Source organism: Neolamprologus brichardi, chromosome 3, assembly GCF_056152115.1.
Source record: "Neolamprologus brichardi isolate AB-2024 chromosome 3, ASM5615211v1, whole genome shotgun sequence".
Taxonomy (NCBI): domain Eukaryota; kingdom Metazoa; phylum Chordata; class Actinopteri; order Cichliformes; family Cichlidae; genus Neolamprologus; species Neolamprologus brichardi.
The window spans coordinates 1,754,630-1,897,452 of NC_142106.1; the positions used below are offsets into that span (position 1 = coordinate 1,754,630).

The 142,823-nt window shown below is 42.1% G+C and overlaps 8 protein-coding genes, 1 long non-coding RNA gene and 1 pseudogene across 17 annotated transcripts; 5 read left to right on the forward strand and 5 right to left on the reverse strand.

Annotated features, from left to right (window-relative positions):
* Positions 1-11,143: 11,143 nt before the first annotated feature.
* On the forward strand, positions 11,144-14,872 carry LOC118455876 (uncharacterized). The gene is made up of 6 exons (XM_087838633.1): positions 11,144-11,177; positions 11,699-11,740; positions 13,727-13,984; positions 14,072-14,308; positions 14,392-14,604; positions 14,683-14,872. Exons 1-6 carry the CDS (start codon positions 11,144-11,146, stop codon positions 14,760-14,762), a joined length of 864 nt encoding a protein of 287 aa, XP_087694759.1. The 3' UTR covers positions 14,763-14,872.
* Positions 14,873-19,828: 4,956 nt separating this feature from the next.
* LOC148103112 (ladderlectin-like) lies at positions 19,829-21,341 on the reverse strand. Its single transcript, XM_087838668.1, has 6 exons — positions 21,281-21,341; positions 21,126-21,176; positions 20,842-20,951; positions 20,610-20,744; positions 20,279-20,390; positions 19,829-19,986 (listed from the first exon to the last, which is right to left on the reverse strand). The coding sequence occupies exons 1-6, from the start codon at positions 21,339-21,341 to the stop codon at positions 19,916-19,918; spliced, it is 540 nt and encodes a 179-aa protein (XP_087694794.1). The 3' UTR covers positions 19,829-19,915.
* An 11,168-nt stretch (positions 21,342-32,509) lies between these two features.
* Positions 32,510-35,739, forward strand: LOC102788121 (E3 SUMO-protein ligase ZBED1-like). The gene is made up of 2 exons (XM_087838577.1): positions 32,510-33,560; positions 34,860-35,739. Exons 1-2 carry the CDS (start codon positions 32,536-32,538, stop codon positions 35,533-35,535), a joined length of 1,701 nt encoding a protein of 566 aa, XP_087694703.1. The 5' UTR covers positions 32,510-32,535; the 3' UTR covers positions 35,536-35,739.
* Positions 35,740-40,027: 4,288 nt separating this feature from the next.
* LOC102783845 (uncharacterized) lies at positions 40,028-44,552 on the forward strand. The gene is made up of 6 exons (XM_087838624.1): positions 40,028-40,468; positions 41,036-41,077; positions 41,153-41,404; positions 42,498-42,737; positions 43,031-43,258; positions 43,830-44,552. The coding sequence occupies exons 1-6, from the start codon at positions 40,444-40,446 to the stop codon at positions 43,943-43,945; spliced, it is 903 nt and encodes a 300-aa protein (XP_087694750.1). The 5' UTR covers positions 40,028-40,443; the 3' UTR covers positions 43,946-44,552.
* A 4,307-nt stretch (positions 44,553-48,859) lies between these two features.
* On the reverse strand, positions 48,860-54,584 carry LOC102784125 (uncharacterized). Its single transcript, XM_087838607.1, has 6 exons — positions 54,491-54,584; positions 52,404-52,747; positions 52,184-52,321; positions 51,747-52,067; positions 49,532-49,858; positions 48,860-49,220 (listed from the first exon to the last, which is right to left on the reverse strand). The coding sequence occupies exons 1-6, from the start codon at positions 54,562-54,564 to the stop codon at positions 49,141-49,143; spliced, it is 1,284 nt and encodes a 427-aa protein (XP_087694733.1). The 5' UTR covers positions 54,565-54,584; the 3' UTR covers positions 48,860-49,140.
* Positions 54,585-58,648: 4,064 nt separating this feature from the next.
* LOC118455526 (protein NLRC3-like) lies at positions 58,649-69,801 on the reverse strand. Of its 2 annotated transcripts, XM_087838489.1 has the most exons (8): positions 69,781-69,801; positions 67,397-67,675; positions 67,262-67,309; positions 64,346-66,191; positions 63,878-64,051; positions 60,377-60,550; positions 59,375-59,421; positions 58,649-59,190 (listed from the first exon to the last, which is right to left on the reverse strand). In XM_087838489.1, exons 2-8 carry the CDS (start codon positions 67,668-67,670, stop codon positions 58,649-58,651), a joined length of 3,105 nt encoding a protein of 1,034 aa, XP_087694615.1. In that variant the 5' UTR covers positions 67,671-67,675; positions 69,781-69,801. The 2 variants fall into 2 exon arrangements, with proteins under 2 accessions (XP_087694615.1, XP_087694616.1); XM_087838490.1 differs by lacking the exons at positions 63,878-64,051; positions 67,262-67,309; positions 67,397-67,675; positions 69,781-69,801 and having other exon boundaries at positions 64,346-66,214.
* Positions 69,802-74,283: 4,482 nt separating this feature from the next.
* On the forward strand, positions 74,284-103,511 carry LOC148103113 (uncharacterized). Its single transcript, XM_087838067.1, has 5 exons — positions 74,284-74,401; positions 74,699-74,920; positions 80,449-80,502; positions 80,602-80,940; positions 103,372-103,511. Exons 1-5 carry the CDS (start codon positions 74,284-74,286, stop codon positions 103,509-103,511), a joined length of 873 nt encoding a protein of 290 aa, XP_087694193.1.
* LOC102787839 (uncharacterized) lies at positions 86,728-93,480 on the reverse strand. Of its 8 annotated transcripts, none has more exons than XR_015718559.1 (6): positions 93,381-93,480; positions 92,968-93,261; positions 89,511-89,851; positions 89,229-89,414; positions 88,287-88,472; positions 86,728-88,202 (listed from the first exon to the last, which is right to left on the reverse strand). It is a non-coding gene; the product is annotated as an uncharacterized LOC102787839 (long non-coding RNA). The 8 variants fall into 8 exon arrangements; XR_015718558.1 differs by having other exon boundaries at positions 88,287-89,114; XR_015718557.1 differs by having other exon boundaries at positions 88,287-89,125.
* LOC148103114 (nuclear factor 7, ovary-like) lies at positions 93,894-96,101 on the forward strand. Its single transcript, XM_087839450.1, has 2 exons — positions 93,894-93,931; positions 94,296-96,101. Exons 1-2 carry the CDS (start codon positions 93,894-93,896, stop codon positions 95,575-95,577), a joined length of 1,320 nt encoding a protein of 439 aa, XP_087695576.1. The 3' UTR covers positions 95,578-96,101.
* A 15,122-nt stretch (positions 103,512-118,633) lies between the features above and the next one.
* Positions 118,634-122,354, reverse strand: LOC148103115 (uncharacterized; annotated as a pseudogene).
* Positions 122,355-142,823: the final 20,469 nt, after the last annotated feature.

Here is a 142,823-nt window from a genome sequence, read left to right on the forward strand (position 1 = left end):
CACGTACACGCTCCAAAACACAACAGCAGTGCTCCAGGATGCTAGGGGGCTGTGTTGAGCTTTTGTTACAGAGTGGCTACACAAGCCAGGAAGTACCAACAATCGGATTGGGTGTGTGGTAGTAACAGGTAAATGAAGTTTGTTTTTTTTAATTATTTGAATATATATATATGAGTGTTTGTGTATTAATACAAAAACAATAGACATATGAATTCGATTGTATAATTTAAGTGATCTAGGTAGCTCTGGTTTGGAAGTTTGTTTCACCTCTAGGGGCCCCCATAAATATTTATATATAAACATACATAAAGAAAACCACGTTTTTTTACATTACTAATTCCTTTTGTGCATAATTTTATATTGTTATTGATAATAAATTAATTAAAGCAACAAAACAACCTGAAGAGCCGGTTGGGAGCCGAAAGAGCCGGCTATTTTTAGTGAGCCGAGCCCAAAGAGCCGGAAATCCCATCACTAGTCGTTATAGAGCAGTTGTTTTGTTTGCTGTCAGTTCTGACAGCCCTAAAAAAGATTAATATCAGTCTGTACATGTTCCAGAATTAAATCATTTGTTCAAATGATTTAATTCTCACTCGCTTTGGCAGCTTTGTACTTTTGTGTTACTTGCAGCAACAACTCCACCTTATTCTTAGTCCATTTAAAAAAAACTCGGTGCTTTTCCTCCACCTTATGCAGCGACGTTTCAAAGTAAATAGTAAGTAAATAAATGGCAGAAAGAAATGAGGCAGGTCGAATCATCTTGCGTTTCACACATGCGCAGTACTGGAACATAAGCGTTTTCGGCCATTTCAATGTGGATGCATAACTCTGTGAAAATGACTGAAAACGCTACTGTGGACGCGGAGCGTTTTCTGACGAAAACGCCATTTTCAAGTCTATCCGGTCTAGTGTGGACGTAGCCTTAAAGTGTGTGCATCAATAAGCTGTGATGGAAACAGGAACAGAATAAAGAGAAACATCACACCTCCAACTAAGACGAGTCCTCACAAACAGAGCTGATCTTATCATGACGGTCACTGCTGTTTTTAATGTGAAAACAGCTCACTCACAGCTGAGGTGTCAAACTGTCCTTCACAGGACTTCTGCTTTTCTTTAGTTTTAATAAATTCATTGTTTGCACATTTTTATCTCTTCAACTCTGAGATCACAGAGGAAAAACAGGAACAAGACTTCTTACTCTGTCTTAAACTGAAAGGAAGAAAATAGCAAAAACAACCTGCAGCTGTCGCCTGTGACAAAGTGGATGAGCAGTTGCAATGGTCTCCATTTGTCCCATATGTGTTTACCTTAGTGATGTGACGTTCTGTATCGAGGCTTCAAAGCTTGTGTTGAGTAATGGAGGGGGCGTTTCCGCGATGCGCAAGTCCAGGTGAGCCATCAAATGCCAGGATAATATAGCATGCTGTAATGTTACTAAATGATATAACAATATTATACAGCTGTAATAAGTTACGTGTGTAATATTTATATTTGTGCTTTGTTTTTATTGTCTTTCCTCAGGAGAACAATCTCAAATAGATGAAGACCTGGTTAGCATGGTGATTGAGGACTCCCAGCCATTTAGCATAGTGGAGGACAAAGGATGTAAAAGATTTGTTAAATCATTAAATCCTAGCTATGTTCTCCCCACTAAAAAGGTCATAAAAGCAGTGAAAATTTAGTTTTTACAGATTAAAATGTGAACAGGCAGGACTGAGTAGCTGTCCATACCTCAACGTTACAAAAGCACAACCACTGTCCACACCCCAACCACACCTCACCTCACAGTAAATGATCATTTTCCATACTGCCAGTATAAATATACACAGTATGCTGCCATCACTACAATATACATGTTTTACACACTCCTTTTGTTGTTGACATTTACAGGCTGTGTGCAAAAGGCCACACTCTTCAAATTCATGCCAACTAATATTTTTACGTCCAGTAGGTGTCCTACCAGAGCAAATGAAGCTTCAAGACGCTTTGTGCTGGGGTGAACCAATTGGATGAAAAGCTTCAGTGCTTCATGAAGCTTCATCTGCCCATCACTAGTTTACCTTGGTTTTTTTGCACATTGTACACATTTTTCTGTTTCTATGTATTTGCTATGATTTGCTATTTGTCAAGTAACATTGCTTCACTCACAATCCCGGGTTTGTTTGTGTAAGCGTTGTGTTGCCGGCAAATCAAACATTCTGCAAATTAAGACAAATACTCAGTTATGTTTCTTTATACTTTATTATGTTACAGATTAAGTCATTTGTTCATACTTACTTTGTTTGTCTTTTCAGTCTTCATGAGGGTCAGGTGTGGGGAAACGCCCGCCTGGCATTTCCTCATTTTAAAGTCCTGATTATGTCACATGTGACAGGAGCAGGTAGTGATGGTGAGATGAAGCCTCATGATGAACTGAAGCTTTCCACCCAATTGGTCGACTCATGGTTCGAAGCATTGTGATGATTCATTTGCTCTACTGCGCCATCAAGTGGACAATTCAAGTGAAGCGGGCTCTGTGATTATAATGATGTGTAAACCTCTAAACTGAATAAATAAATTGTTTTCTTGGTTATTTATCCTGAATATTGTCTCAGTATGTGTGATACAAAAGAGAAAGTGGAAACTATCAGGAGAGAGTTTTGGTATGTTTGTGTAACTGTTAGCCTCAGGCAGTCAGTCAATAGTATAATTCAGATCATAGATCAGTACATTTGCATATTTTTATAACTATAAAAAGAAAGCTGACACTTTCGAGACTTTATCTAATGTGTAAGCATCACAGCAGATGCCTTAGATTAGAATCAGTGAGCTGTCGGCTTTCAGCCCCGACCGTGTCCGTGCTGTCTGGTGAGAAAGGCGACATTTCACTGATTCTGACGCGTCAGCGCTTTGTCTTTTTGCACGTCTGCACGTCTTTGTGCAGAATTGGTGTATCTGCTCTCATTTACTGTTTTAGCTGTTTGGTGGTGGTTGAAATGTAGTAATATTTATATTAAAAATCGATTCAGGATTTTAATGAATCTGTATCACGTTATCCAAGCTAGAATCGATTTTAATCGATAATCAAAACCCGCTAGTACCTGTGTAATCATGCTTATGTACATCTGGATAATGACACAAACTAGTATTTGGCGCTTCACTTTTTAATAAACTAAAAGACAGAAATCAGATTATAGGATCTGTAGTGTTGTTTATTTATATTATGGTGCTTATCATTTGTGATATTTATTACTGTGTGCATACTTTATTAGGAGAGATAAAATAAAATAAAAATCTCTTCCTTCCTGGTTCCATCGATTAAGGAAATGCTCAAGTAACTATGTAACACGTACGTAATCCAATTCCACAACACAGTGTGATGGGAAATCAGCTGTGTTTTTCTGCCCATTTTATTTCGAATCTGGCGCGAACCGGTGAACCAGTCCCTGAATCACGGATTCAATACGGACTGCCCGCGAGGCCTTGAACGTCACTGCATACGTAATCAATGCAAGCCTCGATATGCGCTTCACAGACACGCCCCCGAGATTACCCGACACACGATTCGACGCTTCGACACACAGGACACATCACTAGGAGCAGGTCCCCTGTTAGCAGGTCCCCTGTTATGTTGAGTTTTATGTATTGAATTGTGGGGAAGTTTTGTTAAGTTACACATTAAATTAAGTTCACTGTAAATAAATTGATCACCTCTGGAAATCTGAAATGTCTGCGTAGTCTGCTTCTCTACCACCTTCCTTGACGTTTGTGTCTGACTACTATACATCGCCTCATTTAAACTGTTTTTAAACTGAAATCCTAAAAAAAACCCCAACAACAAAAAAACGTCACAGCATTTAAACCTTTTACACTGAGAAACAAAGAACATGTGGATTTACACCACCCAGGTCCTGATGGAGGGCCGTTACTTCTGAGGGTCAGTAAGAGTGATTGATCCATTTAAATCATTCATCTGTGAAGTTCAAATAACTGAACACTGAAGCATCACAGACTTGTCCATCTCCACAGAGTTGATCCAGCCCTAACTATATGTTTTAGCAAAAAGGAAAGTTTGAAGCCTAATCTTGAAAGTAGAGATAGTGTCTGTCTCCTGAATCCAAACTGGAAGCTGGTTCCACAGAAGAGGGGCCTGAAAACTGAAGGCTCTGCCTCCCATTCTACTTTTAAATACTCTAGGAACAACAAGTAGGCCTGCAGAGCGGGAGCGAAGTGCTCTAATAGGGTGATATGGTGCTACAAGGTCATTAAGATAAGATGGGGCCTGAAAACTGAAGCCTCTTGGCTTGTCCAAATTCAGGATCTGGATCCTTGGAAATGTTGGAAATATGATGCCACGGTTTGCCTACTACATACCAGTGAAACAAACACTAAGCAGCTCATTAGAATCAGAATTATGGAAGAATTCAGTATCACAGCAGTGTTGTGAAACTGACTCTGAGGCTTTTGGAGACACAAGTGACGGACAAAGCTTTAAGTCCAACAAGTTTTTCATTGAAAAGGATGCCTGAAGCTAATTCTGTACCAGGATGCATTTGAAATTGTTAATCCTCTTGGTTGCAGTCTGTCTGTCAGTGGCAAATTTGCCTGCTCATTTGTGGTCCAATACTGATCACATGTCCCTTGTCTAACTATGTGGAGAGAATGACCTTAAAAAATTTGGAAACGCAAAGGTTTTCTCAAAAGTGGTAGAAGATTTAAAAGATTTGGAGGAAAATGGTATTATTTCTGGTGATGAAATAGTCAAAGCAGCTTTGTACAGCATTGCTGGTGATAATTTGGGTTCACACAACATTGGTGAGTTTATTGAGAACTTCAGACGCTCTGAATACTTTTGCAAATACTGTGAAATCACACGAAGTGAGTTCCAGAGTAATGATCCAAATGTCTGTGGTCCACAGCGCACACCTGAAAGCTACAATTCTGCTGTGGGCGATCTACAAGCTGAAGGCAGTCAAGAGATCAAAGGGATAAAGGTAAACTCTGTTTTTAATACCTTGAAATCTTTTCATGTTTGCCAACCTGGTTTACCACCTTGTTTAGGCCCTGACATATTTAGCCTATGATAGTGCACTGTACTTGAAGTATTTTATTAAGACAAAGAAATGGTATACATGTGCACTTTTGAACAGTTCAAGTACAAAGGAGCTGATGCGCTAACAAAGCCGTGTGCTGTCAACCCAGATTTAACCAAGCTTTCAGGTCAAGCCATTCAGAACTGGAATTTCTTAAGGTTGCTACCTGTTATAATTGGTGATAAAGTCCAAAATCCAAAGGCAGCTAATGCTCCAGCTTAAAGACACAGTTGAAATGATTTGTGCACAAAACATCTCACTGTCACAGGTGGCCTATCTTGACATTATAATCCAAGAATATTTGGATTCAAGAAAGTGTTTATTTCAGAGTGTGTACTAAAACCTAAACACCATTTCCTCCGTCACTTATTTTGAAATTTGGCCCCTTGATTAGGTTATGGACTATGCGTTTTGAAAGTAAACATAGTTACTTCAAAAGATGTGCCAGGAGTTTGAAAAACTTTAAAAACATCTGCCAAACCTTATCTGAAAGACATCAGATGTTTCAGGCATATCTTTCAGCTGGACCAGGATGCAGTCAGTTTCTGCAAGTGAAAGACAGTTGCACCTTTTACCCCGACCTCTACGGTGATGCCATGAAATATGCAGTGAGACAGTTTTGCTTTGCAGGAAATGATACTAGTGTTTGCACAGAGATACAGTATAAAGGTACATCGTATAAAAAGGGGATTCTCCTTGTGTCAAAAAATGAGGAGTCCATTGAGTTTGAAGAGCTTCTTGTTATTTTCATAAAAAATGATGCAGCAGTGTATTTTGTGTTGGATGCACACCAAGCTGAGTATCTTATTGAGTACCACGTGTACTCGGTGACAAAGGACAGTACAAGGCTGCAGTGTCTTAACATTACTGACTTGGTTGACTTTTATCCATTACCATCATACTTTGTTAATGGCCACCAAGTCATTCCTCTTAAACACAGTGTGTTGTCAAAATAAGCTTTTTTTTATGTCGCCACTGTTGTTGGGAAACCATATTAAAATGCATAACTGCAATGATTAAAAAGAAAATGTTGTGATGGGAGGGGAAAATGAAAGTGAATTACCTTTTCCTTTTATATATGCAGAAAATAAAAGGTGTAAACCATCCCTCGTATTATGCCCCAAAAGCAGAAATTCATCTTATTTATATATGCACAGTGTTACTTGACTAAATATAAGATTACTTTTGCCTTTTGTCAGCGCGTCATTCTTCGTTGATTCCAGAAATGACTGACTTTGAACCAACGTTTCTAAGGACTGCAATCAATGAGGTCCTGCCTGAACTTCCAGAAGTGAAAAAGGATGTTCTTGAAGAAACTTTACAATCAATTGGGGTAGAGACAAATGATGATTTTCAGTTCATTGAAGAATCTGATTTGCACTCAGCTTTGAGGCCAGTTCAAGCACGAAAAGCCATTGCTGCTTGGAAACTGAGATGTAAGTCGAGTATTGTAGTGAATGATACAAACTGCACAAGAAGTTGCCTGCATAAATTGAACCCTTTTAGGTGTGTGTGTGTGTGTGTGTGTGTGTGTGTGTGTGTGTTTGTTTGCAGGTCATACTCCTGAAAACAGCAGCTCATCACTTGGTGCCTCGCCACAACCTCCTGAATCCTCACAATCTGTTTCACCTAAATCACCCTCAACGTCCTCCAGCAGCAACCTTTAAAAGTGAAAGGAGACAGAAAGACAGGTGAGAAAGAAGAAAACTTAACTGACTTTTTGATGACATTTCACACACAGTACTGGTGCAGTATCTAGAAAATGTGGGAAAATGCTGGCATCATATACAGTACTTAGTTACTTCTGAAGAAATTATGATGGGACCCTAAAAAAATACTATGTAAAATAATGGATTTCTATACATTTGACATCAGATGAAAACGATTGTTGTAAGATTCAGAGCGATAAACAAACAAGAGAGAAAAGCCGATCAGCTGATCACTGATCAGTTTCATGATTGAAGTAGAAACAGGAGAGGGAGGGGGGAGAATGAGAGGAGAAGAAACAGCTGTGCAGCGTAAACATGGAATAACTCCAGCTTTGTGTCTTTTTCATTGTAGCTGAAGTCCGGGACAAACTGTGTTCCTTTTCACCTCAATATGAAACGTATAATATTTTCTCTGAATACGAGACGATTCCGTTTTCAGTAGATTCAGTAGATTACTCGCGCTATTAACAGCAGCCGATAGTTTTTTCTCCCCAGCACATAGCTTACATATTACTGTAATGTTCTTGTCTGCTTGTTTCAGAAAAGTGAAGAAACGGGAATATGTCCATGTCATGACTCTCAGTCGTCACTCAGACATGAAGACTGCGTCCGTCTGTCTGCTCCGGGGTGAGTGAACATGTTACAGCTTCATCCAACACGCGCTCAGACAGCACGTCTGCATGAGTGCGTCAGGGACGCTTCCACTGATGCATCACCTGAGTATCTGCAGGTACATGAGCTCAGAGTTCTGCTCAGAGTCGGGATGAGGTTCTTGGTTCTGGTTTTCCTTCAGTCGAGGAACATAAAAATCCTAAAACAGCATCATTTCTGAACTGAGCTTTCATTGACCTCTGACCCTCAGTGACCTCTGACCTTCAGTGACCTCTGCCCTCCTGTTGCAGGCCTGTGTGTGCTGCTGCTGTCTGCACCGACTGTTTCTGCAGGTGTAAGTTTATATTTATGATTTCAGGAGACAGTCTGCAGTCATTCCCAGTATTCAGATCTCTGTGACAGAACAGAGTTTCATATAAACTGAACCAATACGTCTAAATGTTTGTCTAACAGCAGTAATCCCACTCTACTGGAGAATACAGTTACATGTTTCCAACATTACTTATTTTTACAGAGTTATTCATTCTTTTGGAAGTGCTCTAAAATTCTAGTTCTTCATATAAGTTATAAATCTTTTTAAATATGGCCTTTTTCATTGGTTGTGAACGGCCTTATGCAGAATGTTCTCCACCAGCTGTACTTTTTCCATTAATACATTTTTACTGCTTAAAGTCTTTAAAATAATCGACTTGCTGTTCACCGGTCTTAATCTTTAAAGCCCTTTAAAGAGGTCCCTCGTTGACCCTGTAGTCACAGACTTACAGTGAGCTGTAGATTTTGTGGAGAGTATAATTTACCAGAGTAAATATCCGTCTGTCATCACCCTTGTTTCCACGTATCAGGATGGTTGACAGATGCATTAAAGAGCAACACATCCACCCTTATTCACAATATAATCTGATATTTTTGGTAATAAGCATAAAACATCCTGGCTTTTACTTTTTGTATTATGACGTACGTGTAATAAATGGTTCGTAGGAAAAAGTCCAAATTTATAAATATCAACAGTGTTCAGACAGAGATGATTAAAATAAGCAAACATTTTGTTAATGATTTTACGCAGACACGGACCTTATATAATGATTTTTAACTTCATATATCAAATACTTTAAGATACTTTATAAAAATATCACATTGCAAAAGACACATAGTGACTGAATCGTACTGTACATTAAACATAAAATTCTCAGACACAAAAATAAAGAAACTTTCCTGCATGAATTAGTGCGACTGCAGTGATGCAGACGCTGACGGATGCCGTCATGGTGAAGAGAGAGCCGTTATCAGTCGATCTGCATCCCTACCCTCACCCATTCTCACAAACTCTGGCTTTGACTGAAAGAATAAGATTGTGGATGCAAACGACGGAAATGAGTTTTCTCCGAGATGTGGCTGTCAGAGTTAGCCAGAGATAGGGTGAGGAGTTCGGCAATCTGCTATTCATCCATCCAGAAGAGCTGCTATTCCTCCATGTCAAATTAACCAGTTGAGGATGTCCGGGAATCTGTTAAAGAAGCCTCCTGGAGATACGTGTTTCAGGCATGTCCCAGAGGTCCCAGGGAAGACCAAGGACATGCTGCAGAGACTATATCTCGGCTCGGGGGCCTGAAAGCTAAAGGTGCTGCTTTACAGAGTAACAGAAACTCAGTTTTGCTTATAAAATAATGAATAAAATCTGAAGCAATGTTATTTTTATTTTGACGGTGGGTTTTAGAAAGAGTGAGGCTGTCAAGAAGGTAACCACTTGTGATGAATGTTTTAATGCTTGTTAAATTATTCAGGTAAAGACACTGATTCAGTTAAAATGTTTCCACATGGCAACAGGGCTCCACAGGATCTGAAATTGGACTCTTTAGCAGACTTTTCATATTTTTGTAGTTTATTAGCAGAGGTTAGCTTGGGCCCCATCAGGATTCTAGTCCTGGATTCTGGTCCTGAAGGTCTCATGATTAATGCCTGAATCTGCTTTCTCCTCCTTTACAGTTGTAACTCCATGTGTTGCTGGTGACCTTCCTCTTTCTGTCCTCCAGTCTATCTGTCTGCCAGTCCAAACTTTCAGCAGTTCTTCAGTGGACCCACATCCGTGTCTTTGGGCTGCGTTGATGATGATAAGGGTCAGAGGTCAGAACAATGACATCACTTCCTGTTTAAAGACCTGGCCTTCTCAGCTAACTCCTTTACCTGTTTCATCATTTCTCCTACAACGTTTCTTAAAACATCCGTCTCTTCTGAGACCAATTCTTCATCCCCTCCTCCTCCTCTTCCTCCCCTCTGTTGTATGTTCACCAGTATGATAATGATGAAGCAGTAAACTCAGTTAACGTGGTTTATTAACCAGCAGAGCAGCAGAGAACTTAAATGCTTGGATTCAGTAACGGAGCCTATACCACTCAAAACATACACAGACCTACACGGAGGTACGGCAAGCGGATTAGGACAAAATACCAAACTAACAGCAGGTTATCTACACCCTCCCTCTGTGTCTTGGATCAGAGTCATCTGCCCCCTGTTGGCCTTCTGCCCATACTGCATCTGCACCATCCTGCTCCTGTCCATCTGCTGCAGCAGGAGCTCAGGTACAAACTCAGGCAGATACTCACAGAAACACTTTGATCACATCACCTGATGTCTCCACTCTGCCCACAGGTAACAAACATGCTGTCTCCATGGAGACGCCCCGCTGTAAACTCTGTTCACTGATCAAAAAGCTGTCAAATTCATTTCTGAAGTATTGAATCAAAGTGTAAAAACATGAATCCAACTAATTTATATTCACAGCTGTTTGTTTCTGTGATGTTTTTGTGCTTTAACCTGATCCAACCACAATGAAAGATTCAAACATCAAAAACGTGTGATTGAGACAAGCTGCACAGGACTAAAGGGGAACATCATCAGGAAACACACTCATAACACACTAAGATAACCTGTAATAGCAACAGCATGGAAACATCCACAGACCAACCAGGAGAGAGCACACAGAGCAGAACTGATCTCATTGGCTGGACTCTCGCTTCTATTTAAATCTAACGACAGCAGCTCCGTCATACCTGAACACAACACTTCTGCTCTCATGATCTACACCTGTGACTTTAACGTCAGCAACACCAACATCTGACATTATTGTAACGACATGTTTTATTATATCATCGTTTACAAGCTGCAGAGCTGAGAGGAGTCAGAGGTCAAAGGTCAGCCGTCTCCTTCAGCGGTTTGATTCTCCTGTGAGCAGAGAGAGGATCTGAAAGTGCAGCAGGAAGTGTTGATCGGGAACCTTTGAACAGTTTCAGATAAAGATGACTTTTTAACATTTCATGAATTTATTAAGAAAGAAATGAATCACAAACCAGGTCTTTATGTGAACTGGTGGATTTGTGTCATCTGGCTTTTGGATCAGTACAGCTGGTTATCATCTGCATAGCAATGAACAAATGCAGTGTTTTCTAATAATACTGCCTGAAGGAAGTATGAAGTGAAAAGTTACTGGTCCCAGCACAGAACCCTGAGGAACTCTGTGACAAGCATCTATTCATGAAAACCATCATAAAATGGGGAAAACCAACGAGTCACAGAGTCAGGTTTCTGTTCCTGTCAGGCTGAAAACAAAGCAATGATCCAGCCTTTGCTAAACTCTCTGATAGATGCAGTACTGTGAGGCTCCACCAACAGCACACAGGGACCCAATGGGATCAAAGGGAAGTGATGAAAGGGAAGCTGAAAGCGTCTGACACAGTCAGTCAGCATCCAGACATCATGAAGGCTGCAGCTGCCTCTCTGCTCCTGCTCGGTGAGTCCCACCTTCACTCTCACTGCAGCAGAGTCTGACCTTTGACCTCTGACTGTCACACCGTCCTGTTTGTAGCAGCTGCTTGATCCAAATATGCGATTCAGAGCGAGTCAGTCATCATAAAGGATGTAATGTCAGAGTTTATGTGGATAACATGAGGACGAGGACACTGTGTCACACTCAGTGACCATCATTTACGTCCTGTCACTTCCTAAAGGTAGAACACCTGTGATTGGTGCTTTTGGACTGCACCGACTCTTTCTCATAGTTCTAGTAAGAGCTGAAGGTAGGACTCCTGTTTGTGTGCACACAGGAACTGGGACCATCGTCTTACTTTGAGCTGTCTGTAGATGTTTGCATCCACAGCTGTCTGCTGTTACAATCAGCTCAGTCGTCTCTCTTTACTGTGTTTCACTGATGGAACAGGAACTGTTCTTCACCATGATATACTCAGTGTCAGTCGCTGACCTCTGATGCTCTGTGACCTGTAACCCTCAGTGACCTCTGACCTCCTGTTGCAGGTGTGTGTGTGCTGCTGCTGTCTGCTCCGACTGTTTCTGCAGGTGAGTAGATGGAAGTGCGGCTTCATCAAATCTGTTTTTGTTTGGCCTTTTTAAGTTTTATCTTCATTCTTTAAAATAATTAAGCTATTAGACGTTTAAACTTCAAGTTTCTTTAAGTTACTGAAAAAATAACTTTTCTTTTTGGCATGAATGCTAGTTAGCTAACAGGAAGTTGTGCTCCACAAACTGAGAGAACAAATATTATTATATTATTATTATATTTTGAACTAAATGAGGTAAAAACCGTGCTGCACCAGTTGCAGGCGTGACAGAGTGGCTTGGCCGCCCCCCATTAAAAGGGAGTTGGAGTATTCAAAGCCTGAGGTGACAAAGCATGGATGACAGTTTCCAAGTTCATGCCTGGACAGAAAGGGCTTTAGCTTTGATCTGACGTGATAGAATGAAGATTTCATCGCCCCATTTATGTGGCCATCAAAACTAAGTGCAGTGTCGATTTTTACCCCAAGATTAGTAACAGAGCTCTTCAAGCGAGGGCTCAGAGCAGCAAAGTGAACATTTGAGATACCAGAAGAACGATTGGGACTGAATAAAATTGCTTCCACTTTTTGTTCATAAAAATGTCAAACAATTTGAGCCATCCATGATTTAACTTTGCTAAGACAATCAAGCAGGAGTCCAATCGATGAGCTATCAGAGTGATTGAAAGGTAGATAAAGCTGGCAATCATCAGCATATAGATGAAATGAAATTTCATGTTTTCAGAAAATCACACCAAGTGGCAGGAGATACAATGAAAACAGTAGTAAAGTGTTCCTGGGTGAGATGTGGACATGCCAGGAACACCCAGGAGATGCTCTGGAGGCATCCTGGTCAGATGCCCAAACCAATGAACAGAATCTGTGACAAAGGGCAGCCCTGGCAGAGTCCAACACCCACTGGGTACGAGTTCCTCTTATTGACAGCTATGAGGACCAAGGTCTTGTAACGTTTTATGAGGATCTAATGATCCATAGCAATGGCTCGACTAGTGGACGGACTCTCCTTTCCAGCCTTATACAGCACTAACTAATAGTCACACTAACTAATACACACACCAACTAATACACACACTAAGACCTAAAATGAATACTGAATATCAAAATATTGCAGTATTCTGACAGTTGGCATGGTGGTGGAGGGTTGGCACCATCACCAAACACCACGACGGTCAAGAGTTTGAGTCTTGTTAGATTAACTGACAGTGATGTCTCTGTTATGGACTGCCAACCTGTCCATGATGTGCCCTGGTTTTTTGATCACTGACAGCTGGTGTAAGCATCCTGGGTTCACTGTGAAGAAAATGGATGGATATTTATTTAGAACAAACCAAATACTAAACAGCAGTACGTGAAAACAACATCACCTCAAAAGAAATTCAGTTTGGCCAACTAAATAGACAAAGAAGATAGAAATAAAAGTTTTTCCTCAAAGTGGATTCTTTGTTATCATTATTTATAAAGATATATGATGGTAGTCCACCTCTCCCTTAAATTCAGGGTAAATGTTTTGTAGGTCTCCCAGGTTTCAAGGATGTTCCTTAGAGGGCAAGCCAAATTTCTGGATGAGAACTTTGAAATAAGTGGCAGTCTTCATGTGTCGTCGTCTTCTATTGGCTGCTGCTTTAGCTGGTTCCACAGGAGGTCTTCTGCCTCCATCTCATCCTATCCCAGCATCCTCCTCGGTCACACCAACCCTCTGCACGTCCTCCTTCAAGACATCCATGAACCTACTCTTTGGGTTTCTTCTTTTCCCCCTGGCATCTCCATAGTTACCATCCCCCACCTATCAGTTGTAGTCAGTCATGCCAAGTAAAGAGTTAATTGGTCTGCATCCTGTCAAATTCAAATTACCATGGCAACCATGCCCATGTGAGCTGGCTCCACATTTGGATTCTGGTTTTGATGCAGGTCGGTGTGAAGTTTGATGATCATTGTGACGCTGGTCCTCTCCTCTTTGGTGGTGATTATCTGTCTGTCTGTCCTCCAGTGTCTCTGTCTGTCAGTCCAAACCTTCAGCAGTTCTTCAGTGGATCTTCTTCAGTGTCTCTGAGTTGTGTTGATGATGGACAGACAGCTGATGGATGGACAGTGAAGAGGACCAGTGGAGGACCCACTGAGGACTGTGGAGCAGCTGAGATGAGTGGAAGTTTGTGCGTTTTGGATCGTAACTCGTCCTACGGTGGAACCTTCTGGTGTGAAAGCTCATCTGGACAGCAGAGCGATGAAGTGTCCATCAGTGTTTCAGGTACAGTGAGATGTTCCAGCTGTGTCTCTGTCTCTGTGTGACTCCAATCTGATGGTGGAAGTCTGTCTCTGTTTACCTGCTATTCAGAAAAAGGTGTGATCCTGGAGATCCCTGCACTTCCTGTGAGACCAGGAAGTGATGTCACTCTGCAATGCAAGAAGAAGACTGGTGAAACAGTTCCATCTTTTTTCTTCATGAATGGACGTCTCCTTGGGTCTAAAGCAGAACACGTTATCACCAATGTCAGGCCCTCTGATGAAGGTCTCTACTGGTGCGCTTCTAACACATTTGGATCATCTCCTCAGAGCTTTCTGAGGGTCAGAGGTCAGAACACTGACATAACTCCGTGTTTAAAGACCTGACCTGCTGAGCTGACTCATTAACCTGCTTCATCATGTCTCCTGCAGGGTCTCCTATAACTACTCTCAGAAAGTCCGTCCCTCCACCTCCAGTTTCTGAGGCCAGTTCCTCTCTGTCCACTCTTCCTCTTCTCACCAACTCTTCCTACCCTTCTTCTCCCTCTGTGTCTTGGATCAGAGTCATCTGCCACCTGTTGGCCTTCTGCCCGTACTGCATCTGCACCATCCTGCTCCTGTCCATCTGCTGCAGCAGGCGCTCAGGTACAAACTCAGGCAGATACTCACAGAAAACCCTTTGATCACGTCAGCACCGTCCTGATTTCTCCACTCTGCCCACAGGTAACAAACATGCTGTCTCCATGGAGACGCCATTGGATGTTGGCGAGCATGATGACACCACTGAGTGGATGATCCTCTGATAGAATTACATGTTTCTAAAGCTGAAAACTCTGAAGTCGTCACTCTGAGTTTCTCAATCAGAACCTGATCTGTTCACTGATCGATCAATAACCCTCAAACTACTGATGAATTACTGAATTATTGGATGAAAGCTTTGTTTGACATTGTTAGCATCTTCAAACATTGAAATCTCTGTGCACCTCTCTCAAGTTATTTACTGCATTTCATGTATTTACCACTGATTCCCAACCTTTGGGAGCCACGGCACATATTTCACATTAGAAAAATCACACCACCAACAAAAATATCACAGAAAGTATATTGATAGTTTTCCCTGCACACCAGGTACAGTGGTATTGGCTCGGTTTGTCCCCAGTGTACCTGTTGTACTTTCTTCTGACCACTACTCATGCTAGGGCCTTCATCTGCGAGTTTTCTCCAGGACCAGGTCTGATTTTTTTACTGCCAGTTGGCAACTCATTTAATTAGAGCTGGTAGTTGTACTGCCCTCTAGTGGAAGAGAATGTAATCGTTCCACCCGTTACTCGATTACTTTGAGGACTAATCAGGTGGAACCAGATAATCGTCCACGGCACACCTGATCATTTCTCAGAGCACACCTATGTGCTGCGCCACAGAGGTTGGGAAACACTGGGATAAATGGTATCAAACACTGGGAGCGTTCGCCGGTGTTTTACAGAATGATGGTGAAAGAAACGGTTGATGCACTTTGAGTTCTTCAGCTTTGTTAAGGTTTTATTTTAATCAGCAGGAGAAAAAAAGCCATGTCGTTTTAGGAGATTATCATATTTATTACCAATCCCAGGTTTATGCCACGGCTGACTAAATACAGTCAATCCAGCAGCGTGCACGACCTCTTTAAAAAATGATATTTCAATGCTCAGATGTGAATATTGTTGTTATCCATGAATTTTCAGTTCCATGGATAAAACGATAAAATTAAACCAGATTGTATTCCATTAAGATTCCAAATGACAGTTTTTTACTTTCATCCCTGAAGAGGAACTTTGTGTTTTTGAGTCTTTTTGAGATGTCCAGTGTGCCGGCTCAAATTTGGATTTATAAAAAACAAATTCAGGTTCCAAAAGGTAAAACAGGGAGAACTCAGCAAAAACGAGGGTTTGATGACAGGAGGTTTAATAAGTGTGTTGATCAGTGTTTGTGGACGCTCTGACAGAGTTAGTTCAGTTCTGAAACGTTACTGTGGCCTCACAGCTCTTCTTCTACTGTGTCATTGAAGAACCTTCAAACTCTCTGAGCTGGTTTCCTCCTCAGTCCTGTTTGATGACAGAAAGCACCAAACTGATGATGATGGTTATTAACACATTATTGATCAACTTGTTTCTTTACTAACCAACAAATTATTTGAACATGTCAGCAAATAGCAGATTGTAGAAAAGCAAAATAATAACCCTTTAACTCAAGTGTCTCATATTTGATGCATCGTCATTTTACATTTTACACAATAACCTGCTGGATGTAGTAAATGTGATACAAATTAAAACTCACATAAGCAAATGAATGTTACATTTTTTAAGTTCTGTTTTTTATGTTTCGTCAGAAGGTTCAATAAACATTCAATAAAAAAAACTTTATTTTCTGGCGATTATTTCATAGGTGATGGTCATCAAAGGTCAGCATGCAATGACATGAGTCAACATCACGCTGCTCTGTGACGTCTGTGACATCACTTCCTCTTTTGTAAAGTTTTTTTTCATTTAAATGTTCCATTCAGAATTTAATTATTCACTTTATTTGGACACTGTTGATTTGTTTCACACAGTCTGCTCTGTGTGGAGACTTCAGCCATCTGTGAGTGTTTATTAATACGGTGCTTTAACCGCCATCGTCTTCTTCACGTCATTAGTAACACGGAGTGCACATGTCAGTCAGGCATCTGTTTGTCTTCCCAACAAACACGTTAGAAAGAGACCAAACCAACAAAACCTCTGCTTCAAACACTAAATCCATCCATTCTCCTCTGCTTATCTCTGTGGGGTCACTCCAGCCCTCATTTATCCCTCGTTTCAAACAGCTTCTGGATGTTACCTGGTAACTGTCTTCTATATCTTTTAATATTATCATCTAATAAATCCTTAAATTTCATTGCATTTAATTGAATAAATGATGAATTTGTTGACGTTAGAATTAGGATTCAACTTTATTGTCATTACAAATGAATAAACAGAGACTGAAATATTGTTTGCATCTAATCAGATGTACAAGAGCAGTAAGTGCAATAAGAGCAGATTATATGCAGATAAGGATAGTGTGAAAGGTGGGAACAGTTATGAACAGAGTATGTACAAATAAGTATACAGATGTTTATATTGCTATACAAAAAGCAAATATACAGATGTAGTACGGACAATGTGCAGATATACAAGTCAAGTGTCTTTATTGTGATTTCAACCATGTGCAGTGGTACAGTACAGAGTAAATGAGACCCTGGTGCTACACATGACATATGACTGACAAACACACGACTACGTAAAGTGCAAATAAACAAGACAACACAGTGCAATGGAAATGTGCAAAATGCTAAGTTGGTGTGTGTGTGTGTGTGTGTGTGTGTGTGTGTGTGTGTGTGTGTGAGTCCAGTCTCTGAGTGTCTGACGACACGACTATGTCAGTGTCCTTAAACTACAGCAACTGTTTTTTCAAGTTTTTCAAAGTAAAATGATTCAGCTGATGTTTGTCTCGGGTCTCCTGGCACCGCTTCACAAATATTGCTGTGAAACTTCATTTGTTACATTTTTCTGTGAATATTTAATGAGTGATTTCCTAATATTAAACATTTTTTCCTAAGTGAAGAGAGAGGTGAATAGCATGTGTTACAATCAAAACAGTCACCAGCTCACGTTCGATGGGATCCAGAAGCTGCTGTAAATGTTCCTGACTACAATAAAGTCATCAGCAAAGAAGATACACCTCAGAGACATGAGACTGAACATTAACCTGTAATAAATAAACAAACACAGTCCAAGTACCGAAGCGTCTTTGGATGAGAGTGCAGAAACATGAGTGAGACTCCTTTATAATCTGGTTATTTCTGCTTTAACAGCAACGATAAAAGGAGGAATCATCAGGACGCTGCAGCTGCTTCACTCCAAACACTCTAAAATGACCTGTAATGATAGCGGCAGGAAACAGTCACAAAGAAACCCAACAGAGTGGAACTGATCTCAGCAGCTGGACGTCTATTTTAGCTCTTCTGGAAACAGCTCAGTCAAACCTGAAGTGACAAACTGGGACTTCTGCTTTTACAAACTGCTTCAATCCTGTCCGTGAGCTGCTGCTGTGATCTCACACACACACACACACACACACACACACACACACACACACACACACACACAATATCATTTTATTCTGTCTGTGTTTTGATTTTTTACAATTTTTGCACTTTATGTTGTCCTGTGTTGATTGTCTGTTATATGTAGGGATGGGTTCTGACATAATAGAGTCAATAGAGGCAACTAGTGCTGACCGAGCTGCCATCTTTCTCTCTTCACCTCTTTCAATGGTGAGTTTTTTTAGCTACATCTGGTGAAGTTGTGGTAAAATGTTAATGTAACCCAGTGTTAATTTGGTGATCTGATATTGGGTGATATTCAGTATATATATATATATATATATCTATATTTGCTGTTCGGTTATAAAATGTTCTTCAATGATTTTGAGGGTTTTTGTATTGCTATTGGTTTGTGGCTGCTTTACGACGGTCGACTGTGGTAGTACATCCTAGTGGGAGGGGCTACGAGCTCACATGGCTTGTAGCTGTGCCAGAGCAACACCTTCTCACTCCCAACTCGTCAAATGTGTGACGCATGGTCAGGCTCCCTCTGCTTCACTTATCGACACGCAGGGTACCCCCCTCACGTCGACATGCAGGGTCCTCTCATTGAATACTATAGAGCTCCCTTAACGTTGTTATTGACGACAAGAGATTGCTGCGGAAGAGCCTGTTGTCCGTATATTTATATATTTCCAAAATCCCACTGTAGTGACGTATACTGAACACAATATACAGGGTGGAGCATTTATATGGATACACCGTAATAACATGGGAATGGTTGGTGATGTTAATCAAGTCTTACATGATTTACTCATGAAAGTGGCCACTTTCTCATTACTTTCACATGTTGTTTTACTAAGTATCCAAAACATACAAGTTTCATTTATATGATTTTTCTAGGGATCTTATTTCTGTTTTCACTCTTGTGTGCTGTTCATACAAGTTTTCTTTAGCATTCTGCAGGCAGCGTGAGCTAGAGCATGAGGTTGAGAAATACTTTATTATAAGTTTTTAAAAGTTTTAAATTGTGCAACAAAAAATATACAAATACCAATTTAATAATTGTTTAAGTATTATTAAATAGCACAAGTAGGAATATGTTTGTTTGATATTTAGCAGAACAGTGTCCAAGATGTTTACTGATATACTTTTTTGCATTTGAAAATCACCGTTGGACTGAGTTTAACTGCATTAGAAGAAATGCTGATAGTTATTTTTTAGCCATAATTATAGTGTTTAAGTGTTCTACTATAAATCTCAAGTTCAAGGACGATAAAACATTAGCAAAATTTAAAATAGTAAGCTACCACAAAATTTATATATATTTTTATTTTGTTAGATTTCAAATCTTTTTCAGTGGATGAACAATTAGTATTGCTCACTCAGAAAAAATGAAGTCATCTGTAGTGCTTTGTACTCACAATGATTAAGTCGTCCTAATTTAGTCATCTTAAGTAAGCGTTGTTAGTGTTTCTTTGTTTTTCTAGGCAATGCGTTTGCATACGTGTTTTTAAGCTCAGAGAACTAGTTCGATTTTACAGTGCAGATGTGATATTTAAGAGTACACTGATAAGCATGAAGCATTTAAATGCACAGACCACACAGATTCAATGCTTAAGATTTTAATGATGAAGAAGATGAGAAACAACAACTCATTCTGGGAAACAAAGTTTTGCTAAAAGCATTCTTTCAAGTACACATGCAATTTGCTCCTGTTAAAAGAGCAACTCCAGCTTATGTCGCTTGTCGCTTCATTCCTTATGCAGCATTACAGTAAAAGAAAAGAAGTAAATCAAATCAGATATATATTAGAGCTGTCGTCAGGTAGGCCACGCCTTCACGAGAGCCCAGGAATCAGCAGATGGCCTTGACACAAATAAATGGGAATTGGCTGTCACATCTCCCATCATTCCAACACTTGCGTCCTGTAAGTACATAAAATCAGCATGAACTGAAATCACAATCACATGGAGAAATGATTCCTGATCTAAATATGTTGTTCTGTATAACAACAGCACCTGACACATACATGTGTTTAGTATTGCATCAAAACACTATGTAAATAATTAATATGATAGAAAAATGTACATTTTTTCACTCATCACTGTTTGTCACATTAAATGCATAAAGATTATTTGGGGGATTCTGGGTATTGTTTCCTTTTTTCTTTAACATTTATAGTGCTCTTACATTGTACTTTTTTCACAGAAGGTTTACCTGAAAAATTCACCATTAAGCAATGCTCGTTTCCCCCAGCGTTGTTAGGTTCTCCGTGACACCATTGTGTAAATGTGAAATAGGTTCCATCGATCCAAAACCAGTAATTCTCCTAGAAAACAGAAAAACATGGATACAATAATATGAAGAAGGAATTTTAAAGTCTTGAATAATCAGATCCCATCTTAAAGAGCTCCATATCTACTGCAGATGGGAACTAATCCCTGAGCCTGCCTCAGGTTTCTTCCTGTTAAAAACAGTTTTTCTTCCCCACTGTCACCAAGTGCTTGCTAATGGGGGAGGGTCATCTGAATAATGATAAGTGATCTACCTGTTGACCATCTGAGCCACCAACCCATGTTAGTCCACTTTCACGAGAGGCACTAGATATGACGGCACTAATGAACTGGTTCTCGTCGTAGCTCTTTACAGATGCCAGGTTTGCATTCAAGGACTGGCAGATTCGCTACAACGGAAATCAACAGACTGAGTTCATAGAAATGACAACATAAACAGAAAGATTTCACAAAGGATAAATGATAAATTCACATCACTGCTTTTACCTCGGCCTGAGCCCAAGTGGTTTGATGGTTATTGTAGAGAAAGCATCGATTCCCATACTGAGTCCAGCCGCTTGGACAAGATGCTGCTCTCTTCTCAACGTGATGTTCTCCTGAAGACAATCAAAGAATATTGAGCTACTTTACTGTGTCGGAAAAAGCTTTAATATAAATTCATACTCGATGTACTCATCCATCACACATGAAAACAAATTCATGAAAACTGACACAGGAAAGCTGAAACTGATGATAAAAATGTGATTCGTTTTGGTGAAAAGTCCACTGACCTGCTGAAATGAATGCCTCTGTCCCATTACGGGCCATTTCATCTGGAAGTGCTAGACAAATTACAACAGCAAATGTTGATTTTCATCATAATTTTCAGTTCAATATATTCATGCATAAGATGTATAGATGATGCTCAGTATACTGGAACACTCACCAGCAGCAGTGCCCAGAGCCACCATTGCACAGAGAAGTGTAGACGCAGTCAGCAGCTTCATGGTGATGTTTAGTATCTCTGTACAAATCAGGAAATTCAAAGTAGGTCGTTTATTAAAGAAAAGACAATAATCTGACACTTTCCAGCAAGCATTTGATATAATACCTTATCGTCCTTGTTATCAGTATCAGCTTGTAACTTCAGCCTTCGAGTGTGGAGGTGCTGATCAAACCTAACACCAGCACTTATATACTGTTTCTGTAGCTCCACTCAAACCAAGAACAAACAGACCAAAAACACACTGATATTTATTTTAGCTCCATGCTTGCTTGCATTTCGCTGTTTTTTACCTCCACCCAGATAAAATTTCGCTGCTGTTTAATTTGTCATATTGACTGATGGTCAACAAAGAGATACATAAGCTCATCTTTGTGTCACACTGTTGTTTTGCATGGTGAATGTAGCTGTCTTTTACTCATCATTATCCACACTAGATGAAATAAAACATGTCTCTTTTTTCTTCCCAGTAATGACTGGGGACACCCCTGAAATTGAGGAGCAACCTGAACAGTGATTTGGTGAACAGCCAATTGGAAAATGAGACAGAAAAGGACAGTTTAGAATGACTTTAAAATAAAAGTCATTAGATTATCTATTAGTACTCCAACTATATACACTTCAAGTGTGCAATAGGCCTAAAGCCCAACAATTCTACAAAAAGAAAAGAAAAGGAAACAAAATGGTCTCTCAAACACAAAACCCAAGTCCTAACTCAAGCATGGAGCTTTAAACAGCAGCCCAGAGGAAACCAAAAACCTCTGTAAAACAGCGACAGAAGCATCTTTGTGCTTCTTGGTTTCATTAAGTACCTCCAGATTATGGCAAATGTCATCTTGATGATTTTCAAACTCAATATTGCCAAATAAAAACCAAAAGGATATGGTTCAGCTGGACAACACACACACTTTTTGGCTACTTTCAGAGTATCAGTCAGTGACATGCAGTAAACGGTGTGGGCTACAGTGTTGAAGACACAGCCACTGTGCATGATGCAGGCTCTCAGGTGAGCTATTAAAAACGTTAGCTTCTTATAGTTAGTAAAGCTTATGCTTTTGAAATAAGTGTTTCCTAGCTTTAGTGGTTTTCTGCGCTACTGAGCCACGTGTTTTCATTTAGTAGTCTTAGGCTACGTTCACACGTTCAAATCCAACTTTTCTGACCCTATGTGACCCATATCGATCATGGTGTGACAGTGTGAACGGCACAAATCCGATATTTTCAAATCCGATCTGGGTCACTTTCGTATGTGGTCCTGAATCCGATACATATCTGATGTTTTAGAAAGCGACTGCTGTTTGATGGTCAAGTTGCATTAAATCCGTCTTTTACGTCACTGACACAAGACAGACGCCAATTATCAGCGCCGGATAAGACATCGCGAACGCTTCCTGGCCATCCAGCGTAGATGTCAGTGAAACTGTTGGGAAGACAACGTTGGAGAAACGTGAACATTTTATTTGTACTGTATAATCTGCAGATTCTGACAGAAATCTGCAACTATCCTTTGAAGCAGCGCTCCTCTAAAACAGCAATAAGGATCATTATTAGGTTATTTACATTATTATGTAAATAACCTAATAACTTATGGCAAAATTGGGAAACGCAAAGTCTGAAACAAGTCTTTATATTAAGGCCATCAGTCAATACTGTTGCTCTGGGTCTAAACAGAGCGCGTTGTGTGTGACGTCTTCTTTTGTGCATGCGGCCCTTTGAGCGTTCACACTAGAGCGCGTTTGCTGTCACATTTTATTTGTAGTGTGAACGAGCAGACAAAAAAATCATATTTGATCAAAAAATCAGAATTAAGCATTAAGACCTGCAGTGTGAACGTAGTCTTAGAGTTGGCTGGAAAGAGTGCTAATGAAAAAGTAACAAAGGAGACCCGTAAGAATCTACGTCAACCCATGGCGTAAGACTAGCTCATGTGTGAGCGCAGGCTGCTCAGCAGCAGTAGTGGAGAGCCAGACAGCGCAGGACCGAGCACATGTGTCAAAGTCAAGGCCCGCGGGCCACATCCGGCCCAGCGTACATTTATATCCTGCCTGAGAGATCCTTTTATATAGATGTACTATTATTGTTATTCACGGCCCGGCGATATGAGGCGCTAATAATATACAAACTACAGATCCCATAATGCAGCGCTGCAGCCTCCTTGCTGAACGCTAGGCTAACTGGGAACATTCCCGCGTCAATCAAGTCAAACTTCTGTTATTGAAGCTAGCCGCTCACAATGGTGGAGAGACAAGTTGATTCTGAAAGCAGAGCCTTTCAGCACCAGTGGGAGGCTGAATATATGTTTACAGACATGCTGGTAAAGCCGTGTGTCTTATTAGTGGAGCTGATGTGGCTGTAATTAATTTCATTTAAGACGGCACTACGAGACAAAACGTCAGGATAAGCTGAGAAACCTAAATGCAGAAACTACAGGAAGTAGAAGAAGAAGAATCTGACATTTCAGCTGACGTTTGTCACCAGAGCAAAATCACAAAGTGAAGCTGTTGTGAAGTTTTATTGTGGCAGAGGAGCCAAATCAGCTGGTACCACTCTGAAGAGCTGCAGGATGAAGCTGTGGACGTCTGTGAGTCTGAGCAGAAATACGATTGCTGATCGGTTTGTGAGATGGCCACTGATTTAAGAACACAGTTGTGTGAAAGAAGCAAAAACCTTATTGCATAGTTGGCTGTGGATGAAAGTACAGACATGATGGACATTGCACAGCTGACCATCTTCATCCGTGGAGAGGAAATATTGAACATTAAATCGATGCACGGGACAACGACAGGAAAAGACATTTTTTAAAACGTATGTCAAAGTGTAACGACATGAAACTGCGCTGGGACAAACTTGTTGGACTTACAACAGATGGAGCGCCGGTGCTGTGCGGTGAAAAAAGCGGACTAGTCAGCAGGATGCGAGTAAAGATGCAGGAGGAGAACTGTACCGTTGAGTTAACATCACTGCATCACACACCAGGAAACGCTGTGTGGTAAAGTCCTAAAAATGGAGCATGTAATAATCACCGTAACGCACACCGTACATTTTATCTGAGCTAAAAGTTTTAATCACCGTCAGTTTCAGTCTTTATGTGGGAAATAGATTCAGAGTTTCATTCCTCATCACACAGAGGTTGCTGGCTGAGTTGGGGAAAAGTTCTCAACAGAGTTTTTGAGCTCATCAAGGAAACCTGTCAGTTCATGGACATGTGTGATGCTGTGAAGGCGTTTCACGTGAAGCTGTCACTAATGCACCAGTGCAGCCTGCCTCACTTTCCCTGTTGCAGTCATGCTGAACCAAGTCAGCTTTGCTGAGCTGCACCTGTGCAGATTCAGATGGAGCTGCAGTGTATTGATGCACTCAGGGAAAGTACGACACTGAACGGCCCGCACAGTTTATTAGCTCCACTCCTGCAGCAACGCCCAGCTCCGTCTACATGCAGCTCTGTCTACATGCGGCTCCAACCTTGTGTTTGCTCTCATTTATTTTTCTGGGGTTTTGGCAGCATGTTCATATTTCTAACTTGCATAATTTTGACAGGATATATTTTTATTTATAAGTTTATTTTTTTAAGTTTATTTAATCTGGAATAATATTCCTGTCTGTTTTTATTCATATTTATGTTTAAAAACATTGTTTTAGTGTTCAATAAATGTTTATCTTGTTTGGCCCGCGGCCTAAAGCGTGCCTTGACCTTTGCCCCCTGTGCGATTGAGTTTGACACCCCTGACCTAGCACAATTGTTGGAACAACCACGGCAAAAGCTGGCTGAGAGGGTTTGGAATGAGCAGGCACAGGTGAACCAGCAGTCTCTGGCTGAGGTCTGGTTGCACAGAAAGCTCAGGCTGCTCAGCATGCTCTGGATCCTGACAGCAAAATGCTAGAAGAGTTATGGAATAATGGTTCCATAACTGGGAGAAGTGTATAAGAGAGCAACAGACTTTCCCAATTCAGGTTTCTGCATAGAATACAGCATGCTGTTACTCCTCTCGCAAGATGAAATGAAACTTACTACTGATAAACATGAAGGCTGTTGAACAGATGCTTTGTTTTTTTGTGAGACATAGAAAAGTACTGGCTTCAGCGAACATGCTTCAAGGTGAAAGGTGAAGACGTGGGTCAGGCAGCCAGGAGAAGCGGTGTGCCCCAGCACCCCACGAGGACCACAGAAGAGTGGCTCGTATCCTTGGGTAAGCCCCCCCCTGCTGATACAAGTGTCCTTCAACATGGAAAGTGCTGCTCGTTGCTACATAGAAACATTCTGGTCTGTTTGGTCCATTTCTTGGTCTTGGCTGCCCAGCTTGACCTTACCTTGGCCTCAGAAACATTTCAAGTCAGAGAGTACACGCCTGTCACATATACGCCTTTTACTAACACTCAACAATAGCCTTAAGTAATTCTATATATGTGAAGCTCTCCAATGTACACAAGGCTAGTAGGTCATCCTGAGTTCATCAATATGTGTTCATCTGTGTGTACAGTCTGTCTTTGTGTGTCTGTGGGAGGTTGTCTGTGTGTGAGGGTGAAAGGAGTTCATCCCAATAATGTGTTTGTTGGCTGATATTTCTAAAAGCTCTTTATTCTCTCACCTCATCCACCTGTGAAGGAAGATGACTGAATTCCCCAGAGTTCGTTCTGTTGGACATTTATTTCCTTCTGTTGCTGCTCAGAGATCATCAGAATCTATAAAGGCCTAAACTAACCAGCTTTTCCAATGGGACATTACTTTCAGCTGAACTGAACAGAGTATAAGAGGACAAGAGAACACGAGTGTTTCTACAAATAGAAGTGACGCTCACATTGAAAACAAAGTTGTATAGAAAGATTTTCATGTGGAAAATTATTGCTGTTATTGCCAAACAGCATCTCTTGTCTGGAGAACAGGACTCACTGAAATATTATCCAGAGCTTTTGCTGACACGACATGTTCCAAGTCAAAGTCAAGACAAAGTCAGCTTCATTGTCAGAAACCATGTGTGCAGATAATACACAGGAAGTGGAAACTACAGCCTGAGTGTCGCACTAACATAAAAACAACATGAAAGATAAAAAGATTCTGAATTTGAACGTTTGAAGAGAAATGAACAATCTATGATGTTCACTGTACATTCATTTAAATTGAGAGAGTCGGCATAGCAACCAAAGACTCTGAAAAACACATCAGCAGAATTATGAATTGATTTGATGCCATTGAGTGAAATAATCAATTATTCTGTCTCAACAGAACTTTTCCTGCTTTCCTCAGCTCCTCCCACTCTCTATGTTCAGTCGTACTCACTGCCCATTATCCCAACTACTGAGGAAAGAGACATAATTCCTGTAATTAGAAGGATGTGATCTCATAGTGTGGCTGTGGTTCAGAAGGTAGCACATCTACTATTCAGACGGTTGCAGTCTGCATGCCAAATATCCTCGGGCAAGATGCTAAGCCCAGGTTGTTCTCCACAGTCCACTGTAGTGTGAATGTGATAGAAAGCACTTAAAGCTTGTGCCATTAATGAGGCATGTTGTATAGAGTGGTGTGAGTGCTCAGGCAGAGTATAAACAAGCTGAATGAGAAACACTCAACTTCCACAAAATGACTTCTACATAATTCATTCTAAAATTCAGAAGCTATATTTGAATTCTGCACTTATCTTCTAATCTCTGCAGGATTATATTCATTGACTGTAGAAAAGCTGAATGTGGAAAAATACCTTATTAACCTTCAACTGACTAAATGCTGCAGGAACATCTTACTGGCTCTATTAGCAATGATAAGCACTACACGCACATCCTTGACTGCTTTGTCGAGGAGGGAGTGTCAAAGCCGTCCTTCGGTGTAACCCTACCTCAGAAAAGAAGCTCCACAAATATTTGCGTACTCACACTCATGCTTGATATCTTACTCACTGTCTCGTGAAGCTGTCTGATGATCAGTGTGTCAACGTTTTAAAATTCTTTCCCAGGTCGTGCATTAAGGTGAGCCTGACTCTATGTGGCTGCTACTCCTCAGATAATATCTGATGTTTAGATATTTATGATGTTTGTGCTTAAATGGTTTCATTTCATATTTTTAAAAAAGCAAAATAGAGTAGAAAGCTTTTTGTTCAGGCTCATTAAAAGCAGAAGAAAATCCAAATCTGTGGTGTAATGCACACACTGCTTCATTCCTTAAGCTGCAGAACAAAGGAGAGAATAAAGATGCAGACAATTAGCGTCTGAGCCAATCACGTTCATCTGTAATCAGACATATGGATTACAAACTGAGTTACAGGTGAACTGTTAGTTTGTTTCAGTGCTGGGATGATAACAGATCATGATAACAGATGGAGATCAGCATCATTCATATCAAAACACAATCCAGATTTTCTCGCACACAGACAGTGAGAGCAATCATGACGATCACAACAAAAGGAGTTTATCGAAGCAGCCGCTCAAAGAGAGAAAAGGAGGTTCATCTTTTCTGTCAGCTTCTCACACACAGCAATGACTTCTGAACTTCATGACTTCTGAACATTGATTCATGTCATTAGAAGAGACCGAGATGCAGGAGTTAAACACGACTACAGCACTTTTCAATTTTTAATGCAGTTTTATCACCACTTCACATAATAAGATATGATTGACTCTGTGTACTGGAACATGAGAAGGTTTTCAAAGCCACCGTATCAGTTAAAGAACCACCTCTCCATCTGCTACCAACTCCTATTAAACCAACACAGCTCAATGTCATCACATTAACTAATAACTGAGGACTCTGCTGTACGACTGATCTATTTGAAACGTCTCGTTATATTTCCAGTGTTTCTGTTGCTTTATCCCACAAGTAGTCAGTAGGTATGCAGATTTGAACTGTGTGACAGTTCAGTGTAAACTGTTCTTTCAACGTCATGTTGAAACTTCAAAGAGAGAGCATCAGTTAAAAGATTCAGATTAGAGATCTCTGCTGCCACCTGCTGATGAAAATGCTTTGTTCTCCACAAAAAAGTCAAGTTGTGGCTGTGACTCAGTTCTTCCAGGTGATAAAGTCTTTTTAGTTTCTTTAATTGGTACTTCTAGATACATTTTCAAAGAAGTAAATATTAATAATTCATTTTGGGGTTCTGTCATATTTATTATTTGGGACTCTGCTACATTAAACATGGCCAAATATTCAAAATGTGTGTTTTTAAACTAGCTCATCTCAGGAAATCCAGCTCTGACTAGAAGAGCGGAAGTGCAACCCCCCCACCAAATTCAACACTGTGGACCTCCAGACATCCTTTTAAAGCTCTTGTCAATTCCTTTCTCATTCAGTGTGACTGCTTTTGCAAGGCTGGTCTTAAAGGGTGGCTTGTTTCTGAGGAGAGGATGGTTACTTCTGAAACATTAATGCAACAACAGCACTGCACTTGAGCTTTTTCTGGATGGATCAGAAGATTTGCTCACTTTGCCTTCATGTGAGCAAAGCTCCGTTAAATTTATTCTGAAGTTGGTCTCATGATTTTTAAACATGGAGTCATCAGGATTCATTTTTGTGTATCCTGTTGTTTGAACACTTGTTTGAAAATCTCATGTGGTCCAGAGCCTGCTGAGGTTCACTGTGAGAGGATGTGGAAGCTTTCTTAGTGGGAAAAGCACAAGCAGAGGTGCTGAAGCTCTTCAGATCAAACTGACATTATTGTTATTTCATCATGACTGGCTCCAGCTGAATTGCTGTCTGGCTGTTCTTTGTCTGCGACTGACCTTTGAGAACTTTTCAGTATTTTTCAAATGTAGAATTGAGCGTCTGTGGAGGGACGTTTGGACAGGCGTGACACATTTACTATGATGACAGCTCGGAGGAAGATGGATTTCTCATCATCTCAGATACTCTTCATCGCTTCTGTGCCCAGCACTCCTTCCTCCCAAGTCTCAAGGTGGATTTGTTCTCTGTTGTCTGGAATGATCCTCCCATTAGGACCGAGCGTTTCCCCGACCAGCTGTGGGAGCTGTGGATGCTGCAGCAGCAGAGAGCCACAGAGATCTGAGGAAATGAGGCAGTTGAGTAATAAAGCAATGATTTTCTTTTCTTGACTCTTCTGTGTTTTGATAATCATTTACACGTGCTTCTTGATGTCAGCAAATCCAAACTGCGGGCATGATTGGGAGAGCTCAGGGCCGTCATACCCACCCAGGTGTTCTGGAGCCAGAAATGGAGTCTCCACTGAAGGCTGAAGATGTCGATTCTCTACACCTTGACATTGATCCTCTTGTGCCTTCATCTAGTTTTGGAAGAGACATTTACTGGACCACACTCTCACATGCTCTGTACCTACATCACCATCCCTGATAGTCGCAGCTTGGCCCGTCACAGGGTGAAGTTAGAAGAACGTCTTATCTTACAATAATCTCTTCTTCTGTAATATAAGAACCTCTCCTGCTTTTATTGGTACTTTTCATTTACTTCCTGGTTCATTCTCGTCCCAAATAGATGCTGACAAGCTGACACAGTCACATGGAAGAAGGAAAGAAATCTGACAAAACTGTTTGTAATGATTTCAGTGAACCTAATGTCTGACAATGACAAATGTATAGAATAAAAAAGATGAAAGTAACACGTCCTCTTTAGTTTCCTGTTTTACTAATACTCCACTGATCAGATGTGTGGCTGGATGAGGCTCCTACACATGATGAAACCACAGTGGGAGGCCTTTGTCATCACACGCTTGAACTCATCACATGTTTGCATATGCTGAACAGGCAGTGGGACTGTATCACTACATGCTGTAACTGTCGGGCAGCAAACTGCATGAACACCGTACTGAATATGACAGGTGTGGTTGAACTGCACGGACACTCTGAAGCTTCTCCTCTGGCAGGACAGGAGTGTGGCCTTGTCCTGTGAGCCGCTGTGAGGATGTACTTGGGGAAAGGACAACTGGACTGTCACCGTCCTCGGGCTCTTCACCTTTTTAAAGACAAAGCAGTCATTTAGATAGAAGATTGGACAGTGTTCACCTGCACAAAGAGAAATTAAATGTCATTACTGACCAACACTCATAGTGTAATCTACAGCTGTGGCCCAACATTTAGAGAATAACAAGTGTTGCTTTTCACACAGTTTTAGATCTTTTTGTCAGATGTTTTCTGAAGGATAGAAACTTCTAAGTTTCTACAGCATGTGATTGATGATATTTGCTCAGCTCTGAGTTCTAATTGTAGCTGATGAGAAATGACTGAACCATCCAAGTGACAGTTCTGGATCTTAGACTGTAGGATCCACAGGATCCACAGGACTGAAGAGTATCTGCTGCATTTACTCAAAGAGCTTCTGATGGTCCCGTTCAGCTCTTCCAGGTTCCCATCCCAGTGCTGAGGGAATGATCTGTATTCCTCATTGTGAGGAAGAGAACCCAGATTTCCATCCACAGATCACAGAAATCAGATTCTCTCCATCTTCCTCATTAAGACTGACTTGTACAGTTTTATAAATCTAACAGCCTGAATTTGGAGACCTGACCAGAGTCGGTGCTCAGCTCTGCTGGGTTCATGCAGGCTTGGAGGGTCACTGTCAGATGGTCCACTGGTGATTCTGTTATTCCCACGATTCAGACTAAACCACAGCTGAGAGGAAAGCGTGTTGCACATGGTCACATGGTTGGTGTCTGATGTAGAAATAAGTTGATGAGCTCTGAGACTCGTTTCCTCCTCTGCAGAAACCTTAATATTAGCCATAGCAGACATGCTGACACGTCTCAGGAGGAGGAGGGCACCAAATGCAGAGGTCAAAGGGCAGCTGAGTAATGTGTGTTTAACTGTGAGGTCACCAGGAGGAGGAGGAGCTGGTGATGAAGAGCAGCCTGTGTGTATATACAGTATCTGTTGTGTATTGACCCTGAGGAAGATGAAGGTGCAGCTTTGCTTTGGCCTTCCTCTGCTAACAGCTAACTAACCTCAGCCAGATGTTCTGCAGCTGTTTCTCTAACATTAGAAGTTTATAATGATGATGACCCCGAGCGTGTTTCTGCTGTTCTGATGGATCTCCACGGAGCGCCCTGACTCTGTGTCACATGTTAGCTTCATGTGGGTCAAAGGTCAAAGCTGCTGACTGTCAGGAAGCTTCAGAGAAGATCAGACAAAAATGAAACAGAGCTGAAGATGAAGCAGATCTACATGTGACTGTTGATGGTTTCAGATGTAATCAGTGTCATGAATAATCAGATCAACATTTCAAGATTTCAAAGTGTTTATTGTCATATATACAAAGAAAAGCATTTCTCTGTGCAATGAAACTCTTTCTGTGCTGTCCACACACTGATGCAGGCTAATATATACAAATAGAACAAGATAAGATACAAATACTATGAATAAATGATGGAGACTAAATGTAAGTGTGAGGTAGATGTTTGTGCAAAGGAGCTATGAGCTTGATATGAAAGATGACCTGATGTGCAAACATTACTGTTAAAACAGGTCAGCTGTTCAAGAGTCTGACAGCAGTGGGAAGAAGGAGTTGTTGAGTCTGGATGTTCTGGAGTTTGAACTTCTGAACCTTCGTCCTGAGGGCAGAACTGTGAACAGTCTGTGTTGGGGGGATGTGGGGTCTTTGAGGATGGAGGCTTTCTCAGAAGCTGCTAACAGGTGAGTCTGTTACCTGGACTGGACTGAGTGAGCTGCTGTGTCACAGCTTTATCAGGGACACACTCAGCATGTGTGTGTGCAGTGGTGTGTGGGTTCACACAGTAATGACGGCCTCAGGTGATCAGGAGAAACTCACCTGGATTTCCTTTTTCCACAGCAGACTGAGAGCTTCAGGTGGACCCTGAAGGAGGTCTCAGACACAGGTGGTAAAAGTACACACAGTGTGTACTGAAGTAGAAGTACTACTGTTAAAAATACTCCAAGTACTGTTTCAACTTCTTTACTCAAGTAAAAGTAAAAAGTCCTGGCTGTGAAATGAGAGTAAAAAGAGCTGATTGAAGAACATTTCTAACACATGTGTTTATACAAAGCTAACTGAACCATGTGCTGCATCAACGTGATAATAAAATAATATTATTCACTTTGTTTCTAATAAATATTCCCAGCTTGAATCAGACAAGTTGAACATGAGCAGAGAAAAAGAAGGAAATCCAAATATTCCTGTGTTCAGCAGCTCTGGATTAGGGGGCAGCATTGTGCTATGCTGGCCTTTGGCCTGCCGGAAATGATTAGAAGAAGAAGAAGCGTTGCCATGCTACTAGCTAACACGCGCCAGCATGGAGAAGGACGGACCTTTGGGCGGAAAGTTTTACTTTAAGAAGTTGCCTAACGGCGTGCTGGACAAAACGAGAGTAACGTGCACAATCTGCAAAGCTGAATTCAGGTACCACAGAAGCAATTCGTCTCTGGGGTATCACCTGAGAGCGAAGCACCCGGCTGAATCGCAGGACTATCGTGGGCTAAAAACAGAAGAAGTGAGTGAAAAGTTAACCAGCGCCTTGGTTGCTTGGATAGCTAAAAGCTGCCGACCAGTTAGCATGGTAGAAGACGACGGACTGAAAGAAGTCCTTCGCGCTGCATCGGGAGATATGTGCTACAATCCGCCCTCCGCAGAAACCATTGTGTCGAGACTGCACGCTGCGTATGAGGACCAGAGGGCTCAGCGGCACACCAAGCTTCTGGGAGCACTGAACGTCGCCCTCACCGGAGACCACTGGACGTCGGTGGACAACGATAACTACTGCGCCGTCACAGCGCACTTCATTGATAACGACTGGACTCTACAGTCGTTTGCACTGGCAGTGAGTAAAACTGAAGAGAGACACTATGCTGACCATTTTCTGAGTGTTGCAAACGAGTGGAAAATCGGGGACAAGCTAACCACGCTCGGCACCGACAGCGCGTGGCTGTACGGTAACATGGTCGATGTGGCCAGCCTGCTTCCATTTGAACACATGCCCTGCACGGCCCACATTCTGCACAGTGCGATCACAGCTGCTCTGAACGACAGCGGCTTTGACAGAGTTCTGGCCAAATGTCGCGAGATTGTTGGACACTTTGAGGAAAGTCCAGCGAACGCTCAGGAATTAAATGCACAGCAAGCTGCACATGGACATAACACGGAAGCACTTGTTCAGGATGCTCAGACAAGATGGAACTCCACCCTGGAGATGATCAAGCAGATCCAGAGAAACAAATCCGTGCTCACCTCCATCCTCACTGAAAACAGCACGGTGACCATGCTGACTGACCAGGAGCTTGACAGACTGCAGAAGCTGGAGGAACTACTCGAACCTTGCAGGTAAATCGTCCTGTTTCTCGTTTGTGTGGCTTCAAGAACACTCCTGTGTGTTATTTGTGTTTGTCTCAGTGCGATTGTGTTTTAGCACAGTTGCCTCTGTAGTGTTTGGGCTGAGATCAGGGTGGTGCAGTGGTTAGAGCTGTGTCCTCGATGAATGAAGGTTCGGGATTCAAACTTCCTGGTTGGGATTCTGTGCAGTTTGTATTTTCTCCCACAATTCAAATGTGTGCTTGTGATCTTAATGAAATGATGCTGATTGACACGATTAATGTGATATTAATAGGTGATTATAGACGGGGTTTTAAAGGTTTTCTGTCTCTGTGTTAGCCCTACAACACACGGGAAACCTTTGCAGGGTGAACCTCTCTCCCCTCCCACCCCAGCTCTTGCTTCTATTTTCCAACCCACAGCACACAGTACTAACAGTGAGTGAGATAACTGCAATACTTCACTTTTCAATTAGAGTATCCAAGGCTCGCAAAATTTCAAAATCTCTGGTAGCCCTTCGGGCAGGCATTCTTCAGTTTTTGGTAGCCCAAAATAAATTTAAGTAGCCCGAATAAAAAAGAAAGCTTTTCCTTTATTGTACTTTAAAGTATAATATTGTGACGGAAACAAAAATTAATCAAAAAATCGTTAAAATACAAATCAACAATCACAACAACTGTCTATAAATTACAATCATCAACTCAAATACTTGGTTCAAATTGAACAGAAATTTCTATGAACTTGTAAGAACATGAATCGGTCTGTGTCAGATCCTGAATCTGACACTTCCACTGAAGTCAGGGGTAAGAAGTGGAACCAAGATCGAGGCCATTTGCTTTTTGAAGTTTGCAAAGACTGCTAAATTTTGCCAGAGAGATTTCACTTGTCACGTTTGAATAGTAGCTAACGATTGATAAGTCGATGTCAGAGGAATTGGTGCGCAACTAATCGTCACTCACCAATCAGTGCTGCCGCTCTCTACACACCTTTCCGATCGCAAAGTGAAAGTGAAAGCAAAAAGCAAGCGCAAATTCAAACGCGATTTCAATATGTCACATATTGACAGTGGCTCATCGACGCCAATGACATAATTACCCAGCTACATTTCCAAAAGCATAGACATATATTTTCCTTCCTATGACAGCCCGACGGGCAGGGCAGATAGATTTTGGTAGCCCGAGTGGAAAAATTGCTAGCCCCGGGACGTCGGGCTAGCGATTTTGCGAGCCCTGGTATCACTTACTGACATATTGTGGTATTTGTGTTTGTCTCTGTGCGATTAGTAGAAAACACTTGTTCTTTCTATTGCAGGTATGTGACCGAACTGCTGGGGGGAGAGCGCTATGTCTGCTGTTCCATGGTGCTGCCAGCCTTGCGTCATTTGTTCTGGGTCATGGAGCCCTTGGAGGATGACCCAGTCTACGTTGTGAAGTTTAAGATGGTTTTTACCACAGACCTAGCTCAGCGGAGGGCCAGCAGCAATCTCACATGGCTGAAGATCGCTACTGCCCTTGATCCCAGGTTTAAAGACCTCAAGTGTCTTCCCAAAGATGAAAGAAGAGAGGTGTGGACTCTGGTACACGACCTTCTGATGGCAGAGACACAAGCACAGCAACCATCTGTCCAGATAAAAGAGGAACCGTCACCAAAGAAGAGCAAGATGTCCATCTTCCTCCTGGGTTCTTCAGATTCAGATACAGAGGAGGAGGAAGACTCCATCGGCCGCTGTCTGGAGCGGTACAAAGCAGAGCCCAAAGCAGGCGCAGGGGAGTGTCCTCTACAGTGGTGGTTAAAGAGAGAAGGGGCGCATGCCAGGCTGGCACCTATTGCACGCAAGTACCTGTCAACCCCTGCAACCACGGTGCCCTGTGAGAGCTTATTCTCACTCTCAGGTGACGTCACTCAAAACAAGCGTGCGTCTTTGTCCTCAGAAGAGGTAAACAGGATAGTCTGCCTCAGCAACTGGCTGAGCGCACAGAAGGACTAAGCCGAGTCTTTGGAGGGAAAAACTTTTGTTTTAAATATTGACTTTTGTCCCTTTTTCAAATTCAGCTGGCATTAAGATGTTACACATTTTGTTTTTTACATTTCTATCATTGTTAGATCATTGTTAGGTTTCAGTATTATTTCCTATCAGCAGATGCTAGAAAGATGTCTTTAATCTGAGTCATGCTGATCCTGAACACTATTAAACTTCTCTCAATTTAAGCTTTCTTTGTGTTTATTCTGTATTAACTTCATTAACTTGCCATTAAAGGGTTTCACCTTTCATCCTTGTTCAGAAGCAGGATGGAGGATTTTTAATCTTTTATATTATAGCCAGGAAATCATCCTAATAGCTCTATTTGTTGCATGAATTTTGGTGTGCTCACAGACAGCCTAGTCAGAAAAGGTCAGGTCATCATCTTACAGGGCCAAATAGGTCAGTTATTATTGTTATCGTCAGAATAAATAGCATAGGAGATGGCTAATGTGACGGGTTTAGAAAGTATTGTTTGTTACAAAGGTTGAACCCATCTAAATGATTTCCAAATCCTAACTTGGGAGAACGTTACATAAATCTGACCGGTTCCTATCTATCTATATTGTGAAACCCTCGATGCTTTGGTACAACGCTAGCTAAATGTGCGATCCAAGGGTCTAATAGAAGTATTTTAGTGTCCACCCCCATCAGTCATTGGTCGGAGTGATGAGCGCTCTGCAGGAGGTTTACCAGGTAAACTCACTGCCTGTCTCAGTGGGTGGAGAGCCTCACTTTGATATGCTTCTTCATGCCTGTTAAAAAGTGAAATTATTCATTTTTCTTGGACAGTTTTGTAAAATTCAATCAGAAGCCCTCTGGCCCAGGTGCTCTTACCACTGTTAATGCTCTGATAGCCTGGGGTGCCTTAGTGTCTATGGCTGAATGTGATCTAAGGTTCCTGCTCTGAAGCTTGGGCATGTTCCGATTTATAAACATTTTCATAAAATTCTCTAAAACTGTCATAAATGTCACATGGATCTACTGTTACATTCCCTGAAGACGTCTTTGTGCTGTTAAAGACTGCATTTCCTGAACTCCATGCCAAGGGCCTTCCCACTTTCTCCCATTGATCATAATAAGACCATAATAAGATCGCCACATTAGACTTTTTGTTGCTGTATCAGAAGATAATTGATTATATTCACTTCTCAAACGTAACAGTTTGATTCATCGCTAAAGTTTAAGTCTAATTCCAAAGATTTAATCAGTTTATTCCATTTTTTTGCTGTTTGTTCTTTGTAAAGTCGAGGACTTCACCTCTAATATGTGCTTTGAATCCTTTCATCTCACTGAGGCACAGTTTTGGGTTGTTATGGATTAACTTTTGTTATCATACTGACTCGAATGACAACATCATTCTGTTTTATCGGGGTTTTGTTGGTACATAATATAAACTGAGTGATTAATAATCCGGTTTTGGCTTCATATCGGAGCCTGTTGATCTATACTCAGGTTTAGAGCACAGTTAGAGTCCATGTATATGAAGCCCCTGCAAAGTGGATAACTGATTTTTAAAAGTGTAGGTTTATTTGAATTTGGGCTGTACAAACTCATGAAGTTCACAAATCACAAATATGTTTTGAGTAAACAATAAATGGAGAAAGGAAACCACGTTACCATGGCAGCCGTATCTTCCCATAGTGGAGGATCGTGATCGTCTGCCATGGATTATATTGAAAACTGCAGCGAACGCTTTTCTGATGATGTTGAACTCGGCTCGCTGCGATGGAGTTTCTTTCCATCGTGCTCGATGTTGTTTTGTGGAGCGGAAAACAAAAAACTCCCAATCTTGGAAGTTGAGGGATGGGATGGTTTGGCTCAGTTTCCCTACCACTGTATTTTATGAGTGTGATGAACCTGTGGAAGCTATAAAGTGATTTATTTTCAAATGTAAGCTGAATTGTTTTGAATCAACAGACTGGGGGTCGTGGTTGAGCTCCGACGGCCCGACTTCACCCCTCCAGTGGACACAGCCACACAGAACCAGTTCTTATTAAATCCATCCACCAACACTAACCTGATCTAGTTTACTCACACCCAGCTGATCCTCAGATCACAGCTGGCGACTCACAACAGCTGCCCTGCTGTAGCCACAGTTTCCCTCCTGGTCTCCTGCTCCCTCTAGTGGTCACTCAGTGGTGCTGAATGACGCCAGAACACTGACGGTTTCCACAGCCAGGCATATATAAATAAAAAAATGTCCATCAGGGAGGGGGGAGGGCAGCCCATGGTCTTCTGTGCTGCCTTGACTACACTCTGAAGCCTCGCTCGATCAAGTATCTGGTGGATCCGAGCACAGACACTGTTGGCTCGTGTTCTCCAGCTGAGATCCAGATGAACTCCCAGGTATTTGAAGGAGTTAACTTGCCGGATGTCTTGTTATCTTTATTTCTCCTCCCTGTTTAGGATTTGTGTGACTGCAGTGAAAGTGCCTCCATCCGTCACTGATCCAGCTGAATATGAAGCATCACCTCAGAGAAAACGGCCCCATGATCAGACTGAGCAGTCGAGGCATCGAGGCTGCAGGATCGCATCAGAACAGGACCTGTGGGTGCGGTCTGGACATCATCTACCCAGGTAATCCCACAGTTTGACCCCAGAGCTGCAGGATGGAGGAGACCATCAAGGTGTTTCAAAATAAAACCATTCAATGTGACCTGCATGAAAACTGTAAACTGCCAGATGGACGTGCCTCCCAGCAGCAGCAGGAGGATTTTGGAGTGATGATCTGCAGCTTTCAATCCTCCATGTGAGAAAACAGAACACGCACACTTCTAATAACCCATCGCTGTGAGGTCGAAGTCTTTATGTGCAACATGAAAACTGTCCAAAACTTTAAGTCAAACACTTCCTGTGTCCACTGAGTGTCTCTTCTTGGTCCTCTGGAGCTTCTCTGTGATTGTTAACAAACTGAAACTGCAAAAACACAAAACTAAAAGAGCTGAACTGGCTGTGAGCGACTTATGACGCCACACTGAGTCAGGCCTCGTGCTGACGTATCATCTGTAGTACCACCAAATGACCACTAGATGGGAGAAAGAGACAGAAATGAAGCCGTGGCCTCCGTTCAGTCTGAGAATCAGCTGCTGCTGTAGATGATGGTGAAGTGAATGTGAGTTTCATCAGCTCTCGTACTCTGAGCTGTGTCCACTCCACTTAAAGTTGTAGGATCCCGTTAAAGTGGAAACGACACTCTTAAATGTGTAAAAAAAAAACTGATGTAACTGTGAAGCTGGATTTAACAAATAAGAGCTTAAAGTTTTAAATAAGTTGCCATCTTGTGTCAGTACGGAGCATGGCATCATGTGGTTGGTTGAATAGCTTACATAGTTTATGTTAGCTAACTAGCGACAGGGTCAATAACTCAGAGGAAAATAAGCAGAGGTGGCAAAAGTACACACAACCTGTACTTAAGCAGAAGTACAGATACTACTGTTAAACTGAACCTCGTGTCATATTAATATAATAACATCAGTAGATGGAATCACAAACTTCGTTTCAGTCTAAATTATTTTTCCAATAAAGATTCTCAGCTTTACTCAGGTAAGTTAAACATGAGCAGAGAAGGAAAATGTAAAAATATATCTGTCCTGTTTCTTACACTGAGGAGGCTGACTTTGCCTCGAAACAGGAAATGGGCAGAGAAGAGGTTGAAGTGCTGGAGGAACCTTTAAACCAATCACAGTGCAGCAAACTAACCTGCAGACGACTTTCATGCAGACTTTAAACAACACGGTCAGTCGGCCTCAGTTTGTTTAGCAGCAGGTTTCACAGTGTCAACAAACATAACATTTGATTTAAACACGAGGACTTACATCAAAGCTTTAAATGAGCATCCTCCCCTTTAAATCTAACCTCTTCTTCCTCTCCTGTCCTTCCTTCTTATCTTTCTCCAAATCCCATCAGATAAGTCTTAGAAAACTGAATCTGTCCTGATAACTTTCTCGGTCCTTGTGCAGAGCCTGGATGAGCTCCAGTTTAGCCTCAGTGTTCCTGTAGAGTCTCTTCTCCCAGCATCGTCTTTCTGAGCGTGGAATAAAACATCTTCTCTGGCTTCATCTTTTATTTTATAATAAATAATAATGCCCCGGCTAACGTGTCCTCCTGAGCCCACAGTGAGTCAGTGTGGGTGAGCTGTGGGCAGGACAAACCCACAGTTATCACCCACAGCGCCCCTGCAGTTTCACACATAAAGGCCTATAGGTTTAGTAAAATGTAGGTGAGATAACGTGCACTCACTGTGGGCTTGTCCTGCCCACAGCTCACCCACACTGACTCACTGTGGGCTTGTCCTGCCCACAGCTCACCCACACTGACTCACTGTGGGCTTCTTTTACTTCTTATTATCATCCAGTTCACACCGGTGCATTTCACATATCTCCTGTCCAACACGAGCCACTGAGAGTTAAAAACACTCGTGTCTGGTCCAGTAGAAGAGCTGGAGGTCACTGCTGGTCAGACGTGGTCTGCAGCTCTGTGTGCATCCAAAGAGAAGCCTCTGAACAGGCAGGTGATGTGAGCAGGTGAGGAGCTGCAGGAGCTCAGAGGTGGCGACGCTGCCGTCATGTGACTGTGGTGCAGTTTGTTTATAGGCTAACAATCTCAGCTGTTACTTTAGTCGTACTTGTGTTTTCTTGACTGACTGAAGGACCTTTGATAAACTCACACAGCACACAAAGGATTTCTAAACTGCAGCGTTTGCAGGTCAGGTTTAAGAAGGCCGTACTTGAACGTGATTGGCTCAGAGCTCAGACCTTTGCTCCTGTTACCCCTCCTTATACTGAGGCTTCCTAATGTGGTAACAGACGGCTGTGAAAGAGCTGAAGTGAAAGTCTGCAGCTCACACTGACCCTCGGTGCTCATCCAGACACCATGAAGACGGCACCTCTGCTCCCCGGTGAGTCACACACACCCACTCACCCACTCAGTGATCCCAGCTACCACAGAGTCCAGCTCCAGGTAAAGGACGGACACTGAATCCTGTGAGTTTACTCCGTGTTGTCGGGGGAGAAAACAGGAAGTGGGCTCAGTTCTGTTCTGTGTAAATCCAGAAAATAATCCAATCAGAAATGTTTAATGTTCAGCAGTGGTCAGGGTCTCTGTAAAAGATGTGCTTGTTTTTTAAAGGTTCATTCTTAATATAGACAAAAAACAACAAAGGACACAATAAATATTACAAATGAGGAAAGAAAACCAGGAACTGGAATCTGGAAGTTTTTTGAAACCTTTAAAGTTTTTATATTTTGTCCCATTTAAACATATGAGGAAACTTACATGATGATCTAAGAGCTGAAAACAATTTGGCTGTGATGATTCAGCAGTACTTCAGGTGCTTTATAGTGAGGCATGTGGTCTTTTGTGATGGTCCAGTCTTCTTCCTGATCTCACCGTGTGGACGTCTGCCACAGTCTGTTAGTGTACACCTTGAGAAAAAGCTCAAGTCTGGATTTTCCTCCTGTTGCAGGTGTGTGTGTGCTGCTGCTGTCTGCACTGACTGTTTCTGCAGGTGAGTCGATGACGTGAAAACGATCAGTGAGACTCCAACAAGAACACAAACACATTTACTCTGTGTGTCCTCCAGTGTCTCTGTCTGTCAGTCCAGACCTTCAGCAGGTCTTCAGCGGATCCTCTCCAGTGTCTCTGAGCTGTGATGATGGATGGACGGTGAGGAGGACCAGAGGAAACCAGACCGATGAGTGTGGAGCAGCGGCAGACTTCGCTAGACTTGATGAGTCCTTGTGTGTTCAGGACTTTGAAACAACCTTCACAGCGATTTACTGGTGTGAAACCAGCTCTGGGCAGAAGAGTGATGAAGTCACCATCAGTGTTTCAGGTAAAGTAAGTTGTTTCTTTTCTTCTTCTTTTTCACAGTTGCTCTGAACATTTAAGGGCATTACAGCATCACCTGTGACAGGTGAAGTACAACCATATATTTATTTTATATATATGCAGGTGCTTTCAGCATATAAAGCACCTTGAATGTGTGAATAACAGCTTGATCCATAGTTCAACAATGTGGTGCTTATGTGGAGATGAGCCGTAAGAATCCAGCTTCAAATGACACGTTGTCTGAATTTTACTTTCATATTATTTTAATATATGTTTCAATTAATTTTTTTGGATTTTCTTTTGGATTTTTTAGGCTAGGAAACACTGATATACTTAAAATACTTGTAATTAGGAGATACTTAAGTACTTAGAACTCACTGCTACACTAAACTAGATGGTGTTAAATCTGCTGCTCTGTGGTACAGAACAGCCATCGACCTGCGGGGCTGAAAGCTCCTGCAGTTCCTCTAATGTCCAGCAGAGGCTCCAGCAGGGCGTTAGCCCTCACAGGCTCTCATGTTAAAATATTGAATAAATAAATAAATAAGTGAATCTAATTTTGCCCTTTATAACAATAAAACTGGAGAGAATGTTTGCAGAGGTGTAAACTCACCTGTTTAAACCGTATTAAAGTTTCATCGGTGGGGGCGTGGCCTCTTTAAGTGCCTTTGACAGGCAGCTGTGGTTACTAGCAAAGTTACCTCTGGACCGTGTTTATGCTTTTGGACCAATAGGATGGCTGCTGGTTAGTTAATTGTAATAACAGACTGTCTCAGAGGTTTGTGCTGCACTTCAGTGAAATGCCAGTTTTAATTTGGACGATATGTAGCACTGATTAGCAAACATCAGTTTGGTCTATGGAAGCAGCTTAACAGCTACGCTAGCTAGCTGTTCTTCTCCCTCATAGCAAGAAGAAAATAACACTGAGTGATCGTTATAAAAGCAGAGGGTCAGACTGCAGTGGCCACACCATCATTCATAGTCTGTGATGATGAACGTTGATGAATTCAGTCCTATGATGTCATCATTTGACCTCCTGCATGCTGTCTCCAGAAGCTTCCTGTCTACATGTCTGTACTTTTGTCTCTGTCATCCAGAAAAAGGAGTGATCCTGGAGATCCCGGCACTTCCTGTGACAAAAGGAAGTAATCTCACTCTGCGTTGCAGGCTCAGCAGTGGTGACACGGTGCCAGCTTACTTCTTCTACAGTGGACGTCTTCTTGGATCTGGATATAAAGAGCACACCATCTCCAACGTGCAGCAGTCTAATGAGGGTTTCTACTGGTGTGCTACTGATCTGAGTGGATCCTCTGCTCATAGCTACCTGAGGGTCAGAGGTCAGAACACTGGCATCATTTGCTGTCATCATAAATTGGGCCTCTTTTGTGTTTTTCTAATGTCCTCGATGGAGAGGAGGTGGAGCAAAGACAGAGAATCCATCACTCTGAGATTTGACTGTGGTTATAATCACGATCAATAATGATGTAATAACTAGTGTGCTCCTCTTCAGCATCTGTTACTGATAGATGGAGATGACAGCCTGTGTTTGTGGTGTAGCCTCGCTGCACCGCTCACACCGAGCTGAACCCTGAGTGAATGAACTGAAGACGCCTCTTCATCTCTCCTGCAGATCCCCCGACGACCTCCGTCAGATCATCTGTCCATTCTCGTGAAACCATGTCCCCCTCTCTTCCCCCTCCTCCCACCAACTGTTCCTCACCTCGTCCTCCTCCTGCTCCTTCTTCTTGTGTGTCTGTGTTGAGACTCCTCTCCCACCTGCTGGCCTTTTGTATTTACTCCATCACCACCGGCCTGCTGCTGTCCATCTGCTTGGACCGGCTGGCCACCAGGCGCTCAGGTAGATACCTGCAAAGCCAAACCATAGCTTTAATCTGATATTTCACCGCTCTTAACCAGGGTGAGGCTCACATACTAACCTTTATACACCCAAATAACAGCATTGTGAGCGCTTCAACTGTGACCTGGTGCAGTAAAAGGTGTACACGCCTGATCTGTAGCTGCACAGACCTCCACCTGCACGGTTTAAAGCAGAGATGTACAACTCCAGTCTTTGAGAGCTACTGTCCTGTAGCTCTAATGCAGAGAAACAGCTGAATCAAATGGTTGAATTACCTCTTCAGCGTGTCATCGAGTTAGGCAAAGGCCTGGTAACACGCCATCCATTTGATTCAGGTGTGTTGGAACAAGGATGCATCTAAAAGCTGCAGGACGGTAGCTCTGAGGACTGGAGTTGGAGACCCCGAAGCTGGAAGACATGATGGAGACGAGGCTAAAAGAGTGCAGCTCTGAGGTCACCGTGGAGGATCAGCATCAGATTACAGAAGACATCCACGTGACTGTGCGGTGCAGCATGTCTCCAGTGTATGTATGTATAGAGACTAACATTCACCCCGATGCTTTGCCCGCAGGAAACAGACTTCCCGTCTCCGTGGAGATGACCCAGTGCATTGAACAGAACTACGAGGCGGTGGTTGACATCACAGCTGAGCGTGCGCTCTTCGAGGACTCTGAATACTCTGAATGAGTCTGCTGCTCCGCTGACGTTTCATCACACGTGAGCAGAGGGAAGCTCCAGCTTCTCATTTCTCAGACTGCACATGTGATACTGGTTTCTTCCTGCTCCTCACCGTCACTTCCTGAAAGATTTGTTACTGAAACATGTCACAGACTGTGGACATGTCTTTGTTCAGGGTCCAGGGTTTTCTCCCTGCTCTCCGCTCGCTCTCCTGCTGACTCTTTGAATCCCATCTGTATCGGCTCACAGATGAACGTCTGATGTTGGAGGTTAAACTGCTGTAACAGTGAAGCCCAGACAGGGTTTCCCACTTTTACTAATAACGTTTCAATCTGTATATGTTTAACTTGACACCTTGTAACAGTTTAACGTTGGAACTATTTTCTCTGTACTGTCTACATCCGCCAGCCATATAACAGCTGGAGGATGTTACAGCTCAGCTGATGGGGAAGCTTCCTGTGGTGTTGTCATGTTCTCAAGAGTCACACAGCCACAGGGTGGAAACTCAAGACTAAAACCAGCTGTGAAGAAAATATTCTCCTCACATGATATAAAATTAACTAAACTAAAACAACTAAAACAATACTGGAAAAAATAAAATGATATATTAAAACTAGACTTTTGTTGAGTATTTTATTAACAGAGTTATTCAGAGGAGGTTTAGTTTAGTTGAGCTTTGATGTAATTATGAGTCACGTTTTTTTTTCTAAATCCCTAAATGCGCCCCAGACAAGTACTCTAATATTAGAGTTAGCCTGTTTTTATTAGTGGACACATATCAGCTGAATAACACAATCTGTTATTTAACACTTTTTTAACTTCGTCATGGTTTTTAACTGTTATTATGCGTGAAACAGGCCGGAGGGTGAACTGTAACCTAACCGACTCAGAGACAAGCGCAAACAAGTTTAACTCTTCAAAGTTACGACACAGTTATGATGTTGTTATTCTCTTCTAGCATCATTTTGATCTTCTTACATTCTCACAGTTCATCATGTTTCCAGCTCGAGTGTCTTACACGACACACACTCCTGCAGTTCACTCTGTTCACTGTTACTACGGTGAAAACCCAGCAGAGCTTCAGTCTGACACTAGTTTTAAACCATCGCCGCCCACAATGAGAAACTTTAGTTTTCTATGTAATTTTATAAAATGCTCCATTTAAAGGAAACATTTACTGGATTGACAAACATTCAGTTTAACACATTTTCATTAATTATTTAAATAAATAATTTAAAAAATCTACATTTTAGTTGCATTTTTTTCTAAATGTTTGCTTCGTGCTTTTTAGACGCACCTGACTCGGAGAGCTCACAGATAAACCACGTGCAGCACTTTATAATAAAGGTACACTATTAAACATTAGTGAGTATTAGCTTCATTACTGAGTCTCTCATAAATACAGACATGTTGTTACTGTTACTGCTGCTGATATTCATGATCACAGTCATAACAACACATCTGTGTTTATAAAGGTAAAGTAAGGAGCAGTAATGGTATATAGAAGATTGATAAGACATGCACTAAGCTGTATTTATACACATTTATAAAAATGTACACAGAGTACTACTTTGTAAACAAACGTCACGTCTGTGGTCATTTTTAACACTTGGTTTGTGTTTTTGTGTCTCGTCTGGCCAGAATCCTGAGCCGAGATCAGTAAATAAAGCTTGTTTCCTCTTATCCACTTCTCTGGGCAGTGTCTCAGTTTCACTATGGGTCAGTGTCACTTCTTCTTTGCTTCAGCACTAATGGTCATGTCTGATAACCTGCGTGTGTTTTCAGTTTGAGTGGTGTGTGAGGTGCACTCACAGCTCTAAGTAAATGTGCACTGAGACCGGGATGTGTTGCACTTTAGCTTTATTGCTTTATAATAAATGCACAATAAAGAAAAGTTAAACTATGTAAAACACACGACTCAGCCCCACATCATTAATTAGCTTAATGAGTCTCCTTTGTGGGTACACAATAAATTCAGGTATAAAGTTTAAACTGCAGCATAGATCTGTATGTAATTACAACCACACACACGTCACAGTTATAAAACTACAACAGCCTATCCCACCTTTCCATGACCTTGATGATGTCATCGAGGTCATAGAAGGAACAGCTTTCATTGATGATCAATGTTCAAACTACAGAGATGGACGCCACCTCAACCTGCTCTGACCCGGATGTTTTTATGGAGGTCATATAAACAAGCTTTCTTCATTACACATGTTTGAAGTTTAAAGAAGATCAGTAAGGGTCAGAGTCACTGCAGCACAAAGATCTTCACACATGGAGACCTTGGAGGTTTATTACAGAGGCTCAGAGTCGGTGACAGCTTTGACCAGAGGAGACAAACCGGAGACAGTCTCAGCTCAGAGACCGGTTGTTGTGATTTGGTGCTATATAAATAAAATTGAACTGAACTGAAGTGAACCACATGACCACAGCGGTTAATACAGAAAACACCAGCCTTTAAAGAAATGTGTGGTATCGGTCTGACATCTGCCCAGGTTCACTTTCAGTGTCAGAGTAAATGTGTGCTGTCGGACAGGGAACACAAGCTGAAATGTCAAAGGAGCTTGCAAAGAAAAGCGTCTGGACTTCTTTAAGTTACTTGAAGACGTTTCACCTTCATCCAAGAAGCTTCTTCAGTTCTAAGGTCAAATGGTGGAGAGTCCCAGATATAAACCTAGTGGGAGTGTCCCCCCACAGAGGGACAAAAGGACCCCCTGATGATCCTCTAATCGCCTGAGCCAAGGTGTGAAACTGGGTGTGGGTCCCAATCAGCCAGAGTTTCGGGTGAGTTCATTGTGAAACCTGGCCCCACCTTATCATGTGATTTCCTGAGGTCAGATGGCCCAGGGTGTGAGTGGGCATTAAGGCGTCTGGGGAGGGAACTCAAAACTGGATTATAGATGGCAGAGAGTTGGTGTCGTAAACCACCGCCTCTGTTCAAAGATGGTCGCTCACAGTGGACATAGATGCTTCTTTCACTCCTCTTTCAAACCATCTGTCCTCTCTGTCCAAAATGTGAACATTGGCATCCTTGAAAGAGTGACCTTTGACCTTAAGATGCAGATGGATGCTGAGTCTTGTCCTGTGGAGGTGGCTCTTCTGTGTTGTGCCATGCGCTTGTGAAGTGGCTGTTTGGTCTCTCCAATGTAGAGGTCTGGGCATTCCTTGCTGCACTGTACGGCATACACCACGTTGTTAAGTCTGTGTTTTGGCGTTTTGTCTTTCGGGTGAACCAGTTTTTGTCTGAGTGTGTTGCTGGGTCTGAAGTACACCGGGATGTCATGCTTGGAGAAAACTCTTTTTCTGATACACCGGCTACATAGGGGATGACAATGTTGTTGCGTCTGTCCTTCTTATCCTCCCTCGCTGGTGTCTGATCTTCTTTTCTGTGCCTCTTTGCTGACTTTAAAAACGCCCATTTAGGATAGCCGCACGTTTTGAGTGCTTCCTTTACATGTGTGTGTTCCTTCTTTTTCCCTTCAGGCTTAGAGGGAACATGTTCTGCCCGGTGGTGTAGGGTCCTGATTACTCCAAGTTTGTGTTCCAGAGGGTGATGGGAGTCAAACTCCTTTGACTACGATGACCTGGATGACTGAGAACCTTCACAGAGAAGCTGAGATGATTTCTCAGCAGATTGTGACAGAGAGCTTCTAGTTTGTGTCACTCATCTTCCCATCATGCACTGCTTCTCAATGACCTCTGTGATGTGTTTACTGAACTTTGACAAAGTTAGTTTTCTCTGTCTAAGGATGTAGACACCACTGTGGTGGGGTTGGGGGTGTTTCAGGGTCAGACTGAGGTCTGTGGTTGTCAGTGGCTCTTCTTTCATCTCAGTGGGGCCTCGATGTTGACTTCACAGATTCTCTCTCATCTGCAAAACCAAACATATCAGACACTCGGTTCCTTCCCTGTGACTGTGGGCTCTGTACCTCACAGAACTTTAAAGCACGTTAAACCCTTATTTGCACAAGTAAATACACACACAGGGCCACTTTATTAGGTACACAGGTGTGCCTAATAAAGTGGCCCTGAGTGTGTGCGCTGTGACATGTCACTGTGACAATAAAGCATCAGACGGCTCCCCCTGCTGGAGACACTTGAGATGGAGACGTTGCGTAGAGGCATTCTCAAGGCCACTTTATTAGGTACACCATGCCGGTGCCCTGGTCCCTTGCTTGTTAATGACACAGATTCATCACAGTGCTGGAAACATCCTCAGAGGTTTGGGTCCATGCTAATGTGATGTCATCACACACAGGCTGCACATTTATGATGTCACTCTACCAAAGATGCTCTGCTGGACTGAGATCTGTGACTGTGGAGGCGTCTGAGTGCAGTGAACTCATCGCCACGTCTGATCTGAGCTTTGTTTTCCTGCTGGAAGCATCACAGGATGGTACACTGAGGTCATTATGGGATGGACACGGTCAGCAGCGCCGTCACATCACCACGTGCAGGAGTTCATGCAGCGTTAGCTGTTAGCCAGCAGTCTTGGAAGGTGAGACGTTATCAGCCAGTGTGAGCTCAGAGCTACAATCCCAACATCCACACCCACAGCATATTCAGAATATGCTGTGTAATCCCCCAGACTACTGAGGATTCGTTTCTTCTACGCCCTCCACCCAAACCTGACTCACACATCAGACAGAGACAGATGATGGAGTTTATTTCTTTTCTCTTCAGCAGCATTTTACAAAAACATTTTGTTCTTTTTCGTCGTGCACTTCATTAGCTACATGTATATTAAAGTGTTAGTTGTCTTATATTTTGTGCAGTTTTACAGACACAGCCAACACTAAAGCCTCACACATGTAGGAGCCGTGCAGACATGAGGTCCAAACATCAACTAAACAGCACCCAGATCACAGCTGAGACCTGAACAGCAAGGCATTATGGGTAAGTACAATATAAATGTGTAAGTAAAATATAAAATGCACATCATGAGTGTTGTTTGTGCTAATGTGGTAACAAATCAAACAGCTGAAGCTGCATGAGTGCGCTGAGCTACAGTCACTGCAGGGTTCAGCTGCGTGAGCAGAAAACATCCTCACAGAATGTGGAGGAGCTCAGCATCGTTCCCTCTTCATCCCATTACTGGTGTTTTCTCTCTGATCCACAGACCAGTCAGATCCATGATCACAGACCAGTCAGATCCATGATCACAGACCAGTCAGATCCATAATCACAGACCAGTCAGATTAAGCTGACTGTTGGTCCATCAGAGGAGTCATTTCAATACCCTTGTTGTCCTCGGCTTGATCCTGGACCTGATCTCTCCCTGCAGAGGAAACACAAGAAGTCACAAAAAACACTCGGAGCTAAACGAACACTTTGATGTTTTAATTGCTACATGCTGACCTTTGACCCTGAAGCATCACAGACTAAAACGGTGTACTGAAATCTTTGGCTTCTATAAGCTGTGTGTCTGACTTAGTGAAACTATGTAGCATCATTGTGACGTCGTAGGGCATAAAAACAAAAAGTGTTGCACAGCTCTCTCGATGCTAAAGTTAACTAAACTGCTGACAAACAGACAGAACTGATACAAAGACAGGACAGTACATTAGACACATTCACACCGATTACAACCTTTAACTGTGAGCCACACCCTCTTGTATCTCCAGGCCTCCTTGCTGTTGACCTCACAGGCGTATCTCCCAGCATCCTTCACTGTGGGCTGTCTCAGGGTCAGACTGAGGTCTCCAGCGATCAGCAGGTCAGCGTTCATCTCAGTGCGACCTCTGTAATGGTCGTCCTGTTTGTCGGGCCGGTCAGAGCCGTTCTCATACACGTAGACCTTCATGTATTCGGGTTCGTGGCGTTTCCACTCCACATCACTGTCTCCGGGCAGGTTTTCTGTGGTTTTGAAGGGCAGCAGGACAGACTCCGCCCCCTCCACCACCTCCACCTGGCACTCTGAGAGGACGACAACACAACATGAGCTGTACGAAGACACAGCATTCATGTTTGTCAATTCATTTTAATTTATGCAGCATTTGAAACACATGTTCATCACATCAAAGCCTCAGCAGCAACATCATCAGGTTCATCTCCATGCTGGTCCCAGCTGCTCTGTTGGGTTGATCAAGTCAGTCATTGAAGACAAGCAGCCTGAAGATGTCTGATCAGTGAAATGCAGTTACATTGTTACTAAAAAGCCAGAATGTTTGCAGTTATATCAGTCTAACTAAAACTGCATAGAAGTCACAAACATACTCATTAAAGAGGTCTGTCCAACACCAGGTTTGCTACAATCTTTATCGTTTTTCTTCACACAAACACACTGAAATGTTCTATAAGGAGGGTTGATTTTATAACTGTATAAAGATTTGGACATCAGCAGAAATGCAGCACAAACATGGCTGAAAAAGCCCTGCTGTATACACATTAGGGCTGCACGATTTTGCATAAAATGAGACGATTTTTTTGCTTAGAATTGAGATCACGACTCTCTCACGATTTTCTTTTCCAGTATAAATATTTATTGCGCTTATTAACTGCACATCAACTTCGTAACAGTTGAGACTGAACATAAAAACAATAAATAAACATAAAAACAATAAATGTCTCACGTTTTGTCGTTGCAGCAAAATGTTGTACTGCTTGAAATTGCGTCTCCACCGTTGCTCGACGCTGCGTGTATAGAGCAGGTAGAGCAACAATAGAAAAATAGTTGCGGGACGGCACTGTGTAGCGTTTGTCTCGGGTGTTGATCATTTTCCTAAATCCCTCGTTTTGCACAGTGTTGATGGAGCCATATCTTTGGTCAGGTGATAAGTGATAGCCTCCGTAATTTCTTTGTGCCTGCGGGAGTTCGACGGGTATAGGGAAGCGCTGTATAAGGTTCCCGTTATTGATGTTTGGGTGGTTGACCGGGACGGATTTTCTCCTGTCACTTTCTCGTCATCCCTGACGTGCTCTCCGTTGTTTTTCCCTGCTAATTTTAGCAGCCAGCTGCTGTATCACGTGGTATAAGGCTCCGCCCATTTGTTGAGCAGGAAGAGTGAGCGCTTGTTTTCATGCAGATTACGTCCCGGATCAAAATGCGGTACAATCGTCGTCTTTTTTTTCTTTTCTTTTTTAAATCGTTGTCATTTGGAAATGAGATCGCACATAAGTATGAATCGAGATCGCGATTTTCTAACGATTAATCGTGCAGCCCTACTATACATGGAAGTGTAATTACGTCGTTCACTCTAAACAATGAATAATCCTGACAAATAGAAATGATATTGTTATAGAGTTGTTTTTAAATCTATCTGATTAGAGTCCTGGTGCCTCACTTGGCCTTTAGATAACTAACCGTCATTATTTATGTACTGATTTGTTTCTAATTGCTTTCACAGTGTACACTACACATGTTTAAGATTCAGAGTAGAGTGCAGGAGCATCCAGTATCAGCTGTTCCTGCTTTCCTCTCGTATCAGCAGCAGTCTCTCGTTTCCATCACTGATAAAACTCATCAGACAAATGACAGAACAGCATCGTGTTCCTCAAAGACTCACTGCTGTTTCTCTGAGAACATGTAAATGTTCCCCTGAACTCATTCAAACCTGCACTGTAACATCCCATCAAAGACAAAGTCCACTACTGGTCATATTTCTAACAGTGAGCAAACAGGAAGTGAAGTCCCTCCTCTGACAGGAAGAACAAAGATGGCGTCTGTGTTTGTCAGTATAACAGAGCTGCTGCAGAGTGAGGACGGTTGTTTGGAAAGCCTCTGTAGTGTGTGACAGTCAAAGACTCACACTGAGAAAATACCTGTCAATGATAACATCCAAACCTCTGTATCTGCAGCACTGACCTCTGATTTTCAGCTCCACCTGTTTCTCCATCAGTTCTTTCCCCTCCGCGCTGTAGACGGTGCAGGTGTAGGTGTCCCTGTCGGTGTTTGTGGGGTATTTCAGGGTCACACCGAGGTCTCCAGTCCTCAGCGGCTCTTTCTTCATCTCTGTTCGGTTCCTGTAACGTCTGTGCTGTTTTTCAGAGTCTTTCGGACATACGTGGACCTTCCTCTCATTTCTGTCCTTCCACACCACTCTAGCACCATCGGGCAGGGGCTGAACTGTGCTTCTGCAGGTCAGCACAACCGACTCGTCACCTGGTTCTGCTGTGACCTGAACGACTGAGAGGAGAACGAAGCACACGTTAGATTATTAACAATCTAAAGTGCTGTATGTCATCATGAGGTTTAATGAGTCAATGAATGATGTTTGTGGAGTGGGCCAATAACACACATACCTTCTTTGTTCTTTAACGTTTTATATCTAAAATACATGAGGACACCAAAGCCAACAGCCAGGAGAACCGCAGGAACCAGGACACCCGAGAGAACTTTGGGCCAGACTGGAGGAGGAGTGGGACCAGGAGGAGGACGTTCTGTCCACACAAACACAAACAACCTGAGATCACCCAACAGATTCTCAGAGTATGACCTCTGACCTTTATCGACAGCACTGACCTGCCACCCTCAGCTGCAAATGGGTCTTGCTCTGATCTTGTCCGTATCTTCGGGTGGTGCAGGTGTAGGTGCCGGTGTCATTGACCGTGGGCTTCCTCAGAGTGAGGCTGAGGTCTCCGGTCTGCAGAGCGTCGGCTCTCATCGATGTTCGGTTGAAGTAAACAACGTTCTGTTTCGTGAGATCATCGCCGCTCTGCAGACGCAGATGGACTGTTGGGATGCTGAGGTCCTTGCGGTCCCAAACCACTGCTGTGGCGTCCCGGTAAACATCCTCTGGTACCTGACAGGGCAGCAGGACAGACTCCGCCCCCTCATACACCTCCAGCCCGAGGCATGCTTGAAAACTGAGAGGACAAACAGGAAACAGGTGAGAGCTGTGATGTTTTTAAGGCCTGTGAGACAGAGAATGACTTCAAACACTTTACTAATGTGAAGATGTGAGCACAAGTGACCGATCGAGCTCAGCAGGCAAAACCAAAAGAACCAGAGCAGGAAAAACGGGGAATAAACGTGATCCACCAACCGTCACCCAGACTTCTTTTATTGCACAAGGTCTTAAATGCTGTTTAGTCTTTTTTTTAGCTGTTTATCTCTAAAATCAATGACTTCATGTTCACCAAGTTTCAAAGTTGTTTCTATTCAAGGGTTCCTCTGGCCGGCTGAATAACTACAGCCAAATAAAAAAACAACCCAGGAACTTACAAAGACCGAGCCCAGTCTTCATGCTGCTGCTTCTGTGCCTTAAGAACCACCAGTGGGAGAAAAACCCTGACAGCTGCATGCAGCTACAATTAAACAGGCGGCCCTAAGAGACCCAGCACCATGCAAAGCCATGGAGTCCTTTGAATTTTCCAAGTAAAGTGCACATGTAATGTTTTTCTTTCTCATTTTAGTCACTGTTAGCAGCTTTTTCAAACTGACCCACAGAAATGGGTCAAACAACTCAAGCAAGCTGAAAAAAGTCTAGGAGCTTTGGCTTGGTGCACCCTTTTTACTCATCAGCCATAAAAGACTGACGGTCCAGTCGTAGGATTCCCAAACTGATACCATAGTGCAGCTTCATCTTGGATCAGATTGAATATCAGGGACCATCATTGACCATCCCAAGGTCAGAGGTCACCTTAGGATTTTCCCAAATTTAGGAACCGAATACAAAGTAAGAAGTGGCTAGGATCAGGATCAGAGAGCAACAAGGTAACATAACATACTGGACCAGGGACTTTCAAAATAAAACAGGAAACACAGCACAGAGACTTCAGGCATATAAACCTGACACTGGAAAAGGCGAACAACCACAGAGACAAAGCGCAGAGCGAGAGGAGACGCGATGGGGACAGAGAGTGGACGGACTTCCACAGGAGACGCTGAGGACAAAGAGACAGGAAACAGGAAACATCGAGCCGGAGACAACAGCACAAGGGTGGAGCTCCAGTCATCATGAATCCAGGACAAACCTCACAACACAAAGACACAAAGACACACCGCTGTGTCTAACAAAGTGTACTTTAGAAAGGCTGATGCTAATAATAACCTCAGAGCTGATATTCATCATGAGAGCAGGGACGGTGTGTTGTTAGGCTTTACAACAGAGAAACATCTGTTATCACCTTAAGCCCCGCCCCTTTACCCACACATGCCACAGCAGCCACAGACACGAACAACCTGTTTCACCAGGAAACACGTTTCCTCATCACAGCCTCACGTCACTAATGAAGCCACAGCAACCGTTTGTAAAAACTTTATTAGAAACAGCCAAACCGCACATGCTGCTAGCATTGCTAACGACATGCTACATCCATCAATGAAGCCTCCCCGCATAAAGCCTTCATGCCGCACAGGGAGCTACGCACTGCGCCGCGGTCTGTAACCCGTCTGTACCCCACTGTGTGTGTCAGGAGGCTCCTGCACAGACACGACAGGCCGGTCTGTGGGCGGCTGTGTGTGCTGCCGTGGGTCGGTTAGCTAGAGCGGTCCGTGTTTTCCTGTCGGCTTTCTCACTTTTGAACTTTTTAGTTACGCCGGTCTTCGCGCGCGCGCGCCTGTGTGTGCGCGCGCCCATTCAAAGAGGATAAGAGTGGGTTTCTTACCGTGGGGCTTCTTTATCCTCCACGAAGACTCCCGTAAACACAGAAAAGCACAGCAAAACACCGACAGCTCTCATAGCGGTGCTTTGTCACGCCGCGCCCACTGTGACGTGGTTTACTTTCGGTTTCAGGGGAGATCCCGGGAATCACGCGTGAATCCCCGGGAATGTGAATGTGCCTGGTAGTGATGGGATTTCCGTGTGGGTGAATGTGCCTGGGGCAGGAGTTACAGGTATGCGGGGTGGAGGAAAGGTGGGGCTGATTTAGACTGTGGAGGACTTCTGTGGTGGATAATATTGTCTCAGATATGAGGGAGTAGAAGCAGGAAGTACCAGAGCATGGCAATATTACATGTAATCCCTCAGAGTCAGTGGACTGAGTTATCCTGTGCGTGGGTTAGTACATCACATAGTTTATGTAGAGCAGGGGTGTTGAAGCTGAGACAAATAAACCTGACAAATTAAAATCCCTCAAATAACGGAGCTTCAGGAGAAACAAAGAGAAGAAGAGCAGAGTGAAGGTTGAAGGTCGTCCATCGGACCGAGTGTGTCCTCAGCTTCCTGTTCAGAGACAAACATCACTGATGTCAGCTCTTAGCTGTTCACCTCTGACCTTTATTAATACCTCACACACCTGTAACACTGATCAATGCACAACACCTGGATCAGCTGACTGCTCTGAAACAGAAAGTGAAGAAAGACAAGAAGCTGCAGAAACAGACGGTCAGAGTGGTCACAGCCAGGCTGGTCCTGGATCAGATTCTGTCGGCGTGCTCCACATAAACCCGTCTGCATGGGTTTCCAGGCGGATTTAGCTCTGCTGATGGGGGACGACGGCGCCAACGCCAAACCCAAGCACTTCAACTATGATAAGATCATGGAGCAGCAGAACCTGAGGAAGAAGAAGAGGAAGAAGCTGATGAAGAAAGGAGGAGACCTTCAGGTGACCTCCACTCTGGTGAGCAGTGAACATCTGATCTCACATAATCCAGTGATCCAGTGTTCGTTTCTGGCTCACTGTTAGCCCACAATAGAGTAGAATAGAGTAATCTTTATTGTTTTCATACAGCAACAACAAATATTATACTCTCCTTTTACAAATAGGAAAAAAAGACCTTATTACACTTTATTATCATTATTGTTATTATCAGTGCATGTTATCCTACTGCTTGTGACATGTGGAGCTAGCTGGTTCTGTTTGGTTCTGATTTGTCCGTACGCAACAGGATCATTTTATGTGACATCCTCTGGTGATTAGTAAGCAAACGGGTTTTCCTGTTTAGGCTCAGATTGTTTTGATGTTTAGAGGCTCGCAGTGACGTGAAACAACCCACATGTATTAGAGCAAAAGTAAGGAGCCTGTTTTGAAAATGTAAGCAGAAAGTACATTTAAAGTGCTTAAAATAAGGGAGAAAGAATTACTCAGGTGCCTGAAAATTCTACTTAAATACAGAAAGAAAGGATTTGCACTTTGTTACTTCCCACCTCTGCGGACCATTAAAATCCACAGCTTTGAAATTATGTAATAAAATATGCAGGAGTTTAGCCCTGTTGCCTCTTAGCAAGAAGGTCCTAGGTTTGATTCCAGTCTAGGTTCTATATTGGCTGTAAGTGTGAGTGATTGTAAACATGGGAACAGTCATGGGAGAGGAGAGACACAGAGAGACACGTTAAGAGCGACATGACGGGCTGGGGAGAACATATTTGATACCAGGGGCGATTTTAGCCCAGTTTTGGGGGTGCTTCAGCACCCCCAAAAATGAATCAAAGCACCCCCAAAGATTTCTTACTTTTTTTGACAACATTTGCTGTTTGTGTGACACACTACTAAAAATATAAAAAGCATACAGTACTGTACTTGTTTGAGACATAACATTTTAACAACAAAAGTATAGATAACCTCCCCCCTCCCAAAATGGTTTGTTCCAGCTCTCCCCTGCTCTGGCTGTAGCTGTTGCTGCCAGAGCGATGGTGGCTGAGACGCAGCGGAGCGGAGGTGTAAGTGCCTGGCTTAAAACAGGACATATTAGCTGCAATTTTCATCTAATTGAATCTATTTGTGTATGATTGTCAGTCCAAAGAGGGAGAGAGGAAAGAGGGAACGTGAGGAGAAAGTACAAGGTCAGGAAGAACCAGGTAAGAAAACAGACCGGGAACAGTGACAGGCACAACAGAAACTCACACAATCTGGAAGTTGTGTCCTCCCTATATTAAAGCTGCTGTACAGAATCTGCAAAACAAACTGGGTTGAAACATTTTGACCCTCTTTAACAACATTCCAACATAACATTATAATTGATTGGGGAGATTAAAATTAATGATATATTTTTATGTGGTTCAGCCACAACTCTACTAAAACCTCAGCCAGTAACAGGTCGGCCAACTTTTGGGCCGTCCAGCTGTCTGTATGACTGCCGCAGTACGTACATCACATTTGCACACTATCAGAAAGTGCCAAACAGCCCTGGTGGAGTGAGGAGCTGTAAAGAGAAGCAGATGCTCTGTTTATATTCTAAAAATGTTTTAAGCTTGTTTCAAAGATTCTGTACTGCAGCTTTAAATGTTTTCCAAAAGCACACAAACACTTATCAGTTTTTCTCAAACTTTTTACAGTGTGGACCACCTGAGAAAAATGTCAAGCTCTCCCAAGGACCACTATAAAAGCATGAAACTCAAATCTTACAACACAAAATTAGTATTATTAAATTAGTAAAATTAGTATCTGCATACATTGTACACATTGTATACATTCTACCACAGGCAAAGTTGCCTCCATTTTTATAGTTTTTATTAATATTATGTAATCATTTATTTGTAACAATTTATTCTGTTTCGGGAGTGTTTTTATGTATCTGTATTATATTATACATACACATTAAATGTGAATCTCTGTCCAAAAAATGCACTCAGTTTACTTCTTACTCACTATGAGCATCATTCATTATTCTCCCAGTAATTAAGGTTAGGATATGTATTTTTTTATTCCAATCCATTCTTCTTTAGCAGCATTTAAATAACCTTGATCAGATTTGATGGTTTTGTTACAGACTTTTCAAAAAAGTGTTTTGCTTTTCTTTCACAAATGTGGGGATTAAATTGTGTTAAAATGTACAAAACAGTGATGTCATGTTTTGTGACGAGGACCCAGGCACAGAAAGACTTGATGAATTTAAGAATCTTATGATTTAATAAAGAAATTTGCAGACTTACACAGAGATGGTAAAATTATGATGACTGATAATGGAGATGAATACAACAGACGATGAGGACAGGGAGGAACAGGGGTTTAAATGCACCAAAGTGACAGTCAGAGAAACTCGGGACAACATTTAAGGATGCAGGGACTGACAGAGACAGGTTTATCTTGCCTGGCTGGGCAGCTCTCTGGGTGCTCAGCACCCCCAAAGCTCTGTTTCTAGAATCGCCCCTGCTTGATACACATGTGTTTCATGGAGTGAGGGAACATGTAAGCAAAAAGGGGAGACCAAACACAAAGGCGTGACTGGGACCCAGGGAACAAGGAAGTGAGAGACACAGAGAGGGGGAGACGTAAACACAGATGTAACAGCGGCACTTCGTCTCTGTTTCACCACCTTCAGGACTTAGTCCAGCAACAAGCTTTTGAAGCACAAGCAAGACCATGGGACTTTTCTTTCAAAAAAGATGTTTAATGAGACTTAACATGGCAAGACTCCATGCCTATCTGACTCCCCACATGTAATTACCATATACCAAAAAGCACATCAGAACTTCACATTTCCATCTCTTATGTTTTTACCATAACGGTGTTTGGAAATTATATATTTAACAATAAAAATGTATATTTCTCATTTTAATCATTTTACCAGTACCAAGAAACTAGCCTTTAATTGGCTCTTACAACAGATGACACAACAGACACAAACTGGAAACACAGAAGAGACCAAAACATCACGGGAACCTAACACACAAAAGTAAACAGGGAACACAACAAACTCAGAACGCAGAATAACCTCAAGACTAACTAATGAACCTAAAATCATTATACATAACAATCACCAAAACAAAAGACAGTCAGAGTCCTGGGTCAAATGACCCACACCCATGACACACCGAGGTTTCTAGGATTACTGATTTTTGAGTACCACCCTGAGCTGAAGCGGTTCTGTGGAGGCTTCCCCCTCTACAGAGAGCAAAGAGACACTGAAGAACCGTATGACAATAACCAGAACCCAGGATAAAGAGGTTCAGTGAATGTGGTGTTGAAGGTGTGGAGGTGGATCAGAGTGTCAGAGGAGACTCTGTAGAAGGACAGAGTGCCAGCAGGACAGTCCACATACACTGCTGCTCTGTTAGAGACAGAGGAGGAGGAGGAGGCGGCGAGGTCTGTTCTCCTGTTATTGTGACACACAGAGTACTGACCAGCATCGGAGCACCTCAAACTCCACGACTGACCGTTTACTCCAAACCTGCTGTCATTGCTGCCTCCTCTCCCCGTGACTCCTCTGTAAGTCACTGAAACGTGAACCTCTCCGCTCCACTCAACCTCCCAGTAACAGCGACCAGTCAGACCATTTGTACACAGCAGCTGAAGCCAGTACTCAAACCTCTCTGGGTGATCGGGATAAGGCTGCTCCTCCGTTACTGCCGTCACTCTTCTGTTGTTGTCGGACAGTTTAAGTTTTCTGTGCACTGAGTTTGTGTCCAGTTTAAGATCGCGGGAATCTGATGGAGAGAAGAAGAAACAACAACAGCGGTTTATCACCTGGAGACTGAAGATCTGCTGCCTTATCCACAGACTGATGGAGACAGCTTCACAGTGATTCATCTTCTAGAATCTTTAGTGTGATTTAAACTAGTGTAATGCGTGCTGTCTTATTTTCATAAATATAAGTGAGCACACACTCACACTTCCTCAGACCAGGTTTCAGCCTCTGCTCTCCACCATGGTCCAGCCTGAAGGAAGAAACATATCTGAATTCATCTTGAAAGCAGAGACAAAGAGACACATGGACATAAAAGAAAGACATGAAAGGCCTTAAAATGCTTCTACTCATTTAAAAGGCTTTCAAATTGCAACTCTGCTGTGTAGTACCAACAGCCATGGGTAACCCTGGATCCAGAGACGCTGAGACAGGAACATGGAAACTAGTTAGTGGTATGAAAATATATGAAACCTCCAGAATATCAATACATGTTTCTGATCCTCGAACATCATGGAAAATCAAGATCAATGAGCTCCTGGCCTCTGCTCTATGGGAGCTTTCTGTCTGTCCTGAGCTCGTGTTAGTACTCCTACGTTACACTTTAACAGGTGTATTGTCCCAGTCTCCACCTTCTACTGACACCAGAACAGAATGATGAAGGGAGAGGCTGAGGTTTCACGGTTCACCAAGAAACTGGACTGAAGTGCAGGAGATTGGAAAAAAGATTCACAACTTTTTGAGTTGGCAGAAGAAAACACAGGAATTTTTCAGGTGATCTCACTCGATAGGAGGGCTGATCTTCTGAGACAGCAGAGAGGAATGTCCACGGGGCGAGGTGAGGAAAGTACAAAGAACCAGGAGAACATGTGACCCATCTAACAAACGAGGTGAATTGCTATTTTGTTGGTGATGGTTTAGATTAGAGCATTTTTGTCAGAGAAATACTCCTCCCTGAAGTCGGATTGATTGATGATCAGATTAATGTTTCAGGTGAGATTTACTCACAACACATATTTTAACTGCTACTGTGTTAAGAGAATACTGCTGTTAAAAAGCACGCTATTTGTTTAAAAGCTTTAAAACTAAATATCACACTTCTCATGCAGCAGCACTTTTAAAATAAGCATGTAATAAACTAATATAATATTACATGTAACAATGTGATTCATTGATGACGAGCATTAATAAATACTGAAATATCATACCTAAGAGTGTTCAGTCTCCAGCGTGGATCATCCAGTAAGCTAGACAGCATCTTCATGCCTGATTCTCCTGGATGATTGTAGCTCAGGTCTAGCTCTCTCAAATGGGAGGGGTTGGAGTTCAGAGCTAATACCAGAGAAGTACAACCATCCTGAGTGATCAGACAGCCTGAGAGCCTGAGGACAAACACAAAGATGTAAAACCATTGACTGTAGAAAACATGGACGACGCGACCCCGCCTCCTACCATTGTGCAAAAATGAAGCCAAAAACCCCGCTTGTGGAGGCTGCCATCTTGCAAATTTGGAGCCCGAGTCTGCGCAGTAGTGACTTGAGGTGGAGCGACTGTGTAACGCTCCCGCCCACACACCCGCTGGATGTGACCTCAAACACGCCCCCCTACACTTTTTATCCTTTCTTTCATCACAGCTGTCCTGTGCCAGAAGTTCTGTTGACCCGCTGTAAGAGGCATCATTTAAGAAACACCAGGAAGACTGAAGCTCATGGCATTGATCAAGCAGGACTCATGATCTTCACCAGCAGCTCCCTCACAGGGAAATCTTCAGCACTCCTCCGTAGGCCCGCCCCAGGAGATGGATAAACCCAGCATTTCATCAACACTGTGATGAGACCTTTGGTTTGTGTAATGTTATAAATACTCAGATACTCCCCAGAGGCTCCAGACTTTTACATAAAGATATTATATTCAGTCCTGTAGAAAGTTATATATTTAAAAATATGTGATCCTCTCTGGTTACTCTGGTATGAATAACTCTGAATCACTTTATGGTAAATAACACACTATGTGTAAAAAAACTGTGAAAAAATTCCAGATGACAAGTTTGTAGTTCAACATACAAGTGACGACCTTTGACCTTCATCAGGTTTTATTTAATTGTGTCAGAGAAAATCTCATACGCTCTTCATGCAGCTGAGTACATCAAGTGTTTAAAACGGAAGCTGTGCAGGTCTGAGATCAGCAGCTTTGTGAAACAAAACTAAGGTCCTGTTAATGCTGATATATAGTAACACAGTTACATGAGTGATTAATCCTTTTGGGGTTTTTTGTCTTTAACTTTATCAATAAAACAGCTGCAGCTTTCACTACAGCACATGTGGTACTTTAACCTTTGTACTGTTTCCATCAGTTCATTTTGCAGTTAACATGTGAACATGTTGGATGATCTTTCTGCTGTCACTGGGTGGTGTTGAGGTCTGAATCTGAGGGTAGCTCCTGTAATCACAAAGAGAACAGAACCATCAAACTCAGATATAAATTTTATCCCTCAATATTGAAATAAAGCTGATTCTTCTGTCCTCACACACTCAGGATCTGAAGTTCTTCTCTTACATTTTTTTCAGTATTACAGTACACTACAGTACTTTAATCCATAGTTCCTGATTAATGAGGAGTTACTGAAGTACAAGCTTTTAAAAAATGTTACTGTCTTTACAGATGTGGCAAGAGACTGAAAACATGCTGTTGTTTGCACATATTTAATATTCAGATCTGCACAGGAGCTGAAGCAGGGTGCAGCCTGTTGCTTTTACAGTATAATACTTGTAATAAAAGTACAGTAACAGTAATTAGTGACTGAGCAGCCCGGGGCGTTTCTCTTGATTTCTTTAGTAAATTCATTCACCTGCACGGGTTAGCTAAACGAACCCTGACAGCCGAGTGCTCATCTTAGCTAGCTAGGTCTCAGGAGCTAGCTAAGGACGGTAGTTACGGATTAGCTTACAAACACGTTTAACTTACCGAAAAAGTGCAGCGTGGCCTCGGGTCCTTCTGTCGGGTAGTCCAGTTTACTGAAGAACACCTCAGGCTGTCAGGTTAAAACACTCGGTCGTGTTTTCGTAGCGTAAACACTGGATGTCCTCTCAGAGCCTACGCTCTATCTGCTATTCGCGAACAGAGATATGCAAGTTTCTCCGTGACTGCAGATGTCAGTCAAAGCTCTTATGATGACGTTTCACCCCAATTTAACATCACCGCGGTAGGAATTAGAATCAAACTTATGGGAAAGGAGACCCCTTGAACATCAATCAGCGTGATGAGAACTATTGAAAACAAAAGAAAGAATCTTTGGAAAAAAATTATCTTAGGAGAATTAATTTATTTTAGTCTCACCCCAGTCCCATCCGCTAACATGGAGGAGGCGGGGTTTATGACCTATACTGCAGCCAGACACCAGGGGGCAATAGAGACGTTTTGGCTTCATTTTTGGCGAGTTGTCTGTCGCGTCGTCCATGTTTTCTACAGTCAATGTGTAAAACATAGAGCAAAGAGAATTATGTATATAATTTTATTTTGATATATATCCTTAAGCTTGTTCCAAAAAAATATGCTTTTATTTTTTCAGAGATACTGATTCACTCTATGGCACATGGATTCTTTACTGAACCATTGTCTCCAAAAGTATTGAATCACACAGATCTATAATACTTGAGGAAGCTGGATTTGAGAGCACTGTAAATACAACATGCTTCTATTACAGTGTAGATTCACCGTTTGCGTGATTTGTTTCAGGGTTGAAAAGTGTAGCAACGGCATGTTTCCAGCATCGTACAAATTAGCATTGCTCTCTAGAAACAGTTTTCCCCTTTGTTTCAGGTGTAAAGGGACAGGAGAAGGGACTAAGACTGGGCTAAGATTTAAAGTTTTAAATGATCGAGGACATCCCTGTTGCTAGCCATTTGTTTAGTTGTGACTCAGCTAACATATTTGTGCTTTTTGTAGCACTTTAAATGTGTTTATCTAAAGTCCGTGATCATGTTTATGGTGATGTGTGTTAGTGCTATGGCTTGTGTGTGCTCCAGCTTGGCCGTTTTTCTGTTTGTTTTGGTTTCCATGTTGAGGTCCAGCATACTATGTGTATAATCTTTCATTATTATTAATCTCTGGCTCTCTTCCACAGCATGTCTTTGTCTTGTCTTCAATCTATTATTTTAGGTCTTTACCTTACAATACGAAGTTAACTATTGTTGTGATTTGGCACTAAAGTTGAATTAAAAAATAAACAGCACTGAATATTGTCACATCCCACTACCTTGCCAGAGCCAGGGATATCATAAAGGGCTCCTCACACTTTGGCCGGAAACACTTCAAGTTGGTATCAACAGTCACTGACCCACTAAGTCCTTTTTGACAACCTTGACATTACAGTGCACTTTATACAGTTCTGTTTATCAGGTTCTCAACATATTTGCAATAATTAGTGGGTATCTGTTTTTGTACCTTGTATCTATACATTGTATGAATATGCCTTGTTGGCATGCCCAAAATGCAAACTGAAAAGGTTCATAATTCTGCACCACAAACCAATGGTTGACGTCAATGTGCTATGAATTTTATATGCCATTTATCTAAATACCCAAATAAAAGAGGGCTTATTATGGCTGCATCATCAAATACCACTTAAGTAGTTAATTAATGTGTATATAAAGCTACATATCAAGAAAGTCATCTGCTGGTCATCCACTAAAGATTAGCCGAACCCTAACCTCAGAGCCTCCAGTGTACTGTGTAGACTCTCCAATCCCACAGACAGCAGCTTCACTCCAGAATCCCACAGGTCATTGTTACTCAGGTCCAGTTCTCTTAGATTAGTCGACCGTGAGCTGATGACTGATAACATAGCTCCACAACTTCTTTCTGACAGATTGCAGCCACTTAGCCTGGAGAACAGATAAAGACACACAGTGAAACTGATTCTATGATAGACAGTGTAAAACGCTGTTAGGTTATTTCAGTTCAAGTTTTCATGAGGAAAAAAAAGTGGTAGTTAAGTAATGGTTTTATGGTGCTTTTTCACAGGATAATCTCAGCTATAATTCAAATATTAAACTTAAAGTAAGCTTTATACTAAATCTAAAGCCATAATTAATGTTAGCATGTAGTTACATGAAGATCTGCTGACTGAGAATTACTAGTTGATAACAGCCCTGTGTCACAGTTATTCGTGCACTCACAGAGCTCTGTGGGAGGCTTTTAAAACTGGCAACAGCCTCAGAAGAGCCTCCTCTGAAGCAGAGTATTTCTTCAGGTCAAACACATCCAGATCTTCTTCTGATGACAGTAAGATGAAGACCAGAGCTGACCACTGAGCAGGAGACAGTTTATCTGTGGAGAGACTTCCTGAACTCAGGGACTGTTGGATCTCCTCCACCAGAGAACGATCATTTAGCTCATTCAGACAGTGGAACAGATTGATGCATCTGTCTGGAGACAGATTCTCACTGAGCCTCTTCTTGATGTATTGGACTGTTTTCTGATTGGTCTCTGTGCCACTGTCTTTCTTCATTAGCAGGTCCTGCAGTTTATCCTGATTGGTCTGCAGTGATAGACCCAGGAGGAAGCGAAGGAATAAGTCCAAGTGTCCATTTGGACTCTGCAAGGCCCTGTCAATGGAAATCATGTGGATCTTCTTTGAAGATGTCTTCCTTAAAAGCAGTCGAAGGTTTTTCAGTGATGGTTGTGGTAAAGGCATGACATTTATGTTGCTGTTATTAAGTGACATCCTTACATAAAGAGCAGCCAGAAACTCCTGAACACTCAGATGGACAAAGCTGAACATCTCGTCTTTCCCTTTCCTTCCTCGATCTTCTTTGAAGATCTCTGTGAACACTCCTGAGCACACCGAGGCTTCACTGAAATCAATGCTGCTCTGTCTCAGATCTTTCTCATAGAAGATCAGGTTGCCCTTGTCCAGTTGCTGAAAGGCCAGTTTTGCTAATGACTTAATGTATTCAATGCTTTTCTGTGGGCCATACTTTTCTTTTGTCCGATCAATCTGAAACACCAGGAACTCTGCGTACATCTCAGTCAGGGTCTTGGGAAGCTGTCCTCCTCTTGTTTTCAGCACATCTTCTAGAACTGTAGCAGTGATCCAGCAGAAGACTGGTATGTGGCACATGATGTGGAGGCTCCCTGTTGTCTTGATGTGGGAGATGATTTTGTCAGCTTGCTCCTTACCTTTGAATCTCTTCCTGAAGTACTCCTCTTTCTGTGGGTCGGTGAACCCTCTGACCTCTGTTGTACTGCTGATAAACTCTCGAGGGATCTGATTGGCTGCTGCAGGCCGTGTGGTTATCCAGATGCGAGCAGAGCGTAGCAATTTTCCATTGATGAGTTTTTTCAACAAGACATCTGTTTTAGTTGACTTTGTTACATCGACAGAGCGAATATCTTCAGAATGAAGGTCGAGATGAAGGCGGCTCTCATCTAGCCCATCAAGCACAAACAGAAGTTTGAATTTACTTTTGTCATAGTTGGTAATTCCCGATGACTGAATATCTTTAAAGATGTAATTAAGAGCCTCCTCTGTGATGCCTACAGTTTCTGGGATGCATTCATGAATGAGCTCTGCCAAACTGAACTTTTCTCCCTTCAGTGGATTCAGCTGACGGAAGGTGAAGGGGAAAACCAGATGCACATCTTGATTGGATCTTTGTTCAGCCCAGTCCAACACAAACTTGTGAACAAGGAATGTTTTTCCAATTCCTGCGATTCCATTGGTCATCACTGTTTTAATGGGTCTGTATTCTCCAGAAGGATGTTTGAATATGTCTGTGGGTTTAACGGCTTTCTCTGTTTCTTCCGGCTTCCATGCCTTTTCAATCTGCCGGACCTCATGCTGTATGTTGATATGTATGTCATACCCAGCTGTGATGTATAGTTCTGTGTAGATATCAGCCAGACGCTGTTTATCTTCTGCCCACCCTTCTTGTGCACACATAAACTTGTCCTGGAAGTTTGATCGAAGCATCTGTTGGTAATGCGTGATGGGTTGAGGCTCTGGTACTGGAACCATCACATCTGTGTCAAACAGGGTGATAAACATATTGTGTGCAACTCATATCGCTGTCATTTCATTCTCTAAAATGCCACACTATGACTGTATGACTGGACATGTATTGGCTATCTGCAGCTGACCATTTTTTCTAGAGTGATTTTATGCATGTCTATTAGTGGTCTGCATCTTTTGAACTCAAATGAGTAAATGTGAATGGTAGGAATCTCGCTTGATCATCATGAACTTGAGGGATCACAATGTCTAGCGAGCCATTGTCATTCCATATCAGCTGCTTGGTGAACTGGAGAAAGAAAAGGACAACCCCTGAAAATGGGAAGCATTTAGCACAGGCGTATGGCACTCCAGACTTCGAGGGCTGGTGTCCTGCAGGTTTTGGATGTATCCTTGATTTAACACAGCTGATTTAATTAGCTTGAAGTTCTCCAGAGGCCTACTGATGAATTAATCATTTGATTCAGGTGTGTTGACCCAGGGTGTTATCTAAAACCTGCAGGACACTGGCCCTTGAGGCCTGGAGTTCAACACCCCTGATTTAGCATGTGATGGCCATAGAGCATATCCTCCCTCTCTGATCTTTTAATAGTTTTGGTTTTTGCTGTTCCTTGCCATTGCTAGCAAGAGATGGTAACTGCAATCCATTCAGGATGCACAGGGAATCAGGCCTGTCGCATATCAGTAGATGTAGACAGGTTTGCTGTGTCTGCCAGGACATTTTCAAGAATGTGATGGAGATCACAGGTGAGAAGCTATTGTTAAAGAACTGAACTAACTGAGGCTGTAATAGTATACTGTAGTAACCTAAATAATTAAAGATAATAGGAACACTGAAAAAAAATTTTTAAGTAAACTTGGAGGATACCAGGTCTAGAGCTGTGCACCTCAAAGGGCTAACACAGGAATTTTGTATAAGTTCCTTTACAGTGGAGTTCAACATTATAAGTGACTATAAAACAACCAAGAATTATGGGTAAAACCAGGTGACAGTTCAATGTCATGCTCACACAGTTACTTCACATTGAGATATTTGGAGTAAAGAAGCCTGGAATGTATGGAAAACAAAGCAGTGACTTACCTTCAGTCTGAGGAAGAGGAGCCTGAGAGGTCAAATCACTGACATTCACTGACAAACAGATGTTGAAAGTGTTAAAGCTCTATGTAACTTTCTCAGTCTGCACTGACTTCCTGTTTGTCCCTTGCTGCGACTCACCTTCGGGTCTGGGCCTGATAACAGACAAACTGAGCAGCAGGTCATTCCTACCGATCCTCTTTAAAACCCTTCTGGTCACCTCAACAGCTCCAGAAAGTCTGTAGGTCTGCACCATCAAGTCCACGGTGTCCCACCTGCTTGTTGTCTCCAGTTGGCTCTTCTTGATGGTCATGGGGCCTTGAATGACGTCGGTCTGCTGTAGGAACCACTTGAATTTATTAAACTCTTCATCTCCCAGATCTTCCAGAGTGTTTAGAAGGTCCTCTGACATCATCACAGCTGAATGAAGATAGATTAGCTGTTAAGTTAAGCAAGCAAGTATGGAACAGCCAGACAGATCTGACTTTTCCGCCCTTCTATATATTATTAGTAAACAACTAATACTTAAAAAATTAAAATTATAACTCTGTAATTGACATAATTTCTGGTTGTAATAGAGTGATGTTAACGATTATATTAACAATGAGTATTGTTGCATGGCCCAGTGGAGCCACAGTTATGTTGAGCTAAGTACAATACTTAATTCTTGATGTTGGTGTTCTGTATTGTTCACTGGTACTGTATTTATGTTTTTAGTATCTATATGTTTTCTGTCATGGTCTGTGTGCAGGCAGGCTGGAAGAGAACCCAACTGCAGGACTTATGGAGGCAAAAGTGAACTTAACAGAACCACAGCTTTATTGCTGGCTGAAATACAAAAATGAAATAACATAACAGAACAAACTGGCAGAAATGATGGTATGACGCGACAACAAGCACCAAAGGACACGCACTATAAATACACAGAGAGGAATGGGCAGTGGCGGTCCCAGCCTGTTTGGCACCCTGGGCGAACACTTCCTCTGCTTGTTTCTCTTCCTCTTCTTTTCTCTTTTTTCTAAACTGAGTACCTGATGGCTTTGAACTTTTCTTGTCCATCCTCCATTGGTTTTAATTTTGCACTCCAGTATGAACACCCATCCCTCAACCCGAGGATCACCACAACATGATCTAACACACCTACACCTTAGTTCACAGATTCACTTTGTCTAATTTCTGGGATTTCAAACAACACAGGATTCAAATCATGAATACATAATGGGCTTGGATTTACAACATTATAAATGAAATGTGCTCCATTTAGAAGCAGCAGGCCCCCTCCCCTTTCGGTGGGTTGTGTGTGAGACTTCAAATCATCAAACTGTAAATTTTAAATTGTTATTGATCCCTTTACCCCTGGTCCTAAAGTGTATATTTATTTTTCTTACTCTTCTTATATATATATAAGCCCCCCCCCCCCACGATGCCGCCCCGGGCAACCGCCCATATCTAAAACCGCTACTGGGAACGGGGGAGAATGAGGAACAGGAGAAATAACAGCTGGAAGCAATTGGGCGAATTGAGACCAGGTGCGGAAAACAGAATACACCAACAGAAGACACAGACTTTAAAAGTAAAAACAGGAAATCCATAGACATATCTCAGAGGCACAGAACTAAACTTATATTAAACACTACAGATAACAAACTACAATAACAAAACACTCAGTCACTGACCCAGGACCGTGACTGTTTTGCTTTATAAATAAAGTTTGCTTGGCTCTATTCAATTCAATTCAACTTTATTTATATTGCCCCAAATCACAACAACAGTTCCCTCAGTAAAATAAACCTTACAGTAACAAACAGTATATTAGCACAGTAGTATAGTCTGTAGAATAGTTTATTAGCAGCTATTTTGCCAAACTATTAGCAAAATAGTTCAATAGCATCAATCTAACTCAGATTCGCCAATTCTCTGTCAAATAATAGATTTTAATCTGAAACAACTTCATGGTTGAAAAATACAATATGAAAAGACTAACAGGGTGTTCTAGACCTTTTAAATCTAATGTTGCTCACTGTAAGCTAATTATGTCACCATAAATACAGCATCAATAATAATGTAATCACCTTTAAATATAAACGGTTCTAAGTGTATATATGATTAATTTATTGAGTATATATACACTGATAAATAGAACAGAGGACTTCTCCCTTTCATTGTGCTGCTCTGAGGTTACAGCTGAAGGGAACTTTCTGGACTTGTGAAATTTCCTGTTTATTCTCATATTTCTTTACAGTAAATCTCAGGAAGTGAGTTTAATTCCCCATAAAAGCAGATAAATCAGATAAAAAGTGGTACACGAGTCGGTGATCGTTCATGCATGACTGTGGCTGTGACAGAAATAACCCAGAAGTCCTTCTGTTTGTTCAGACAGCACTGACCCTGTAAAACTCAAACACTGATACTACTAACTAGTAACAACAACAACAACAACAACAACTACTACTACTACCTAGAATAAGCTGTCGTCAGGTCAGTTAAAGCTGTGAGCACAAGGTGGAAATGTGTTTCAGACTTACACAGAAACAGGAGCGCTGATGATGCTTTGGAGGGTTTCTGATCCGAGTAGCTGTGAAAGACGGCAGGAAGAGGAAGATTGAGTAATATGAGGCAAGTACGAAATGTGCTCACACCTCTGCTGAGTATTACACATGAAGCTTTAAAAGAGCTTTAAAATAGTCCTGATGTCTCAAAGGACATCAGGACTTTAACAGGCTTAATTTTTCAGTGTGAACACGAACAGAGGAAAAGCAGGACTTTCTGTCCTAAACCATAAGAACATAATCTGTCCTCAAGGGGGCAGCAAACCCTCACATACGAGACAGAGCAGTGTGAAAATTCAGAAATCAGCATTTTAATCTGCTGTTTAAAATACTGCGTAGTCTGAAGCAAAAAAACAAACATGCTCACCAGTGCGGAACTCCATAATTAACCTAAAACTGGTCAATGATAGCTGTCTTAAATAATTATGGGCTGACTGAAAAGGTAGTCTGTCAGGTCCTTTTTGATCCCTGGGTCATCTGCAGGAATCACACTGTGATCCATATCCAGCTTAGGCCATTCCTCCTCTTCTTGTAGGGAAATTCTGGACCATTTAACCATCCCCACATTTGAGGAAATCCTCACCTTCCACACTTATGGATGGGTCATCTCTGCAAGGTTCTCCTTGGAGGAAACATCTCTCCACTGGTTCACATCTGTTGCTTCTCGACTGACAGAAATTCTGTTTGCAGCAAAGATACTAAATGTTCGGTTTTCATTGGAGATGCATTGTATTATATTAGTCCAGAAAAATGATTTGTCCAACCTTATCTGCAACTCTTTTTGCAGAAGCATGTGTACTGGAACTGCAAGAACTGCAGCAGTGAATTCCAGCCTGGGAATTGTAGTTTTCTTAAGGGGAGCAACCCTAGCTTTTCCCAGGATAAAGTCAACATGTGATGTTATTCTTTTTCAGTTTTAAATATGACACTGTTCCATAACTATCTTGACTTGCATCAGAAGAATGATGAAGTTGTGCCTTATCGGGTCTTCCATAGAAACTCAGTTTTATGCGGCGTTTCACTTTTAAATCAGCTGGAGATCTTCCAGCCAATCACACCACCGCTGGGATTGGCTGGAAGATGATGTAGGGAGACAAGATTCCCAAATGTCCATACAATGAGCTTACCACAGACTAAATGCGCCTTCTGGTTGGTGGATGGTCCTGCACAAAGGTGAACTCATCTGTTTCTATGCACCACTCTAAACCCACTGCTCTCTCGCTTGGAAGTTGATCTGTCTCTAAATCCAGATCCTTGATTTCCTGTGGGATTGACATGAGCACTGTGCGACTATTGCTGATCCATTAGTACAAATATCAGTCAGGCTCTCCACCATATGTAGTTTTTCTTCTTATGAAGCAATAGATTTTAAACACTCATAAACAAAACTTATTTTTGACTCTATTCACCACTTCAGCTGGAAACTGTTGTGCATTATCATTTGCAGTTCTCTGCAGAGCATAATTTGGACAGTTTGGTGAAGATACTCCTCCTCCTCCAAAAAAGAAAGCACTTTCATCCTATACTCTTGTGCAGGCCTTGTAGTATCACCATGTTGCTACCACAGGAAAGAGACACTTGACATGTTTCTCTAATATGTAAACTAGGTGAAGCATGGCATCAATGTCAGCCATTAGTGCAACAGGCTCTTGTCTAAATCGGATGAGAACTCGTACGATCTGCAGACACAAATTCAGCATATCCTTTCAGCATGTTGTTTACACATGCGGTGTATTCGTCTTTATAGCGAGCATCCTTTTCAAATCTCCTTTTGAGGCTCTAGAGGCACTGCTTTTCAAATCAATTTACACAGCGCTAAATCATAACAACAGTTGCCTCACGGCGCTTTATGTTGTAGACCCTACAATAATACATACAGATAAAATCCCAGCAATCATATGACCCCTATGAGCAAGCACTTTGGTGACAGTCGGAAGGAAAAACTCCCTTTTAACAGGAAGAAACCTCCAGCAGTACCAGGCTCAGGTAGGGGCGGGTCCATCTGCTGTGACCGGTTGGGGTGACGATTACTTTATAGCCAGGTGACGAAGGCTGTCACAATTCGTCGACTCCTTCAAATGTGGCGACAAATGCGTCCGTCATTCCCTGAATTTGAAGGATGGGTCGTGTGTATCCTTTGTAGCCCACCATATCCCAGAATTCATAGCGTGGCTCTGCCGATTCCAGTTTCCAGCAATGGCGGCAGCTATGGAGGTGGTAGACACAGCGAGGACAACTACATTTTTAAATGTAAGTTGTTTTTGAAGTAGCGACACAAATGTTAAGACGTTGATTTTAAAGTTAATAAGGCAGTTCAATGGAAGTAATTTTTACAGTTGTTAAACTTATGACATGTACATAGGTCACGTAGACGTATAGTTCCGCTCATTTTTAACATTAAAAGGTTAGTTAATATTACTCAGTGTCACAATATAAACTTAACATATTTTCAGGTAAGAATGTATCTGTGTAAACTTCAAATATCTACTCGGTTTATCAAGACATCACATATTTGCAAAAGTGTGCCGACGTTTTCAGAGACGTCTGTTACCCACCCGCTCGATAGCTAGCCGGGAGCCGGCGAGAACACTGGCTAGTTGTCGGTTTTCTGACCCTGCACTATCTTTCGCTACAATTTTAAACGTGATAAGTCACTTAAACTTCTAAGTGACTTCACATAATGTCAAGAGATTTATTCTAAAATACACTTCTTCAGCTAAAAGTCAGAGGGTAGCATAGCAGTGAAAATGTATACCATGCCATGTTGTTGCTTTTTTTTAAAACAGTAAGAATAAACTTAGTTTTGCTATATAACTCAGTCATTAATTTTACTTTTAGGAAAAGTTGTGATTGGTTTGGTAACTTCTGGACCCTCCCATTAATTAAAGGAGAGCATGCTGTGGGTGTGTGGTGGAAATGTTTTGTTATTTTATTGCCAGATGTCAGGTGGGACAATAAGAAATAAAATGATTTTTTTTTTTTACCACTTTTTGAACTTCTGACATCAGATTAAGTTAACTTTCATTTATGTTTAAGCTGTAAGTAATTTTAGAGTTGATTTTTGGTTTATATCTTACCACGATATAAACGCCATATATAATCAAAGAATCAGTTCAGAAGTGTGTTCTAAAATAAACCAATTACAGCATGTAGTGCCATTTTTTGGGAACATTTCAAGTTGTTGTACATCAATACAACCGTTATATCCCAAATTTTAATAATATGTATGCATTAAGTCCATAGTATCGACATAAATTGCAAAAAAGTGCAATAAACGGAAAAAAAATGAAAATTGCTTTTTTTGCACATATTTCTTGTTTTATATATGTTACAAAATTTAAGAGGTTTATACCTCAAAACTGTAAATATAAAAAAGTTGCACAAAATAGTTTCCAACCACAGGAAATTTATTTTGTGTCTTCATGGTTTTATTTTTGGGATATACCACTTTTTATGTACTGAAGAAAAAACAAAAATCAATAATATAATCCAAACTTGCTAAAATAATGTCTAATGTCTTTGCGTGTGTGAGTTCCCGTTTCATTTTGTAGGTCTGTGTCTCCCGTCAGTGTTTCCAGTTTCACCTACCCTTGTCTAGTTATGTCCAATTACAGCCGTGCCTCCCTCCTGTTTCCCATTCCCTGATTGCCCTGTGTGTATTTAAGCCCTGTGTTTTCTCATGTACGTTGCTGGTTCAGCTGCGTATCTCCCTCCACATCTCCCTGTGTCTCTGTTTTTTTTTTTTTTATGCTTGGTTTTACTCAGTTCTGTTTTTCGCCACCCTTGCCTTTGTTGTTTGAGCACGTTCCTTAAATAAATCTTCCTCACCTCAGTTTTGCCGCACCTTGGGTCGTTTAATAATTCCATATGAGCCCTGACAGCACGAAGCAGCCACCATGGACCCAATGGCCCTAAAAGACGACGAATAGGGATATTAGGCCCCTTATGTCAAACTGAGTGATTTGTGGCCCCAATAAATGATTTGTGAACCTAGGAAGTAATAAAAGTACTAAAACATATGGTAGCCATAAAAAAAATATTATATTAATAAAATTATAATATTCATCTAAATATGTTAGTTCATAGCTCATTGATTTTTTCCCCAAAAAAATAATTGATTATTAGAAACGTTTTATATCTAATAGCATTATTTTATTTTTAAGCCATTAAAAATTTACTTTTTTTATGTGTGGCCCGGTCATGGGGAGTGAGACAGGACACAGGAAATACTTTTTCGTGGGCTTTTTTATTCTCCGACTGTACTCGGCACATCGGAACAGTGACGTCATCATGTAACCTGACCCCGTACCCCCAACTCTAACCTTAACCCCCCATAAATAGGCCCTAAGCCCGACCCTGCCCCTAATCCTAACCATAGAGCAAATAGCGCCAGTCTGAGAGAATCCGTCCAAGAGGTGGTGCTTTACTATTAACAACTACACGCAACAAGAGTGTGACAACCTTGTGAAAGAACTTACCATGGAGAAAGTCGTCTGCACTGTAGTCGGACGAGAAGTCGTTGAAAACTGTCAGAAGAGACGGCTGACTACCTTGAAGGCCTCGCTGAACGCAAGAGCGCACTACGAACAAGCTAAAGGTAACGACGACCAGAATCGCCAATACTGCACACCCAAGGGGGAGACTTGAATGAGTTGAATGAAATGCCACATGTAACCACCCTGAAATACAATTATCAATAAAGATGAGCAATGCAATCAAGTCCTGTGTCCACGTCGGAGGGGGGCCCCATGTGATAGCATGGGGGGTTAAGGTTAGATTTGGGGGTACGGGGTCAGGTTACGTGATGAAGTCACTGTTCCGATGTGCCGGTAAAGTATTGGCACCACGGCACCAAACTCTGATGAACCAGTGGAAACGCTGGTGTTCTCCTTAGGCCTAAACAACAGGTCACAAAGGGACAAGAACACACCAGTCACAGAGCTGAAAAAGGCGTTGAAGAAAGCCCAGGAAGAGTTTCCTGATGCTGACATCCACATCCCTATTGTTAACTTTTCCTCAGCCCTGCCCCAGAATGAGCAGGAGACATTGTTGCACCCGAACACTTTCATTTCAGATTTGGACAATCACATCCCTGCTCAGCTCTCGCCACTAGAAGGTACTGTCGCTCTTTCCTTAGGAAATGTCTTAAATCATTCCTACAGACCAAACCCATTGATTTAGCTCCTTTTTTTGCCAGTGGTTGTGACATATGCCCCATCAACATGCAAATTGGTAAGATGATTAAGAACCACTTTCAAAATCTTTTCCAGAAAACCCAAATGCTGGGGGATTATAAAGTAATTGCTGCCTTTAGAAGGAACACAAACCTGAGGGATTTTCTCATCAAGGCAAAAGTTTCACCTTTCTCTGAGCCCAAACTCAGATCAGGGGCATTTCTTTCAGCACCAAAAATGGCTGCGCAGCTTTTCAAATGGCAATGTGTTCCTCTCACAGTGTAACGGTACTCCACGCTCTAAGAACTGTGTTTATTTGATTACCTGTAGTAAATGTGGTATCCAGTATGTTGGTGAGACAGCTAACACACTCCTGACCAGATTTACCCAGCACAGATATAATGTGTTAAGAAGCAGATACTCCGCCCCCGCCCTCATCACCTCGAGGCTGAAACTCGCCCAGCCTTCGGTTGGCAATCACCGGACCAGACCCCCGCAAACACTTCAGTCTCCGGGGCCTCGCTCTGGGCGACCCCCCGCAAACACTTCAGTCTCCGGGGCCTCGCTCTGGGCGACCCTGTATGCCGGGCCCTTTTCCGAGAGTCCAAAGACATAGATCCCCACCACCACGAGAGCCGTGGACAGCGATGAGGCGGCGACTCTACTCCCCACGGCTGTTATGGAACTCACAAAATGAACCGTAAAGTACCTTATTAATTCGCTAATCCAGAAGCACTGGCAAGATGTGTGCCAAGACATGAATGTGTCAAGACATGAATGTCGACTCTGCGACATTCATGTCTTTTCCTGCTGGAAAAATATTACTTTTTCAGATACTATGATGAACTCTGCAAAAGATTATAGAATGGACATTTTCACTAACACATTATTGCAAATTTTACGTTTAGAGGGTTTTTCACCACCAGCGGCTCAAGTCAGAGGCGTTGCCCAGGCTTATCCGTTTGAATTGAGAGATGTCCGTGATATAGAGACCGCGCTGCAAGAAATTGACGCCAGCGTCACAGAAGTGACAAGGAGTGTGAGTCATAAAGTACTAGACGAGATTTACTCACTCTGGCTCTCCTAGTAATCGTTTTCTTCTCTTCCCTATTATTATTTTTCTCAACATGTTTTATTTTTCTTGTTTTTAGCTTTGTTGTTTTTTCTGTTTTTCTTACTGTTCAGCATTGTTTTTACCCGTTTTAAATGTATTATTTTTTTCATTACAGCAAATAAAACCGTTTTGGAAAACCGTTACATCAAATAAAACTTTCTTGGAAAAGCATTGCAAGAATCGAATTCGTTGTTTGTTTTTACTTTTTCAACTGTAATGATTTTAATGACATCAAGTCAAACCAAGAAGCAAGCAACAATGTCTTTACTTCACGAGCGATCAAGCGATTGCACCTTGAGCGAATTGGATCTGTTTACAGCACCACTGACTCAGTTTTCGATCGAGGACAAATGTTATTCAGAAATGTTACCAGTAACAGCGCTCACAGATCGGGGACCTCTGGAATCTTATGTGCCTGGAAACGGGTTGCATTACCTGGATTTAAATGACACACTGCTGAGTTTAGGGCTGAAAATAACAAAACCAGATGGTAGTGATATCCATGCGGACGCTAATGTTGGAATTATAAATTACCCTATAAACACCATTTTTTCGCAATGTGACATGACACTGGGCGACAGACTGATATCACAAGCCAGCTCAACTCACCCATATAGGGCTATAATTGAGACCTATTTAAATTACTCAGAAGAAAGTCTGAAAACTCAATTTAATGCAGGTCTGTTTTACAAAGATACTGCAGGCACCCATGACTCCCATGTTGTAAATAATGGACCTAACAGAGGATTAGTCCGGTGGGCTGTGTACAGTGAATGCTCGCGAGAGTTCCACGTCATGGGCCTGTTACACTCAGAATTTTTTTCTGCGTAAGACTATTGCTCAATAATGTGGATTTGAGGGTTAAGCTCACGAGAGCCAGCAATGCTTTCAGCCTCATGGAGCCTCAAAATGCGACTTACCATCTCAATATTCTGAGAGCCTCGTTATTCATATGGAAAGTCACGGTGTCCCCCGCTGTGCGCGTAGGCCATGCGTCTGCTCTCATGCAAGCCAATGCATTATATCCTATCCTATATATATCCCATCTCCCGGATTAATGTAAAAACATTTTCAATACCCGAAAATTCGCGGATATCACATCATGAGATTTTTTATGATCTCCTGTTGAGGTTAAGACTGGCACTGCGCTCCCACAAGACATCTGACTTCGACAACTAGCGCCGCTCAGACTGTTTGTGAGTTCACATAGGCCCCTGCCTCCGGACCACTTCAACAACAACAACAACAACTGGCGCCTCTTTCCTTAAGTGTTAATCTTCCTTTTAACCATTCTGTCAAACCTTTCATCTTCAAAAACCATGCAAATAGGGTTTGTAATACTTGGAATACACTTTAAAAATATATAAGCTTGCCTTTATCACCCGGAGCTAAAAAGTGCTAGTACACTATACTGTAGCAGCAATAATCTTTCGAAATTTTCAGGACCCTAAAAACAACTTTGGGTTTATCGCGGTTGTTTACCCACCCAGAGGACTCAATTTTCCTGTTTTACCCTATAAAACAACAGCTGCTACCAGGCATCACTTTAGACCCTGAAAACAAAACTAAACCCTGATAAAAGACAGATGGCCAAACTGTGTTTAAACTCATTTTGGGATAAATTTGAGCAGAGAAATAATCTCACACAGAGCAAACTGGTGAGTGACCCCGAGGAATTCTTTAACCTCATGTTCTCTCCAAAATACAAAGTGAGCTATTTCTCTTTTGTCAGTGATGATGTGGCTCTTATTCAATGGTGTTATGGTGATCTCTGTACTCCACAGATAACATCTTATTTGCGGCCTTCACTACTTCATATGGGTGTTGAAACTCTATAGTTACTTAGTAAATTGCTCTGTGCTGCAACTGACCTATGATTTTATGATTTAGGATGATTTTAATACAGAGTTTGTTGCAGCTGGACCTAAAAGTTATGGGTACATGACCAAAAAAGGTAAAGTTGTTTTGAAAGCAAAAGGAATCACACAAACACATGATGTCTGCGAGAAGGTCAACTTTGAATCTGTAAAGATTCTTGTTGACAATTACATTGATAACTGTGAAGGAGGGTCTACACTTGAGGCCCCTCAGCACAGTATCATTTTTAATAAAGCGGCCTTTTCACTACAAAATTCATCATTCCCCCCCAAAAAATTCCGTGTTGTTTATGACAAGCGTAGATTGCTCCAGGAGGTCTGACTTTACCCTTTGATTATTTTCTTTTAACTTTTTTTTTTTTAATGTTTCAGCCTGCTTTAATCAAGTTTGATCACAGACTTCAAATCCCATTTTCCTGTATGGTTGTCGGGCCTAGTGGCTCAGGAAAAACTTTGTGAAATCTGTATTGGAAAACTGTGTATAAGTTTTGAACAAACTTGTTGACAATGTTGTGTGGGTTTATACATCCTTTCAACCTCTGTATTCTGAGCTTCAAGAGAAAAATAAAAGCATTAAATTCATTGAAGGTCTCCCTGATTCTTTTGAAGATGCGAGTTTGTTTCCATCACACCAGAGTCCTCTCATTGTACTGGACAATGTTATTTTTCAAGCTTCAAATCATCCAGAAGTGGTCTAGATTTTCACACAGTACAGACACCATAAAAATATGAGTGTCCTGATGTTGACTCAGAATATGTTTCTACAGGGTAAACACAGCAGAAAGATCAGTCTGAACAGTACTTATATGGTGTTACTTAAAAACCCTTGTGATAAATTACAAGTTTATACACTAGCTAGACAAATTTGTCCAGGACATGTGAGGAGGGATATTATACCCCTTATGTCAAACTGAGTGATTTATGGCCCCTAGAAAGATTTATGGCCCCAGGAAGTAATAAAAATATGATATTCATAAAAATATGATATTCATAGTTCATTGCTTTTCCCCCTTAAAAATAACTGATTATTTAAGTTTCTTATATATCAAATAGCATTCTTTTATTTTTTTAATCCATTAAAAAAAAAAGTTTTGTTTTTTTTTTATGCTTAAAAAACGGCATCTGGTGGTGGGTCAGCGTGTGTGCGAGGGCGCGTGCCCAAGGCTGTGTGTCTGGGCGCGCGCGTGGGCGCACCTGTGTCTCCGGACTCACTTTGTGTGTCTCAGGTCCGTGCTTGTGTGTTTAAAAATGTGTTAAACCATAGTGAAACTGCTTAGTTAAACTTGTGCTTTTGTAACGTTCAGTATGGCCAGAAATACAGGCTGCATGCCTTGGGGCAAAACTTTATTTCAATTTATATGCATTTGTTTAATCCGGACAAGGAGATTTAGAATAAAACTCAGAATCATGAAAAAAAATAAAACGAAAAACGCATCGCGGCTCCCAACATAAAAAACTCTTTTCTCCAAAAAAAACCCCCTGTTAGGTACCCCTCTTTTCCCCAAACCTTATATTCGGAAACAGGGGAAATATCCTGAAAAAATCCTTAGTCTCCCCGCGGCTCCCACCCCGATCCTCCGCGGAGTAAAGGCAAAACTCCTTAAAAAAAATCCTCCGCGTTTTCTCCAAAACACCTGAAAAAACCTTACTCGTTTTTCTCAAATTTACCCCGATCCTTAGACTAAATAACCAGGGAAAAACTCCTGAAAACCCTGCTAGCTACCCCTTTTATTCCCAAAAAACCTTATATTTGGAAACAGGGGAAACATCCTGAAAATTCCTTAGTCTGTTTTCTTCAAAACGATCCCTCTTACCAGCTACCTCTAAAATTCAACGCAGAGTCTAAGTTCTCCCTTTGCTCTTAATCGATCCGCTTCAAGAGCAAAATATTTCCTGCTTGTTCGCTCCACATCTGCCGCTTAATGATTCTGGCTATTCGTTCGAATTTTCTGCCAGAGACCAACTCCGCCTAACTTAGCCCCGCTGCCAATCACATAACAATGGGGCGGCTCCCTTCGCACCCCGGTTAGCCAATCGGCTACAGGTCTGATTTTTATATCTCCCGCTGAGGTTATGACTGCCGGCGCTCTCCCACAAGACCTCTGACTTCAGCCATATCAACAACTGGCGCCGCTCAGGCTGCTTGCGACTTCGCATAGGGACCTGCCGATTTCAACAACAGCTGGCGCCTTTTTCCTTCTATGCATATCAAACGGTAAGTTTTACACTTTCCTTTTAACGATTTCTGTCAAAAAGCTTTTTCATCTTCAAAAGACATGCAAATAGGCTCTGTAATACCTGGAATACACTTTTTAAAATATATATAAGCTCGCCTCTAACACTCCGAGCTAAAAGTGCTTTAGTACACAATACCAGCGAACATGTCCTCCTCGGGTACCTCATTTTTCTTACTCTTGTTCATATAATGTTTATATTTTCCTGTTTTTCCTGTTTTTGAATACTCGTTATTTCTTTTTAGACTCTGAAATAAGCGTGCTCAACTCCTCTCTTTTAGACTCTCTCGATCAAATTGGTATGGTTCATTCTTGTTCTCACTCTTAACAGCTATTTGTGCAAGAGAAAAATTTAAAAAAAAATTTACCCTCTTTTCCATTTTTCTCAAACTTTCTAGATGTAGCAGACTTTGAGAGGTTTATTTTTTCTAGTTCACCGAGTTCGTCTCCACCAGTGCTCCAACGCTCCACTGGTAAGAATATCCGGCTATCGACCCATGAAAGAGAACATCTGCTCTCTACGCTAGGTCGCCCTGCTTCTTCCGGCCCCAGTTCCAACCCTGCCGGAGCTTGTGCTCTCCCCAGAGCCTCTGGGAAAAACTGTCCTCTGTCCACCCGGGAGAGGCACGATTTGCTTCGTCCCCGTGCTCCGGCGAATCGGAGCACCACAAGCGCTTCCTCTTCTCTGCAATCAGGCACACGAGATGCACCGTGCCTGCCTTTGAGATCCAATCACGGTTAGTCTCTGTAGAGGAATTTCTTTTACCTAGGTATTTAATCGCATTATGTTATTGTATTAACATGTCTGACACTCATACTTAAGACAAATGGTAGGGGGTGTAGTAAGGATGTTGGGGAAACAGGAACTCCAGAGGACCAGTCTTTTGTCTCTTGAGGACTCTGGGAAGTAGCAAGGGAGTGTGAACTTTAAGGTGTGAAACAGCTGTGTACTGCCTTTGTTCCTGGAGAAGGTATTTAGCTGAGAGTTATGCTAGGCTCAGAGAGAACTCTGCTGACCGTCTGTCCCGCGGCCATGGGGGCTCCACAAGCTTGTTTGTCTGTTCTTTTGTGTGCATGGATTAAAAGAATGTTAGCTACCGCTCACCGCTCGTCTGCAGGCTTTATTTAAGTGGAAAACCTCCACAACAAAATGGCGCTGCGAGCAGGGTGGTCCGTGTGGTCGCTGAACAACGGTTCCGTGGACGGGCTGATCACCCCTGAGGGAAAAGGTACCTTTGTCCTACCAGCTGTTGAAGCGAAGGAAATGGAGGAGTCACGGAGCCGTGTGTTTCAGTCACCACCGAGATCATCGATTTTGAGGGGACTTCTGCAGATGGGTGAGTTGTAGCTAACTTTGTATACAGTTATGAGGAGTTTTTTGTCTGGCCGAGGGGGGGAACGCTGGCCGACCCCGGAGTTCGAGTCTCCGGGAGGAAAACCTGGTGGTTTGAGGCCCCAGGCTTGTGTTGGGTACGGCTCATCACAAGGACAGTGGCTCGCGCACGTTGTTGGGGAGAAGCCGGCCCAGACCTGTGTTCGGTCCAAGTACGCCACAGGAACGGCGGTTCGGGTACACTGTCGGAATCCATCTCTGTGTACTATAGTGCACGGAGTGGCGGTGTTCGTTCCTTGGTCCGTAGAAGGCAAGGACCTCGCGGGGGACGCCTCGTGTAGTAAAATGGGATCTAGATCCAGTAGATCGGCAGACGTTCCACCAGGCGGCCAGAGACAAAACTCAATACGTGACTGTATGGTAAGAATTGAGTAAATGTGTAGTGTGTAAGATTGCAGAGAATGGTTGTGTGGGAAACGTTGATGTGTGTGTAAAAACAGTGAGAAACGGGGTTACAAAATGTTGAAAATGGGGAACAAAAACAAGAAAAAAAAAAAAAGAGAGAGGAGTGTAGAAATGTGTGTAACAGTTGTTTCCAACTAGAGGGAGAAGGTGGTACTGCAGGCCACCAGCTCCCCTAGGGTGGACACACACGAAATTTTTTTTTAGCAGAATTGTTGATAAAAATAAGCAAAATAGGAAGAGGGTTTGGTGTTTTTCAACGTAGAACAACTAAAATCTTTCTGGGTTTTTAAGAAAGGGGAGTTCAGAACCAGAGAGGGGAGATGTGTTGTTTTAAGCAATGAGAAGAATGATCAAAATGTCTCAGTGTGTCACTTGCAGGTGAAGAGCAGACCCGGATCAATTTTCCACGTGCAGCAGTCGGAAGAAAATTATAGGTTAACACCATTAGAAACACTCAAGCCAAGTTTTGGCTAAATTGTTTTACAGCTTAACTTCCACGTGTTTGTCACCCTGAGAACACAAGCTCCAAGAATCTCTCCCTGAAGACAAGAAATGCAGTTCCAGAACAACGAGATGGGTCTCGAGAGCTCACAGCAGCATCCTGAGCAGTGAAGAAAGGTCCAGCAGCTGTGCAAGACAGCGACAGCAAGGAGAAAAATGGCATCATCATGACTGGATGGATGGATGTGCATTTCCAACGAGCTGCACCTTCACTGTGTGTGAATGGACTTTTGAAAAGACTGCTTGAGTTGGACATTTGCCACTTTCAGCGCAAAAATGGCAAAATGAGAGTGTTAAAGACACAGGACAAAGCTGAAAGACAACTGACTCTCACTGGACTGCTGCAAGGGGGAGAGATGAGACCACAGTCAAAGGAGCAGGGGACAACATGGAGGAAGGCTGTTGTAGTGTGGGAATGAAATTTGGGTTTAGGAAACTGGGAAGAAAAACGACTGCCTTGCGTGGAGAATTGAAAAGTGTCTGGAGCACCGCAAAGAGGAGAGGTACACAAAATTACACAAACAGAAAATGCATTAATCCTACTGACACAAACACACATGCAATGAAGCTCATGAAGATCAAACAGCATTTTAAGCACTTCTGTTACCATCATCTTGTCCAGTTAGCTTAGTAGGTTAAGAAGTGATACATAGACTAGTGAACTAGTATTATTTTTGGGGAAGGATGATTGAATCAGCGGTGAATAGAATGCTGCGGGAGGGTCAGATGAGTGGGGACTAATAGATTATTGAGTTTCTGGTTTCTGATGTGTGAGGGAGGTCTTATCGTGACACACATCTGGGTACATGGGGAAAACAAAAACTCATTTTCTAATAGAATATTGTTGTTGTGTGAGGTGTGTGACTGGTGGATGAAAGTTTTGGGGATTTACTGATGCATTTTCCTTTGGTACCACTTTGAACCTGCCAATTAGTTGTTTTTGATCTATCATTCTAAGAGAGTACGCTTAGACAACTTCTAAAACTAGGCCTTCATATTTTTTGATTTTAACAGTGAACTGAGATTTTTGTTTGGCAATTTTCTCTTTTTTAAGCAGGCCTGCAAGATCGGGATCCAAAGCGCTACACAACATGTTGAACAATCGCAAGTGAGCTTCTCCAAAATTAAAATGGGCTCGGGAGAAAGCCACTTATTTGGGACAATCAGAAAACAAGTCCCTGTCAAAAAGGATTCAGCGAGGTAATCCAGTCTAAATTCTTTTTTTTTTCCTTTTTGAAATGACGTCATTGCTGGCAGTAGAAACTTATTGCGACACAAGAGGTTCTGCTATCAGCAATAAACACGGGGATTGACTGGACTGACAAAAACTTGACTGACTTGACACCAATATGCAAGATTGCACCTCCACCCAGAGAGACAAAAGGGTGGATGTATATATGTATGTTTCTTTGTTACAGGAGCAGAAAGGTGACAGCAACGGGTTGCATGGGCTTTTGGGCCGTGCTGACTTAACCTTTTAAATGCCACTTTCTGTGTCTTTATGAATTTACCAGCGGTGTGTTATTCATGACCTTGTATTGTTTACAGTGCAGAGGTCACTGTGAGAAAGTGTGCATACAGACGCGCTGCGCTAACATCTATATCACTTTTTTCCACAGCAAAGGGTTAATCATATGATCTAATCACATGATTTACAGCAGGACACACCACTGGCTAATGTTTTTTTTTTTCTTACGACAGGGCCTGGAGTAAAGCTACTTCAGGGGAGAAGCCCTGAGAATTTTTAAGAGACAATGCACAACTTTATTGTGCATGTCTAATTGTGCTAAGCTAACATAGGGCAAAAGAGGGTTTTTTCCAGGGAAGTTTTCATTTTTAAATTGCAGGAACCGTGACATGAGGGATATGGAAGGATTGACTGAGGCGCAGATGCAAACTATGACTAGGAGAGAACGCTTCAAGTGGACCACGGAGAAGCAGGGACCATCTGCAGGACAACAGACAAACGACAGTGGGCTTCCAAAGGATTGTCACGAGGAGATTTTGAACAGCAAAATCTTAAAATAAAATGAAAGAGTTTCGCCGTTGACGCTGAGGAAGACAACTAAGGTGTACGACGTGCTCTGCCTTAAATCTACAGCCACGTTGGAACAGAAATCGAGGGATGGAGAGAGCGTGCTAAGCTCCAAAAGTGACAGCGCAAGGAAGATCAGCGTTGGAATTATGACTCTGTAAATGGCACAGACACCAGGAGCCATGACTGTGACAGAGAATGGACCACCTAATGCTGTTTCACTTTGCCATGCAAAGTACTTTGACACTCTGGAGAAGACCTTTCCTCTGTATCATTGTTGTTGCCATTTGCATGTGAGAGCTTAGATTGTGGGGAAGATTAAAGATGAACAAAGGGTGGTGGGAGAACAGTGAAGTGAGGATACACAGTGTGAAACTCCTTTAAGTGTACAATAATGTTGATGTGATATACAGAATGTCAGGAAAGAAATTCTGGTTTTAATGTGATTCTTGATTTAAAAATAAAAGGGTGGGATTGTAGAGGAATTTCTTTTACCTAGGTATTTAATCACATTATTTATTGTATTAACATGTCTGACACTCATACTTAAGACAAATGGTAGGGGGTGTAGTAAGGATGTTCGGGAAACAGGAACTCCAGAGGACCAGTCTTTTGTCTCTTGAGGACTCTGGGAAGTAGCAAGGGAGTGTGAACTTTAAGGTGTGAAACAGCTGTGTACTGCCTTTGTTCCTGGAGAAGGTATTTAACTGAGAGCTATGCTAGGCTCAGGGAGAACTCTGCTGACCGTCTGTCCCGCGGCCATGGAGGGCTCCACAAGCTTGTTTGTCTGTTCTTTTGTGTGCATGAATTAAAGAATGTTAGCTACCGCTCACCGCTTGTCTGCAGGCTTTATTTAAGTGGAAAACCTCCACAACAGAAGTGACGGAAAATGCCGTAGGTCACATTAGATGCTGGAGAGTTGACAAGAAAAAAACCCTAAATGTTAGCTCAGAAAGCTTCAGTTATAATATACAATCAATTGACAAATAATAAACCAAATTTGTATAATCATCTCCAGCAGCCTGGAGGACAGGGAGGAGAAATTAGACGCTCTCCAAGAATACAACGACTTTACTGACATCCTGGAGTCAGTTGATAGGCGATTGTCCAGCTTGGATGCGATGTTGTCCCTGCTGAAGATTTTACACCAGGAATTTAAATCCCTGCGGGAATCTCTGGAATTCAGCCAGAATAAGGTGGAAACGGTCGCTGCTAAAAAAAGTCCTCGCTACGGGACTGAGTTAAATCTGTAACTGAGAATGTGGCCCATCTTAATACAGAAAATAAATGCAGGCCTGTAGTATGAGACAATATGTGTTTTCTGGTATCTCGGAGTCTGCTGAAGCAACTAATTAAAAGCTACGATCGAGTCCATCGTCTCAGACCTAAGAGGGTGCTGGGAGACAGCATCCTGTTGTGGAAAGACCAGCGAAAAGTTGCATCAAGGAGGTGAAAGGATTGGACTTCAGCATAAACCACCATTTCCCTAACGAGATCCTGGAGCAACACAATGTCTTGTTCCCAGTCTTCATTAATAAGGGCTCTACGTGGACGGACAGCTCTATCGTGACCCTGCATCACGCCCTGGTTATATTAACATCACTGCAGATAAGAATCTGAAACGTTGCTTCAGACGCCAACTACACTTAAAGAAAACAGTTCTGTGAAAATGAATTCTTGCTGTAGAAAAAGTTGAAAAATATTCAATATTCACAGCTTCACTAAAAGGATATTTGATTAAATATGAAGATTTTGTAAGGCTGTTGTACTTTGTATGAAAACAAAGTGAAAAAACATGGACGTATTATTATTTATAGGTAATTATGTTATGATTGTACTGCTTTGGCCCACTTTACATCTAATTAGGCTGCATGTTGACCCGTAAACCAAAACGACTTTGACACCCCTGATATACACTATAATAACCTGACTGGAACATCAGCATCTTTCCTCTGGGAAGCAGGGAAAGCTGTGATGAGGTAAAATTATTTCTTTCTTTTTTTTTTTTTAATGAAAAAAAAGAACAAAAATATTCCTGAATTGGAAACAAAAACATCACGAGGGGTGGTAGTTACATTCATAGGAGGAGATCGAGATAGAGAGGGATCCAGGGGCAACAACAAGAGACAACATTGACACATTAGAAAAGTACAGTAAAGAAAATAAGCGACACCAAGAAAAGAAGCAAAATCTGAAACCATTTCAATTTTATTGACAAAAGGCAAAGTGTAGAGTGTGCAAGAAAAGGATATCACATAGAACTCAAACAACCTGCACAGACACCTGAGAACAGTCCACCCATCAGTGCACTGGGAAGATAAAACACAGTCAAATGAGAGTGATGTTAATGAAGGTGCCAGTGTGTCTACTGCAACTGTAGCTGCTGCAGTATCTACAGCATCATGCAGTATACCACCACAACCACCTAAACCAACCCAGAGCTCTATGAGAAAGTTTTTGCAGACGTCTGTGACCCCAGCAAGACAGAACTTAATTGATAAAGACCTGTTCAAAATGATTGCACTTGATTTCAAACCATTTTTAGCTGTGGATGATAAAGGATTCAGGAACTTATTCATGCACTGAATCCTATGTATGTTTTGTTGCATGCAGATTGAGGATAGTTTCTTGCTGACGGTTGAAGTCCCGCATAGTCTTGATGTTTATTTTAGAAAGAACCGCATCTTCCACCAGAACACGATGCTGGATTCGCTCACAGGCCTTTAAAATAGAGAGTTTCTCTGGACTGTTGTGACTACCCTGAGGTGAGCACAACCACAAGTGTTTAGTTTAACTGTTGCTCCGAGTGCTGATGGGACGTTGTGCAGGTCCCTAGCCCTCTGCCATCTTTACTGTTTGTATAAGAGCAGCATCAACGAGGTCATCCCTGTCAGTGTGGCAGTAGAGGGTGTTGTCCCAGTGGGTCTTGTACAGCTGGTTAAACTATTGTGGCTGCTTGTCATGCCCCTCCACACCGAAGGACCTTGTTCCTCTGCTCAGCGGTAAGTGATGATTTGTCCTCTATCAGGCTAATCTCCACTAACACAGAGCAGAACATTTCCAGCTTTTCAAATCCAGGATGGCTTTTGTACTGCAGGCATCTTCCTGTAAAATGGATCCCATACAAACTTGGTCGGTAAATATATAAACAATTGTCTTTGTTTTCAGACAAGCAATGGGTGTTTTAATCGTTGCTTTGATGTACAAACTTTGTCCCTCATATGAAAAGTAAACCTAGCTACTCACACAGGCTGGAGGGTGAACAGTGGAGGTTATAATTGGTGAGTGTAATGTGGGGAAGGACAGCATGCAGCACAGTGTCGCATGCCTCCTCGTCACTCTGCAATGTTTCACCGGGATCATCTGGCTCGGGTTGCTCAGGCTGAACCACCTCCTCCTCAGGACCAGGTCCATCACTGACGATGTGCTACAGAGAGAAAATTACAGAGTCTCCTCTGCTCTGGCTGAACAAGTACTCCAGTCTGAGTAATTCAGTGGATGTGAGATCAGCTGGGCCACAGATGTTTACTTCTACAGGTTCTCCAAACAGCTGCTGACAGCGAGTGTTGAGGCCACTGATCAGTGCTGCAGAGTAAATCCTTTACCAACAAATACAGCATCTGAGCTCCTCCTTCCACCTTGCAATGCCACTTATCCGTAAGGACCTGAAAACAACAATAATAATGGAAATGTCGATGACATGACCACAAGTGTAATTTGTCACAAGTATACAGATTACAGCCGTGTACCTGAAATCATGTTAGGAAGTTATTCGTGAAAACCTTCCAGGCTGTTGCTTCCACGCAGACATTTTTAATCGGGAACATCCACGTTGTTTTTTCTTGTGGTAGCCACCCTGTACATGTTTGTGTCTGCTGGGTCCTGAACGCACTCCAGGTGTCACTGCTGTGCTGCCCACATCTCAACAGGGAGCCCTGGAAATAAACAGACAGAGAAACTTTGTGTGATCTTCAGTTTGTCACAATGTAAATTCATGTTTTAATACTCTTCTGGAATGAGGACTTTCCTACCAGGTGTTTTGAACTCAATAACCAAATGGATGATCCGAAATGTTTCCTGAGGCGTCAGTGTGACCCTCCGCACATGCTGTTTTAACTGTCCCTGGAAATGTACAGGCAGACAACTTCGGATCCAGACTGCATTGTTACTGGGTCCTTTGCTCTGACGACCCTTATAAGCAGGTCTTCGCGGTTTTAAGGCAGCAGTGCCCCAGCTAGTGCAGACTTAAATGCAGAGTACTTTGCACGAGACTCTGTACGGATGGCTGCGTCAAACCAGGGGATCCAGTGAAAGATGTCCAGACACACAACCATCCCACAGTCCACCCAACGCTGAAACAAGGCCTCTACTACTGATGGTCCCTTTGCACGACAACAAGCATCCAAAATGTTGGGAACAGGCTAGTTGGCCAAGTGAAACCTCTGACTCCACATCACATTGGTTCCAGCTTGTCAAAGGACTCCTCACAGGTTAGCACAGAGTGTGATTCGTGTGATTCTCTTTATCTGCCGCTTCTGTCTCTCAGAAGGCGTGCAACATTCTTATCCACACCACGCCTGCAAGGACTCTCACAATTAAGATCTCGATGTTAAATTGAGTGAGCGATTGAAAAATTGAAAAAAACTTAAAGCTTTTAAAATACACGTGAACATGATGGTCATTTTACTCACTTGCTAGTCAAGATGGCAGGGAACATGGCTTGATGTTCCTCACTGAGCTGTGATTAAATTGCTGAACTCCAGGCGAGCCACTGACCACTTTTCCTCCTCTGCCACTTCTGCCTTTGTCCATGGTCCGCAGCACAGGACCTCAGTAAGCATCGTGTACCAGTTGGACACATCACAGATGTGACGTACCTTAAGTATATAAGGAAGAAGAGGGAAAATGTAAATATGAATCCAGGATGGGGGTTTTACTGTTTACATTTGAGTAAAGTATTAATGTGGAATTACACGGTGGTGATAGCCAGACTTATATAGGTGAACCTCCTCACACTCATCAGCTTGAGGATACTTCTAGGAGCACTTACACACTCCAACAGAGTGCCACAAAAATATGCGGCTGTGAAAAAAAGAGCCGTACACTGATCACAGCACCTCAGGAGGTTCTGGTGGGTAAAAACAAATGCGATCAGATTTCATCACCCGTCGCCTCTTTAACACACCAGTAGTGCCCCTGTATGTCTGAACAGGGGTGAACAGCCTTCTGTCAGTGTCCTTTTTAAGCCAGGAAAAGTCAGCAGATGGGATATATCAGGATTTTCCCAGAGACACACCCATCCCTCTGTCTCCACCTGAAACACACACAGATAGAATAGAATATTGGTTATTGGTAACTTTATTGTCCCTAACGGGAAAATGATTTGGAGTATGTCTGTACGAACAAACAAACAGACAACCAACACATCACATACACACTCCAATATAATATAATATAAGCCTGAGAAAACAACCTAGATTTTTCATTAAAAAAGTACAATATGCAATGGCAACAACACTCATGGTTTAGTGTTATTAACTATGATAATAGCAGTAGGTACAAAAGACAATCTATGTCTCTTTGTCTTCACTGCAGGCACTTGATAACGACGACCTGATGGAAGCAGTTGAAAATCATTAAAGAGAGGATGATCTGAGCACAACAGGACAGAGGTCGCCTTCCTCAGCACCTGCCTGTTATAAAAGTCCACAAGCTGGACCTGAGACCTCCCTGAAATCTGACCAGCCACTTTAACCAGGTTGTTAAGTCTGGTCTTATTATTCAGGGACATATTACCGTACCAAGCAATGATACAGAAGGTTAAAACAGATTCAATAAAACTTTTAGAAAAAAGAGTCATCATTTCAGATGAAACATTGAAACCTCTCAACCTCCTTAAAAAGTCTTTGTTGAACCTTTTTCACTGTAGCAGCAAGATGTGACTCAAAGGACAGAGACTTATCAAGAACAACCCCCAAATACTTATAACTGTCCACCAGTTCAATGGCTGCACCATTTACCACTGTTAGCGCAGGATGGGGGGATGTCTTCCTGAAGTCAATAACCATGTCCTTGGTTTTCAAGGTGTTGATCATTAAGAAGGGCTGGTCACACCACGAAACAAACTCATCCACAACAGGCCCGTAGGAATCCTCTTCACCATGAAGGAGGCTTACAATGACTGTGTCATCTGCGTATTTAATGAAACGCCTGTTGGCCTGTGTACTGCGACGGTCATTAGTGTACAAAATATACAGTAGAGGAGAGAGACAACAACCTTGTGGTGAGCCAGTAGAAGAGTTCAGCTGTTTGGAAAAACAACCGTTCACTCTCACACACTGAGATCTGTCAGTTAAAAAGTCTAAAATCCAACCAACGAGATTAAAATCAAGTTTAAACTGGTTACGAAGCTTATCAACTAAAAGATGTGGCTGGATAGTATTAAAAGCTGAGGAAAAATCAATAAATAAGAGCCGAGCGTGAGCTTTGGCGCCATCAAGATGGCGATGAAGGAAGTTCAACAGAGTGACCACTGCATCATCAACACCTCTACGAGGCCTGTATGCAAATTGTAGTGGGTCTATAAACTTCTCTACTTGCTGCAGGATCTCCTTCCTGACAAGGTTTTCAAAGGACTTCATCACTAAGGATGTTAAAGCAACAGGCCTAAAATCATTTAGTGATGTAGGTTTTGTGGTCTTAGCAACTGGAGAAATAATTGATTTTTTCCATACATCTGGAACCTTCTGTTGCTGAAGAGATAAAAGAAAGATGCAATAAAAAAATATTGCATAATTGCTCACTTCCTCACTTCTCAGTAAAGTCTTGTAAACTGGCAGAAGATGCACCGTGTTGTGATCCGAGGATCCGAGGGCGGGGCCAGCCACAGATGTATACGCACTTTTTATGGAACCGTAACATAGATCCAGAGTCTTATTGAAGCGTGTGGGACAGTTCACATACTGATAAAAACTGCTCAGTGTTTTCTTTAAGTTGCAGCGATTAAAGTCCCCAAGAACAATATTAGGAGCCTCAGGAGAGAGAGATTGTAGTGAGTTGATGACGTTGAAGATGGTGTCAGTCGCATTCCTAGGATTCGCTTTAGGGTGGATGTAAACAACGGTGACGTTGATCTGTGGGAATTCCCTCGGCAGATAAAACGGCCTCAAAGACACAGAGAGGAGCTCAATGTCAGGCAGGCACACTTGTCTACGAACGGTCACGTTTTTACACCATTTCTGATTTATATACAAACACACCCCTCCTCCTTGAGATTTCTGGGTTGCTCCGGGGTCTCGATCCAAACGTATGGGAAACCCGAAGCCATTTAGTTCCAGAGAACAATCAGGGTCAGAATCCTTGAGCCAAGTCTCTGTGAATGCCATTAGACATGTATCCCTGTAGTCACGTAAGTGTGCGACATTCAAATGCAGTTCATCCAATTTACTCCTCAGAGACTGCAAATTAGCCAGGATTATTGATGGCAAAGGAATACGATTGTACCCCGCTTCCTTGCTTTGACTCTGTTAAAAACAAAAGTGCCCCTGTCGTTACTGGATAATCCATAGCTGGGAAACACTGGAGGGTGAGAAGAGTCCAGAGACGGGCCTTTCCACCGAAGATCCAGAAGAAACTCCCGTGAGTATGTAATTGTTTGAGAGTAGCAAACAAACAAACAACCATCAGGATTGCCAATAAAACCATGCGACAAAGCACAAGCCGATGCTATAGGATTTCCTCTGGCAAAAAAAATATATAAAGGAATAAAAGAATGAAATAAAATAAGTTAAAACACTGACACTGACAGAGAGAGACAACCTGCAGGTCGCCGCAAGAGCAGCGCCCCAATACAACACACACACATACATACCAATGCTCTAACTGAAATTGTTTGGATTTCAATTAAACAGGTGAATGACTCAAAGGTAATTGTATGGTATGATCATGACCCTGGGATGCAGGTGGCTCACTCAGTCCAACTGTGTCATGTTTTTTGGACCGTACAGCAGCCTCTGTGGACTCACGATGTTTGGGCTGCACAGCAGAATTATTTTGATGTGACTGTACAGTGGTCTCTAACTTCTTGAACAGGAAAGCTGAGGTCTGCCCAGTTCCCCACTTGTCAGACTTCACTCCAGAGGACGAGGAGTGTTGGGACTTTAGTACATCCATAAATGGGATGAAAGAGTGGTTTTGTAATTACGATTACTTTGTAGAAAAAGGTGGTTCCCCATCTCTCCCTTTCTTTGTGGATTTGTCAGCTCCATACTGTGCCTGTCAAGTATGCTGGAATCATGCATACCGTCAGCAATATCATCGTGAATGTTACACACTTAAAGAAAGTTTACAACGAGCAACATTCGCAGGTAAATGAGTATTAATGGTTTAGTAATCCTGCCTAGTATGATATTAAATATATGATACACTTACTACTTCATATATCCGACATCGTTTGTAACGAGCCACCGAAGCGGTGCCTTTTCATATTGTCCTAATGGCACCACCAGCTCTCCCAGACACTGCTGACGTGAAGGCGCGTGGATACAATCTGCTCGGAGAAGCTTCTCTGCGTGAGTCAACGCAGTGATTTGGCTGAGCAGCTCCAGTGGAGGTTTGGAGAAGACCAAACTTCCCACAGTAACGTGCCTCTTTGGTTGTAGGGCCGAGTGACGATGTGCACGGGCATCGACATTAGCAACGCGAATTGCTGGTGTAAAGAAAAGACTAGAAATGGGAGTAATAGAATAGATATTAGCCGTGAAGTAAAAGGGTTAAATGAGCTTTTCATCCTCATGTCATTTCAGCTAAATCCAGATACAAATATCTTAAAGTCGATAACTTACTGTAAAGATAAAAGAAATGCGACTTTCCAAACATAGCGGAGGTGCCGTTGTTGTTTTCTGGTGACGCAATTTCCGTCGACAGACGATTGGTAGTTTACAGTGGGCAAGCTCTCCTATTGGTCCACAGTTTGCGGGCGGGGCGAGCCCTTCTAATAATCAGAAGAAAGTTTGAAAGAAAAACTGCAAAACAGCTGCAACACTGAGTCATACTTTATTTACTGAGCTTCACAAAATGTTTAATTTTTGACCTGCGGTGAAAGTCTGCGCTCTGCTGTCACACTTACACATTTATAAGAGGAAGTTGAATGAAGCTCCGCCCCCCCCCACGTGTTAAACATGCAACAAACAAGGAAACTGACTGTTTTTTTTGTTTTTGTTTTTGTTTTGAGCGTCGTTCCAGACCATACTCCATACCAGTTGGTGGCGGTAATGCACCTTTCAATTGTTTGCCAACCGCCAGTACAAATGTAAGAAAGAAGAAGAAGAAGAAGCTCCGCCCCCCACGTGTTTAACATGCAACAAATCAGGAAACTGGCTATTCTTCGTCCTCAGTGAAGAGAGACGCACAGACGATCAGACTGAGTTCAGACCAAACTAGCAGCTTCCTCTGAGTGAGTCCAGCTACAGGAGAGAAAAGTGGAAAACTCCAACACTGCTGCTTCAAGCTGCTGACGCTCCACACACTGAAGGTGAGTTTGAGCAAAAACACGACTCAAAGGAAGTTTCAGTGAAGGTGGTAGAGGAGGGAGGGGAGCCAGGACTGACTGTACTTCCTGTCTGCTGTTTTCAGCTTCACTCACAGACTCAATGGCTTCCAGATCAGAGGAGGATCTCTGCTGTCCGGTCTGTCGGGAGGTCTTCAGAGATCCTGTTCTTCTGTCATGTAGCCACAGCTTCTGTAAAGACTGTCTGAAGAGATGGTGGAGGAAAAAAAAGGGAACGTACGTGTCCAGTTTGTAAGGAAATATCAGTGTATGATCCACCTTTAAACCGAGCTTTAAAGAACCTGTGTGAGTCGTTCTTACAGGAGAGAGATCAGAGAGCTTCAGAGGCTCTCTGCAGTCTGCACTCTGAGAAACTCAAACTCTTCTGTCTGGACCATCAGCAGCCAGTGTGTGTCGTCTGCAGAGACTCAGAAAAACACACCAATCACAGATTCAGACCCATCGATGAAGCTGCACAACAACACAAGAAGGAACTTCAGGAAACTTTGGAGCCCTTAAAGAAGAAGTTAAAGATTTGTGAAGAAGTTCAAGTGAAGTTTGATCAAACAGCAGAACACATTAAGGTCCAGGCCCGACACACAGAGAGGCAGATTAAGGAGCAGTTTAAGAAGCTTCACCAGTTTCTAGCAGAGGAAGAGGAGGCCAGGCTGGCTGCACTGAGGGAGGAAGAGGAGCAGAAGAGTGGGATGATGAAGGAGAAGATGGAGGCTCTGAGCAGAGAGATAGCAGCTCTTTCAGACACAGTCAGAGCCACAGAGGAGGAGCTGAGAGCTGAAGACGTCTCATTCCTGCACAACTACAAGGCTGCAGTGGAAAGAGTCCAGCGCTGCCCCCTGCTGGATGATCCACAGCTGCCCTCAAGAGCTCTGATAGACCAGGCCAAACACCTGGGCAACCTGACCTTCAACATCTGGAACAACATGAAGGACATGGTCTCCTACACTCCTGTCATTCTGGACCCAAACACTGCTCATCCAAACCTCATCCTGTCTGAAGATCTGACCAGTGTGAGAGCAGGAGGAGAGAGAGAGCAGCTTCCTGATAGTCCAGAGAGGATTGATCGTTACTGCTCTGTCCTGGGCTCTGAGGGCTTTAACTCAGGGACTCACAGCTGGGATGTTGATTTTGGAGACAGTATACGGTGGGGACTGGGTGTGTTAGCAGAGTCTGTGCAGAGGAAGGGACGCATACCGTCTGGATTATGGATAATAGGGTTCCATAAAGATAAATACTCAGCATTCTCACCACCAGCTCCTCTCACTGCTCTCTCAGTAGAGAAGAAGCTCCAGAGGATCAGAGTGAATCTGGACTGGAACAGAGGAAAGCTGTCGTTCTCTGATCCTGATACTAACACACACATACACACCTTCACACACACTTTCACTCACAGGATGTTTCCATTCATTAGCACTGGTTATGAAGTGAAGGTGTGTCCGTTGAAGGTGTCAGTGTCAGTGCAGCAGATGAGTTGAGGATGATGATATTTCTAATGTTGTTTCCTGTCAGTGAATTGAAGCTGTTAAACTGCAGCTGTCCTCCTGCTGCCTCGTTGTTCCAAAGCTCTTTGTTTCTCTTTTAGTTCTCACTGTTTCTTTCTGTTTCTGCTGTCCACCTTTTCACATGGAAAATCATTTCACTGTTTCTCACTGAATGACTCCCCAAACTAGATTTGAAATTCTATCAAGTTTCTAATCATTACAAGTGATTCATGTTTCTATTTGATGTGTAAATGGAGATGATTTAGTTTGCTGGGATATGGACTGACATGTGTTGAATGGGAGGAGCAGTTTGTTGTTGTCTTCTTGTCTGTTTATGACAACAATAAATCTATTGTTGAAACAATGATTCATGTTTAACTCCATATATGAAATGTTTCTGATCTTTGAATTCTGTTTGATTAAAGACTTTCTTCATGACACAAATGAGATTTCAGTGTATTAATAGAACTAAATAAGCTCAGAGTTGAAAGGCTGGAGTATTATGTACGTGCTTCACTGTCAGGATCTTCAGGGGGATTCAAAGGGAAACATCAAACTGCTGTAATGAGATCAACTAGTTGGGCTGAACACACTTATCTGTAGTTTGTCTCCATCCAGGATCATCAGAATATAATGAACATGTGTGAAGAGCCAAAAAATGCTGCTGCCCTCTCAGCATGATGAGCTCCAGCCTTTGTTAACAGGAAAACAGGAAACATGAGACAACTTTCAGAGACAGTAACCAACTGTGGCCACAAGATGGCAGCATCTGATCTGAGATCCTTTATGTTAACACAGAAACATTAGCTTTTGTCATGACTGATGAAGTTACTAGTTAATAAAGTTTCCAATAAAGTGTTTAATCGCAGCCACAGATGGACAGCAAATATCCCGTTTTTCTTCAGTGCATCTGTAATAAATATGTGCAAGTTTCAGTGCTTCGTTTAAACTGTATGATACTTATACTGACCCAGGGTCAGTGTAAAATACAATCCTAGCTGTGTGAACAAAGCCTGACTCCTTTAATCATGACAAACCTCAGGTTGCAGGTTATTATTACTCTTTCCTTCTGACACACCTGTCACACCTGAGAGTCAGCTAGAAACTTACAGTGACGTGGACATCATGCAAAGACTGCCAGACTCTGTAATACTGCAAATGATCAGTGACTCAGGTTAACACTAAACTTTAAACGGTCCCTCTTTGTCTCTGTGTGCTGAACATTTAGGATTGAGTCAGGCTGCATCAGCTGAAGCTGTTATTTGTATATATCAGTATTTTTTTTTTATTCAGGTGTGGGGAAAATACGTAAGACTGCAGTGAAGCGACGTACCAGATTAATACCTTGAAATCCTGTTTGACTTTTTGTTATTTTAATTCTCTTTTCCGAACTTACCGAACTATTAAGCTTTAGTAAGCTTTTATTAAGTTCTTATTTCATCATTTCTAAAGCATTACTTCTCCTCACTGTTCATTTCTAAATGTTTATTCTTGGTTAATAAAGCCCCATATAACATGTTCATTGTATCATTTTTAACTAAGTGATAAAGTATTTAGATGCACATCTATCTGTCTGTCTGTCTACATTTATCTATATATATACATAAATACATATACGGAGCTCCATTAACAGATGAGCTCCATGTTTGTGTGTTAATAAATGTTTTATAAATGATTTTTTTTTTTTTATCTAATTTTGTAATTCATTGTTTGCGACAGTTACAAGTTATTAAGTATTTTCTGTGACCTCATCTAAAGTGAAGTGTAATTTTGCCTTAAACTGTTTTTATAGTTGACTCAAAAAAGTCTCACATATCCTAACTACAGAAAAGTGTCACAAAGAACAAAGAGATGCAAAAGATTCAAATATTCTTTTTTGCCAGATTGAATCAAAGCCCACCTGAGGTTTGCAGGAGAAGAGTCTGAGTTTGTAGGAGGAGTTTAAGAGCGAAAGATGCACTGAGCCTCAGGATAGCCCAGCTTAAAGATAAAATATGAATAATGTTATAACGAAACAATATTTCACAAATAAGTGTTAACACCATGAACAAATTGTCCATCATGGCTGATAATGCAGGAGTTTGCAATGTCTTTAGTTGATTCCACTTTCCTCTGGTTTGTAGTCTGTTAGCTTTAGTCAGACAAGACAGCATCCAGTCAGCTTCAGTTTCAAAATGCTCCTGAAGTAAAAGAAATACATGGAGATGATTTAGTTTGCTGGGATATGTACTGATATGTGTTTAATGGGAGTTTGTGTTTGTCCTCTTGATTCTTTATGACAACAATAAATAAATAAAACAGATTTAAGAATGCATACATACAGAAATATTTTTTAAACAGTGATTCATGTTCAACTCCATATGTAGTGGCGGCACTCCGTCTCTATTTCACTCTTCTGTACTACCTGTAGGAGTCAGTCCGGCAACATGCATTTGAAACGCGAGCAAGTCCAGGTACTTTTCTCGCAAAAAAGTTTTTACATGGCAAGACTCGGTCAAAAAACGGTGTTGCTTCCAGCTTATCCGACTCCCCAACTACATAATTACAGTGTGCCGGAAGCCCAAAATACTAAAAAGCGCATTAGAATGTCGCACTTGTATATTCTGTACTTTTAACAAAACAGTATTTTGAAATTAACTAGAAATTATATTCTTAACAACAAACATGTGTATTTCTCCTCTAATCCTTTTACCAGTACCAAAAAATTAACTTTTAATTGGCTCTTACACCATATATGAAATGTTTCTGATATTTCAATTGTGGTTGTTTGCATTTGATTGACTTTGTCTGATTATAAAGAAATTGAGATCCTTCTACTGTGGAAGTAATGAGTCAGCAAACTGCAAAATGAAAATGAAATCATGTTTAGGCAAAACCTGTTCAAAAGACAAAAAAATAATCAAGTGCTTTCTTTGAACCTTCAGGCGTTTTCTTTTTTGTCCTCTATATTAAAAGTGTTAACATTACAACAATATGAATTGGGACCAATTTAAGAACGCATACATACAGAAACCCATGAAAGTTTAACAGTGTTTAAGAGATCTCACGAACACTTGATGGACTGACAGTACAAGCTCTTATGAACTTAACAGGAAGACTTCAAAGTGTAAGAAGCAGTGTGTAGATCACTGGTGCTTACACACTTACCTGTAGTTTGTTACTCATCAAGGATTACGAGAGTTACCAATTCTGAGAGAACTGGGTGAGGTAAGGAGAGGGAAGTGTAGAGGAATTTCTTTTACCTAGGTATTTAATCACATTATTTATTGTATTAACATGTCTGACACTCATACTTAAGACAAATGGTAGGGGGTGTAGTAAGGATGTTGGGGAAACAGGAACTCCAGAGGACCAGTCTTTTGTCTCTTGAGGACTCTGGGAAGTAGCAAGGGAGTGTGAACCTTAAGGTGTGAAACAGCTGTGTACTGCCTTTGTTCCTGGAGAAGGTATTTAGCTGAGAGCTATGCTAGGCTCAGAGAGAACTCTGCTGACCGTCTGTCCCGCGGCCATGGAGGGCTCCACAAGCTTGTTTGTCTGTTCTTTTGTGTGCATGAATTAAAGAATGTTAGCTACCGCTCACCGCTTGTCTGCAGGCTTTATTTAAGTGGAAAACCTCCACAACAAAATGGCGCTGCGAGCAGGGTGGTCCGTGTGGTCGCTGAACAACTGTTCCGTGGACGGGCTGATCACCCCTGAGGGAAAAGGTACCTTTGTCCTACCAGCTGTTGAAGCGAAGGAAATGGAGGAGTCACGGAGCCGTGTGTTTCAGTCACCACCGAGATCATCGATTTTGAGGGGACTTCTGCAGATGGGTGAGTTGTAGCTAACTTTGTATACAGTTATGAGGAGTTTTTTGTCTGGCCGAGGGGGGGAACGCTGGCCGACCCCGGAGTTCGAGTCTCCGGGAGGAAAACCTGGTGGTTTGAGGCCCCAGGCTTGTGTTGGGTACGGCTCATCACAAGGACAGTGGCTCGCGCACGTTGTTGGGGAGAAGCCGGCCCAGACCTGTGTTCGGTCAAAGTACGCCACAGGAACGGCGGTTCGGGTACACTGTCGGAATCCATCTCTGTGTACTATAGTGCACGGAGTGGCGGTGTTCGTTCCTTGGTCCGTAGAAGGCAAGGGCCTCATGGGGGACGCCTCGTGTAGTAAAATGGGATATAGATCCAGTAGATCGGCAGACGTTCCACCGGGCGGCCAGAGACAAAACTCAATACGTGACTGTATGGTAAGAATTGAGTAAATGTGTAGTGTGTAAGATTGCAGAGAATGGTTGTGTGGGAAACGTTGATGTGTGTGTAAAAACAGTGAAAAATTGGGTTACAAAATGTTGAAAATGGGGAACAAAAACAAGAAAAAAAAAAAGAGAGAGAGAGAGAGGAGTGTAGAAATGTGTGTAACAGTTGTTTCCAACTAGAGGGAGAAGGTGGTACTGCAGGCCACCAGCTCCCCTAGGGTGGACACACGAAAATTTCTTTTTTTAGCAGAATTGTTGATAAAAATAAGCAAAATAGGAAGAGGGTTTGGTGTTTTTCAACGTAGAACAACTAAAATCTTTCTGGGTTTTTAAGAAAGGGGAGTTCAGAACCAGAGAGGGGAGATGTGTTGTTTTAAGCAATGAGAAGAATGATCAAAATGTCTCAGTGTGTCACTTGCAGGTGAAGAGCAGACCCGGATCAATTTTCCACGTGCAGCAGTCGGAAGAAAATTATAGGTTAACACCATTAGAAACACTCAAGCCAAGTTTTGGCTAAATTGTTTTACAGCTTAACTTCCACGTGTTTGTCACCCTGAGAACACAAGCTCCAAGAATCTCTCTCTGAAGACTAGAAATGCAGTTCCAGAACAACGAGATGGATCTCAAGAGCTCACGGCAGTATCCTGAGCAGTGAAGAAAGGTCCAGCAGCAACAGCTGTGCAAGACAGCGACAGCAAGGAGAAAATGGCATCATCATGACTGGATGGATGGATGTGCATTTCCAAGGAGCTGCAACTTCACTGTGTGAATGGACTTTTGAAAAGACTGCTTGAGTTGGACATTTGCCACTTTCGGTGCAAAAATGGCAAAATGAGACAGTGGAAAACACAGGACAAAGCTGAAAGACAACTGACTCTCACTGGACTGCTGCAAGGGGGAGAGATGAGACCACAGTCAAAGGAGCAGGGGACAACATGGAGGAAGGCTGTTGTAGTGTGGGAATGAAATTTGGGTTTAGGAAACTGGGAAGAAAAACGACTGCCTTGCGTGGAGAATTGAAAAGTGTCTGGAGCACCGCAAAGAGGAGAGGTACACAAAATTACACAAACAGAAAATGCATTAATCCTACTAACACAAACACACATGCAATGAATCTCATGAAGACCAAATAGCATTTTAAGCATTTCTGTTACCATCATCTTGTCCGGTTCACTTAGTGGGTTAAGCAGTGATACATAGACGAGTGAACTAGTATTATTTTTGGGGAAGGATGATTGAATCAGCGGTGAACAGAATGCTGCGGGAGGGTCAGATGAGTGGGGACTAATAGATTATTGAGTTTCTGGTTTCTGATGTGTGGGGGAGGTCTTCTCATGACACACATCTGGGTACATGGGGAAAACAAAAACTCATTTTCTAATAGAATATTGCTGTTGTGTGAGGTGTGTGACTGGTGGATGAAAGTTTTGGGGATTTACTTGGCTGATGCATTTTCTTTTGGTACCACTTTGAACCTGCCAATTAGTTGTTTTGATCTATCATTCTAAGAGAGTACGCTTAGACAACTTCTAAAACTAGGCCTTCATATTTTTTGATTTTAACAGTGCACTGAGATTTTTGTTTGGCAATTTTCTCTTTTTCAAGCAGGCCTGCAAGATCGGAATCGAAAGCGCTACACAACATGTTGATCAATCGCAAGTGAGCTTCTCCAAAATTAAAATGGGCTCGGGAGAAAGCCACTTATTTGGGACCATCAGAAAACAATTCCCTGGCAAAAAGGATTCAGCGAGGTAATCCAGTCTAAATTCTTTTTTTCCTTTTTTGAAATGACGTCATTGCTGGCAGCAGAAACTTATTGCGACACAAGAGGTTCTGCTATCAGCAATAAACACGGGGATTGACTGGACTGACAAAAACTTGACTGACTTGACACCAATATGCAAGATTGCACCTCCACCCAGAGAGACAAAAGGGTGGATGTATATATGTATGTTTCTTTGTTACAGGAGCAGAAAGGTGACAGCAACGGGTTGCATGGGCTTTTGAGCCATGCTGACTTAACCTTTTAATTGCCACTTTCTGTGTCTTTGTGAATTTACCAGGGGTGTGTTATTCATGACCTTGTATTGTTTACAATACAGAGGTCACTGTGAGAAAGTGTGCATACAGACGCGCTGCGCTAACATCTATATCACTTTTTCCACAGCAGAGGGCATAATCATATGATCTAATCACATGATTTACAGCAGGACACACCACTGGCTAATGTTTTTTTTCTTACGACAGGGCCTGGAGTGAAGCTACTTCAGGGGAGAAGCCCTGAGAATTTTTAAGAGACAATGCACAACTTTATTGTGCATGTCTAATTGTGATAAGCTGACATAGGGCAAAAGAGGGTTTTTTCCGGGGAAGTTTTCATTTTTAAATTGCAGGAACCGTGACATGAGGGATATGGAAGGATTGACTGAGGCGCAGATGCAAACTATGACTAGGAGACAACACTTCAAGTGGACCAGTGAGAAGCAGGGACCATCTGCAGGACAACAGACAAACGACAGTGGGCTTCCAAAGGATTGTCACGAGGAGATTTTGAACAGCAAAATCTTAAAATAAAATGAAAGAGTTTCGCCGTTGACGCTGAGGAAGACAACTAAGGTGTACGACGTGCTCTGCCTTAAATCTACAGCCGCGTTGGAACAGAAATCGAGGGATGGAGAGAGCGTGCTAAGCTCCAAAAGTGACAGCGCAAGGAAGATCAGCGTTGGAATTATGACTCTGTAAATGGCACAGACACCAGGAGCCATGACTGTGACCGAGAATGACCACCTAATGCTGTTTCACTTTGCCATGCAAAGTACTTTGACACTCTGGAGAAGACCTTTCCTCTGTATCATTGTTGTTTCCATTTGCATGTGAGAGCTTAGATTGTGGGGAAGATTAAAGATGAACAAAGGGTGGTGGGAGAACAGTGAAGTGAGGATACACAGTGTGAAACTCCTTTAAGTGTACAATAATGTTGATGTGATATACAGAATGTCAGGAAAGAAATTCTGGTTTTAATGTGATTCTTGATTTAAGAATAAAAGGGTGGGATTGTAGAGGAATTTCTTTTACCTAGGTATTTAATCACATTATTTATTGTATTAACATGTCTGACACTCATACTTAAGACAAATGGTAGGGGGTGTAGTCAGGATGTTGGGGAAACAGGAACTCCAGAGGACCAGTCTTTTGTCTCTTGAGGACTCTGGGAAGTAGCAAGGGAGTGTGAACTTTAAGGTGTGAAACAGCTGTGTACTGCCTTTGTTCCTGGAGAAGGTATTTAGCTGAGAGTTATGCTAGGCTCAGAGAGAACTCTGCTGACCGTCTGTCCCGCGGCCATGGAGGGCTCCACAAGCTTGTTTGTATGTTGTCTTTGTGTGCATGAATTAAAGAATGTTAGCTACCGCTCACCGCTCGTCTGCAGGCTTTATTTAAGTGGAAAACTTCCACAACATCTCTCTCTAGGTTCTCGCTTTTTTCTCATTTTATAAAAACTATCCCTTTTCTATTTAACATTACTGTTTTGTATCTTACCCTCAAATTCTTAGGGCATTTCACGAGGAGGAAAAGGAGGAGCGCTAGGACCTCAAGGACAAGGAGGAGAAGGGAAACGCGCAGACGAAAGCTAGCTTCAATTGGTATTCGCTTGGTTTCCCTGTTCGCTGAATTAGTTCAGCTCATCTTATAAAAAGGTTTTTTTTTGTTTTGTTTTGTTCTTTTTCATTTTTCCTTTTTCAAACGAACTGTGTTTTGTTTTTTGTTCTTTTAATATATAATTGTTAAAAACAATAAAAAAAATGGATAACCAGGAACAAGACATTACAGACCCATTTCTTGCTATAGAAACAGCGTTAGCTAGGTTAAATGAAAATACACACCATTCTCAGAATACACATTCACAACACAGTGAGCAACCTGAGGTGATCAATAATAATGACCCTTTAGAATTGCTTAATTTTAGCTCTTGCCCGATTAGCGCCTAGTCAAAGTGCGTTTCAAAATAATTCTGAGTTTGGGAGTGGATCATGATGAGATCCAAACAGAGTCAGACGCGGCTCATTCTCAAATGAGTCTGACACAAAACATCTCCTCTTCTGATCTGTTTTTAGCAATTAGAGCTTTAGAAGCTTTGGCCCAAACACAAGATGAGGTTCAAATACCGCCAGAGTTATTGAGCCAAATAAACAGGTTAAATCAAAATCGTTTCACTGATACTCAAAGCCAGCATTCGCTAGTCTCTTCCCCAGACAATGTGTCTGCTAATGAGCCGCTCAACCACAGCCCTCCGCTACAGTTGTTAACCAGCTTCAATGATTCCATTCATCAACAATCACTCAGCTCTTCCCCAGACATTGTCTCTGCAAACGAGCCGCTTAACCCAGAAAACAATGATCACCCCTTTCAACAAGGGGGTAATCCCGAGAATACTTGCGCCGGTAATTCACCACAACCCTCTTTAATTGTTAGAAATAAATTTAATAACGTTGAAATTAGAGAAATTTTGAATTTCCCTCCTCCAAACGATATACCTGATTACGCACATTATTATCAAGGCGTAATGGCGAGTGCATGTGAAATATCAAACAGTGTTCTCCCACGCACGCCCAGGTGATCTTTTACAGTTAGAATTGATAGGGCATCAGTTACAAAGTAATGTTTCAGAAGTGGTTCAGGGTTGTGTATGATAATAGGCGGCTGCTCAAAGGTCCTTTTGAATATTGAAATATTTGACCCAACTTCAGCTGTCATATTCACTTCAGGCTGTGGGTCTGAATGGCAGTGGGGAGACGCGTGAAAGAGCCAGAAAAGCAGCAGTGGATACTCAAATACTCATGTAACAAACTCTTTATTTTTTGCCAATAAACAAAAGCAGCTCATACAACACAAATGTAGTACTTTTCATAAACACTTCTACTGCTGTGTCAAGAGAAGTAGTCCTTCAATAAAAAGTATCGAGATCAAAACTCCTAATAGACCAAAAGACTAATACTGACATTTTAGTTACATCCTGGTCCTGATATTTTGAGTATTTTGGTCCTTGGTTACTTCATTTCTGGAAATGTTCAGAAAGATGTGTTGTAAATCATGCCATGTCAGATCTGTTACTTTATATAATTGACCAGGTAATGGATTAAACGACACAATGGTAGTGATTGAGAATCGTGCTACAGACTTAACACTCCACTGCATGGATGAAGTCAGAGTCCCAGTGTAAAAGGAAAAGCTGGCTGAAGGCTGTCACTATTATTTAATAAAAACTGCAAGACTCAAACACATTTGAATTATTGCTCACCAGTGATAAAAGCATCAGAAGAATATAAGAACAAGAATGGTAAGTTACCAGTCGTGTTTATATTAGTTTCCTTTCATATGTATGGGAAAACCATGAAATTTAAAGTGTTTTATCGGTCGTCTCAGATAAAATTAACTTTGACAGACTTTTGTCGAATGACTAAAGAATGAGCGATTGATCTTTATCGGAGCTTTGCAGCATAAACAGCTCAGACACCCGAGCTGAACTCATGTAACAGTGTGAGACGTTTCTGCTTCTTCACTCATGTCAGTTTATGACTGAACTATTCAAAAATAAATAAATAGAAGCAGAAGCATATACTTGGACTCTTAGGCTCCATAGGAATGTTTGTGTGTAATGCTTCTATGGACAGTTCTCATTGTTAATTTTTATCATTCACCAATCTGGTGGAAACTTTCTGGCTCTTTGCGCTAAACATTAATACCAGGACCTTTGACCATCAGACCTGCTTTCAGCCTGAGTTCAGGCTGAGTGTCCCCAGCCTGCTCATGACTGATGATCACTAAGAATGAAGAATATTAGTATCAATTGGAAGAAACCTCTCCATCTGTGGCCTTCTGCTGATTCAAATCAAATCTGTGATCTCAAAACATCCGTCTAACCCTCCCTGATGCTTTGTGCTGTGTTACAGCTGGAGGGAAAACCTGCAAACAGATTCCAGAGGAAGCCACGTGGGTTATGTTTCTCAGGGCCACCTCCCACGGCCCTGAGAGTCGTTGTTTTAACCCTGTACTCTTTAAAACTTTTAGTATAAATCACAAAAACACCATTAACAAAAACTAAATGATTCAACTCAAATTAGAGTCAGGTTGGGGTTTGATGACTCCGTTCATCATCCTTCCTGAAATCCACTCATTCCTAAAATGAAGATGAGCTGAAAAGCAGCAGCTCTGTGGACATGTAGAGTCCCCATCAATATAATCTGGACTGACACAACAAGGATTTCCCAATTGTCTGGTTCGGTTGTTCTGTCCTTACATCAGGAGCCGAGATAAGAATTACACCAGTGAAGGAAACAAGCAGACATGTAATTTAGTTTACCCCTGCCTTGCTTAAAGATAGCTTCTCCAGGTATTAGACCAAAGTTATCCAATTCCTCATTTTGGACTCGTTTCTCTGTCTCTCCATTTATGCTTTGGCTTCAGAGCAGGTTTGCAATTTGATCGTTTAAAATAAATGTTTGAGCTCCTCTTCCTTCAAGATTTTGACCAACTCAAACTGAAGGTTAGAACAGCAGATCTATTATTAGTTTTTATGAATGTTCTGACATCAGCTCAAAGGTGGGTGAGGGAACCTAAAGAACTGTGTTTAGAGCCGTGTGCACAGGGACAGACTGATTCTGACATGACCATCAGCCAATGGAAGACGCCATGTGACAAAATAAGGTCCCTTTATGGGAGCAAAGTAATTGCAGAGTTTGAGCAGAATTTTCTTTAGCTCTGAGGAACATGATCTGCTTCCTCAGCATTAAGATTTCATTTTCACATTTCTTCTAAATGTGCAACAGGAAGCATTAATCGTCCAGCATGTCAGATCATAAATTTGATTTAAGGTTCTAGCCAAACTCTGAATGTAAGCTAGTTTCAAGTGCTCCCCCATCTACATGCACAAATTGTCTTTCACTTTTTTATCAGTTTATTTTTATTAGACAAATTGCCTAGAATTGCAAACTAAACCAATTCAGTTGCAAACTGACTGCAGTATTTTGTCTTTAGAGCGATTATTCAACAAGATCAAGAGCTCATTGCATGGTTTTGCTGCAGCCTTGATGGTTTTCCTGTAATGTTTCAAGTTCTAGTAAACCCATCTTGACTTGATCAAGAAAAGCAGGTTTACTGTGCAAAACACTGCAGCATGCATAGCCCCAAGATAGTTCACAATATTCCCCCCTAGCTAGACCTGTGATGGGAGACAAAGACTGAGTATCAAAACGAGGCATTGACAAAGCCCTAGAGCAGAGTCAGACATAACCATGAGTGTGAGAAGGACAAACTGAAGCACTCCCAAAGGACAGACCTATAAACCATCAGTGAACCAGCCGCGAACAGGTGAAGGCAATCACACATGTGATGCTAATGAGGGCGGGGCAAGCAGTAACCTTCAAAATAAGATGTGAAGTAGCTACAATAGAAAAAACTAAAGAAGAAACAAAAACAAAGAAAACTAGATACATATCAGAGCATTAAGAATATTCAACAGGAACTAAAGCATTGAATCTCCAGACCTGAAAATCTGCCCACCGCTCACTTCAGGCTCTCAGATTTTGACCCACTAATTAAAGATGTGAAGAGAAACAAACACCACTCAGCTTTCATGTACACACAGTGACAGAGCAGCATTTATTAATACATTTTTTATTAATCCATTCTTCACCCTGCATGTTTTCCCTCTTTTTGGTGAGTTTCTCGTGTGGCTTTCTGTGATTTTTATTTCCCTCTTTTGCAGGGAGGCCCTCGTTATTGTCTTGGTTGGGTTCACCTGTGCATTGTTATCCTGCCTCCTGGAGCCAGTGTATTTAGTTTGGCTTCTCTCTCTCCCAGTCTTCAGTAGGTTGTTGTGCCTGCTGGGTCTTGCTGTTGCGCTGGGGCTTTTAGTCAGTATATAAGTTGCTGTTCTGCAGTGTTGATACGGAGGTTTTAATTTCTAAAGGCTTACTCCATGCTCATCTGCAAGCTGACTTCCCCCCCCCCACCAAAAAAAAAAAAAAAAAAATCTGCTTGTCCATAATTAGCAAGGGCATAAAGACTTTCATGGCTTCCTAAGGTTTTTCTGCCAGCATCAGACTGCACCAAGACTATTTTAGAATCCACTATGCCGTAAAAGACAAAACACAAATACTGAGACATTAGCCTTAAAGATAAAAACATAATCTCAACAATAGCTCTGCCACTATACAACATTAAAACAAGCTGCTTGTTTTACTAGTGACTCCCATTTTGATAACCTTTAAAGCGGATGACATCTACTCCAGCTCTTCCCATCAAACTTGGCATCTGTGCTCCATGCAGGGCCACGAGCTCTGGTGCTTTCCTCTCAAATACAAGCATCTCAAAGCCAGTGCAATGGTAGACCCTTTCCTCTACTTTGAGGGCCGGTGTCCTGAAACTTTTACCTGTCCCTGCTGCAACACACCTGAATTTAAAATTGAGTAGCTCATAAGCCAGGCTCTAGACCTTGACTGCATATTCAGGTGGCAGTTAAGCATGTGGCAAATCTAAGGAGTGTCAGAAGGCCTCATCTTGCATGTGTCACTGGTTCCTAATCGCCCCACATGCGACCTGGATCACAGATGATGTACACCTCGCAGTGACACTGCTGTCATCACTCCAGGGTCTGGTGGTAATGGCTGCAGCAGAACCACACACAAGAAACTTGTCTAAAGCGGTTCTTGTTTGATAACCATTTTAAAACCTACCATCTGCATAACTGACAAAGGCTAACAAAGCCAGGGGAAGGACTATATACACAGACAAAATGTATGTGAAGTCAGTTATTTTATTTCATCATTTGTGGTCTAGCCAATGAGGACACTTATTTGCCCAATGAAGGGTAGAGCTACATCGATTTGTAAGACTAAGTTTTTGTCATTCACTCTGAACAATCTGTTCACGCAGCGTTGGCACATGTCTCAGTTTGATCTTTAGTTTTATTTTTTTTTTTTTACACACACACACACACACACACACACACACACACACACACACACACACACACACACACACACACACACACACACACACACACACACACACACACGTTGTTCAATATTTTCACATGGAGTCACTTCCTACCAGCTTCAAGGCATGACACATTGCTCCATATGATTTTCATTTCAATTATTCATCTCTAATATCAGAATACTTTATTCCCTAGGGAGATTATGTGGGTTACAGTTGCTCCAGTAAAATAACATTAACAAAAACAGACTACTCTATTAATATTACAATATGTTAAGATAAGGAATAGCACAATATATACAATTTACCAAATAATAAATATCCAGGGTTGATAGACGTAATTATAAATTTCACGACAATAGACAGCAACATTACAGAGTTGGTGTAACTATTGTAGTTGTTGGGTCTGTCGAGCACAGACCCACTGCTGGAACGAGACAATTCTACTACGACAGCAAAAAGTTGTTAGGCCCAGAATGAAGTTAATTCAGACAACGCAACGTTAGTATTTCAAAACCTATATGGCACTTCTTCTATTCCTGGTAGAAAAAAAACATGAAATTTTAAAAAGGGAGATCACGTTAGGCTGTCTAAAGTCAGAGGTGTGTTTGATAAGCAGTATGAGCAAACCTTCACGGGTGAGATATTTACTATTGACCAATGCATACCTAGAGACCCTGATGTTTATAAAATCAAAGATTACGATGAGGGAAGAAATTCTGTAGTTTTTACGAGCATGAGCTGCAAAAAATCTGTCTTGTCAAGGATAAGCTCTATCACATAGACAAAATTCTCTCAAAACGTAAAAGGAGGGGACCGATTTATTTCCTGGTGAAATGGAGGAACTGGCCTGAAAAGTTTAATAGCTGTGTTAAAGCCTGTGAGCTTAAAAACCTCACATAACAAACTCCAGACCTCACTCACCTTGGTAATGGGGTCAGCATGACTGTAAGATCGCAAGGCTTTTATGTCTCTGTCTCTGCCCTATACATGGCTTAGTCTCTCGCATGATAAGGCTTATTTTGAATGGAGGAAAAAGAGTGATGGTGAGCAGAGGCCTGATGACGTGGTTAAGACGAAAATACGCGCCGGTTTTTATGAGGACGCTAACATGCTGAGATCAGAGGTTGAAGCCTGCCTTAGGAATATCAACTCGGATATTTATCTAAAATATCACCCAATTGTTAAAAAGTTTGAATTCACATCTGGAGGCGCATATCAGCTCAGGTTTTTCCCACCGCTTGCATATATGCTTGGTGTCCCGGCAGGTGTCTGGCAGCAATTCCAGCGCAAATTTGCCTCATATCCAGCAAATATAAAGGTGGGGTGTTACCATTTATTCTGTTATTCTGATATAGCAGCGCTACAGCTCGTCGGTGATAGCTACTCGCCCCTGCTGCGTACTGTCAAAATAAAGGGTAATTATGGAGATATTATCACACTGTTTTAATTCAATTTTATTTATATAGCGCCAAATCACAACAAAAGTTGCCTCAAGGCGCTTCATAGATAAAGAGAAAAACCCAACAATCATATGACCCCCTATGAGCAAGCACTTTGGCGACAGTGGGAAGGACAAACTCCCTTTTAACAGGAAGAAACCTCCGGCAGAACCAGGCTCAGGGAGGGGCGGGGCCATCTGCTGCGACCGGTTGGGGTGAGAGAAGGAAGACAGGATAAAAGACATGCTGTGGAAGAGAGACAGAGGTTAATAACAGATATGATTCAATGCAGAGAGGTCTGTTAACACATAGTGAGTGAGAAAGGTGACTGGAAAGGAAAAACTCAATGCATCATGGGAATCCCCCGGCAGCCTACGTCTATTGCAGCATAACTAAGGGAGGATTCAGGGTCACCTGGTCCAGCCCTAACTATATGCTTTAGCAAAATGGAAAGTTTTCAGCCTAATCTTGAAAGTAGAGATAGTGTCTGTCTCCCGAATCCAAGCTAATTCCACAGAAGAGGGGCCTGAAAACTGAAGGCTCTCCCTCCCATTCTACTTTTAAATACTCTAGGAACAACAAGTAGGCCTGCAGAGCGACAGCGAAGTGCTCTAATAGGGTAATATGGTACTACAAGGTCATTAAGATAAGATGGGGCCTGATTATTTAAGACCTTGTATGTGAGGAGCAGGATTTTGAATTCAATTGTGGATTTAACAGGAAGCCAATGAAGGGAAGCCAAAACAGGAGAAATATGCTCTCTCTTTCTAGTCCCTGTCAGGACTCTTGCTGCAGCATTTTGGATTAGCTGAAGGTCTGTTTCTTCTATTATCGGCACAAGGTCCTCTGCACACAACATTCTCTTCATGATTTAGCAGTCTGACATGTCAAGAAAACAGTAATACATTCACAGCAGATCAATGGCAGCGCACACCTGTCTAACAGAATCCAAAGTCACATTCTTTCAACCCCAAAAATATAAAGGAAACTAAGCTACATACTTTGCACACAATCTCGACTAAGGGATATATATTTATGTTCTACAGCTGTTAATATAATTCAACTACCTTGACTATAGGTATAAGATAACATAGGTTTAGAATAATAATCTCACAGGAGGAAGTAATTATTGAAGTTAACTCAGAAAGATCGATTGGAGAAAAAGAGTAACTTAACATCAATGGAACTAAGAGTAGCTGTAGATAATATTACATCTGTGGGATGATTATTGGTATTTTTTTTCTCTAATGATAAAAATTTTATTTGTGAAGAAGTTCATGAAGTCATCACTAGTTAGCGTTAAAGGGATGGTTGGCTCAAAAGAGCTCTGACTTTTTGTCAGCCTGGCTACAGTGCTGAAGAGAAACCTGGGTTGTTCTTATTTTCTTCAATCAGTGATGAGTAGTAAGCTGTTCTGGCTTTGCGGAGGGCTTTCTTATAAAGCAACAAACTATTTCTCCAGGCTAAATGAGGATCCTCTAAATTTGTGACACGCCATTTCCTCTCCAGATTACGAGTCATCTGCTTTAGGGTACGTGTTTGAGAATTATACCACGGGGTCAGGTACTTCTGATTAGAGACCTTAGTTTTCACTGGAGCTACAGTATCCAGAGTCGTACGTAGTGAGGAGGTGAAATTATTAACAAGATAATCGACCTCTGTTGGGGTAGCGTTCAGATAGCTGCTCTGCTCTGTGTTGGTACAGGGCATTGACGATGATAACAGTGGCTGGATTATATTCTTAAACTTAGTTACAGCGCTTTCAGAAAGACATCTACTTTGATAAAGTCCACTCTCCACTGCTGTGTAATCAATTATTGTAAATGTTATCAAGAAATGATCAGACAGGAGAGGGTTTTCAGGAAACACTGTTAAATGTTCAGTTTCTATGCCATATGTTAAAACAAGATCTAGAGTGTGATTAAAGTGGTGGGTGGGTTCTTTTACATTTTGAGAGAAGCCAGTTGAGTCTAATAACAGATTAAATGCCATGTTGAGGCTGTCATTTTTAGAATCAACATGGATGTTAAAATCACCCACAATAATTATTTTATCTGAGCTCAGAACTAAATTAGATATAAAGTCTGAGAAATCAGACAGAAACTCTGTGTAAGGCCCAGGTGGACGATAGATGATAACAAGTAAGACTGGTTTCTGAGTTTCACAGCTGGGGTGGACAATGTTAAGCATCAGGTTTTCAAATGAATTAAAAGTCTGTCTTGGTCTTTCATTAATTAATAGACTGGTGTGAAAAATTGCTGCCACACCTCCCCCTCTGCCTGTGCTTCGAGATTTCTGGTAGTTAGAATGACTCGGGGGTGTTGATTCATTTAAACTAACATAATCATCCTGCTGCAACCAGGTTTCTGTAAGGCAGAGTAAATCAATTTGTTGATCAATTATTAAGTCATGTACTAACAGAGACTTGGAGGAGAGAGACCTAATATTTAATAATCCACATTTCACTGTTTTACTCTTTGGTTCAGATGTGGATACTGTATTGTTCTTTCTTTGTAAATGTTTAAGTTGTTTGTTGCTGGTTTTTAGTTTGCTTCCAAAAAGACAAAAAACAGACACAGTCTCTATGGAGATGGGTTTTTGGGGGGGTAGCAGGAGGAGAGAAGCTGCAGAGAGGTGTGTAAGACTGCAACTCTGCTTCCTGGTCCCAACTCTGGATAGTCATGTTTTGAGGGGTTTAATAAATGTGTCCATATTTCTAGAAATGAGAGCTGCTCCATCCAAAGTGGGATGGATGCCGTCTCTCCTAACAAGACCAGGTTTCCTCCAGAAGTTTTGCCAATTATCTATGAAGCCCACATCGTTTCTGGGACACCACTCAGACAGCCAGCAATTTAAGGAGAACATGTGGCTAAACATGTCACTCCTGGTCTGATTGGGGAGGGGACCAGAGAAAACGACAGAGTCCGACATTGTTTTGGCAAAGTTGCACACCGATTCAATATTGATTTTAGTGACCTCCGATTGGCGTAACCGGGTGTCATTACTGCCGACGTGAATTATGATTTTACTGAATTTACGTTTACCCTTAGCCAGCAGTTTTAACCTCTTAAGCCCCCCTTAAGCTTTTCTAAGCTTCCTATTCGAAAATGACATGCTCAGAATAAATGGAGTATTTCTATGGAATTTTCAAACTGGTAGACATTTCACTCCAGGAAATCATAAATCTAAATGTGGACATTACCTGTCCAAAGATTCATGGTGATGTGATGAAGTAGAGCAAAGTTACAGAGGTTTTAGTAGAGTCATAGCCAGGCGTTTTGCAGTTTGGCACAATCTGTGAAAGTTGAAATCTTTCAACAGCTGAATAACAAACTATGTGAGTTCAGTTATATGGCTAATAACACTGTTTAATATTTTTGCAAAAAAAATCCACATATTTATGCATCACCCTATTCAAATAACACCATAACAAAGGGTTACATTTGACTCCAACTGGAAAACATTTATTCAAATTCCAAAATGTCAATATTGTAAACATTACAAGAACAAAAACAACTGTGACATTTTCAACTCTACACTACATATTTTAAAAAAAATCATTTATTGATGCTCATCATGCCACATTTTAAAGCAGTTGTTTTATGATGTGAGGCACAGAGGGACGTTGCAGGCCCTACAATAAATTGGGGTTTTCACCCTCAGGATGCCAGCATCCTGGCACCTCCTGCAATATCTCCTTAGATCTGTTGCATTACTGCCAAAATAACATGGCATGCAGGTGAGGTTAGACAATGGTGTTGGTGGTGGTAATGCTGAGGCAGCAGCAAGGTCCAGCATCTCCTTGGCAAGCTGCTCCTGAAACATTTTTTGTGTCATTGGCTCCTTACCTTGCCTCTTGCATAACTCCATATGCAAAAGAAAACTGTTAACAACAGCAATGTCTAAGAAATGATAAAACAAAGTTTTATACCATTTCATAGTTTTATGGAGGACAGTGTAATAACCAATCAGAGCATCGGACAAATCAACACCACCCATGTTCTTGTTGTAGTCCACAACACAATCTGGAACAGGTACAGCCTTTGTTGTCCAACCTGCAGCCTCCTTCACTTTTCGCTGTACAGTCTTCCCGCTGAAGGCTTTGTGCACTGTGGAGCACATTGTGACTTCTCCAGTGTCAGTCCACTTCACAAACAGCAGTTCACCTTTCCTTATCCAGCGCACATCTCCCCTCTCAGCCGCCTTAGGAAAGTCATTTTTGAGTGTGCGCGGAAAGCCAGTCCAGTTTTTTCTAATAGTGCCACAACAGCCAATTTTTTTCTTTATATAGGTCACTGAAGAGTGTAAGGCTTGTGTAAAAATTGTCCACATACAAAATGTAGCCCTGGCCAAGCAATGACAGATGTAAAAGATCCATAACAGCTGAGTAGCTTAGCCCATGTGTTGTGCTGACCTCACTCTTCCCCTTGTAAACAAAAAAATTCCAGGTGTAGCTAGTGTCTGAATCAGCCAAGACAAACAGTTTATGAAGGACAAGCCCACAAAGTGGGGATATAAACTGTTTCATTGATATCCTAGCCTTAGATGCCACCATTCTCTCATCGATGCAAATGTCTTTATATGGCTTGAAAAGGGCTTTGCAGGCAGTCACAATCTGATTGTAGAGTGGCTTTATTTTGGAAAGCCGGTCGTACTCTGGGTGCGACCGGCTGGGTGTTTCTTTTATTTTCATTGTCCTCATCATCTTTTGGGCTGCTAAGGTGCAATGACCACAAGATGGCTTCAAAATGGTTTCTTGACATAGTGTCACGGGGAAAGTGAAAGTTATAAGGCCATTCTTTTCTCCAATAGTCAGCTCTGTGGTGTACACTTACAAGGCCTGTGTAAACAAGAATTGCCAAGAAGATGTAAAATTGCTTCACCGTGAGAGCAGTCCATGGAAACTTGCTGCCAGCCCTCCTTTTCTTTGCAGCATTTTCAATTATTTTTCTGACAACGTTCTCACAAAAGAATAGCTGGAACAGTGACAGAGGAGACCATGCTGTTGTGGTGTTAAATGTAGGGCCTGGGTCCCTTGCTGGCTTAAACTTGAAGGGGTTGGGATTTCTGTCCTCCTCATCCCTGTTTTTCCACAGTTCTTCCACCTCAGGGGACCTATTTTCCTTGAACTTCCGTTTAGCCTTTCCAGTTTTCGCCTTTTTGGCCTGCTTGGGTGTAGGAGCAGCTGCATGTCGCCATGTAGAGGATGAGGGCCGTCGGGGCTCATAGTCTTCATCCTCACTAAAATAAATAAATAATAAAATCAATGAGAAGAAAATTTTAAGATGTGTGTGCATATAATAAATGCAAATTATATTATAACATAACTATGAGACCCACGGCCCTCATAACTCAAAGCATGCTCAGTCATCCAGGTATGGTTGTGTTTTCAATGGGAGAAAGTTGGCATTGGAATTATGCAAAGTTGAGACTGAAGAAGTCACTTAGATGAGTGCTGAAATTTTAAAACAAAAATGTATGCTTTTGGTAGCACACACAGCAGGGAATGAAGGAGAACACAACGACGAGCAGAGAAAGAGACAGGCACTAAATAAGAGAAGGGAACAGGGCAAAAAGGAAACCCCGGGAAAAACAGCGGACACATCTAAACCATAACCACTGGGACCCAGGTATCATAACATGTAAAAAGAACATGATATGTAATTTCATGTTTTGTGAAATTCTAAATCCAATCTATTTTCAAACATCAAACTTTATCCACATAGCATTTTTTTTTTTTTTTATACACGGGATTCAGTTACTAGAATATTCCATAACAGAACATACCTTTCAGGCAGCGGTGTCTCTATTTCCGAATCACTTTTTTCAGGAAATGGAGTGACGAGGTCCTCATCGTCTGAAGATGAATCTTCCACACAAAGCTGTGTCCCACTATCATTCCAAATCATATCCAGCACTTCTTCAGCACTGTATGATTTTCTTTTGCCTGCCATTACGCCAATAAAACCAGTAAAAAAAAAAAAAAAATCAAGACAACAGAGTTCGCTAATCGTCTGTCAGAGCGCAAAGGGTTCCGTGCGCCATGCCGTGCGCAAAGAAGCGGATCAGCTTTTTTCTCAGATTTTAATGACGCAAGGCTGTAACTCTGGCATTTACTGGGCGATTTGAACTGTTGACCCCACCTTTTAATCGTATGATGTGTGCATACCTGGTCTTATCTGATTTAATAAGGTGTGGGGGTCTGGGACGCATGGTGCAATACTTTCAACAGCTTGATTCACAGCCCTCAAGTCTTGAACCATGCGACACGATTGAGAATCTGCTTTTTTCACTGGAAAAATAGGCGTATTACATGCTGCATTTGGAGCTTCTACCAGTATTCCTGCTTCAATCATGTCTTCTATTACAGGCTTGATCCCTACTTCTGCATCTGGTTTGAGGGGATACTGTTTCATTCTAGGTCTATATGAAGTTTTAGGCTTTATTTCTACGGGGTTTGCTGTTTTCATTAACCCTACATCAGTCTTTCCTTTTGACCACAAGATGTCTGGAATCTGTTTAAGCTCAGGGTAATCGTTTAGATCTACCATATGTCATTCTGCTGTTTCATTCTTCCTTCCCTTTACGTGTACCTGAGGTGTTGCATGTGTCACCCACCCCAACTTCTTATGGAAGATACCGCTGCACATGTTTGTCTCCCATCCTCCTCCACATTGCTGCCAACCATTTCTGTGCTCTCCCTGCTCCACTAAGAATGCCAAATCTATGGTAGGACAGCACGAGAACAGGAAACAAAACCCAGACCCGCCTCGTGTTCCCAGGAGGCAACAAGCATCGAAGGCGTTGGAAGGGGAGGGGGGATGATTGAGTGCTTATCAGTGCAAGTGTATGTGTGTGCGTGTCCATAGTTCAGCTGAGACAGTGTCCTTCACCCTATCAGGCTAAGTAAACAGTTCTCCAGCCAATCCAGGTGGCCTCTCATGGATAGGAACAATAGTCATCACACAGTCGTTATCAGGGAGTGTTTATCCGGCTTCAGCCTTGGGCCTGCAGCTGGCGCCGTGGTGGTGTCCGAATTATGATGTCGAATTTGTTGATTTTCTTTTATGCGAGCAGTTCAGGAGAATTTTCAAAGCTGTTCTTTAACACTCGGACACTGGTCTCTCGATCTCCCGTTCGAGAGCCGCGAGCCTCCCCATGATGGTATCAAACTTCTGTTCCATGGTGTTGTCATTCTTGTGATTCTGAGACCTCACAACTGCAGTGATCCGTTCTGCGATGTGATCCAACTTTCACTCAGGGTTCTCATCTTGAGCAGGGCCCTCTCTGATGTAGCCCACCATACGCTCAATGGTGTTGTTTTGAGACTTCACAGCAGCTATAAGCCAGTTCCGCTCTCTCAATTCTCCGATAAGTCAGGGCCATGCCAGCTCCGATCAGCAAGAACCCTGTTATCATGGTTACGAATAGGTAGATATCTTCAGCGTCCTCTATCGACAGTCCCGCCAGGCACATGACCCTCCAGTTCTGCCACCCGTCCATCGTGTCCAGCAGGGAAAGTCCCTCCAGGGCACTCGGGCTCTCCCGAGTCCAGACTTCTCGTTGAGAAGAAGTCTGGGAAGTGTCAATAGCATTCAGAGACCAGTTGATCAAATCCATAATTTTTTTAGGTTTTGTGGCACCTTTCCCTTAAAGTTGTTGAGCTGCTTCAGAAATTACCACACTGCATACAGCTTTTTCAGTAATTCTTTGAGGACCCAGTTTCATTACTTTGTCAGTGTAGGCATCATCAGGTCCTGGTGTCATTTTAAACCCAAGTGTGATGTGCATCTCATCTGGTTCCTGTCTATCATAGCCCTCAGCTAATCTCTCATCTGTGGTCAACATTTTACAGTTTATCTGATCTGGCCTAGAGGTTGACAGGTCAAGCGTCCAGTAGTAATGTACATCGCCACTGCCCTGGTGAACCATTGTTTCAGCAGTTTCTCCTTTTCCTGCAGTTATTTAATTGAGATTCCAAGTTTTACCATTATATCTCTACCCAAAATGTTCACAGGACATGTTGGACACATTACTACTGAACCCTGAGCTGCCTCTCCTGTGGATGGATGTCTGATCCAAACTGGCTTAGAGATTCTGTGTTGATTCAACTGTCCATTTGCAGATTTTACATAAATGACGCCGTTCGAGGGGTCTATTCCTGACACATGGTCCCTCAGGACAGTTTTATCTGCCCCTGAATCGCATAAAAACTATAGTTTTCCCCTGCACTGTTAATGTGGAAAGGGTTTTACTTCTTTCCCTGATAAATTCAACAAAACCTCAGTCAAATCTTTGGTTTGGGGCACTGGTTGTTGTTTTTGGCAGTCTGAGGGGGTGTTTAAACATGCATGTGTATTAGCAGTGGCAGCAGATACTAGTCATTTATTATATGAGGGGTTATGTGGATCTGGTAACACTCATCCCTGTTCCTTTGTCCTCTCTGGGGTGGCCAATTACTTCTGCCCCCCCCCCGACTCCTTCTGCCTCTACCACATCGAGTCTGCCCCTGAAAAAATATCTGAGATTCTTCATCAACATAAAATGTGGCAGCATTTAATGTATTCTGCCTTTTTTTTCTTTCTTTTTGCTCTTGATCACATCCTGTGCATGCCTTGCCCAGTTCATGCGTTGGGTCACTCCATCTGTGGTGTGATTTACATTTTGCTTTCTGATAAAATCTGCAATGGATGGATGAACCTGCTCATTAAGGCATGTTTCAGCTGCTGTTGAGAGGGGCCTGCTGGGTCTGCATTCTCTTCAAGTCCACTATGGCTCTTAAACACTTCCTCCAATCTACCTTGATACTCATGAACATCTTCTCCTTCCTTCTGTGTGCATTGTGAAATTTTGGTGTAGTCTGCAGTTGTTCTAAAGTATTTCTGAGACGTTCATACACTCCATTAATTTGGACAATGAGATCTGCATCTCCGTAGGGCAGGGTGTTATCACCTGGCCCTTTGCCTGTGTACCCTCCTCTGACATGGGTCCAATTATAAGAGACATCTCCTAAAAGTAATTTCAGTTTCCTGTCCATTCAAACGGTATGAAGAACAAAGCTGTCTGTATCGAGCTATGAACTCATCAACATTAGTCAATGGGTCTCCAAGGCTCTTGCACGCATCAGCACATTCAAACTCTGTCCATGGCCGGTAAACACAAATAGTGCCGCTGTTATCCCCGTCCACTCCAAAATGTGCGTTAGCAACCTCTACCATAGTGCAAGTGCTCCTCTCATGGAATGGATCAAGTTCAGGAGAAAAACGTTCATCTGGGGCTGAAACACCATATGTTTTTTTTTTTTGTGTTGTGTCAGGGATGGATATGTGGTTGTAACGTTTGTGTTCACTAACTTTACTTTCTGTTTCCTGTCCTGCCTAGTCTGTCTTAGACTCAATGCTGTTCCTAATGCCTCTCCATACTCCGCTTTTAGTCTCTCCCCCTCTTCTGCCTCTGCTCTCTCACACCCTTCTCTGGCTTTCCTTTCTGCTAACGTTTTTACTCTTCCTAATGCTTTACTACAGTGTTGTTCTAGAGTAGTTGCAGTGGATTGCGCTTTGGTTTCATAACTACTGCTTGTAATATTGCTCTTAACATTGTGTGCTTTTCTCCTTTGAGCCTGCTCTAACTGCAATGCTTTCCCTGTTTTACCTGCTGCACTTATAGCTATTTTTCTGCAAGCATTTTACCCAGAACCATGACAATATCTTTATATTTGTAAGATGTTTTGAAAAGTGCCCCAATTTGTTCTAATTAAAAGTTTGTCATTTTTGTTGTAATGCAAGAGTAAAATAAAAAAACATTTAATAGTCATGTTGTATTTTGCATTGAGTACAACATGGCTATTACTGTTTTACTGTTACAAGGCAGCAGGTGAGGCGAGGGAAAGGCATTTTTCAGAGGACATGAATGTGATTGCTATTGCAACAAACAGTGACGAGGTTGAGAGTGGAAGCTGCCTCATCACTCTCTGAGCAACTTTCTTCCCACTATCCCTGTGCGGACAAGAAATGCATGCATGGTACTGAACTTAAATCACACTGTCATTTATGAGACAACTAAATAAGGCTCCATTAACACCTCATGTTAAAAATAAGCGTAAGAAAATAATAAAGAAATGTTGAGTTTTAAGCCAATACTAGTGTACTACTGTTAATGAAACACAAACTGCAACATACGTATAATAACGACGACAACAACAAATGGTTTTAACTGATTGTTACCATCTGTTTTTAAGTGCAAAGGGTATCAAAATCTGACTTTACCTTGTGCACACTTTTGCTGTAAATACATTCCTTCACTTCCCTCTATCCTCTACAAATAAATTCTGGCATTAGCTCACTGTATTTCCTCATGTGAGTGAAGTTGTGCCCCCCATTCTTCAAATGCAACAAAAGTGGTATCAAACATTTGTGCTATGTTTGTGCTGCTAAAATTGTCGTTTTGTGCTGCTTGTGTTTTAACGATATTAATGAAAATTTAAAGGTCAAAAGGTCAACCAGCCCCCCCCCCCCTCACATTACCCAAATCAAACAAATGATGTCAAACATTTGTGCTACGTTGGTGCTGCAATCATTTTAAAGATATTATTAAAATTATGCCTTGATGCGTGCTTAATCATCCGGGTAAGTAAATCCCAAAAGGTTGATTCTGTTCATTTTCAGTGGGAGAAACATTTCGTCACTCATCCAGGTGACTTCTTCAGTCTCAGCTGACTGCAGGTTTCCCCAATCTTATAAACAGGACATGTACAGAGAAGAGAGATGTTACATCTGTCTTTACTTGCATCCCAGTCACAGAAGCATTGGAGGTAGTTCATAAGAGATTACGGGACCACTCTCAGCACTGATCAAGTGTGTTTGGTTTTGGAACTGTCTTAATTCCACCTATTTTGCATGAGGGTCAGTACTACAGGCAGAAACGTGGGTGTGCCATGTTGGAGTTGAAGAAGGTGGGGGTGCAACTTCACTCACATTATTTCCTCTTCTGTCCTTTAAGTTCAGTCTTCAGCATTCTTCGCTCACTACATCCACTCTCTCTGCACATACATACACCATCTCAGCTTCGCGCTTTCTCTTTGGCTCTCAGCGAAGGCGGTCGCGCTTAGCTCCTCATGTCCTTGTCTTGTCTCGTGTTTTTTATTTATTACTTGCCCTGGAACACTCTCTCACTGTCTGTGTCTAAAACCTAAAAGAGAATTATGGATTTGATCAACTGGTCTGAATGCTATTGACACCCTTTAATGAGAAGTCTGGGCTCGGGAGAGCCTGAGTGCCCTGGAGGGACTTTCCCTGTTGGATACACGATGGACGGGTGGCCATTTCACTGCAGGGCAACCTGCATGTGGCGAATAAAGCTTTGATTGATTGATGGATTGACCTCTTCAAGTGTAAATTTGGTTTGATGGCCTCAGAACTGATTAGTATTTAGAACCTAGATCGTCCGTTTTTACCTGCGCACATGTAGTTTGTTCTCAAAACAACTACAAAAACACAAAGTTGTGACTACAATGATAATAATCAGTTTCAAACATATTTCTGACACACGGGGTAACACTGGTTACACTGGAGGTGATGTGTTCTGTTTTTCTGAATCTTCTGGGTCACAGCTGTAAACCACTTTCTGATGAAGATTACCAGCCAGTGAAAGTCCTTCAGAATGACTGGAGGTCTCCAAGCACTGCTGATCGATTCCTTGGTGATAGTTGGAGTGACCTATGAACCACACTTACTAATACAATTGTTACCAAGGGCCTGAAAAACACTAATCATTCAGAGTTCAGCATTGTTTTTGCTGGGTTTTTTTTATTTATTTTTATATAATCTATTTCACTTTAAGTACTTTTTATACACAAGTTAGATGTTCCTTCACTAATGTTTGTGTGTGCCCTAATTACAGTGCTCTGGGGTTTGTACAACATATGTATTTGTTTTTGGAGAGTTATTCAGCTGTTTTCTGATACAGAACTGATGATGGTTGAAAAGTGCAGCCCGACTACACTAACCCAGGAAATTAATTCACACTTCTGCATTTTTAAACTCCGCCTTCCCTGTTACCACACTGAGCATGCTGACACTCTGCTGCCCCCTAGTGCCCATGCGTCTTCAATGCATCTCTGCCCTCCTGATGCTGGCTGTTGTAGAAGCCTTCAGTCCAGCCATAGTGTGACTAAGACAGTCCCCAATAAAGTTTTATGGCCCTAGGAAGTAATAAAAATATGATATTCATAGCTCATTGCTTTTTCCCCCTAAAAAGAACTAATTGATTATTTTGAAAGTTTCTTATATCAAAAAGCATTCTTTTTTTTTTTTAATCCATAAAAGAAAAAAAGGGGGGGGGGTTATGCTTAAAAAATGGCATCTGGTGGTGGGTGAGCGTGCGTGCATGTGTGCCCGAGGCTGTGTGTCTCGGGCTCCGTGCTTATATGTGAAAATGTGTTAAACCATAGTAAAAGTGCTTAGTTAAACTTGTGCTTTTGTAACGTTCAGTATGGCCAGAAATACAGGCTGCATGCCTTGGGGGAAAACTTTATTTCAATTTATATGCATTTGTTTAATCCGAACAAGGAGATTTAGAATTAAACTCAATAAAACTCTAGCGATCCCCAGAAAACCCACCGCAGCTCCCAGCAAAAAAACTCTTAGGTACCCCTCTATTCCCAAAACTTTATATTCGAAAACAGGGCAAAAATCCTGAAAAAACCTTAGTCTTTTTTTCTTCAAACCAGCCCTCTTACCAGCTCAGTCTAAAATTCAACGCAAAGTCCAAGTTCTCCCTTCTCTCTTAATCGCACCGACCGGCAACCGCTTCCAGAGCACAATCTTTTCCTTGTTGTTTGCTCCCCGGCTCAGCTCCCGAATGCTGCTTACCTAGTTTTAAAATTTCCGCCAGAGACCAACTCCGCCTAACTTAGCCCCGCTGTGTACATAACAATGGGGTGGCTCCCTTCACACCCCGGTTAGCCAATCGGATACAGGTCCGATTTACCTTCTCAGCAATAGGTTTATTCTCTTACTGGCATTTAGGATAAATAATGTAACATTTTTTCCTCTCAGAAAAAACTAGCAAGTTTTCTCTTTTTTCACAAAGAAACATGGCCGCCAGACCTACCAACCTCAGGGTGGTCTCTCAAATGCCTGTAACCAGCTACAGGGCCTCCGCCACGCCAGAACTCACCCGAAAGCACCTTTGCAGATTGCAGCCAACAACAGCTGCTAACCGTTTGGAGGAGAGATTCATGCTCAACAATGGGGGCTTTTGGGGCTATGCCTTCAGCCTTCCAGAGGGTGAAATCTTTTTCTATCAGCTCAAAGCGGGTGAAAGTTTTGGTCCACTCACACCGCGGATCACTTTTACTTGCTCTGACTGGGCTGTTCTCACTCTCATCACGACCCCCGAAATACAGAGAAGCCTGCGGGAAACGAGCTCGCAGCAACCTAACCAGAGACCAGCAAACACAGACGCATCGGGTTTTCAAAGAGGCCTGCTCATTCCCACCCAAGAGCCCAATCGGCACCGGACTGCAAACATGGTGAGCAAAACCGTGACATACACCCAGTGGGAGACCAAGAGCACTCCATTTTGCAGATGGATATGTAGAGCTAGTCGACAAACATGCGATTGAGCGTGCAGAGATGATTTTGTGCTGGACCTCACAAACACCAACTCCGGTGTTTTCAGCACATTGCTGCGAATTCCGACTCAGGACTGGCTGAAGATGGCGGCTGAGAAGAATGCGAGAATATTAGAGCTGTTGAAGCTGAGTAAAACTACAACTCAGGTGGTCCTTGTTGGAAATAACCCGCAACTCTCTACATAGTCCCCGCCCTTCATCCAGTCCCCCTTACCCCCGCCTCCTCCTCACCCTGTCCTTTTAAAAACCGCATCCACATCATCTTAAAACCCTCAGCGCTCTCTCCATCATCCGCTTCTACGCCACCACCCAGCCCTCCAATGGATCTGTCTACTCCACCGATGGAGAGCCCGCATCAGGCCTCAGCGTCTCCGGCCGCTATGCTTCCACCCCGGCCCTCATCACCTCAAGGATGGAACTCGCCCAGCCACCCACAACTAGCCACTCTCGGGTGACAATCACTGGAGCAGACCCCCTCAAGCACCGCAGTCTCCAGTGCATCGCTGTGGGCCTTGGGCGATCCTGTGAGAGAGAGTGATATTATACCCCTTATATCAAACTGAGTGATTTATGACCATAGGAAGTAATAAAAATATGCTAGTTCATAGCTCTTTGCTTTTTCCCCCCTAACTAATTGATAAGTTTCTTATATCAAATAGCATTCTTTTCTTTTTTTATGCTTAAAAACGCCATCTGGTGGTGGCTCAGCGTGTGTGCGAGGGCGCGTGCCCGAGGCTGTGTGTCAGGTCTCCGGACTTTGTGTTTTTCGGGCTCCGTGCTTATGTGTGAAAAATGTGTTAATACATAGTAAAATAGTGAAACTGTTTAGTTAAACTTGTGCTTTGTAACGTTCAGTATGGCCAGAAATACAGCCTGCATGCCTTGGGGGGAAAACTTTATTTCAAACAAAACAAAAAAAAACTTTCTCCAAAAAACCCCTGATAGGTACCCCTCTATTCCCCAAAACCTTATATTTCGGAAACAGGGGAAAAAATCCTGAAAAAATCCTTAGTCTTTTGTCCCCCCGCGGATCCCACCCCGATCCTCTGTGGAGGAGAAGCAAAAACTCCTTAAAAAATCCTCCGCGTTTTCTCCAAAACACCTGAAAAAACATTAGTCTTTTGTCTCAAATTCACCCCGATCCTTAGACTAAATAACCAGGGAAGAAATCCTGAGAAGTCCTTAGTCTGTTTTTTCAAAACGACCCGTCTTACCAGCTACCTCTAACACAGAGTCTAAGTTCTCCCTTTGCTCTTAATCGATCTGCTACCAGAGCACAATTTTTTCCTGCCTGTTCGCTCCTGGCTCAACTCCCGAATACTGCTTCCTAGTTTGAAATTTTCCGCCAGAGACCAACTCCGCCTAACTTAGCCCCGCTGCCAATCACATAACAATGGGGCGGCTCCCTTCGCACCCCGGTAAGCCAATCGGCTGCAGGTCTGATCTTTACAATCTCCCGCTGAGGTTAAGACTGCCGGCGCTCTCCCACAAGACTTCTGCCATACTAACAACTGGCGCTGCTCAGGCTGCTCGCGAATTTGCAAAGGACCCACCGATTTCGACAACAGCTGGTGCCTTTTTCCTTATATGCATATCAAACTGTAAGTTTTACACTTTCCTTTTAACAATTTCTCTCAAAAAGCTTTTTCATCTTCAAAAGACATGCAAATAGGCTCTGTAACACCTGGAATACACTTTTTAAAATATATATAAGCTAGCCTCTAACACTCTGAGCTAAAAAGTGCTTTAGTACACAATACCAGCCAAACATGTCCTCCTCAGGTACCTCGTTTTTCTTACTCTTGCTCATATGTTTATATTTTACTGTTTTTCCTATTTTTAAATACTCGTTATTTCCTTTTAGGCTCTGAAATAAGCGTGCTCAACGCCTCTCTTTTAGACTCTCTCGATCAAAATGGTATGGTTCATTCTTGTTCTCACTCTTAACAGCTATTTGTGCTAGAAAAACAAAACATTTACCCTCTTTTCCGTTTTTCTCAAACTTTCTAGATCTAGCAGACTTTGAGAGGTTTATTTTTTCTAGTTCACAGAGTTCGTCTCCGCCAGTGCTCCAACGCTCGACTGGTAAGAATATACGCCTATCGACCCGTGAAAGAGAAGAACTGCTTTCTGCGCTGGGTCGCCCTGCTTCTTGTTCTACCGGACCCAGTTCCAACCCCGCTGGAGCTTCTGCTCTCCCCGCCCCGGAGAGGCATGATTTACTCGGTCCCCGTGCTACCGCGAATCGAACCAGCACCACCCCTTCCTCTTCTCCGCAATCACGCACACGAGATGCACCGCGCCTCCGTTTGAGATCCAATCACGGTTAGTCTCTCTCTAGCTTCTCGCTTTTTTTCTCATTTTATAAAAACTATCCCTTTTCTATTTAATATTACTAACTGTTTTGTATCTTACCCTAAAATTCTTAGGGCATTTCATGAGACGGAGGAGCGTTAGGACCTCGAGGAGAACGCGCAGACGGAAGCTAGCTTCAGTTGGTATCCGTCTGGTTTCCCTTTTCGCTGAATTAGTTCAGGTCATCTTATAGGTTAATAATAAGGTTTTTTTTATTTATTTATTTTTTTCATACAAACTGTTTTGTTTTGTTCTTTTAATATATAATTGTTAAAAACAATAAAAATGGATAACCAGTAACAAGACATTACAGACCCATTTCTTGCTGTAGAAACAGCGTTAGCTAGGTTAAATGAAAATACACACCAGTCTCAGAATACACATTCACAAAACAGTGAGCAACCTGAGGTGATCAATAATAATAATGACCCTTTAGAATTGCTTAATTTAGCTCTTGCCCGATTAGCGCCTAGTGAAAGTGCCTTTCAAAATAATTCCCTCAGTTTGGGAGTGGATCATGATGAGATCCAAACAGAGTCAGACGCGGCTCATTCTCAAATGAGTCTGACACAAAACATCTCCTCTGATCAGTTTTTAGCAATTAGAGCTTTAGAAGCTTTGGCCCAAACACAAGATGAGGTTCAAATACCGCCAGAGTTATTGAGCCAAATAAACAGTTTAAATCAAAATCGTTTCACTGATGATCAAAGCCAGCATTCGCTAGTCTCTTCCCCAGACATCTCTGCGGATGACCCGCTCAACCAAGTAAACAATGATCACCCCTTTCAGCAAGGGGGTAATCCTGAGAATACTTGCTCTGGTGAATTACCAGAACAATCTTTAATTGTTAGAAATAAATTTAATAACGTTGAAATTAGACAAATTTTGAATTTCCCTCCTCCAAACGATATCCCTGATTATGCACATTATTATAAAGGCATAATGGCAAGTGCACGTGAAATATCAAACAGTGTGTCCTCCCACGCACGCCCAGGTGATCTTTTACAGTTAGAATTGATAGGGCAGCAGTTACAAAATAATGTTTCAGTGATTTTACGGGACAATCGTGATTTGAATGAATTTGAAAATTTATTCTTGAGAGCGGTACAGTCAAACTGGTCAGTAATGTGTGATGGTTCGCTGGAGGTCGTAGCTCAGATTGTTAGACCCCCAGCCGGTAGTGGTAAGAGAATGCTTAAACACATACTCAACAGCGAAATTGTGAAAAAGAAAAGACGTTTTTTATACGTGGTGCATAACCCAGCGAATAAGTTATGTTTTGCAATAAGTCTCGCCCACCTTCTACACCCCGATTTTAATGACCGGCAGGCAGAAGCCTTCGCTAGAGAAATTCAAGAAAAAGCTGGGCTAAACAATCAAATGCCTGTGGGCTTTCATCAAATCATTACATTTGAAATCCTACTCAATTGTAAGATTGTAGTATATGATCGTAGCCTTTGTAAATTTCAAACTAGTACACCAAATACAGAAAAAACCTTGTGCTTATTTTTATTTGACAATCATTACTACGCTATTAAAAATTTGAAAGGATTTTTGGGCACAAACTTTGTGTAATAACTGTTACACAGGGTTTAACCATGTGTTATCCCATTTCTGCCCTGCTCGCTGCTCAGTATGTATGCAGCCTAACTGCAATGAGTATTTACTCTCTCCTGTCGTATGTACCGATTGTAATCGCACCTGTAGATCTCCTTATTGTTTTGAGAGCCATAAAAAAGTCGTTGAGAGGCGTCAAAGGTCCGCCAGCAACTGCGACCTCTATAAAAAATGTGTCAAGTGTTCGAGGCTGTATTGTTTAGCAGCACATGAAAAACCTCACAAATGCCAAAAGCGCAAATGCCCAATCTGTCGCCAGGAAATCTCTAGTGATCATCAAACACATGAGTGCTACATGCAGGTTATAGAACGCGAAACAGAACATAACAAGTTGATTTTTTATGATTTTGAAACGTCTGTAAACGATCACGGCGAACACGCTCCTTTTCTGGTGTGTACAAAAACATCAGATGGTAAATCTTGGAGCTGTCAGGGTGAGGATTGTGCTGAAAAGTTTCTCGCTCATTTTAGACGCCCCCTCTTTAAGGGCTCTATCTTTATCGCTCATAATGCTAAGGGGTTTGACGCATACATTATTCTCAGGGTTATGGTTAAGCAGGGTTTAAAACCAAACTTGATCATGCAAGGCTCGAAAGTGATCAGCTTTACAGACCCAGACTTTAATCAGCGTTATATTGACTCCTCCTGCTTCCTCCCCATGCCACTCTCAGCTATACCTAACGCGATGGGGTTTCCAGACAGCATTAAAGGCTTTTTCCCCCATTGTTTCAGTTCAAAACAAAACCTTGCTTATTCAGGCCCTTACCCTCCCCCCTCCGCTTACAGCCTGGAACGCATGACGAGCAATGGCAGGCAGCAATTTTACGAATGGTATGATTCAGTCAGCTCCGGTACCTTCAATTTCATCAAAGAGGCACTTTTATACTGTGAGAACGATGTTGAAATTCTAGCTCGGGGTTGCGCATTGTTTATGAACGGGTTTATTGAAGAGACAGGAGTAGATCCTTTCAGCCGCAACACTCTTGCAAGCGCTTGTCTTAAAACTTATTTAACAAACTTCATGCCAGTGAATTCTTTAGCATTACCGTGCCCTCTAAATTACAGTAATCAGGTCAAATCATTTTCATCCTCAATTCAATGGCTCAAATATCTCTTGTGCACGCAAGGTGTTTTTATCAGACATGCGCTCAATCAAGGAGAAAAACAGCTTGGTAGCTATTATGTAGATGGATATTCCGAAAATAATGGCAAAACAAGCGTATGGGAATTTTGGGCTGCTACTTCCATGGGTGTGTTAAGTGTTTTTCGAATCAAAACGATATTAATCCCCTGCTAGGTTCCTCCTTTGCAGACATAAACATCGCCACTCAAGACAGGCTGGCTAGATTGAGAGCTGAGCATAATGTGTGTCTTGTGGCAATTTGGGAGCATGAGTGGACCGAGTTAAAACGTAGTGATGAGTGTAATCAGCTTTCTGAAACGTTATGATCCACCAGAGCCTCTGACCCCTCGCCACGCCCTCTTTGGAGGCCGTACAAGCCCAGCACAGCTGTGTTGTAGTGCTGGGCCTGGTGAGAAAATTAATGTTGACGTCACATCTCTTTACCCATTTGTAAACAGCACCTGTAGTTACCCCTTAGGTCATCCTCAAATAATCTTTCGAGATTTTCAGCACCCTAAAAACTATTTTGGGTTTATCAAAGCGGTTGTTTACCCACCCAGAGGGCTTTATTTTCCCGTTTTACCTTATAAAACAAAGTCAGGAAAGCTTCTCTTTACTCTGTCGCACTTGTGCCGAAATAAACAACCAAGATGGTTCTTGTAACCATAGCAACGAGGAGAGAGCACTCAGGGGTTTGGACCACTCCCGAATTTAACCTCGCATTAGAAAAGGGCTATAAAATAAGTTGAATCACTGAGGTATGGCACTTTGAGAAAGAGAGTAACACAATATTCACAGAGTATGTACATCATTTCCTGCGCAAAAAACAAGAAGCTTCAGGCTGCCCATCAGATGCTGCAGGTTTACATTAAAGAGTACCAGGCTAAGCAAGGCATCACTTTAGACCCTGAAAACATAAAACTAAACCCTGCTAAAAGACAAATGGCCAAACTGTGTTTAAACTCTTTTTGGGGAAAATTTGGTCAGAAATAATCTCACACAAGGCAAACTGGTGAGTGACCCCGAGGAATTCTTTAACCTCATGTTCTCTCCAAAATACAAAGTGAGCCATTTCTCTTTTGTCAGCGATGATGTGGCTCTTATTCAATGGTGTTATGGTGATCTCTGCACTCCACTCCCAAACTCCACAGATAACATCTTCATTGCGGCCTTCACTACTTCATATGGGCGTATCAAACTCTATAGTTACTTGGATCAGTTACAGGAAAGAGCTATTTACTACGACACTGATAGTGTTGTTTATCTCACCAAAGAAAACCAATCGGAACTAGAATTAGGCAGGTATTTAGGCGATCCAACAAATGAGTTAGACCAGGATGATTTCATTACAGAGTTTGTTGCAGCTGGACCAAAAAGTTATGGTTACATGACCGAAAAAGGTAAAGTTGTTTTGAAAGCAAAAGGCATCACACAAACACATGATGTCTGCGAGAAGTTCAACTTTGAATCTGTAAAGAACCTTGTTGACAATTACATTGATAACTGTGAAGGAGGGTCTACACTTGAGGCCCCTCAGCACAGTATCGTACGTAATAAAGCAGCATTTTCACTACAAAATTCATCATTTCCTAAAAAATTCCGAGTTGTTTATGACAAGCGCAGATTGCTGCCAGGAGGTCTGACTTTACCCTTTGGTTATTGAACATTTTTGGTTTTTGTTTTTGTTTTTTTTTAATGTTTCAGCCTGCTTTAATCGAGTTTGATCCCAGACTTCATGTGCCATTTTCCTGTGTGGTTGTCGGGCCCAGTGGCTCTGGAAAGACCTTTTTTGTGAAATCTGTATTGGAAAACTGTGTACATGTTTTGAACAAGCATATTGACAATGTTGTGTGGGTTTATACATCTTTTCAACCTCTGTATTCTGAGCTTCAGGAGAAAAATAAAAACATCAAATTCATTGAAGGTCTCCCTGAATCTTTTGAAGATGAGAGCCTGTTTCCCTCACAACAAAGTCATCTCATTGTACTGGACGATGTTATTTTTCAAGCAGCTAATCATCCAGAAGTGGTCCGGATTTTCACTCAATACAGACACCATAAAAATATGAGTGTGATGATGTTGAGCCAAAACGTGTTTTTACAGGGTAAACACAGCAGGACGATCAGTCTGAACAGCACTTATATGGTGTTATTTAAAAACCCTCGTGATAAATTACAAGTTAATACACTAGCTAGACAAATATGCCCAGGCCGTGTGCAATACTTTTTGGAAAGTTTTGAAGAAGCAACGAGAGAGCCACACGGATATTTATTGTTAGATTTAACCCCCACCTGTCCAGAGCAACTAAGACTGAGAACAGGGATACTACCCTCAGAACAGCTGTGTGTTTTCTTACCCAGGAAAAAATAAGAGAAACAATGTCTGCAAGATTGAGAAGAAACTTTGCTTTGCTGAAAACACTAACCACAAGCTCCCCTAAAATTCGTAAGGTTATTTTAGAAGAATGCTCACCCGATTTTATTCAGTCTGTTTGTGAGATCTGTATGAACCTTTTAAAAGGAAATATTCCAGTCACACAATGCCAACATAAGAAGTTGAAACGGCACAGAGAGAAAATCAGACAGATGGCCAACAGAAGGGAGGGTGTTAGGAAGAAAAGGAAGCTAATGACTCAAAAAGGTGGTTTCCTCCTGCCTCTCCTCACAACGGTGTTACCCATGGTCGCAGATTTAGCTATAGGAGCCATTCGCAAATAAAAATGCAGAAAATGTATCTGATCTCGCCTGAGCAGATCAAACGCTTAAATGAGACACATTCAAATGCTTCTCAAGTAAGCATCAGAGACAAGGCCGAGGATGATCTGGATAGTCAAATGAGACGTGTATTGGAGACTCAAGGTCTAACCCCCGATGAGAAAATTAAAAAGTATAACATGCTTTTACAAAAGTACCTAGTACTTGAGAGACAGAAATCAGATGAAAGCAGAGAGATTACCCTAAGACTCCCCGCAGAGCGTCAAGGGAGCCAGAGTGAGACATCTGATGATTATCAGCAGGGAGAAAGCGAGGAGGGGGGGAAGATGGGAAGTGTGAATAAGGTTTTACACAATGTTTTAACCCACATAAATCCACGTTCAAAGAGAAACACTGAATATCTAATGCGTAGAATATTAGCATCAAAAGGTCACATCGGATGGAGTGACGACGGCGAATTGATGCATAGACAAAACCCCATACCAGGAAGTCATATGTTGGACTTGATGAAATCTTTAGCAAGTTCCCGTGCAAGTGTGAAACCAACAGGCTGGAGCTTGCTCGCGCGAACCTTGGCGGATCTAAAAATACCTCTATCCACTATTACAAACTTGTCGGCGAGAAGGGAAATAGCAGCGTTAAAAGATTCAAGAGAAACAGGAGAATACCACACATCATCTGAGGATGTTATTGTTAAGAAAAAAAAACAAGAAAAGCAAGAAATTTGTATTGTCACCCAAATGGGTGAATTTCTGATGTATTTGAAAATAAACCATTATTATTTTTTAATAATTCTCACTCATGTTTTTTTTTTTATTTAACAAAATTAAAAAAAGCACAATACACCACTTTTTTTTTATTCCCCAGAAACGTTTTTATTGAAATAGTTTTTAGCACAAATGACAATCATTAAAAGCTTTCAGAGAACACGAAGTTTGATTAAAATTGCTAGCCTTACATATCAATACACATCTGATAAATCGTTTTACAAAACACGAGACCATGCTATCATTTGATTTGGACAGAGCTATATAAAGCAAGTATATCCTCATAACTCTTTCCACGCGATTTGTTAGCCAGGAAAAATATACAGTGTTGGCCACATAGCGTGGAAAGCGTGGCTTGTAGCGGTCTTTGATGAAAAGATACTCGTTTAGCATGCTTTTCCAAAAATGTTACAATGCTTTTGGGGTAAAAAGGATAATCCGGTGGGAATCCAAACGAATCATAAAAACTAGCACCTCCATCTTCATCTAAAGAAATAGCCAGCCAGTGAGTTCCAGGTTTGTTCCTAGGATCTGTATTTATGATCATATATGTAGGGCGTTTAAACGAGCGTTTGAGTAATGTTAATAATTCATCTTCTGCATATACTCCAAAAAAAAAAAAAAAAAAAAAAAAAAAAGTGAAAACCTCAGTAATAATCAACCAAAACTTGTCTTTTGGAATTGATCTCGAGAATGGAATCATAACAGGCGTAAACGATCAGTGTAGTGGTGTGAGGCAGTGGCACTCTGAAGCGCATTTCAAGTCTCAAGTTGCCATTTATCACAGGTGACAATGCTTTGGTATCATCGGAAGGATTCAGATTGAAAACAAACAATGTATATCCCTGTTCAAACTCCTGTCTGTCAACGCACAAGGACAGATCTTTCAGGTTTCTCCCGGTAGCAGTGTACAGGCTGTAAAACTCTCTTACGGACTGATTCTCAGCAAAATTAGGTTGAAACGCTTTGGCTGGTATTTGCTTACTCTCATGACACAAAGCCAAAAACTCTAGATTGTTGTGTTGGAAATTGAAAGGGCATAAATCATATCGACCTGTAAAAGCCTCATGGTTAACCATGTCTATCACTAGGTAACGGGGAAGTGACCCCAGAAACAGATTCTCATGATGTGATATCCGCGAGTTCTCGGGTATTGAAAATGTCTTTACATTAATCCGGGAGATTGGGTACAGCGCATTTGCGCGCATCAGAGCGGAGGCATGGCCAAGGCGCACAGCAGGGGAGACCGTGACTTTTCTTACGAACAATGACGCCCCCACAATATTGAGATGGAAATTGGCATTTTGAGGCGCCATTAGGGTGAAAGCATCGTTGGCTCTTGTGAGTTTAATCCGTGGATCCACATTATTTAATAAGAGTCTTTCGCAGAAAAATATGTCTGAATGTAGCGGACCCATAACATGGAACTCTCGCGAGCGTGCACTGTAAACTGCCCTGCGGACTAAGCCCCTATTCGGGCCGTTATTCACAACATGGGAGTCGTGTGAACCAGCAGTATCTTTGTAAAAAAGACCTGCACTAAATTGAGTTTTCAGACTTTCTTCTGAGTAATTTAAATATGTTTCAATTATCGCTCTATACGCATGTGTCGAACTCGCTTGTGAAATCAGTCTGTCGCCCAATGTGACGTCACATTGGGAGAAAATGGTGTTTAAAGGGTAATTTATAATTCCAACATTAGCGTCTGCTTCAATATCGCTACCATCAGGGTTTGTTATTTTCAGCCTTAAACTCAGCAGTGTATCATTCAGATCTAAGTAATGCAAGCCATTTCCAGGCACATAAAATCCCAGAGGTCCCCGATCTGTGAGCGCTGTTACTGGTAGAATTTCTGAATAACATTTGTCCTCGATTGACATTTGCATTAGGGGCACGCTAAAAATGTCTAACTCACTCAAGGTGCATTCGCTTGATCTCTCGTGAAGTAAAGACATTGCTGTTGGCTTCTTAGTTGTTCTTGTTTTTAGAATATATCAGTCTTAGGCTTGCGTGCTGTCCGTCTGATGGTTTTCCCACTGTCTCTTTTTCACCGTTTTCCTCCGCTTTTTAAACTCTCCTAACCTCTGACCAGGGGGCCGCTCCAAGGGTCTGCGTGACATTAGGGTCAATCCCGAACCCTCTTGCTGTTCTTGTGTGTTTGAACGAGTCAAATTTGAGAGTGAGGATGTGACAATATCTGAAGGAAAGCCTTTGACAGCAGATTTTAGGTGAGGCTTTGCAATGCTCACACCCCTCTTTATGAACAGGGTTACAAATCTAAATAATTTAGAAAAAATAGATGCTATTCCGCGGCCGTAAATAACAGGTGCACCTGAAAAGCCGGGGAGACCGTTACCAGCCTGGGTTTCATAATACCGTATAAATCTATTATTATCCTTTTCTTTTTTGTTATGAGTTATGCGAGATCCTTCACAGGTCGGAAGTGTAGCTTTACTATCGTTTTACCGTAGGTAAAGTTTACAGGCTCGTTCTGATCGGTTTTGATTTCAATATGGATATTTTCAATGTGTTTGCGCGCTACAGAAATATAGTCTGGTTTGTTAAAGCTCAGTGTGATAATATCTCCGTAATTACCCTCTATTTTGACAGTGCGCAGCAGGGGGGAGTAGCTATCACCCACGAGCTGCAAGGCGGCTATATCAGAATAAATGGGAACACCCCGCCTTTATATCTGCAGGATAAGGGGCAAATTTACGCTCGAATCGCTGCCAGACACCTGCTGGGACACCAAGCATATATGCGAGAGGCGGAAAAAACCTGAGCTGATATATGCCCCCAGCTGTGAATTCAAACTTTTTAACAATGGGATGATATTTTAGATAAATATCAGAGTCGATAAGCCTGAGACAGGCTTCAATCTCTGTTCTCAACGTGTTAGCATCCTCATAAAAGCCAGAGCGTATTTTCGTTTTAGCAACATCATCAGGGTTCTGGTTAGCATCACCCTTTTTCCTTCATTCAAAATAAGCCTTATCATTCGGGAGATTAAGCCATGTATAGGGATATGAAATTTCAGTGAGAGCCACCTCCCATGCCCCATCGAGATCGAGATGCTTGGCGAGATCCACACGAAAGCAGCTGCTGGTGTTATTTTTAAATACATTCAAACTTGCGTTTGATGGAAGTGTGACGTAAAAACCCTGCGACCTGACAGTCATTGTTTACCCGTTACCAAGGTTACCAAGATTCGTGTGTTCTTCCCCATCATAATCTTTTATTTTATAAACAGGAGGATCTCTAGGTATGCATTGGTCAATAGTAAACACCTCTCACTTTGGACAGCCTAACATGATCTCCCTTTTTAAATGTCATGGGCTTTTTTCTAGAGCGAGAAGAAGTGCCATATAGGTTTTGAAATACTAACTCTGTGTTCTCTGGATTTACTTGATTCGGGGCCATTTTAATGGAGCGATGATAGCTAGTGTTATAGCTGTGTAATAAATCTTGTAACACATCGATATATCTACGTGTATTTTGAGCAGTGAAGTATCTATACATTTTACTTTTAAGAGTTTGATTAAACCTTTCACAGACTGAGGCTTTTAGATCGCTCCCTGTAGCAAAATGATTTATACCGTGCTTTTTCATTAAAGATTGAAAACTAGAATTAAAAAATTCCTTACCGCTATCTGTTTGTAGCTTTTGAGGGATTTGACTATCTTTTAAGACAGACTCAAAAGCCTTAGTGACTTGAACGCCTGTTTTGTTTTTCAACACTCTTGCATAGGCTTTTTTAGAGAAAACATCTATAACTGTAAGTAAATATTGATAGCCATCATTATGCTCGGCTAACGCTCTCATATCACAAAGGTCTGCTTGGTATTGATTAAGAGGTCTGGGGACAAACACACGGTTTCTCGGAAAGCGCAGGCGTGCAGCCCTACGTAAGGTGTAAGCGTCTTGTCCAGAGAGGAATTTTTGCGCGTTAATCCTTGTACCAGTTTCATCCTGGATGCTTTTAATCAATTTTTCCACACCGCAAAAACTACCAGGGTGAGATGGGTCATAATATGCATGTTTCAATAGAATCTGCTCTGCCATGTGTGATCTTTGAGGTTATGTTTAACTATGGTTTTATTTCATGATGAGCGGCTAGTTTTATTTGATGTAACATTACACTTTTGATTCAAGTAAGAGAAATAATTACATTTGATTCTTGTAAAGTTTTTCCAAGAAAGTTTTATTTGATGTAAAGGTTTTCCACAAAACTATTTAATGAACAAACAATACACATGAACAAGAAAACTGAAAGTAAGGAAAACAAACAGAGAAAAACAAGAAAAATAAAACATGTTATGAAGAAAAAAAATAAAAAGGTAATCGGGGAGAGCACAAAAAAAAAAAAAAAAAAAAAAAAAAAAAAACGAATACTAGGGGAGCCAAAGGGCGTAATTCTCGTCTAGAACCTTATCAATCATTGAGCGGGTAATTTCGGTAATGCTTGAGTCAATTTGTTGCAGCGCACTCTCTAAATCGCTGGCATCTCGGAGTTCAAAGAGATACGCTTGGGCCACGCCTCTGACTTGAGCCGCTGGCGGTGAAAAACCCTCTAACCGCAAAATTTGTAACAATGTGTTAGTGAAATGTCCATTCCATAATCTTCTACAGAGTTCATCATAGTACTTGAAAAAGTAATATTTTTCCAGCGGGAAAATACAGGAATGTCGTCTTTGCGATGGGTGTGAGATCTGGCACCCTTGACAGACATCCTCCCTGTGTTTGTTTACCAAAGAGTTAACGAGGTACTTGACAGTTAATTTTATAAGTTCAAACACTGCAGTAGGGAGTAGAGTCCCGGCCTCATCGTTCTCCGCATGATCTCCGTGGCATTCGCCGAGGTCGGGGTCATTGTCTTCAGACTCTCGGAAAAGAGTCCGGCACACAGGGTCACCCAAGGCCCACAGCGATGCACCGGAGACTGCGGTGGTTGAGGGGGTCTGGTCGGGTGATTCCAACTGAGTTGCGGGTGGTTTGGTGAGTTCCATCCTTGAGGTGAAGAGGGCGGAGGTGGAGACATAGCGGCCGGAGACGCTGAGGCCTGATGCGGGCTCTCCATCAACGGACTCGCTGGTGGAGTAGCCAGGTCCATTGGAGGGCTGGGCGGTGGTGTAGCCAGGTCCATTGGAGGGCTGGGTGGTGGCGTAGAAGCAGCTGATGGTCGGAGGGATGATGGAGATAGACCGCTGAGGGTTCCAAAGCTGTGGTGAGGCATGCTTGTTTTAACACGATGTGGAGGAGAGAGCGGTTGCAGTTTTTAAAAGGACAGGGTGAGGAGGAGGCGGGGTAAGGGGGGACCGGATGAGGGGCGGGGGCTATGTAGAGCGTGGCTGGTTCTTTCCAACAAGCACCACCTGAGTTGTAGTTTTACTCAGCTTAAACAGCTCTAATATTCTGGTATTCTTCTCAGCCACCATCTTCAGCCAGTCCTGAGTCGGAATTCGCAGCAATGTGCTGAAAACACCGGAGTTGGTGTTTGTGAGGTCCAGCACAAAATCATCTTTGTAAGCTCGATCGCATGTTTGGCGACTAGCTCTACATATGCACCTGCAAAATGGAGGGCTCTTGGTCTCCCACTGGGTAAATGTCTCCGTTTTGGTCAGCATGTTCGCAGTCCGATGCCTGCTGGGCTCCTGGGTGAATGGTGGGAATGAGCAGGCCTCTCTGAAAACCCGATGGGTCTGTGTTTGCTGGTCTCTGGTTAGGTTGCTGCGAGCTCGTTTCCCGCACGCTTCTCTGTATTTCGGGGGTCGTGATGAGCGTGAGAACAGCCCAGTCAGAACAAGTAAAAGCGATCCGCAGTGTGAGTGGACCAAAACTTTCACCCGCTTTGAGCTGATAGAAAAAGATTTCACCCTCTGGAAGGCTGAAAGCATAGCCCCAAAACCCGCCGTTGTTGAGCCCGAATCTCTCCTCCAAACGGCTGGCATCTGCTGTTGGCTGCACTCTGCAAAGGTGCATTCGGGTGAGTTCTGGCGTGGCAGAGGATCTGTAGCTGGTCACCGGAGTTTGAGAGACCACATTGAGGTCGGTAGGTCTGGCGGCCATGATTCTTTGTGAAAAAGAGAGAAAACTTGGTTGTTTTTTGTGAGAGAAAAAAAAAGTTAAATTTACGATGAAATGTTAGATTATTTATCCTGAACGCGAGTAAGAGAATAAACCTATCGCTGAGAAGGTAAATCAGACCTGCAGCCGATTGGCAAACCGGGGTGCGAAGGGAGCCGCCCCATTGTTATGTGATTGGCAGCGGGGCTAAGTTAGGCGGAGTTGGTCTCTGGCGGAAAATTTCAAACTAGGAAACAGTATTCGGGAGTTGAGCCAGGAGCGAACAGGCAGGAAAAAATTGTGCTCTGGTAGCGGATCGATTAAGAGCAAAGGGAGAACTTAGACTCTGTGTTAGAGGATTTTTTAAGGAGTTTTTGCTTTTCCTCCGCGGAGGATCGGGGTGGGATCCGCGGGGGGACAAAAGACTAAGGATTTTTTCAGGATTTTTCCCCCGTTTCCGAAATATAAGGTTTTGGGGAATAGAGGGGTACCTATCAGGGGGTTTTTGGAGAAAAAGAGTTATGTTGGGAGCCGCGGTGCGTTTTTCGGTGGAGTTTTTTCTGATTCTGAGTTTAATTCTAAATCTCCTTGTTCGGATTAAACAAATGCATATAAATTGAAATAAAGTTTTCCCCCAAGGCATGCAGCCTGTATTTCTGGCCATACTGAACGTTACAAAGCACAAGTTTAACTAAACAGTTTCACTCTTTTACTATGTATTAACACGTTTTTCACACATAAGCACGGAGCCCGAAAAACACAAAGTCCTGACACACAGCCTTGGACACGCGCCCTGGCACACACGCTGAGCCACCACCAGATGGCGTTTTTAAGCATAAAAAAATAAACATTTTTTTATTGGATTAAAAAAAATAAAAGAATGCTATTTGATATAAGAAACTTAAATAATCAATTAGTTACGGTTAAGGGGAAAAAGCAAAGAGCTATGAACTAGCATATTTTTATGAATCTCATATTTTTATTAATATCATATTTTTATTACTTCCTTTATTACTTCCCATGGCCATAAATCACCCTAGGGGTCATAAATCACTCGGTTTGACACAAGGGGTATAATATCACTCTCTCTCCTGTGTGCCCGGCTCTTTTCCGAGAGTCTGAAGACAATGACCCCCACCTCGGCGAATGCCGCGGACAGTCTTCGCCCGCGGACAACGATGAGGCCGCGACTCTACTCCCTACTGCTTTGTTTGAACTTAAAATTAACTGTGAAGTACCTCGTTGCTCCAGAAACATAGGCAGGATGTGTGTCAAGGCTGTGAGGTCTCACACCCTTCAAAGACGACATTCATGTCTTTTCCCACTGGAAAAATATTACTTTTTCAAGTACTATGATGAACTCTGCAGAAGTTTATGGAATGGGCATTTCACCGACACATTATTACAAAATTTGCGGTTAGAGGGTTTTTTTACCACCAGCGGCTCAAGTCAGAGGTGTGGCATCTCATTCAATCGAGAATGCTATTTGATATATAAGGAACTTAAATAAACAATTAGTTCTTTTTTGGGGGGGGGGGGAAGCAATGAGCTATGAACTAGCATATTTTTATGAATATATTTTATTACTTCCTTTATTACTTTACTTTTCGGCCATAAAACTTTATTGGGGGGCATAAATAGCTCAGTTTGACACAAGGGGTATAATATCACTCTTTGATATCTGCAAATTCTCGGGTATTGAAAATGTTTTTACATTTTGCGGAAGCAGGGGACACCGTGACTTTTCTTATGAACAATAACGTGACAGAATATTGAGATGGTAATTGGCATTTTGAGGCGCCATGACGCTAAAAGCATCGCTGGCTCTCGTGAGTTTAACCCTCAAATCCACATTGAGCAGTAATCTTTCACAGGAGAAAAAAAAAAAAAAAAAAAAAAAAAAAAAAAAAAAAAAAAAAGGTCAGAGTGTAACGGGCCCAACACATGAAACTCGTGCACGCTTGCCAGCTCTCTGGACTAATCCTCTGTTAGGGCCGTTATTGACAACATGGGAGTCATGGGCACCAGCAGTATCTTTGTAAAACAGACCTGCGCTAAATTGAGTTTCTTCGGAGTTATTTAAATATGTCTCAATTATAACCCTATATGGGTGAGTTGAGCTGGCTTGTGAAATCAGTCTGTCGCCCAATGTGACGTCACATTGGGAGAAAATGGTGTTTATAGGGTAATTTATAATTCCAACATTAATGTCTGCATCAATATCACTACCGTCTGGGTTCGTTATTTTCAGCCTTAAACTCAGCAGTGTGTCATTTAAATCCAGGTAATGCAACCCGTTTCCAGGCACATCAAATTCCAGAGGTCCCCGATCAGTGAGCGCTGTTACTGGTAACATTTCTGAATAACATTTGTCCTCGATTTAAAACGGAGTCAGCGGTGCTGTAAACAGATCCAATTCGCTCAAGGTGCATTCGCTTGATCGTTCGTGAAGTAAAGACATTCTTGCTTGTTTTTAGATTTTTTTTTTTTTTAGAAAATATCTTGCTTACACTTGTGTCCTGTACGTCTGATGGTTTTACCCCAGAAATGTAGCTTCACTATCGTTTTACCGTAGGTAAAGTTTACAGGTTCATTCTGATCGGTTTTGATTTCGATATGATATTTTAGATGTGTTTGCGAGCAACAGGAATGTAGTCTGGTTTCGTAAAACAGTGTGATAATATCTCCGTAATTACCCTTTATTTTGACAGTACGCAGCAGGGGCGAGTAGCTATCACTGACGAGCTGTAGCGCTGCTGTATCAGAATAACAGAACAGGTGATAACACCCCGCCTTTATATCTGCAGGATATGGGACATATTTGCGCTGGAATCGCTGCCAGACACCTGCCCGGACACCAAGCATATATGCTGATATGCGCCTCCAGATGTGAATTCAAACTTTTTAACAATTGGGTGATATTTTAGATAAATATCCGAGTCGATACGCCGAAGGCAGGCTTCAACCTCTGATCTCAGCGTGTTAGCGTCCTCATAAAAACCGGCGCGTATTTTCGTCTTAACCACGTCATCAGGTCTCTGCTCAGCATCACTCTTTTTCCTCCATTCAAAATAAGCCTTATCATTCGGGAGACTAAGCCATGTATAGGGATGTGAAATTTCAGTGAGAGCCATTGAGATGGTGAGCCAAATCAACACGGAAGCAGCTACTGGTATTTTTTTTTAAATACATTCAAACTTGCATTTGATGGTAGCGTGACAAAAGCCTTGCGATCTGACAGTCATACTGACCCGTTACCAAGGTGAGAGTGAGGTCCGGAGTTTGTTATGTGAGGTTTTTAAGCTCACAGGCTTTAACACAGCTATTAAACTTTTCAGGCCAGTTCCTCCATTTCACCAGGAAATAAATCTGTCCCCTCTTTTTACGTTTTGAGAGAATTTTGTCTATGTGATAGAGCTTATCCTTGACAAGATCGATTTTCTGCAGCTCAAAAACTACCGATAATTTCTTCCCCATCGTAATCTTTGATTTTGTTATGTTAAAATGTTAAAAAAAAAAAAAAAAAAAAAAAAGTAAATATCAAAGTGAGACATATGTGCCAACGCTGCGTGAACTGATTGTTCAGAGCGAATGACAAGAACTTACAAATCGATGTAGCTCTACCCTTCATTGGGCAAAAAGTGTCCTCATTGGCTAGACCACAAATGATGAAATAAAATAACTGACTTCACATACATTTTGTCTGTGTATATAGTCCTTCCCCTGGCTTTGTCAGTTATGCAGATGGTAGTTTTTAAAATGGTTCTCAAACAAGAACCGCTTTAGACAAGTTTCTTGTGTGTGGTTCTGCTGCAGCCATTACCAGACCCTGGAGTGATGACAGCAGTGTCACTGGGAGGTGTACAACATCTGTGATCCAGGTCGCATGTGGGGTGATTAGGAACCAGTGACACCAGCAAGATGAGGCCTTCTGACACTCCTTAGATTTGCTACATGCTTAACTGCCACCTCAACATGCAGTCAAGGTCTAGAGCCTGGCTTATGAGCTACTCAATTTTAAATTCAGGTGTGTTGCAGCAGGGACACAAAAGTTTCACGACACCAGCCCTCAAAGTAGAGGAAAGGGTCTACCATTGCACTGGCTTTGAGATGCTTGTATTTGAGAGGAAAGCACAAGAGCTCGTGGCCCTGCATGGAGCACAGATGCCAAGTTTGATGGGAAGAGCTGGAGTAGATGTCATCTGCTTTAAATGTTATCAAAATGGGAGTCACTAGTAAAACAAGCAGCTTGTTTTAATGTTGTGTAGTGGCAGAGTTAGTGTTGAGATTATGTT

What these genes read in the sequence shown, in the direction of transcription:
- LOC102784125 (XM_087838607.1), bottom strand. Translation starts at nt 54,564, where the DNA reads ATGAGAGCTGTCGGTGTTTTGCTGTGCTTTTCTGTGTTTACGGGAGTC. An exon ending in GAGGATAAAGAAGCCCCACG is followed by an intron (nt 52,748 to 54,490) that starts GTAAGAAACCCA and finishes TTGTCCTCTCAG; the next exon opens with TTTTCAAGCATGCCTCGGGC. An exon ending in GGTGTGGCTCACAGTTAAAG is followed by an intron (nt 49,221 to 49,531) that starts GTTGTAATCGGT and finishes TTTCCTCTGCAG; the next exon opens with GGAGAGATCAGGTCCAGGAT.
- LOC148103114 (XM_087839450.1), top strand. Translation starts at nt 93,894, where the DNA reads ATGCAACAAATCAGGAAACTGGCTATTCTTCGTCCTCA. An exon ending in CTGGCTATTCTTCGTCCTCA is followed by an intron (nt 93,932 to 94,295) that starts GTGAAGAGAGAC and finishes GACTGTCTGAAG; the next exon opens with AGATGGTGGAGGAAAAAAAA.
- LOC148103113 (XM_087838067.1), top strand. Translation starts at nt 74,284, where the DNA reads ATGGAGAAAGTCGTCTGCACTGTAGTCGGACGAGAAGTCGTTGAAAAC. An exon ending in GCACTACGAACAAGCTAAAG is followed by an intron (nt 74,402 to 74,698) that starts GTAACGACGACC and finishes TGTTCTCCTTAG; the next exon opens with GCCTAAACAACAGGTCACAA. An exon ending in TCAGCTCTCGCCACTAGAAG is followed by an intron (nt 74,921 to 80,448) that starts GTACTGTCGCTC and finishes ATTTCTTTTTAG; the next exon opens with ACTCTGAAATAAGCGTGCTC.
- LOC118455876 (XM_087838633.1), top strand. Translation starts at nt 11,144, where the DNA reads ATGAAGGCTGCAGCTGCCTCTCTGCTCCTGCTCG. An exon ending in TGCTCCGACTGTTTCTGCAG is followed by an intron (nt 11,741 to 13,726) that starts GTGAGTAGATGG and finishes TCTGTCCTCCAG; the next exon opens with TGTCTCTGTCTGTCAGTCCA. An exon ending in GAGCTTTCTGAGGGTCAGAG is followed by an intron (nt 14,309 to 14,391) that starts GTCAGAACACTG and finishes TGTCTCCTGCAG; the next exon opens with GGTCTCCTATAACTACTCTC.
- LOC102788121 (XM_087838577.1), top strand. Translation starts at nt 32,536, where the DNA reads ATGGAGAAGGACGGACCTTTGGGCGGAAAGTTTTACTTTAAGAAGTTG. An exon ending in GAACTACTCGAACCTTGCAG is followed by an intron (nt 33,561 to 34,859) that starts GTAAATCGTCCT and finishes TTTCTATTGCAG; the next exon opens with GTATGTGACCGAACTGCTGG.
- LOC148103112 (XM_087838668.1), bottom strand. Translation starts at nt 21,341, where the DNA reads ATGAAGCTGCTGACTGCGTCTACACTTCTCTGTGCAATGGTGGCTCTG. An exon ending in GTGGCTCAGATGGTCAACAG is followed by an intron (nt 20,391 to 20,609) that starts GTAGATCACTTA and finishes TCTGTTTTCTAG; the next exon opens with GAGAATTACTGGTTTTGGAT. An exon ending in CTTAATGGTGAATTTTTCAG is followed by an intron (nt 19,987 to 20,278) that starts GTAAACCTTCTG and finishes ATGTACTTACAG; the next exon opens with GACGCAAGTGTTGGAATGAT.
- LOC118455526 (XM_087838489.1), bottom strand. Translation starts at nt 67,670, where the DNA reads ATGATGTCAGAGGACCTTCTAAACACTCTGGAAGATCTGGGAGATGAA. An exon ending in TATCAGGCCCAGACCCGAAG is followed by an intron (nt 67,310 to 67,396) that starts GTGAGTCGCAGC and finishes TCTGTTTGTCAG; the next exon opens with TGAATGTCAGTGATTTGACC. An exon ending in TCCTCTTCCTCAGACTGAAG is followed by an intron (nt 66,192 to 67,261) that starts GTAAGTCACTGC and finishes TGTTTGACACAG; the next exon opens with ATGTGATGGTTCCAGTACCA.
- LOC102783845 (XM_087838624.1), top strand. Translation starts at nt 40,444, where the DNA reads ATGAAGACGGCACCTCTGCTCCCCG. An exon ending in TGCACTGACTGTTTCTGCAG is followed by an intron (nt 41,078 to 41,152) that starts GTGAGTCGATGA and finishes TGTGTCCTCCAG; the next exon opens with TGTCTCTGTCTGTCAGTCCA. An exon ending in AGTCACCATCAGTGTTTCAG is followed by an intron (nt 41,405 to 42,497) that starts GTAAAGTAAGTT and finishes TCTGTCATCCAG; the next exon opens with AAAAAGGAGTGATCCTGGAG.